The sequence below is a fragment of the Petromyzon marinus genome, chromosome 46 (assembly GCF_048934315.1).
Source record: "Petromyzon marinus isolate PM22_M1 ecotype Great Lakes invasive population chromosome 46, UKy_Petmar_22M1.pri1.0, whole genome shotgun sequence".
NCBI classification, from domain to species: Eukaryota; Metazoa; Chordata; class Hyperoartia; order Petromyzontiformes; family Petromyzontidae; genus Petromyzon; species Petromyzon marinus.
Genome location: NC_133712.1, coordinates 15,806,410 through 15,915,749, shown reverse-complemented (window position 1 = coordinate 15,915,749; position 109,340 = coordinate 15,806,410). Strand labels below are relative to the sequence as shown.

The window sequence follows — 109,340 nt, the reverse complement described above, 5'->3', positions numbered from 1 at the left end:
TCGACGCGGGCAATCGTCCCGCAGAAGCGAGACTCGATGGGCAAACCTCCACCGAAATCGTAAGTGGTTTCCTCCGATTACATTTTCCTGTTGCGGCCTGTAAAAAATAAAGAATCTGATGCCCGCACGAAAGGCTTTTTTTAATCTCCCCTCCCTCCCGTTTCCCGGTGTAAAAGGCTGCATTGCTCGTGTGCCGTACACCTCAAAAGCACCTTTGAACATTCTCCTCTTTAAGGTTCTGACAACGGAAGGAAATTTGAAATTCTTTTGAACGCGGCCTTTACATTGCGGAGGAGCGCCGCGCCGCGCTCACCTCGCGAGGGCGCCGTTCGGGATCGCCGATCGCTCTCGAAAAACGAAGCGAAATGGGAGCGCTCGGGCAACGGGCGTTGATGGCTCGCTTACCGCGGCCCTCGCCTTCAAACGTTCCCCCTATCCGCCTGCCTTGGCCACGCAAGTCAGCGTTACGATTCGACGGCAGACGTTAAATTAAAATAAATTACAAAAGTCGGCGTGAACTTTCACGCCGGCACGGTTGGCGCCACTGGCGGAAAATGCCAGCGGCATCTTCGCCCGCGTACTGTTTGCGCGACGGAACACTGAAGTGAAAAGAATGGACGCAGGTCTTGGGACGCCGACGAAGAGCAACGAACGATCGTAAAACGACAACGCATTTCGGTCGACAACATTGAGCTTTTATTAAAGAAGTGTGACCGCGTTTGCAGATATCGTTGGCAGAGAGGGCATTCATTCGAAATCCCCCGCGCTTTCGTGCATGTTCAACGCCACGACTGGACCACGATGGCCAACGGGAGGTTCTTCTCATGTTCCGCCGGCTCCTACCGCTGCTGCTCCGGGGAAAAGACAGAACCCGACCAAAAAAAATGGTACTAAAAAACACAGCTTTAGAAAAAAAAAGCAATCATCATGTCCTGCGCGTATATGACGACGGGGAAAGTTTAATCGGTCTAGCATCTGGCTTATGAAAATAAGAATCATCATCACGATCGTGATCATCGTCATCCATGCAGGGTTGGTAAAATGGATAACACCGTATATGGCTGCACCACTCTGATGGGAAATGTGGCCTAAAAAAGGCCTTGATCTTGCCTGTGTAAGTTAAATGGGTACCACTCATTTGCAAGTCAACACGTTGTTGTATTGATATGGAGATCCTGGGTTAGGGAGGTGTGTAATTTCCTAAAGTGGGCCCAGAAACACTTCAGAACAGTACCGCGAGGACGGTCAAATTCACACGAGGGCTCGGATCACGATTGGGAACAGTTAAAAGTGTTTATACACTCAGTGGGTTTCACCAAAACTGCAAAAAACTAGTCAACTATTATTTTTATTTTACCAGTTAATGCCCACTGAGCTATGCAGCTCTTTTTCAGAAGTGACCTGGCTATCACAAGTGATAGCTCAACAAAGTGGCTTATCACCGTGTGGAAATTAATTTATAACAGTAAAAATACTCTAAACGCATGATGTTGATTCAAAATGTGTGGGGGGGGGGGGGGGGGGGGAACCAGAGGACCCGGAGAAAAATCCACGCGACCACGGGAAGTACACGCAAACTCCAAATATACAGCAGGCGATAGTGGGTCGAGATCGAACCCACGATCTCCTGTATACCGGGCGAGGTAGTTAACATCTCGCCACCACCGCACACGATAGGAAAAGTGTGCGGTGGTATCAGGAGCGTTGCCCACAATTAACTCTTCAACTTCAATAGCGTTCATCGACATTACAAAGGGAGACAATTCAATCTTGCGTGCAGCGCTGCTCCCTGAGATGTCGGACCACGTGAAGGAGGAGGAGGAGGGGGGGGGAATGCATTCGCCAATCCCACAAATAACGTAAGCCCGCGTTCACAAACATGCCGACTCGGGCGAATCTCAATGGATGTCAAACGCACAACCCCCCCCCCCATCACAATGGCCAGCACGTGTGAACGCCTCCAAGAGTCCAGGTCCCCGGGGTGGGTTTTCATTCGTTGTGGTCTTGTGAAGAGGTGCCAATGGAGGCGAAGCACAACAAGTATTGTGAACGGATCCGACTAACGTGGCAACAAGCGGTAGCATGAACCATCGTCGCTCAAACTCGGGCGGTCATCTCCTCCTCCTCCCAGCAGCGGCGGCGGCTTTTGGGTTGGCCACCGAACAAAGACGGTCACTCCGCATCCGCGCGCTTTAACACGCGCTACTGCGGCCGTCTGGAACGCTCTTCCTTCCGATATTAGGAAGCCACCGAAGCTATGCACCGTGACATCTAAATTGAAAAACGAATTTCTTTAGAACTGCTCCTTGTGCCTTCGATCGTTGTCCTTCCTCCGCACCTCCGATGAGCACGGTTGGCTACGCGACCAATATCATCCATAATAGAGGTGTTTTGGGTTAGAGCGTGTAAATAAATGTGTTGTTAAACTCGCCACCACCCGACATGAATCTGGCTGTCGCCTGATGAAGCTAGTCGTAATTACTGGCCAAACGTCGTACTCAGATTGTAAATGTTGTGGCTTGGTGTGCTGTACTAGCGACGAATTGGCACGTTCTGTTTACGTGACAACCCTTACTAGTTGGCTGTGTCGGGTGGTGGCGGGTTTAACGACACATTTATAGATTTACGCGATCTAAACCAAAAAACATCTATTATGGATACTGACTTTCCGTAAGTTTACTCTGAACTTCACTCATCGATTCCTCCTCCTATGTTGAGGACTCTACCAGACACCGACTTGTTTCCTCTCTGCCATCGCACGGTGTTCAACCGCCACACTGCAGGTCACAACAATCAACTCACCCACCCGTTCACTACACTTACCCACCACACTGCAGGTCACAGGACAGCTCGCTTGACATATCCCGTCACTCTGCTCCACGTCGGATTTCACGTCCACCTTCTCTCTTCACAAGCTCTTACAATACTTCACCTCGCTCAATTCAAGGAACATCATCAAACACTACTTTTAAAGTGCTGCTTTCTATGGGGCCGGAGGACATTTTGGGCCTTTGGGCCTGTGCTTAGCAACTGTCTTGATTTTTTACAAGTCATTTGCTTAAATACCTTTCTGCGGTTTATAAGTCTCACCTGTTAAATCGAACGCTGCAGCTGCTGCGACTAAACCCGTCGAGCGCAAAAACGCAACATTTCAGAGCGAGACGCTCATTCATATGCCGACGACACACACACACCACACACACACACCACACACCACACCACACACACACACACCAACACACCACACACCACACACACACACCACACACACACACACACCACACACACACTACACACACCACACACACACACACCACACACACACACTACACACACCACACACACACACCACACACACCACACCACACACACCACACACACACACCACACACACACACCACACACACCACACACACACACACACCACACACCACACACACACCACACACACACCACACACACACCACACACACACACCACACACACCACCCACACACCACACCACACACACACCACACACACACACGGAAATCCGGCCGTCATGGTGGCGTTAGCCCACTTGGCAAACGATTTATTCTCAAGCAGATGCTTTTTTTTTTCCCCAAATCAAAATGACACTTGGGTAGACAGAACGGTGAAAGACGACGCCACGTCCCCCCCACCCCCCCTTAACACCCACGTGGAGGCCTGAAGCCGCCCGCACGTTCACAAAGCCCCGCCGCGCATCCGGCCGGCGGCGGCAGCCGAGCGGCCGGGACCCTCGCGGCACGAGGGTCGTGAGCGGGCAACCTAGCGGCGGGGCGCAGCCGAGCGCGATGCCGATCGTCGGCGCGTGGCGTTTGTCTCGTGAGCGAGCGCGGCGACGTGGAGCCTCGCGTTCGGCCGGGGTCTGGGCGCGACGCTCGGTGCGCTCCTCGTTGCCGGGGCATCGCCCTCGGCGACTCACGTCTGGTGCCAGACGGAGTCTGGCACGCTTATCGCGGTTACGACCCCTCGTGTTTCGCCGCGAGTCTCAGTCCGACGGTGGGTGGGTGGGCGCGCTGTGTCAGGTGGTGCCGCTCACAGCGAGGGACGTATACAGGGGACCGCCGAGTACGCGCGTGTGCGTGTCTGTGCGTGTCTGTGCGTGTCTGTGCGTGTCTGTGCGTGTCTGTGCGTGCGTGTGCGTGTCTGTGCGTGTCTGTCTGCCCTATATGACATCATAACAACAGTCTGGACCACTGGACGGGTTCCACAGGATTGGAAGGATGCCCCGGTGGTCCCCCTTTTTAAGAAGGGGGACCGCACAGACTGTAACAACTACAGGGGCATCTCACTCCTCAGTGTGCCGGGAAAGGTCCTGGCAAGGATTATTCAACATCGCCTTGCCAGGCACGCTGAGGAGAGGCTTGCAGAGCCCCAATGCGGTTTCAGGAAAGGGCGGTCCTGCACAGATGCCATATTTTCTGTCCGTCTGCTACAGCAGAGGTGTAGGGAATTCCAACAAGACCTACATCTCTGCTTTATTGACCTGGTCAAGGCCTATGATACCATCAGTAGGCCTGGGCTCTGGGTCGTTCTTCGTGCTTTTGGAGTACCTGACCCTCTGCTCAAGATCATTAAGGACCTTCATGATGGTGAGCGGGCCCGGGTAAAACTGCGTGGCCGGGAGTCAGAGCCATTCCCTGTACACCTTGGGGTGCGACAGGGATGTCCTCTGGCTCCCACATTATTTAACATCTATTTTGACCACGTAGTTCGTGAAGCCTTCAATAGCTGTACCGGGGGAATCTCCATATGGTACAGATATAATGGGAGGCTCATCGATGCCCGGGTGCGGTCAAGGGATGGCTCCCTATTGCTCAACCACGTTATGTATGCTGATGATTTGGTAATAGCTGCTCATTCAGAGGAGGAGTTGGAGACGCTGCTGCTGAGACTGGAGCGTGCCACTAAGAGGTTGGGCTTTACCATCAGCCCCACCAAAACTAAGCACCTGCCTGGGTATTTTGTACCATCGGACACTCCACCCACACAACTCCCAATCGGTGATGGGGCAGTTGTGGAGAGAGTGGAGAGTTTCCCATACCTGGGCAGTGTGCTTATGACTGGCTCCAGTATAACAGCAGAGGTCTCACTCCGAATCAGTCGAGCGGCAATATCTTTTCATCGGCTGTGTAACGCTGTGTGGAAGCTACCTGGTCTGTCGCTCCGCACTAAGCATCAGGTCTTCTCGGCCACGGTCATTCCCTCCCTTCTCTACGCTTGCGAAACGTGGACCCCCGTAATGGAACATCTTCACCGGTTAGAAACATTTAGGCTGGCCTGCCTACAATCCATCCTGGGTTTAACCAGACTGGATTGTGTGAGGAGCTCACAAATCCTTGAAAGATCTGGGCAAGGTCCCATCGGTGAGCTCCTCCGGCGGGGAAGGCTGCGATGGCTGGGTCATGTAGCCCGCATGCCCAGCCACCGCATGCCGAAACAGCTTTTGTTCGGCCGGATTGAGGGGGCTAAGCGGGCGCGGCACGGGCTAGAGAAGAGATGGAGTGATGTGGTACAGGAGGACGTGGAGCTGAGTGGACTTGCCGATGACTGGTACCAGCGGTGTCAAGATCGGCCTCTGTGGAGGAGGCTCGTGAAGGATGCTACTGGGCAGTTGGAGGTAGTCGCCCTCCAACAACAACGTAGGGCGGAGGAGCGACGCTCACAACAACGAGCGGAGCGCCGGGTGGCTGAATTACAGCAAGTTGGCACAGTAGGGGGCACAGGTGATGCTTCGGCCAGCAGTCATCTGAGTCAGTCGACCCGTGGCACCTGGGTCTGCCCCGTGACCTCCTGCCAGCGGGCGTTCGACACTTCACGTGGCCTCAGGGTGCACATAGCCTGGCACAAGCGTCGTGGTGACGTCACCGCCACTTAGTGGCGAATGGCGGTTGTTGTTGTTGTTGTGCGTGTCTGTGCATGTGTGCGTGTCTGTGCGTGCGTGTGCGTGCGTGTGCGTGCGTGTCTGTGCTTGTGCATGTCCATGCGTGTCCGTGCTTGTGCGTGTCCGTGCTTGTGCGTGTCCGTGCGTGCCCGTGCGAGTCCATGCGTGCGCGTGCGCGTCCGCCTCTACTGCTCTCTCTTGTGGGCGAGCACCCACTCCTCCTCCTCCTCCACGCTGGGCAGCACGATGGAGTCGCGGTCGTAGTAGTCCGGCGTCAGGATGGGCAGGCCGGCGCTCTCGCGCTCCCGCACCAGGCGCTCCGCTTCGCGGCGGAACCACACGCGAGGTCTGCACGCGGCGCACAGAAGACAAAGGGAAAAGTTTTAACCACCTCCCCTGCCATCGCGGCCTCGACGGACTGTGGAGTACTGTGGGGTACTGTGGAGAATTGTGGAGTACTGTGGGGTACTGTGGGGTACTGTGGAGAATTGTGGAGTACTGTGGGGTACTGTGGGGTACTGTGGAGAATTGTGGAGTACTGTGGAGAATTGTGGAGTACTGTGGGATACTGTGGAGAATTGTGGAGTACTGTGGGATACTGTGGAGAATTGTGGAGTACTGTGGGGCACTGTGGGGTACTGTGGGGTACTGTGGAGAATTGTGGAGTACTGTGGGGCACTGTGGGGTACTGTGGGGTACTGTGGGGTACTGTGGAGTACTGTGGAGTACTGTGGGGTACTGTGGGGTACTGTGGAGTACTGTGGAGTACTGTGGGGTACTGTGAAGTACTGTAGGGTACTGTAGGGTACTGTGGAGTACTGTGGAGTACTGTGGGGTACACGCCGCTGCGGTGTGATAACGTTGGCCCACCGCAGCGCCGGGCAAAACCGCCGCAACCCCCCGCCTCCCCGTCTTGTGCCAAGCTGCCCTTAGCAGGTGCTCGCTACGAAGAGTATTTGCCTCTGCGGTCCCGATGAATAGAGACAAAGGCTTTTGTTTTTTTCCCCATTTGCACATTTAATCCCACACACTGGCATCGCAAGCAAGTCAATGTCATTGCAGAACACGGACTACTCACTCAACGAGCACGGACTACTCACTCAACGAGCACGGACTACTCACTCAACGCGCACGGACTACTCAACAAGCACGGACTACTCACTCAACGAGCACGGACTACTCACTCAACGAGCACGGACTACTCACTCAACGAGCACGGACTACTCACTCAACGAGCACGGACTACTCACTCAACAAGCACGGACTACTCACTCAACAAGCACGAACAAGCACGGACTACTCACTCAACGAGCACGGACTACTCACTCAACCAGCACGGACTACTCACTCAACAAGCACGGACTACTCACTCAACCAGCACGGACTACTCACTCAACAAGCACGGACTACTCACTCAACAAGCACGAACGAGCACGGACTACTCACTCAACAAGCACGGACTACTCACGTGCCAAGTAGACAAAGTTTCGCCACATCCATCGAGCATTCATGCGGAACGGACGCGTGCGGGCCCTCTCCTCTGTCACGCGAGATGTTGACTACCTCGCCTGGCATACAGGTGGTCGGGGGTTAGATCCCGATCCTGATGTCTGTATATTTGGAGTTTGCATGTTCTCCCCGTGGTCGCGTGGATTTTTCTCCGGGCCCTCCGGTTTTTCTCTCCACATTTAGAAACAACGTCACGCGTTTAAGAGCATTTGGCTGCGATACATTTCCACGTGATAAGCCACTTCGTTGGGCTATCATTTGTGGCCAGGTCGCTTTTTGAAAAAGAGGCACATGGCTCAGTGGACCTCACTTGGTGAAATAAAAATAGATTCGTTTTTATAGTGGCTTGGAGCAATGGATCAGCGGCCTCACGTTTGGAACATGAAGCCAACACTTTGAGATATCCCGGATTCAAAACCCGTTTTTTTTTTTTAACCCGGCCGTGAGTGAACCGACCGATCGAGGGGCACCGTGGGGTTCAGGCGCTCGGCACACGGTGGGGAGGTACGGGTGTGCATGCCCTCTTTGGGGACGGCTCAACCCGTCGACTCCACGACAGTCATTTCCTGCTCCGTGGGAGCAATGCGATCGTGCTCATCTCCCATTTACACCTCTGAGCTAGTGGTGAAATTCCCGAGGAGAGGGAGTGGGGGTGGCGAATCTATCCATTGGACAACCGCTGTTGACTTCCACACAAAACGTGGTACCCATAACTCTCGAACTTTACCCGGGGCTGCTGGGATACGAGTGGGATTTTAGCTGCATGTCCCGATGTCTAAATAAACAAATGTATTACTTGACATTCATTCCCGAGCTCGCAACCCCGGGGGGTATTGTCGTTGTGGCCAGCCAATGGGCAATTCTTATCTCGTCCGTGTAGGGGGAAAGAAAAAAAAAAAAAAAAAAAAAAAAAAAAAAAACCGGCCGGCTCGTTCAACACCAAGGCAGGACGGCGGGGCGCGGAAATTAATGGTCAGAAAATACGCACGCGTCCGCAGCGAGTGTGGCAAGAGAACTCGCGGGGAGCGGCGGGAATTCATTCGCAGGCGAAGACGAATTAATGTTGCCTGGCGCAAGGGGCACATGCAGTGAAGTCCACTGGACGGGACGCGACGAGTGATTTACCGTTTCCATAAAAGCCGCATTAGAGAGCGCCCGCACGACGGGAACGCGTGGGGGGGGAGGGGAGGGGAAATGCCGCATGGGCTCATTTTGCTAATCAGATTTGCGTCTAAAATAAAATAAAAACATCGCGTAACATTGCCCCCCCCGCCATCCACTCCACCGCCGCCCCCCCCTCCCCCGAGGTCACAAACACAACGAGATGACGTGTTCGTACGAAGCATCAGAACGTGCGCACTGAGCGCGCGGACTGCGTGTAATCCCCTCCTCACCAATACAAGCAATTATAAAGATCGCCCGTGTAGCCTGAATGGACTGCCGGGGAAAGCGCTGTTAGCGAGTAGCACCGATGTAGGCCGGCAGGGCCCACGAGGAGGTCCGGGGTGGCCAATGCCAGGCACCGGCCGCCTTTGTCTTCCTTCGTAGCGATGTTTTTTACACACCGACCCAGGGTACTCATTTGAGGCTGAGTCAACCTAGAGGAGGCCCAGGTCCAGTTCAGATCATCATCGCTGGTGTTGGCCGTGAGCGGGAACCGCCGATGCACACGCACGCACGCACATGGGCACACGTGCCCCTGCGCTAGGCCTACGACGGTTAAGCCCCTTACCACCCCTGCAAATCGATGAACTTTCATTTTTTTCCGGGCAGCAATTCGATTCAAGAATCAATCCTTTTTTTTTCTCTCTCTCTCTCCCCCTCTACTGTTGTTGCAAGCGTCTCGAGTGGAAAATAAAGCATTAAATTCTCTCCGGTGCGCGACTGACGGCCGACCGACAAGAGACCTGCTGTTTGTCTCTTTGTGATCAAAGCGACCGGATATGCATCATCACCACAGCGGTGCTGCACCACTGCGCTAACTCCCATGCAAGCACACGTAAAGGGTCGCTGAAGACCCATCTCTTTGGTCTGACACAAATCCCTGCGGGTTGATCTGCCTGTCACTTGTCACCACTATTTGATGGTTGATCTATGGGACCTGTTTTACTCGCTCGGGGGGAATGGGTTGACAAATCGTAGTTTTTTTTAAGTTTAACCGTGCATACCTTTCATTGTGTCGCGTAATTTAAATGTTTAGCGATGGAATGTTATATAGGCTTTTAATGCGTTCCATCTGTGAAGCGGTCTGTGACAAGCTCATTGTGAAAGGCGCCGCGGCTAAATAAAGTCCGATTGATTTATTGACGCAATCATTTGTCTCTCAACCACCTCAACGTCAAATCATAGCTACGTAAACTAATACAATGCAACGAACATCATCATTTGTTGCAATAAACCAACTGATCAAAGGCAAAGAAGAGTAACATCTCCAACTTTTCCCGATGGCGTGCCAGTTCTGCAATTCCCTTCAGACGTTGGTGGCTGGCTCCCGGTTAGTTAGCTTGTCAACGTACTGGATGCTACAAATAAAATTAACGTACATTACTCACCTCCTGCACCGATCTGTCCCTCCACGTGAAGAACAACAGTATTTTTTGTACACACCCCATCATCAGCCACACGGGCCTTCTGGGAAGCGTTGGTTCAACACAAGCGGAATTTATAATGTTAAACTGACAAGCAGGATTCTGGAGCCGATTTCAACATTCGATGTCTCATCATCAGCAGTTAGGCTCTGCTTGAACCATTGCTGGTAAACTGCCCAGATGTCTACAGGGGAAGGGGACCTGCACTGCTCAATACGGGTCCTAGATCGATGCAAACATTCGTGGTACGTAACAACAAATAATCACGACCGTAATTTTTGAGATATAAGTAACAAAATAAGCACCCAATATGCCTCCTTCAGAATGCCGTGCGGCTGATTCTGATATATAAAAAAATATACTTTATTTTACCTGGAGGGACAGATGTTGGAAGGGAGGGGGGGGGGCACATATTGCCTGCTTATCTATTTCCTGAGACGTTGGTGGCTGGTCACGGTTAATTCGTTTGGCGATGTACAGAGAGGACACGGATCTTTTGAGACTTCCTCATTTCCTCTCTACGCATCTCAACACGGTGTTGTCGCTCTTCGGGCGTTCGGAGCGCCTCCAAGATGGCTAAACGAGGAGGGGGCGGTGGCGGCAAAGGCGGCTCTGTCCCAGAACCAAAATCATTGTTTCGTATTTATTACAGCGCTTCATCGGTGATGGCCAAACGGCTCCCGGTCCGATGAATAGAATGTTTTACGCCGGCACTTTGACAATGTTTCAGGCCGGAGAGAGGAGAGGGGGGGGGTGAAGGGGTGAGAGTGAAGGGGTGGGATAGAAAATAAATAAAAGAGGCGCTCGGATTGAGTGACAGACAAAAAGCCACGATCACCTTGGGCCGCAGTGGGGCAAACAGACTCAGCCCATTGTTGAAGGCCTTTCCCTCTCTCTCTCTCGTCTCTCTGCTATCCCCACGCTTTGTGCGAGCCACAGACGCGGCAGACAACAAAGAAAATCCCTTCTCGAGGGGGGGGGGGGGGGGGAACAAAAAAAGCTTTTTTTTGTAAGGCAATAAAATATAATCATAATAAAATAAGAAGAAGAATAACAAAAATAGGCAAACATTCCTCTCTGTAATGTCGACCTTGGCCCCAAGTCGCTGCAATTCTGTCTGACATTTTGCGGGGGGGGGGGGGAGGGTGGTTATTTTACCGCTGCTCTGTATTTATCTTGTTCGCATCGCCACATTCAAACACAACGGTCGTTTTCATTCGTCAAGTGTTCGCGGTACCGATATTGTGCTGAGCGCAAAAAAAAATAACACGAGGAAATGTATTTTTTTTGTTTTGTTCCTCGCGAATCTCAAAGCGCGCATTCATTACAGACAGCGCTCACGCTATGTACCGTATGCGCGCCGAACGACTTTCGCACCATACGTAGCCAACCGTGCTAATCGGAGGTGCGCGGAGAGGGGAGGGGACAGCAAACTAAACACGAGAAGCAGTTTCGTTTGTCGTCGTTCCCCGCGCACCTCCGTGCTTCCATGGCAAAAGTTACGCCATTAAAAACACGCGGCAGTGGGTGCACGAACCGCACTCTCTGAACCAAAACGAAACAATTTTTTGTAAATTTCCCAGCCAAGGCCCCACTGACCTGCTGTGCAGCTCTCTCTTTCGGGAGCGGCCCGGCCATCGCAAATGATAGCTCAACGAAGAAGCGGCCTTATCATCGCGTGGACATGTATAGCAGCCAAATGACTTCCCTGTGCGGTCTCCCGTGTATGGAAACATTAGGAATCGTCTCCGGTTATACGAGAAAAGACTACGCCATATGTGCCGGCATTATAATAGATTAAAATACATATTACGATGTACTGATAGAGTTTGGGATACGCTGCGTGATATAAAAAGCGTAATAAAATGCGCGAGAATATGTAAAATTGTGTATAATGTGTAAAATATGTAAAGTGTATCAATGTGCTTACGGCAATCCGTTAGTGGTGGGTAATGGTGGGGAGGAGTGGTGCGAGGGTGGGGGATGGTGGGGAGGGGTGGTGGTGGGGATGGTGAGGGGTGATGGTGGGGAGGGGTGGTGGGGAGGAGTGGTGGGGAGGGATGGTGAAGGGGGGAATGGTGCGGGGGTTGCTGTTAATTTTCTTTCGCACACACACACGTTCATGATAACCGTGGATAGCTCGACCTTTCAGCTGGCCGAGCCAGGGCTCGCTCGCTCGATCCCTCCCTCCCTCCCTGCGATAAGTCCAGCAGCTAGCCGGGCCTTTTACCGGGATGCACTTGAACACCGGGCCCTGTGTACGGGGCACCTCTGTCCCAGCACGCGCTACAGAGGGCGGCCGGATGCAACACTTCCACTTGGTGGCCTCTCTCTATCGTGGGTTTTTCTCTTCTGTGCCAAATTGAACGAGGCGGTTTGTCCCCCCCACCACTCCACCCCCACCCCCCCCCCCCCCCACACAGCCTCGATTCAGTCTTTGTTCTTGTTCAATGTTTCAATTAGGCCGAACACCAAAAAAAAGTGTCTTTTATGAGGTCCTTTGGATTTCTCTCTCGTGGACTTTGAAAAGGGGTCAATAAATCTCTTTGGCCACTTGCTTCTAAATTTGACGGCGCGATTGGATAAATTACTGTCCAGCATGTGGCGAACGTGCTGGACGCTGGCTGCATATTTAATTGCGCACGCCAAAGTAATGCTGTTCACTTTCAACGACCACGGCGGTGCAGTGTCGAGCACAACGCACGCGCACGCACCGGCACTCCCAGATTGCGCAGTTTGATTCCTGCTTTCCCTGCCATTACTTGCGGTGGTTTAAATGTGGGTCTCACGCCGAGCTTTGTCGAGCGATGGGGGCATCGCTCATCCCACTTGACCCACATTCGACTGGACGTCTGCAAAAAAGAGCTTTAAAGCCCATCGTATTCCTCCGGTATAAATAGTCTGAATCTGATACCTTACCAGCGCTCTGAGACAGTGGTGGAATTGCAGCATTTGTGCCAAGGGCTGACCGTGTAAAGCTATTTAATTTAAAAACTTTGGAGACACTTTTGGCTGATTCAACCTCCGGCCAAGATTTGGACTCACGCTAAAACCTGGTACACCGGTCCAGAGTTTGATTACTTAAATAAATAATCCTGGATGACACCCCCGATTAGCACCGTTGGCAACATACGATGCTAAAGAAGTTCAACATACGTACAAGACATTGCTCCGGAAAACCAAGAGGCCGATGAACTGAAAATGTTCTTTCCACGTGGCAATCAAGTAAAGAAATCCACAGGCTGCGTGGCTGAGATGCCCCAATGCCGGCTGTGTGACACACAAGCAGCGGCCGATTGGAAACGTTGCTGGAAAAAATCTACGGGCTCGCGGACGCACTTTTCAAATTGGGCTGGGCAATCGGGATGCCAATAAATCGTAAATGATTTAATGAGCGTGGGCGTTGACGCTGTGCTCATATATACGTCCAGTTCCACATCCAATCGTAGGTATCTATTCACAGCGTACACTTTGTGTGTGTATACACGGTCGCATGAGTTGTGTCCAATACTGTATGCGGTTCTTGAATGGCAATTTTAACTCTGGAATGTTACGCTACTGGCATCGCGTGCTTTCAGATGCGCTTCCGCAGCCGTCTGGAACACTCTCGCTTCCGATATTAGGAAGCCAATTTTAAATCTAGATTAAAAATTTGTTTCTTTAGAATTGCTTTGGTGTTGTTGTCCTTCCCCCCCCCCACACCTCCGACGAGCACGGTTGACTCGGTGCGGTGCGAAAGAAGTTCCACAAATATACACGCATACAAAGGAGCCCATCACCCCTCCGGAAACAATAAAAATAAGGGCCCACACTGTGGTGAGTTAGTCAATGATGGTCGTCCTATGGAGAGACCGGCCCATCTCGTAAGAATGTGGAATTTGCACCGATGGTAAGATGGGCCACTGAAAGAGATGAATCCGGGCCCCACGGCCGTTTGAGAGTGGAGTCTCAGCGTCTTTCCATCTCACCTCCGGGCTACGTGCGGAAAATTACCACCCCCCCCAAAAAAAATAACAGAGACGCCAAATATCCCGCGCAGCGGGGTTCTGTGGCAAAAAAAAAAACCTGTTAATAAGACGGCTGGGGACGCGCATGATTGAATAAGGTAGGCAACCTTGGCGGATCTGAAGGGCGCTGTCCAGAATAATAAAAAAAGAAGACATCTTCGTTAAATCAACTTGACCGCGGCGAGGCGAGTCATACACTCCGGCAGGATTGTGACACGGGCCCCGCTTTGTGGTTCATTTGTTCGAATCCGGCAGGCCGCCACCCCCGCCCCCCCCCCCCCAGGTTATTGCGGCCAGTGCGTTGACCGCACGAATACTCGCCCCGTGTGCATGGCGGCGGCGGCGGCGGCGGGCGTTAAAGAAGAAGGCCCCCGACGAGACGGGCGCGTGCCATGTTGTGGTGCATTTCACAGATTCGCGTCGTGCGCCACGCCAAGCCTCTGCGGTGGTGCCCCGGGACCAGCGCGACGATAACGACGACAACGGCAAAGAAGACGATGACGGTTCACCCTGACTGGGAACTGAACTCGCGCGCGCGCTCTTGTTGATGATGGGGCCCGCCGCCAATTGAACGAGTGAGAACCTGTCCCGGGTCAAAACGTGCACTTGATTTCACCCCCATCGGGCGAGTCAGCGTGAATGAAGTGGAGCCCCCCCGGTACGCGCGACATTGGCCGCTGCTAAATGAATCTCAGGACATGGCCGTAATTATCCGCTGATTTATTGGAATAAACCATCTCGATTTTTACGACCGCCAAATGAGAAAACTGCACCACCTGCAAACTCCATTTACAAAATCCCCAACCATTTTTTTTATATATATGTAGGCGTATGCAGCGCTTACAAGAACAATTCCATAATCTTAGTTGTGAAGGCTTGGATTTACAATTAAAGTAAAAATGATGATTCAAACTCATTGATTGCTAGATGATCCAGCAATTGCTGATTCTCTCCACTCACTCACTGGTGGGCAGTAGTCACTTTATCACTCTAGTACTGCGACTACCATGGTTACTGCTCCCGTGAATTTCACTCATTAATTCCTCCACCCATGTCAACTTTTCAACTAATAACTATTTTTATTTTACAAGCTAATGCCCACTGAGCCGTATAGCTATTTTTGAGAAACGACCTGGCCACAAGTGATTGACCTACAACAAAGTGGCTTATCATGTGGAAATTGACAGCAGCCAAAAACTCCAAACGGACGTTTCTAAACGCGGAGGGGAAAACCCGGAGGACCCGGAGAAAAATCCATGCAACCACGGGGAGAGAGAGAGACACGCAAACTCCAAATATACAGCAGCAGGCGTCAGGGTCGGGATCGAACCCACGACCTCCTGTATACCAGGCAAGGTAGCTAACATCTCCTAGCCACCGTGATGATGGTGAGAGAAACACGCAAACTCCAAATATACAGCAAATGTCAGGGTCGAGATCGAACCCACGACCTCCTGTATACCAGGTGAGGTAGTTAACATCTCCTAGCCACCGTGATGATGATGAGAGAGAGACACCGCAAACTCCAAATACACAGCAGGTGTCAGGATTAGGATCGAACCCACGACCTCCTGTATACCAGGCAAGGTAGTTAACATCTCCTAGCCACCGTGATGATGATGAGAAAGAGACACGCAAACTCCAAATATACAGCAGGTGTCAGGGTGGGGATCGAACCCACGACCTCCTGTATACCAGGCAAGGTAGCTAACATCTCGTAGCCACCGTGATGATGATGACAGAGAGACACCGCAAACTCCAAATACACAGCAGGTGTCAAGGGTTGGGATTGAACCCACGACCTCCTACATACCAGGCGAGGTAGTTAACATCTCGTAGCCACCGTGGCGCCCCATGTGGAGGATTCATGTCAACCAGACTGAGTGGTTCCATCTCATGCCTCCTGTGTGTTCGCTCAGCACACTGCAGGTCACAACAGTTCTTTCTCTGCTTTCTTCCCCTTGCACCGCTCGTCTTTGAAATTCCCTTCCACCGTCTCTTTACCCAAGCTCTTGTAAGAAACCCTGATCAATTCCAAGACACGGTGCAACTCTTATGGAAGACAACTCCGATGGTGCCGTTATGCTTTGGGGCCTTTCGGCCTCCGCTCGAGCAAATTGTGCAAACAAAAACTCTTTAATTGCTCAAGGAAGCGTGGGATGCTACTTACGTTTGACAACTCATCCGAGCACATGGGGGACATTAAATATTGCTGTGACAGGCATCAACCCGTGAAAGGACAACCGCTTCAGGCTGTGGATGGTGGAGACTGAGTCACCCTAGGTCAGCGCCCCGAGTACTCAAAACGCTCATTAAATTTTGACATCGTCCTGAGGCTGCGATTACAGTAAGATGCAAAATGTCGTCAGAAAAGTATCGATACGTGTGCTTGCAACATCGACTCAAGACTCAAGTCACGCGAGAGAGGTTGCCGGCGATGATGTCGTGACTTCAGCCAATCAGCTGCCAGGAAGGCAACACCCCATGCATACACGGCAACTCGTAGGTTTACCCATAATCCTGCACAAGGAAATTGAGTTTTCGGGTCAATACGACTAACAGCCTTTTCAATACGGGAATTTTTTTTGTATATTTGTTTGTGTTTCTCCCTTGTCATGGGACTTTGTAGGATGAACGTTGAGACTTATAAGAGCACGGGGTGACCAATAAGGTCTGAATTGGTCTGTAATACGGTCGGGCACTGCTAAGGGGTTGACAGGTATGCCCATGCAACATGGCCGTGACGACGTCATTCACCAAACATGGCTGCTGTGACGTCATTCATGAAACATGGCTGTTGTGACGTCACCGCTTCCATCCGCTTAAGTCGGCCCGCGGTTGAGACAAGTATATTTGCGTTAGAGTGTAAATTACAATCGTTATTACTTTTATTAGTGAGTTTCATAATTGTTATGTTTTTAATTACAGGTTGACTTTTTTTTTTGACAGTTGACTTAAAAAGAGTGGTCCTGATCACCAGTAACTTCTCTCCTAACTTGATGGCAATTGCAAGTATCCAATCCCTTAGGGACCTGGAGTTATGCCATATTTTAATTACTTTAATAAATTTCTTCTTAAGCTTCTGTAACAGTACTAGGGTTGTTTATCCAGGGAAGCCCCACTGAGTCTCATGACTTTTTCAGGAGAATCCTGCTGAGTTTTCACAATATGTGGGCGATAATTGCCACGTAGCCTAAATCGAGTCATCAGCAGGTGAATTCACAAATATGGAAATCGAGTTGAGGGCTGTGAACTGGACGGCCAACTGGCGGGATATTCGATCGTAGGGATAAAATAAGCATGCAACCACAACTAACCCGATCGCGCACTATGCAAACAACAAGAGGAGACTTTACTCAAACCAAATGAATAATTATGAAACAAACCACAATTTTCAATGTAAAACTATAAACTTTAACTATTTTTTATTTGATCAGATACGGCCCACTGAGCTACATAGCTCTTTTTCAGAAGCGACCTGGCCACAAATTATATCCCAGTGAAGCGGCTTATCATGTGGAAATGTGTATCAGCCACACACTCGATTGCCATGTTTTTAAAAGTGGAGGGATAAACTGGAGGACCCGGATAGAAATCCACACGACAACGGGGAGAACATGCAAACTCCAAATATACAGGCGTCAGGGTCTGGATCGAACCCACGACCCCCTGTACACCAGGTGAGGTAGTTAACAACTCGCCTCCGCGGTGCCTCAATAATGACAATAAATTCAACTTGTAACGAGCCGCATGGTATTCGCTCACTCTCGTACGGAGACCGACTCGAAACGTTGCGAGGAGGAACCACAGACAAGCAAGGCGGCAGCAGCAGCCACGCAATGAGCCAGCGCCAACAATTGCCCCAGCTCTGCGGTCCTCTATATATATATTCAAAGATTAGATTAACCAATTGGCATTTCCATCACTGTCATCAGCTGTGATCTATCCACCTCTGGATGAAGGCCCTCCCGCACGTGATCGCCATCCCTCACGATCCTGTTCACCGCTGAATCTCGGAAAGCGCATGTGGTTCAGCGCTAATGCTATTTAGAGAGGCGTAGCAGCGCTGTTGTTTTTAAAGACATTGTTACTCACTGCAGAGAACTTTAGCGACACGACTGCACTCTACAATAGCTGTCGCCAAACTGTGCCACACTCCCTCCCAGATGGCCTTGTGGGAGCCTCGGTACCATTAAAGTTATTTTATTTTAGTTTCTCTTCCAATTCCGTTCTGATGAAGTACGTGTACGTACGTCATCAGAACACGTACATCATCAGAACGGGTTAAGGAAAACAATTGTGGGCTTGAGCGGGGAACACGTCATGACGACGGGCTGAGAACGATGACGGAGTGACAGCCAAAAGGAGGGAATGTGCTTGAGCGTACAACCACCATTGGAGACGGTGCATGCTCATCAACACACGCTACAAAATCTGGATCCTGCAACAACAAAAACCAATCACTGCACATCGTCCGTGCAAATAGGTGTCATCCAACAGCTCCCGTTAACTTTGTCGGTCATTTTTATTTCTCCACCAAGCGCGTAAACATGCGCGCGGGAGACAAGCAGGGGGCGGCTTGGCTGGCTTCCAGTGCAAATCCAGAATTAACAATGAACTACTGCAACTGTCAGGGCCGACACGGCTCATGTGTGTTTTTTAAATGCCTTCGAGCATATACTCTTGCACCCATCGAGCAGAAACAAGATTTTATTTTACTCCGCGGATCGTGAACTTTTTGGCGTGTGACAGAAAGCAAACTAAATACGGCTTATAAACAGTGGCTGGACGGGATGGTGTCCCATGAACGAAAGACAATATAACCGATGCGCAGCGGACGCGAAAGATCCCATGATGTAATTTGCAACGAGTAGGCTGCTGCGTGCCGGCATCGTGGTCAACATGTTTAGAAAATTTTAAAAATCCCCAACAGATACTCAAAAACTACTCGATTACCGTGACACACATGGCAGCAATCGTCGCCCCATGCTGGCAGGCTCATAATGCGCCGCTATTGCAGCCCACTGGGGGTGCCCTTCGAATGCACGAGACGCGATTGCACGGCAACTTTCAGTTGCCGAGACATTAAATCGCAATATATAAATGGGAAAGATTTTTTATTAAAGGTTTAAGCCATTTTAGGTTCCTTCTTAATGGAGATGGGCAAATTGTAGAACTTAGTAACTTCTCGAGCCAGCCCAGGTTGTCCCGCAGTGAGGACTACTGAATACTGAATACATTTTCGTGCAGTATTTAATAAGCTCCCACGGGGGGCTTGCGAGCTAATGCAGACGCGCGTGCATAATTAATGCGCGACAAAAGCAGCACCCAAGAACGCTGCATCAATTATACAACGTTTAGTTTGGTGAAAAGGCCCCAGAATATTGGATAGTGGTAATTGACCGTCGTCCATAAAGGTTGCAAAGAGGGGGGGGGGGGGAAGGTGGGGGGGGGGGCGAAGAGGAGGGAGAAGAAGGAAGCAGCACAAAGTGGTGGTGAGCTTGAAGTCGGCCGTGTGAATTGGAGAGAGGAGGTTTGCCGGAAGCGTAGATCCGGCGGACGAGGGACGCGCTGTCCCTATTAGCCCTGCACGGGCTGCGCCGCTCGCTCGTGGAACAGGTGATCCCGTGGGAGCAGTCCTGACATTGAAAAATTTCGGCAACGTCGCGACGGGCTCGGCTGTCGACCGTACCCCAGGAGTTCTAAAAATACGGAGCGCTCGCACGCTTGCTCACTCACTCGCAGCTCAAAACGGGTCACGGGGATCGGCGAATAAGCGAATTCCAGCCGAGAGCACGACAGATTACACCCGTGACAGGTTGTCTTTGTAAGTTTTCGTTTTCTAAGTTTTGTCATTGACAAAACGTGGATGATAAGCATACTTATTACTCACCCATGCGCCACAGTGGCGAGATGTTAACTACCTCGCCTGGTTTACGGGAGGTCAGGGGTTCGCTCCCAACCCCTGTATATTTGGAGTTTGCATGTCCGCGTGATAAGCCTGTCCGTTTCCCTGTGGTCACGTGGCTTTTTCTCCGGGTCCTCTGGTTTATTCCCTGCACGTTTCTAAACTTGCGTTTGCAGTGTCCGGCTGCTATAAATGTCCACGTGATAAGCCACTTCATTGAGCTATCATTTGTGGGCAGGTCGCTTCTGAAAAAAAAGCTGTATAGCTCAGTGGGCCTTACCTAGTAAAATAAAAATAAAACAGTTGAGTTCGTAGTTTTACTTTAGTTTGTATACTATAAACGCTGGAGATAACACATGTTGTATCATATAAAGCAAGAATGTGGCAGCAGCCACGGGGAACGTCCGTTCGACCCCCCTCTCCAAGTCGTTCATGTTTGGTTCCGGGCTCTTGTTTAATAATAATTTAACGACGGGGTGGCAGCCAAGGAACGGGACGCGCCCGAGAGCACGTCCACCCAGGAGATGGAGCGACGATGACGTAAATTCGTGGTCCAGGCGCCAGATGGAATGTCACCATCGCAGGATCGTGAGCGGTGGCGGCGGTGGATTCCGGAGGCCTTCATCCAGCAGTGGATTGACCGTGGTTGACGACAGCTCCCTCTCCTATGCCATTCCATCGTTAACAGGCGCTCGCTAACAGCGCGTTCCCACATATTATAGATGGCCAAGTACCGCCTTGTAAATGCGTTTGTATCGAAGTGTAACCCCGTGTACCGTATCTGCATTTTAAAATCGGCCATAAAGCCCCATTTATGTGCCCACAAATCACAGCGATGGGATTTGACCCAATGGCAGCGATGGTTGCAGATTCAATGTTTGCACGTGTTCGGAGAAAATTGGCGCGGGGGCACGCATCAAAGCTTTAACGCCGACCAACATCTCTCCCGGTGCCACAAACCAGAAAAATAACTCAACACAAAGGCAGCGAGCGAAGATTCGCGCCCCGAATTCACGGCCGGCATTTTTATTCGTTCTTCCGCCAAGAGGGGCGATGCCGCTGTCGGCAGCAGCGATTCACTCGCAGAGGGAAGGACGCGTGTTCAAATCCTGGTCAAGAACCAACTTGGGTCGATCATCCTTTTCGGGGATTTATGAAATAAATAATGCGTCGTGATCTTGCGGGAAGGCGGCAGTGGCTGCTAAATGGAGAGACCCGGCCACCGCCAGAGGAACGAGGAATTTCCACCGCTGGCTCAGAGCCAGCGGCACAGGTGGGTCCCACCGAGTCGCTCGTGCGATCGGCGAGGAACTGATTTGGCGGTGATGATCGTGGTGGTGGTGATCGTGGTGGTGGTGATGATGGTGATCGTGGTGGTGGTGGGGATTGTGGTGGTAGTGGTAATCGTGATTGAGGTGACGATCGTGGTGGTGGTGATGATGGTGATTGAGGTGATGATCGTCGTGGTGGTGATTGAGGTGACGATCGTGGTGGTGGTGATTGAGGTGACGATCGTGCTAGTGGCGATGATGGTGATTGGGGTGACGATCGTGGCGGTGGTGATCGTGGTGATTGAGGTGGTGGTGATTGAGGTGACGATCGTGCTAGTGGCGATGATGGTGATTGGGGTGACGATCGTGGTGGTGGTGACAGTGGTGACTGAGGTGGTGGTGGTGGTTATAGTGGAGCGTAGCACACTACGCTACAAACCCGGCGACCCGAATTCACTTCCCGGCCACGGCCAACACCAGTGACGATTATCTGAACCGGTCCAGGGCCTCCCCTCGGTCGACTCAGCCACAAATGGGTACCTGGTGCGGTGTAGTAAACATCGCCACTGGGGAGACAAAGGCGGCCGGGCGTGGTGCTGGCCGCTTACCACCTTGTGCCGACAAGCAGAGGATGCACCCGCTGGCAGCCACGGAACAGTCCAGCGAAATCAACGCGTGCGAGGAAAGGAAAAGGTAAAATAGCCGAGGCAGAGAGACGCGCGGGTGGATTGACGTGGCGGCGGCTCGGCCGGGAGGGCATCCTCGCCTTGCGCCGGACACGGCAGAAGACGAGTGAGAGCGCGAGGAACCCCGTCTCCGTTTTGACACGAGTCGCACGGATCTCTTCGCCCAGGGAAAGCCGAGTGGCGGCGGCGGCGGCGGCGGTGAGGAGCGATGGACGGGTCGCCATTATCGCCACGCTACCCAAAAGCAATTTTGTCGGTTTGAGGATAACCAACGGGGAAGCGAGCGACGTACGAACGATCTAACGAATATTAACGCGCGTCGCCATCCCCCCCAGCGCGCTCGTGCGCCGCTCCGCAGGCGACGGCTGCCGACAGGAAACCCTCGGGGGGACGAATATGACCGGGGTGACGCTGTGACGGCAGCGTCCGGCATTCGCAATCTTCTTCAGCGCGCGACTTTGAAGGTCGCTTCGGCCAAATCAGCTCGCAGACGACAATCACGCCGCGAGGCGAGGCGACCGTGCGGAGAAGAACGGCTCTCGTCACGGCGCCGTAGAATGAGCAGTGCTGGGAATGTTCAAATGATCAGCCGCTCTGTTGAGCTGTCAATTGTGGCCAGGTGGCTTTTGAAAAGTAAGTTAATACCTCAGTGGGCTGTGCCTGGTAGGATGGGGATGGTTTAGTTCAATTTGTTTGTGTGTGGGTGATTTGTTTCACTTTCTTGTACTTTGCACTCCTGTCGTGTTTGTGTGCTGTTTGTTGTTGTAACGTTCTGACCCCGTGCCCCGACTGGACATCTGTGAAAAAAGAGCTTTCTAGCTCATCGGATTCCTCCAGTACAAATTCATATTCTGAATCCCAAGTGGAGGCGAGCGCTGCCTCCACGCTCGCAAGGCAAGGGAGGGAGAGAAGACGGCGGAGAGACACTCACGCGGGGCTGACGCGCAGCGCGTCACGGCACGTTCACCGTACTGGCATCGCAGCGCACGCGCGCGAGTCAACTTCCGTCAGAGCACCCGACCGGTACGCTGATCGTACATTTACCCGCAACGGGTAGATCCGGCCGGCGGAGCGAGCGAGCGAGCGATTTTTTTGTGTGGAAGTCGGGCTGTGGTCTTTCCGTGGATGTGCTCACCGCCCCCCCCCCCGCCCATAGAAATGAGGAATTTCCACCATAGGTCAATAAAGAGCTTGCTCAGATTTAACCAAATGTCGATTCAGTTGTCCATTGCCAGAGGGCCATGTGGCTAATGGCACGTGCAAAAAGCACTTTCAGATTGAAATCGAGACTCACGATAATTATTATTATCGTCGTCGTCATCATAATACGTGAAGGATATTGTCCGATTATTACTTAGCCACCTACATCTCGACGACGCCAATGCCGATTAATGGCTTCCGAGCGCTCGGCAGACGCTCACGGACCGCTCGCTTCGCTCCGTTTGTGAAAACCGGAGCAGAACCTCGCCCGGCGCATCACAACGGCACGCCCGGCGCATCACAACGGCACGCCCGGCGCATCACAACGGCACGCCCGGCGCATCACAACGGCACGCCCGGCGCATCACAACGGCACGCCCGGCGCATCACAACGGCACGCCCGGCGCATCACAACGGCACGCCCGGCGCATCACAACGGCACGCCCGGCGCATCACAACGGCACGCCCGGCGCATCACAACGGCACGCCCGGCGCATCACAACGGCACACCCGGCTACCACACCACCCCAGGACAGACAAGCGCATCGTTAACTTATTAAAAGGGAGAGGGGGGACGGGGGGTGGGGGGGGGGGGGCGCAGATTGCGGAGCGTTGCGCACGTCCGCGGCTGCCAGCCGCCGTAGACGGGGACGTTCTCACAAATTATTCACGCTCGACGTCAACATTGCGATGGAAACCGTGTGGCTCTCACGCTGGGTGGCACGGTGGGGGGGGGGGGGATGATCGGCCTTTCATCACGGCTACGGGGCAGAGCAGCGCACGTGCCTCTCATCTACGCGCAAGGGGTTTACGGATCACGCTAAGATCGCCGGGTACAGTGAGATTCCCAAAGCCGTGGCTTGGGCAGCAGAGGGCAGCGGAACAAAATCAACCATAATAGGAGGTTTTTTTAGGGTTAGAGCACGTAAATATACAGGGGCGGAGCCACAGGGGGGCATGGGGGGGGCTCAGCCCCCCCTGAAATTTTGAGAAAGTCGGTAATCAGGATAACTGGATATCCGGCTGCTGCAAAATGCTGCAGGCTGCCACCTTGTGCTGCCCTGCAGGCTGCCACCTTGTGCTGCCCTGCAGGCTGCCACCTTGTGCTGCTGCCCTGCAGGCTGCCACCTTGTGCTGCTGCCCTGCAGGCTGCCACCTTGTGCTGCCCTGCAGGCTGCCCACTTGTGGTGCTGCCCTGCAGGCTGCCACCTTGTGCTGCTGCCCTGCAGGCTGCCACCATGTGCTGCTGCCCTGCAGGCTGCCACCTTGTGCTGCCCTGCAGGCTGCCCACTTGTGGTGCTGCCCTGCAGGCTGCCACCTCGTGCTGCCCTGCAGGCTGCCACCTCGTGCTGCCCTACAGGCTTGTCACCTTGTGTGCTGCCCTGCAGGCTGCCACCTCGTGCTGCCCTGCAGGCTGCCACCTTGTGCTGCCCTGCAGGCTGCTTGAGCGGCAGCCTTTCGAACTTATCGAACTTATTAGCCACATCAGCGGCTGCGACCTATTAATAAACTCCGCGTTCAAATCCAATAAAATTTGTTTTATACATTTGTGGCGCCCATTGGTAAACATTACACTGGATATCTCAGAATATTGAAGTCAGCCCCCCCAAAGTTAAAATCCTGGCTCCGCCCCTGTAAATATATAAATGCGTCGTTAAACTCGCCACCACCCGACACAGCCAATTAGTAAGGTTTGTCACGTAAACATAACGTGCCAATTCGTCGCTAGTACAGCACACCGGTTGTGTTGGAGGGCAAAGCCACAACATTTACAATCCGAGTACAAAAAATCAACTGTGTTGTGTGGTCCTTCTATGCTTTCCATACCGATGCCTCCCCCTGCCTTGACCAACCCACACCGACTGGTGCGGTGAAGTATGGTCAAATTCCTCACGGCCCACGTGGCATGGCGGGGGAGGGGAAGAGTTCTCGTCCAGCAGGGGATTGACAAAAAGTGGTGGCCCAGAACATCATATTTCATGAACACGGAATGCTACGTTTCTTTGCCTTATAATTTCATTTCATATAAATATATCCCGTACATATATTTATACGCACGTCCATTTTGGCCAGCTCAGCTCGCTTTAATGGAGCCCTGGGCTGCCCGCGCGCGGGCTCTTGCCGCACTCCGAGATGACATTCCGGCAGAATGAACGATGGAGCACAGAGAGAGGGCCGAGAGAGGCAGAGCGCGGCGCGTCGGCTCTCCCTCTGCCTCTCTCCCACCGGCGCCCGGCACGACCGCGCGACAACACGTCTCGCCGCGCCGCCCGCTAATGGAACGCGAACGCTGGGTCCATAAAAGGGGCCGCATCTCCTCACCCGCCCACCCCACCCCCTCCTCCGTATGGCCGTTCCGTGGCCGCGATTCGACCGCCGGCGGCGGCGCGCGGATTCTACCGCGTGTGTGCGCAGATTCTACCGCGTGTGTGTGTGCGGATTCTACCGTGTGTGTGTGCGGATTCTACCGTGTATGTGTGCGGATTCTACCGTGTGTGTGTGCGGATTCTACCGCGTGTGTGTGTGTGGATTCTACCGTGTGTGTGTGCGGATTCTACCGAGTGTGTGTGTGCGGATTCTACCGTGTGTGTGCGCGGATTCTACCGTGTGTGTGTGCGCGGATTCTACCGAGTGTGTGTGTGTGCGGATTCTACCGAGTGTGTGTGTGTGCGGATTCTACCGCGTGTGTGTGTGTGGATTCTACCGTGTGTGTGTGCGGATTCTACCGCGTGTATGTGTGCGGATTCTACCATGTGTGTGTGTGCGGATTCTACCGTGTGTGTGTGTGTGTGGATTCTACCGCGTGTGTGTGCGCGGATTCTACCGTGTGTGTGTGCGCGGATTCTACCGTGTGTGTGCGCGGATTCTACCGTGTGTGTGTGCGCGGATTCTACCGAGTGTGTGCGCGGATTCTACCGAGTGTGTGTGTGCGCGGATTCTACCGTGTGTGTGTGTGCGGATTCTACCGTGTGTGTGTGCGCGGATTCTACCGAGTGTGTGCGCGGATTCTACCGTGTGCGTGTGTGTGGATTCTACCGCGTGTGTGTGCGCGGATTCTACCGAGTGTGTGTGCGCGGATTCTACCGAGTGTGTGTGTGCGCGGATTCTACCGTGTGTGTGCGCGGATTCTACCGTGTGTGTGTGCGCGGATTCTACCGAGTGTGTGTGTGCGGATTCTACCGTGTGTGTGCGCGGATTCTACCGAGTGTGTGTGTGCGGATTCTACCGTGTGTGTGCGTGGATTCTACCGTGTGTGTGTGCGCGGATTCTACCGTGTGTGTGTGCGGATTATACCGCGTGTGTGTGTGCGGATTCTACCGTGTGTGTGTGTGCGGATTCTACCGCGTGTGTGTGCGGATTCTACCGTGTGTGTGTGCGCGGATTCTACCGTGTGTGTGTGTGCGGATTCTACCGTGTGTGTGTGTGCGGATTCTACCATGTGTGTGTGCGCGGATTCTACCGAGTGTGTGTGTGCGGATTCTACCGCGTGTGTGTGCGGATTCTACCGTGTGTGTGTGCGCGGATTCTACCGTGTGTGTGTGTGCGGATTCTACCGTGTGTGTGTGTGCGGATTCTAGCGTGTGTGTGCGCGGATTCTACCGTGTGTGTGTGTGCGGATTCTACCGTGTGTGTGTGCGGATTCTACCGCGTGTGTGTGTGTGGATTCTACCGTGTGTGTGTGCGGATTCTACCGCGTGTATGTGTGCGGATTCTACCGTGTGTGTGTGCGGATTCTACCGTGTGTGTGTGTGTGGATTCTACCGCGTGTGTGTGCGCGGATTCTACCGAGTGTGTGCGCGGATTCTACCGTGTGTGTGTATGCGGATTATACCGCGTGTGTGTGTGCGGATTCTACCGTGTGTGTGTGTGCGGATTCTACCGCGTGTGTGTGCGGATTCTACCGTGTGTGTGTGCGCGGATTCTACCGTGTGTGTGTGTGCGGATTCTACCGTGTGTGTGTGTGCGGATTCTACCGTGTGTGTGCGCGGATTCTACCGAGTGTGTGTGTGTGGATTCTACCGCGTGTGTGTGCGGATTCTACCGTGTGTGTGTGCGCGGATTCTACCGTGTGTGTGTGTGCGGATTCTACCGTGTGTGTGTGTGCGGATTCTACCGTGTGTGTGCGCGGATTCTACCGAGTGTGTGTGTGCGCGGATTCTACCGCGTGTGTGTGTGCGGATTCTACCGTGTGTGTGTGTGCGCGGATTCTACCGCGTGTGTGTGCGGATTCTACCGTGTGTGTGTGCGGATTCTACCGTGTGTGTGTGCGGATTCTAGCGTGTGTGTGCGCGGATTCTACCGTGTGTGTGTGTGCGGATTCTACCGTGTGTGTGTGCGGATTCTACCGCGTGTGTGTGTGCGGATTCTACCGCGTGTGTGTGCGGATTCTACCGTGTGTGTGTGCGGATTCTACCGTGTGTGTGTGCGGATTCTAGCGTGTGTGTGCGCGGATTCTACCGTGTGTGTGTGTGCGGATTCTACCGTGTGTGTGTGCGGATTCTACCGCGTGTGTGTGTGTGGATTCTACCGTGTGTGTGTGCGGATTCTACCGCGTGTATGTGTGCGGATTCTACCGTGTGTGTGTGCGGATTCTACCGTGTGTGTGTGTGTGGATTCTACCGCGTGTGTGTGCGCGGATTCTACCGTGTGTGTGTGCGCGGATTCTACCGAGTGTGTGCGCGGATTCTACCGAGTGTGTGCGCGGATTCTACCGAGTGTGTGCGCGGATTCTACCGTGTGTGTGTATGCGGATTATACCGCGTGTGTGTGTGCGGATTCTACCGTGTGTGTGTGTGCGGATTCTACCGCGTGTGTGTGCGGATTCTACCGTGTGTGTGTGCGCGGATTCTACCGTGTGTGTGTGTGCGGATTCTACCGTGTGTGTGTGTGCGGATTCTACCGTGTGTGTGCGCGGATTCTACCGAGTGTGTGTGTGTGGATTCTACCGCGTGTGTGTGCGGATTCTACCGTGTGTGTGTGCGCGGATTCTACCGTGTGTGTGTGTGCGGATTCTACCGTGTGTGTGTGTGCGGATTCTACCGTGTGTGTGCGCGGATTCTACCGAGTGTGTGTGTGCGCGGATTCTACCGCGTGTGTGTGTGCGGATTCTACCGTGTGTGTGTGTGCGCGGATTCTACCGCGTGTGTGTGTGCGGATTCTACCGTGTGTGTGTGCGCGGATTCTACCGAGTGTGTGTGTGTGGATTCTACCGCGTGTGTGTGCGGATTCTACCGTGTGTGTGTGTGCGCGGATTCTACCGTGTGTGTGTGTGCGGATTCTACCGTGTGTGTGTGTGCGGATTCTACCGTGTGTGTGCGCGGATTCTACCGAGTGTGTGTGTGCGCGGATTCTACCGCGTGTGTGTGTGCGGATTCTACCGTGTGTGTGTGCGCGGATTCTACCGTGTGTGTGTGCGCGGATTCTACCGTGTGTGTGTGCGGATTCTACCGTGTGTGTGTGTGCGGATTCTACCGTGTGTGTGTGTGCGGATTCTACCGTGTGTGTGTGCGGATTCTACCGCGTGTGTGTGCGGATTCTACCGTGTGTGTGCGCGGATTCTACCGCGTGTGTGTGTGCGGATTCTACCGTGTGTGTGCGGATTCTACCGTGTGTGTGTGTGCGGATTCTACCGTGTGTGTGCGCGGATTCTACCGTGTGTGCGTGCGCGGATTCTACCGTGTGTGTGTGCGGATTCTACCGAGTGTGTGTGCGGATTCTACCGTGTGTGTGTGCGGATTCTACCGTGTGTGTGTGCGGATTCTACCGCGTGTGTGTGCGGATTCTACCGTGTGTGTGTGTGCGGATTCTACCGTGTGAGTGTGTGTGCGGATTCTACCGAGTGTGTGTGCGCGGATTCTACCGCGTGTGTGTGCGGATTCTACCGCGTGTGTGTGTGCGGATTCTACCGTGTGTGTGCGGATTCTACCGTGTGTGTGTGTGCGGATTCTACCGTGTGTGTGCGCGGATTCTACCGTGTGTGCGTGCGCGGATTCTACCGTGTGTGTGTGTGCGGATTCTACCGTGTGTGTGTGTGCGGATTCTACCGTGTGTGTGCGCGGATTCTACCGAGTGTGTGTGTGCGCGGATTCTACCGCGTGTGTGTGTGCGGATTCTACCGTGTGTGTGTGTGCGCGGATTCTACCGCGTGTGTGTGTGCGGATTCTACCGTGTGTGTGTGCGCGGATTCTACCGAGTGTGTGTGTGTGGATTCTACCGCGTGTGTGTGCGGATTCTACCGTGTGTGTGTGTGCGCGGATTCTACCGTGTGTGTGTGTGCGGATTCTACCGTGTGTGTGTGTGCGGATTCTACCGTGTGTGTGCGCGGATTCTACCGAGTGTGTGTGTGCGCGGATTCTACCGCGTGTGTGTGTGCGGATTCTACCGTGTGTGTGTGCGCGGATTCTACCGTGTGTGTGTGCGCGGATTCTACCGTGTGTGTGTGCGGATTCTACCGTGTGTGTGTGTGCGGATTCTACCGTGTGTGTGTGTGCGGATTCTACCGTGTGTGTGTGCGGATTCTACCGCGTGTGTGTGCGGATTCTACCGTGTGTGTGCGCGGATTCTACCGCGTGTGTGTGTGCGGATTCTACCGTGTGTGTGCGGATTCTACCGTGTGTGTGTGTGCGGATTCTACCGTGTGTGTGCGCGGATTCTACCGTGTGTGCGTGCGCGGATTCTACCGTGTGTGTGTGCGGATTCTACCGAGTGTGTGTGCGGATTCTACCGTGTGTGTGTGCGGATTCTACCGTGTGTGTGTGCGGATTCTACCGCGTGTGTGTGCGGATTCTACCGTGTGTGTGTGTGCGGATTCTACCGTGTGAGTGTGTGTGCGGATTCTACCGAGTGTGTGTGCGCGGATTCTACCGCGTGTGTGTGCGGATTCTACCGCGTGTGTGTGTGCGGATTCTACCGTGTGTGTGTACGGATTATACCGAGTGTGTGCGCGGATTCTACCGTGTGTGTGTGCGGATTCTACCGTGTGTGTTTGTGCGGATTCTACCGTGTATGTGTACGGATTATACCGAGTGTGTGCGCGGATTCTACCGCGTGTACGAACCCGGGCACCCGAGTTCGATTCCCGCTCACGGCCAACACCGGTTATCTGAAACGGTCCTGGGTCTCCCCTGGGTCGACTCAGCCTCAAATGAGTACCCGGTGCGGTGTGTAAACATTGGAGCTGGGGAGACAAAGGCGGCCGGCCTTCATAGGTGCTGCTCGCTGACAGCACTTGCCCCAACAGTCTGTTATGGTTACACGGGTGATCTTTGTCTTTGTTTTGTGTGCGCGTACGCGTGCGTGTGCTTGCGTGCACGTGCGTGTGCGCGTACGTGCGCATGTGCGCATGAGAGCGCGAGCTGAGCGGTGCTGGAGAGATCCGCGTGCTGTGTCATGAAATCCGAGTCTGTGTGTGGGTAGCGGGAGAGTCGTGGTTAGGAGGGCACTCCGCGATGAATGCAGCGACCCTGTCCATGTGGCTAAACGGAAAGTCTTTGTCACCCGTCGAAGGTCAAAAGCCAATGTGCATCTCTGGGCAGTTATTCTACAGAGCGGCCATTGTCGACTTCCTACAAATCCAACATCACACATTTAAATATGCACAGCGTCTAAACGCAACCGCATCTCAAGGTACTTTACAGCGGCGGGGATAGCGGTGGGGGTGACTCGGGGGGGCGGGCAGTGACACCGGGCAGAGCGTGGGGTAAGCACGACGCGGCAGCAGAACCCCGCGTGAGGCCGCCAGGACACAGCACCCGACAACAACAAGACAACACAACAACAAGACAACACAACAACAAGACAACAACAAGACAACACAACAATAAGACAACAAGACAACAACAAGACAACACAACAACAAGACAACAACAAGACAACAACAAGACAACACAACAACAAGACAACACAACAACAAGACAACACAACAACAAGACAACAACAAGACAACAACAAGACAACACAACAACAAGACAACAACAAGACAACAACAAGACAACACAACAACAAGACAACACAACAACAAGACAACACAACAACAACAACAACACAACAACAAGACAACACAACAACAAGACAACAACAAGACAACAACAACAACAAGACAACAACAAGACAACACAACAACAACAACAACACAACAACAACGACGACGACGACGACGACGACGAGCCCAGGAGACAGCCGGGGCAGCACCGGCGAGGTTCCAGGCCAGCACGGTCCACGGCACCACTTGAACCCCGGCCCCCCAAATCCCACGGGGCGACGACTCACGTCCACGTGCAACGGTCGCCCCCATCGCCGCGGCGACGCTCGCAATCGACGCGGTCCCACCGGCCGCCACGACGGCCTCCCGTTCCCGTTCGCCCGAACGAACGGGAACGGGAGGCGAGGAATTCTGCCGAAACAACCGCTTCTCAAGTGGGGGGAGGCGGGGGGGGGGGGCTAATACGATCACGTCAGGATTGGTGCCAGATGAAAGGCTAATCTTGCTCGCTTAATTCCCGAGGCTAATGCCGGGCTCCCTCCCGCACCTTCCACTTCTCCCGACGGCTGACTTACAAAGCCCTAATTGGAAGGGATATGGACGGACGGACGGAAAAGCGATGCTTTTTGTTTAAGGGGGGTGGAGGGGGGGGCGATAGCCCGTTGAGACATGTCTTCATGCAGCAGGGACGTGGAATAAATAAATAAATCACATCGGCCAGGGTACCGAGTGAAATGCAACAATTATTGACATTGTGTAAAGTGGCGCTCTTCATCCGTAGATCCCAACCAATGCGCCACCACCGTGTATGGAAAGCCAGGAAATTTACGGAATCCGCAAGGTACACGGCCGGAACTGGGGGGGGGGGGGGGAGTGAAGGCCAATTTAAGGAGGTGAGTGATCAACGATCCTCACTGTCTTCATTACCAAAGGTCATTAGAAGATCGTGTCCAAATAATGCAAGTGAAAAAAAAAATACTGCCGCACGATTTGTTGGCTAACGGTAACACACTGGCTTCATTGTTGGGATTAAAATAATCACTTCTTTGCCTTGCATGTTCATGCAAATGTCAGGAGGGTGCATCTTATAGTCCAGTCAGTGTGTCAATGTGTGTGTGCTGTTGATGTTGAGAAGGTTTCGCGTAACTTTATTGACAACCAGGCACAAGTTAGGGGTGCAGACTTACTGTCTGCCGCATCTTATAAATCCAGAGAACGTCGTCATTATCCGGCTGGGTGGCGATACGGTTAGCAACGCTCCGCTCGCAACAGGAAGGTGATCGGTTTTAGACCCCCAATTTAGCGTACATCTGAGCCCATCGCTGAGAGCCAACCGCGCCTGAAGCCGAAAGCATCTTCACATTCCCCGAAACTGACCTCGCCATGGAAGTGTAGAATTACCACCACTGGCTCGGGGCTACCGATGGAAATACGAGCGCCAGCCACCACCCATTCGAGCGGGAAGACCCGCTTGATATATTTCCAATCTCATAACAATAACGACCCTTTTGTCTTGAGAGTCTCACTCTAAGGAGGATCTCCTGCTTTGTGATATTTGGCCAAATCCCTAAATGAGCGATTGGCAAGTGAGAGGAACCCCGAGTGCCACAGAATGCCTGGTTCCCAACAATCAAATGCAGCGATTAGATCACGTGACGTTTCTAACGTGCGTGTTCTCTCTCCCCGTGGCCCGCGTGGCTTTGACTCCAGGGTCCTCCGGTTATTCCCTCCGCATTTGCAATCAACGTCACACGTTCAGAGTACTTGGCTGCGATACGCTTCCACGCGGTGATAAAGCCACTTCGTCGGGCTATCGTTTGTGGCCAGCTCGCTTCTAAAAAAAAAGAGCCACACAGCTCAGCGCGCCTTACTCTGGAAAAAATAACAAAACTTATTTCGTTTGAGACGTGTTGCTTCAAAGTGTGCCAAGAACCATTGGCGCAGAATTCCAGGAAGTCAGAATAACCGCGTCGCCTCGGTCTGCAAACTGTCATTGTGCAAAGGTCGTCCTTGTGAAGGCAGAAACGTCGCCGCAATTTGGCCTTCGCAACGGTTAAATAATGTACTCCGACATCAAACGTCGCACATTTTCACTCAAAACTTGCGATCACCGTTCCCTTTGGGGGCGCTTTGAGTGATTGGCAAGCGACGGGCGGGGGAAAAAACCGAAACAACGGACAGCATGCCCATTTTGCGCTCAAAGCAGGCGATGCTCCGATGTCGCTCATCTCAAAAATTCCGTGCATTACAAATACACATTTTAGTTTGCCCAAGCCGTGCCCATCCGCCAGCGGGGAAAATATCAAACGTGCCGCTGTGGCCCGGCAGGATAAAGGTGTCCAAGCCAAGAAGGTTTACACGCGAGAGAAATAAAACATTTGTTCCTTCCCTTTTCCCTCCTTCCACAGCATAACGGTGTTGATGGTGGCGCTCCAAGCACAACGCTCTGCATCGGGAGCGCACCCGGAACACAGAATCGTGAATGGATTCGGGGTGAGCATGCGGCTCAATTGATAGGAGAGAAGCAGGGCTCCCCGTCGTGAGTTTTCCGATGCGCTTCTGCGGCCGTCTGGAATGCTCTTCCTTCCCGATATTAGGAAGCCACTGGGAGCTGTTCACTTTTAAATCATCATCGTCGAGATTAAAAACTCATTTCTATAGAACTGCTTTTCGTGTGCTCATCTGTTGTCCTTCCCCCCCCCGCACAACTCCGATTGGCACGGTTGGCTAAGTACGGTGCGAAAGAAGTTCAACGTACATACGTACGTGAGATCGTGAGCCGAGTCATCATTATCGCGATACCTTCCTGATCTCGCCAAGGAACATCAACCATCACGCGAACTCCGGTCATCCTCGCAGCAGATTTTGGTTCGCCATCGAACAAAGACGGCCGCTGATTCACGCGCATTCGGATGCGCTTCTGTGGCCGTCTGGAACACTCTTCCTACTGATATTAGGAAGCCACTGGAGCTATGCACTTGTAAATCTAAATTGAAAACTCATTTATTTGGAACTGCTTGTTATTTGTTGTCCTTCCCCCCCCGCCCGCACCTGCGATTAGCACGGTTGGCTACGTACAGTGCGAAAGTAGTTCAACATACATACAGACGTGAGATCGTAAGTTCAGTCGTCATTATCGCTGCCATCATCATCGTCGTCATCCTTACCGGGTGGCTAAATTGAGCACTGCCTGGCTGGAGGTTTTCACCAGCTGCTGGGAATTCGAGAATGGTTGTCACGTATATGGGTTCCTGCCTCAGAACTTGTGCCTCGTGGCAAACCGCATAACAGCCGTGTGACCACATTTGTCACCGAGTTGCGGGAAACTGCCAACGGCCAACACAGAAGGTGAGCCAGTTCGGGGCATCTACGGTGCACAGAGCGGCAGAAGTACGGTCAAAGAAACAGCTCGTAGTGTCGCACATGGCGCGGGGGAGGCCTTCATCCAGCAGTGGATTCACAGGACCGCGAATTACAATCAGATGTCGCGCTATCATAGTAACGCTGGCGACGAGCAACTTCTGGCAGAGAGGAGGGCGGCATTCAATCCGCCCAGCCCTTGTGACCTGCAAGCGCCCTCCCCCCACACCTCACCCCCCCACCTTCCCCCCACCCCCAAGCTGCAGAGAATACGCAAATAAACGGACGGCACTTTACGGATGTCACTCACGCGGGATCCCTGCTTGCGCACAGGACGCGGAGGCCAGAAGGTTCCGTGACGCGGCAAGACACGGGCCGGCCCCCCGATAGGCTATTGATTACGGGCAACCTTTACAGTTCAATTATTCCGGAGCCGTTACCATTGCGACACAATTATATTTGGATGTCATCATCGGGACGTAAAAGGTTACCGCAAACCGCAAATAGCCCAGACGGTCCGGCTTGTCGCTTGGGATTCTCCGCCGTTCCGTGCCCTCCGCGGCTGTCCGTTATTGCCGAGCCGGTGTTGGGGGAGGGCCCCTCATCCAGCAGTGGACTGAGAGACGGGATTGCGAATGCCCATCACGACACAACACCTCGCCGAGGCCTCAGCGCACGACGCTATTATTTTGTAGCAACTCAAGTGGTCAGCCAATCGCACGAGCATCATAATTGACCTGTGAGCCAATCGCAAGATGGACGATTGAAAACAAATGCGGCTATATAGCAGATGCGCGACAGGAATTATACCACAGATTTACAAATTTAAAAGCCCCCTTATATGTCCGTTCATCTGTGTTCATTTCCAGGAGGAAGCGCTGGGTGGAGGTCACCCTTTCAAATGAGACTAACCTGGTCTCTCGAGTCCTCACCGGGCTAAATAAAATAAACTTGTACTTGACGGAGGTGGGGTTCATTATTGAATATTATTGCAAGGACTGCTCTACTTAGGAACATTCGATTTACAAACTTTCAGAGATACGAACAAACCTGTCCGTATGTCCAGTCGCCTGAGTCGTAAATGCAACCGCCGTGCAATAGGTGTTGATCGTGGCATCTACATCTGCACAACACGAAGAACCAGTGGCATCTACATCTGCAGAACACGAAGAAACAGTGGCATCTACATCTGCAGAACACAAAGAAACAGTGGCATCTACATCTGCAGAACACGAAGAAACAGTGGCATCTACATCTGCAGAACACGAAGAACCAGTGGCATCTACATCTGCAGAACACGAAGAATCAGTGGCATCTACATCTGCAGAACGTGAAGAACCAGTGGCATCTACATCTGCAGAACGTGAAGAACCAGTGGCATCTACATCTGCAGAACGTGAAGAACCAGTGGCATCTACATCTGCAGAACGTGAAGAACCAGTGGCATCTACATCTGCAGAACGTGAAGAACCAGTGGCATCTACATCTGCAGAACGTGAAGAACCAGTGGCATCTACATCTGCAGAACGTGAAGAACCAGTGGCATCTACATCTGCAGAACGTGAAGAACCAGTGGCATCTACATCTGCAGAACGTGAAGAACCAGTGGCATCTACATCTGCAGAACGTGAAGAACCAGTGGCATCTACATCTGCAGAACGTGAAGAACCAGTGGCATCTACATCTGCAGAACGTGAAGAACCAGTGGCATCTACATCTGCAGAACACGAAGAACCAGTGGCATCTACATCTGCAGAACGTGAAGAACCAGTGGCATCTACATCTGCAGAACGTGAAGAACCAGTGGCATCTACATCTGCAGAACGTGAAGAACCAGTGGCATCTACATCTGCAGAACGTGAAGAACCAGTGGCATCTACATCTGCAGAACGTGAAGAACCAGTGGCATCTACATCTGCAGAACACGAAGAACCAGTGGCATCTACATCTGCAGAACGTGAAGAACCAGTGGCATCTACATCTGCAGAACGTGAAGAACCAGTGGCATCTACATCTGCAGAACGTGAAGAACCAGTGGCATCTACATCTGCAGAACGTGAAGAACCAGTGGCATCTACATCTGCAGAACGTGAAGAACCAGTGGCATCTACATCTGCAGAACGTGAAGAACCAGTGACATCTACATCTGCAGAACGTGAAGAACCAGTGGCATCTACATCTGCAGAACGTGAAGAACCAGTGGCATCTACATCTGCAGAACACGAAGAACCAGTGGCATCTACATCTGCAGAACATGAAGAACCAGTGGCATCTACATCTGCAGAACGTGAAGAACCAGTGGCATCTACATCTGCAGAACGTGAAGAACCAGTGGCATCTACATCTGCAAAACGTGAAGAACCTGTGGCATCTACATCTGCAGAACGTGAAGAACCAATGGCATCTACATCTGCAGAACGTGAAGAACCAGTGGCATCTACATCTGCAGAACGTGAAGAACCAGTGGCATCTACATCTGCAGAACGTGAAGAACCAGTGGCATCTACATCTGCAGAACACGAAGAACCAGTGGCATCTACATCTGCAGAACATGAAGAACCAGTGGCATCTACATCTGCAGAACGTGAAGAACCAGTGGCATCTACATCTGCAGAACGTGAAGAACCAGTGGCATCTACATCTGCAGAACGTGAAGAACCTGTGGCATCTACATCTGCAGAACGTGAAGAACCAATGGCATCTACATCTGCAGAACGTGAAGAACCAGTGGCATCTACATCTGCAGAACGTGAAGAACCAGTGGCATCTACATCTGCAGAACGTGAAGAACCAGTGGCATCTACATCTGCAGAACGTGAAGAACCAGTGGCATCTACATCTGCAGAACGTGAAGAACCAGTAGCATCTACATCTGCAGAACGTGAAGAACCAGTGGCATCTACATCTGCAGAACACGAAGAACCAGTGGCATCTACATCTGCAGAACATGAAGAACCAGTGGCATCTACATCTGCAGAACGTGAAGAACCAGTGGCATCTACATCTGCAGAACGTGAAGAACCAGTGGCATCTACATCTGCAGAACACGAAGAACCAGTGGCATCTACGTTAAGAGGGGAGAGCGTGGCGTGGAGAATATCGCTTTGAAAAAGAGAAAATAAAAACCGGATGCAATGCAAAACACGAAAGGAGCATGAGGATAAAGAAGAAGCGTTTCTCGGACAGACAGGCAGGCAGAAAGTACACTTGGGTTTCTACCCGTGGTGGACGCTGCCGATGGTGGACTCCACCCACGGTGGACACTAGCTATAGTGAATTCTACCCGTGGTGGACTCTACCCATTGTGGACGTTGCCGATAGTGGACTCTACCCACGGTGGACACTAGCTATAGTGAATTCTACCCGTGGTGGACTCTACCCATGGTGGACGTTGCCGATAGTGGACTCTACCCACGGTGGACACTAGCTATAGTGAAGTCTACCCGTGGTGGACTCTACCCATTGTGGACGTTGCCGATAGTGGACTTACCCACGGTGGACACTAGCTATAGTGAATTCTACCCGTGGTGGACTCTACCCATGGTGGACGTTGCCGATAGTGGACTCTACCCACGGTGGACACTAGCTATAGTGAAGTCTACCCGTGGTGGACTCTACCCATTGTGGACGTTGCCGATAGTGGACTCTACCCACGGTGGACACTGGTTATAGTGAAGTCTACCCGAGGTGGATGCTGCCGTGGTGAACACTCGTAGCATTTTCCACCTCAAGCAATACCGATCAACCCCCACGGCTCACGGGCACATGAGGAAACCCAGCCCTGTCCTTGTAAGTAGTTGAGCTACAGTCGTCCTGTGGCCTGTAAGTAGTTGAGCTACAGTCGTCCTGCGGCCTGTAAGTAGTTGAGCTACAGTCGTCCTGTGGCCTGTAAGTAGTTGAGCTACAGTCGACCTGTGCCCTGCGAATGCACGGACAATCAGGGAGGCCACGACGCTCCATCTCCTCCTCATCCACCCCAGGTGATACTGACCAATGCCTCCCTTCCCATACCTGTCCCTCCGCGTAAATAACAAAAGCATTTTATTTCATTTGTCCAGGCAGCCATGGGAGTACCGTATCAAACATTATTTCCACGCTTAATCAGAAACAAGTTTGCCTGGCTGGCCGGCTGGCAGGACGTCTCGTCCAGAGGGGCAGATCGACGGCAACGTCCAAAGGGGGATGCGTGCGGGCCCTGTTAGTCTGAAACCAATAAACAAACTTGGGCATCTGCTCTCACGCGAGACATTTAACGAGCTCGCAGCAATTTGCTCCAGCGGCACGGTCAAATTAGCGAATCGATGGCGCGGAGAATCGTTTGTGGAAGTGAAACGCAGCCGCTCGGAGTCAACGCCATCGATCCGCGGCTCAACGACGGCACGGCCCTCACTTTATTTAAGCGGTTCAATGTTTTAAGTTAGGACGTTAAAAAAAAAAAAACAAGGTCCGTTAAAACGCTTAAGCCTCGTTTTCTCCGCGAGTGGAACACGTTGGCAGAGAAATTCCCAAAAACGTTTGAAGCAATAGCTTGCGCGGGGGGGGGGGGGGGGCGGGGAGGATTTGCAGCGGCGGACAGTGGCTCCCTCCGATCGTCTCTCCCGACCGTTCTAGCTCAATCGCGACGCGCCAGGGCCCGCCGGCGGAAACCTGAGAATTGCGGACAGCGCAATTGGCTTACCGAAAAAAAATTCCATTTTGCAAGAGTGGTTTCGTCGCCGGAGTAAAATAACATTTAAGTCCATCGACCAATAGGTTTTACGGATCAATGTTTACCCCCCCACACCACACCACACCTCTGACATTTGTTTCAACAAAGGAAACAAAACAAAAAACCCCGGGGCCGAGATTCCATTTTTTATAGGTCCCATCAATAATGCCGGCCACGAAACAATGCAATAGATATTGCGAAATTATCACGAAACAATAAACTAACAAAAAATACTGTTTTTATTTTACCGGGTAAAGGCCATTCTCTGAGCTACGTAGCTCTTTTTAAGAAGCGAACTTGAACCGTCACAAACGATGGCACAACCAAGTGGCCTCATCACGTGGAAATTTACAGCAGCCGAATACCCCGAAGGCGTGATGATGATTCTAAATGTGCAGGGGAAAAAACGGAGGACCCGGATAAAAATCCACGCGACTATTGGGAGAGAGAGAGACACGCAAACTCCAAACACACCGCAGGTGTCAGGGTCGGGATCGAACCCACGACCTCCTGTACACCAAGCGAGGGAGTTAACATCTCCTAGCCACCGTGATGATGATGATGATGAGAGAGACACGCAAACTGCAAACATACAGCAGGCGTCACAGGGTCGGGATCGAACCCACGACCTCCTGTACACTAAGCGACGTCGTTAACATCTTGCCGACATGGCACTCCATGGAGTGCCGTAGTGGAGAATATAAGGAGGTGAACAACACTTCAGACGATACGGCGCCTCCTTTCACACATTATCTGCCCCTCCATTGAATACTAAAGGTGCTTTAATGTTACTGTCCAAACGAGGCATCCCGATGTCAGATTAGTAACGTGACAGGGACCAGGTTGGGCCCCGTTATCACGTTCAGCAAGAGAATGCCGGCGATCGCGCCGCATCAGCGGATCGTGGCTAACGAACCCCAACATGAACAAACAGCGAACCCTCTTCATCAAAGTTCCGTCCGTTCAAAGGCAACGTGCATTCAACCTGTTGACCAAATCGATGGGAATTACGATTCACGTTTACGATCTCTGTTGGAAAATCCCCACATTCCCCAAAGAAATCCCCTTCAGCGTTCACAAAGTCCGGCTCGCACTTCACCACACGCCACCCCCCCCCCCCCCCCCGCTAGCGCTCACGCCACACGGCGGTCGCCTTCGAGACGTGCCACTCTCACAGCTGCCCCGTTTTCGCCAAATAAAAAACACGATTTATTTTGTTTTTGGTTGCGTGCGTGCGGTCATCGGCTCCCATCAACTCGCTGCACCTGAGAGCCCCGGGGGGGGGGGGGGGGGGGAGGGGGGTGGGGTGGGGTTTAATTCACAGTCAGCGAAAACCAGAATCTCAGCGGTAGCCACGGCGACGCCACACAAGAACGGTGCCCCCCATTCTGAAGCAAAGCCGTCTGTCAAGGCTACGCCGAGAAAGGCCCTGATCGCTTCTGAGAAGGGGGGAACAATAACAACTAAAAGGTCTGCCGGGTTGTCCCAATTACACGCTCGCGCAAATGAAGACGAGTGCCCCTTGCTTGGCCCTGCCGAGAGTTGGGGAAATCGCCGTTACCATGCGCCTATTAAGGCCAACATGCTGCAGAAAGTTTCATGGTTGAAAACGTTTGTATGCGCGGCTCGTTACACCGTTTGCTACGTCTGCGTCAATCGACGCGCTGTGCGCCCATTGCAAACCGAATGTTCTGTTTCAAAGGACCGTCATCCTGGTGAAATGCTTTAACATACATTTCAAAGACACACTAGGGGTCGATGGGGTCCACACCATGCCCAGCCACCTTTGTCTTCCCAGCGCTAACATTCACACACAGACTCGTCGAGGTCCTCACCTTGGGTTCTGACGTATTTGTCAAACGTAACCCTGGTGTGACCAGCACCGCCCCGTCACGACGATGAATCTCGCGGTCCGCTACTTTCGGGGGTTGATGGATCAGGCAAAGATCGCGGCGGAGCTGCGAGGTCGCCCCGGGCGACGGCGGGAGAAGCAAATGGGTTCTTGACCAATTGGTTTCCCTCTCACACGAGGCCGGGAATGCAGTTTTCCCCGCAGAGCTTTAAGTCCGTTGTCAATCTCGCTTGATGGTTGAGGACTCGGTCTACCGGGCCCACCGCTCTATCTCATCCATCACGGTGTGCCACACCGCGGACCACAACAACACACTCAACTCACAAGCACACTGCAGGTCGCAACAACAACAACAACAGTCGGCATTCGTCAATAATGGGTGGTGATGTCACCACGGCGTCTGTGCCAGGCCAGGTGCACTTTGAGACCATGTGAAGTGTCGAAGGGCTCGCTGGCAGGGGGTCACGGGACAGACCCAGGTGCCGTGGGTTGACCGACTTGAGATGACTGGCAGATGCACACCAGCTGTGCCCCCCTACTGTGCCCCCCTACTGTGCCAGTAGGTCACAACAACACTCTGAACCACACAACAAGCAGCAGCAGAAAGAGTTGTGCGTCTTCCCCGGCACCGCTTCACTTTGGAATTCCCTCACATCGCCTCTCATCCCAATCCCTTGAAGTAACCGTGCTCGATCCAGGGATTGCATTCACTGTTTCCGATTACACCTTCAACAATGTTGCCTGTTGCTGGCCGCTTAACATTTTTTGCTCAGCACCCGTGTAAGTAAAAGTAAAAAAATTAAGAAAAACTCTTAGGAGCGCAACCAACTTTGATTTCGCGCCAGAAGCATCCAATTGACAAGAGTGTCGTCCTCGACGCCTCCCCCCTCCCCCACCCCACTTCCCGCCGTCGTTTTCCGCGCTGGCGCGTGCCATGGCGTGGGAGACGGTCCCCGGGCCGGGTTCTTGTCGAGCGGCCGGCTCCGAAACGCGGGCGTGTCGTACCGGCGGCCTCCCGCAGCAGACGCACGCACGCACCGCCGAGCGAGCGAGCGTGGTCAAAGGTAGGGGAACCTTTGACCAAATCACGCAGCGCGAGCCCTGCCATCTCATCGGATCTCAGCAGCTGAGTAGAGATTGGGCCTTGATAGTGCTTGGATTGGGGGGGGGCGACTGGAAGGAATAAAACAGGTGCTGCGCGTACCATGCTGTGGGCAATGAAGTGCGGCTAAATCCACTGCTGTACCATACGTAAAGTTTCCTCCTATGCCTCCGCACCACGTGGGGGAGGTCGTCATCCAGCCAGCAGTGGATCGAAGAAAGGGCCGCGCACGTATGTGTAGCGACGCGAAGGCCAGACTCCGCATGGGAAGAGGGCTGCTGCTGAAGCTGCTCGAGTCTGACCGGCCGTTCAAAGACCACGGGCCAAGCTGACCGCCCGACTGGGGATTGACACGTGCGATTTTTTGCCGCTCGCCGAAACCCAAGCGCGCCGCCCGGCCCATTAAAAAACAAACTCCGCTATTCATCGGCTCTACGTTGACGACGGCGGCGACGACGGTGACATGGGGGATCGCTTTTGTCGAGCTGCCGCAACGCCCGCGGCCGCCCACCCCCCCCCCCCCTCGGCAACCCCCATTCGACGGCCTCCAAACGCCGACCCATCGGGCGGCGGTTCTCAAGTGGCACGGCGTCGCCCCCTCGGCGGCGCGGGGGCAGTCTATTAGCGGCCACTCGATGGAGGCGCGCGCGAGCGCGGGGAGGGCCGCGCGCATCACGCACGCTCACGGTCCTTCCCAAGGACAAAGCTGCGAGCGTGCGTGCCAGCGTGCGAGCGAGCGTGCGAGCGTGCCAGCAAGCGTGCGAGCGTGCGAGTGAGCGTGCGTGCGTGCGAGCCAACGCGCATTAGCAGACGGCTTCAAGTGCCGCATTCTTCTCGCGGTAACCATGAGCCCCCGTTGAGCGAGAACTGAACACGCGCGGGGCAAATTTTTTTTTACCGGCAGTAAACAAAACCGTTGTGGACCCCGTCGTGGTGCCAGGGGTGGGATCTGCGAGGCAAAGTCGACGGGGACGAGCGCATGCCCGCGTGCAGCGGCTCGACATTACTGGCACGGGACCTGGCGCGAGGAAGCACGAGTTCATTCTATACAATTGCTGGGCTTTTTTTTGTCTCGCTTACACGTTCCAATTGCATCTCAAAAAAATCGGCCGCGGGCATTTGTGTCGCGCGCGGTTTTCACACGGCAGGCTCGAGGGGGGTGGGGTGGGGGGGGACAGCAGACGGGCAGGAAGGGAGTCAGAACCGGCGTTAACGATCGTCCAAGCTCTGCGATCCTATGCTAGGGTATTTGGAAAAACTCACGGTCCGCCTTCCCATGCCATTCGCAGCCCGGCGCCTGGGCCCCTCCAGCCCCTGGGTGCCGTTGCAGTTGCACTGCATGCACACTCAATAGCGTGGAGACATTGAGTCTCTTGACATTGTTAAAAGTGTCTGCTTAAATGTCTGTCGTGTGGCGTAATGAGAGCTGTATTTCTCTTAAGAGAGTCGAGTGATGAAATACCAGCCGCCATGTTGCCGCCACTGTTAAAGCACTCGGATCCCAGTTGGGGGTTTGACTCGGCCCATCATCTCAAGAGGCAATAAAATTCGTACCGCTTTGTCGGAAATAAACAGCGGTCGAGTGGGCTCAGGAACAGCAACAAAGATGATCACCATCCCACACTGCGACGAACAGCTTAACCATACCGCTTACAGCTTGACATCATGATATACATACGGAGTATGGTTTGCCGGTTGTGTATATTGTATGCATTGCATGCAGATTTCCTATGCTGTATATATTGTATGCATTGAATACAGCTTGCTTATGCTGTACATATCGTATGCTTTGCATGCAGCTTTACCATGCTATATATTGTGTGCATTGCATGCAGATTTCCTATGCTGTATATATTGTATGCATTGAATACAGCTTGCTTATGCTGTACATATCATATGCATTGCATGCAGCTTTAACATGCTATATATATTGTATGCATTAAATGCAGCTTACCTATGCTGTGTATATCGAATGCATTGCATGTAGCGTGCTTATGCTGTGTATATCGAATGCATTGCATGTAGCTTTCTTATGCTGTGTATATCGAATGCATTGCATACAGCTTAGTTGTGCTGTGTATATCGAATGCATTGCATACAGCTTACTTGTGCTGTGTATATCGAATGCATTGCATGTAGCTTGCTTATGCTGTATATATCCAATGCATTGCATACAGCTTAGTTGTGCTGTATATCGAATGCATTGCATGTAGCTTACCTATGCTGTGCATATCGAATGCATTGCATGCAACTTACTTATGCTGTGTATATCGAATGCATTGCATGCAGCTTAGTTGTGCTGTGTATATCGAATGCAGTGCATGTAGCTTACCTATGATATGTGTATCATATACACGGCGCATTTTGATATACAAGCACGCACGTGTGTGTGTGCCCCTACAGTCTGTTAAGGCTATATGGGGGATCTTTGTGTGCGAGTGTGTGAGAGTGTGTGCATCTGCACGTATTAGTAACTTTACTTGTACCTGAATCCCCGTCGTGTTTCACGAGCCGGCAGGCGGTGGCCATGAGCCACGCTGGGAAAACAGGATGCCCGTGGTCCCGCGCGATGGCCAAAAGAACGAGCAGCCAGGCAAACAAATAAACACGACGGCTCTGACGCCTCTCGCAGGGCACGGGCCCAACCGGTGCACCAACCGCGATCGCCATCGGCTGGCGAATTCAGAATCAGAAGATGTACTGAAACCGGAGGAATCCGATGAGCTGCGAAGCTCTTTTTCACAGATGTCCAGCGTTTACAGCTCACCCCCCCCCCCCCCCCCGTTAAGGAGAGCACCGGGGGGGGGGGCCGCGGAACGAAGGGATGGTGATGGCGACCGTCAATATTAACGGCTTACCTTTTGAGCCAATGGTGCAAGGGTCAAGGCAATCCTGCTTTACGGGGGAAGCAATTTGGAGTGGCAGGAACGCCGCAGGTTCATTTGGGATACGTAGTGTGCAATGGAGGCGGCCACGATACGCGCCGCGTGAATTCTACACGTGCGGATTTTAAGTCAGCGTTTGACCTCAACAGACCTTTCACATTTGACCTGATGTGGTTGCAAACTGGGGACGGTTTCGGGAGATATTCTGGAATTCCATACCAATGTTTTGGCAAGTTATTATTATTTATATTTATTTATTCTTACTACTACGCGTGTTTACCCAGGAATGCCTCGCCGAGTCTCAAGGCTCTTTTTCAGGAGGATTCTGAAAAGTTTTCGTAGCAGATGGCAATGTTGCCAAGCTGGAAGCCCAACGGAGTAATCTCCATGTCATTTTTCAGCGTGAGAATCGTTTGGCCGCATATGCATGCGCGTACGTACGCACGTTGAAGTTCTTCCGCGCCCGTGCGTGGCCAGCCGTGCTAATCGGAGGTGCGCCCAACGGCAGCCGCAATGTGCGCGGGTTTTTTCTTTTTAGTTCGCCGTGCCGCTACCCTGGCGCCCGTCAAGGGGCAGAGAGTCTCCCGCGCCGGCGAGGGCACCAGGTTCTCGCCACGACTCTCGCCACGACTCTATGCGACAGGTCCACTCGCCTTTCCCGTGAGTGCGCGCGGGTTAAAAGCCAAAGCGTGACAGCGAAACGTTTCCATTTATCGCCGCTATCGCCTCATTCACCCACTCAACCGGCCAGCCAGCCAGCCCACGAAGAGAATCTCTTGAGAGCCGCGATCCACGCAAGGCCCACAGCGATCATTTTTGCCACTAATCACCGCATCATCGTTATTATTTTGCAGCAGCAGCAGCAGCAGCATCAGCTATGATCTATCCACTGCTGAATGAAGGAAGGCCTTTTCCATCCTGTCAGCATCCCTCCACGGTCCTGTGATGCCACACTCCGACGTGCGAACACATTCCGCCGCTCCACCTCCGCGGGTGGTCGTGCGCTAGGGCACGTTTCTCTTCCTCCTTTGGCTGCCATTCCATCACCAGTCTCACCCATCGGCCGTTTATCACCTTCTGGCGATGTGCCCTGCCCACTCGCTTTTGGCGGGGGCATGAGACGCATTCCTTTGTCGGGTGACAGTTTTGCTGAACCGATTGCAATGATACAAAAAAGCAGACTAATAATTCTAGATTTAAAGCTTTCGTGACTGCTAGGATCCATACTCTTTGGTTCTATTGGGTAAAGTCACGTAGGTAATACCTACGTGACTTTACCCAATAGAACCAAAGAGTAATACCTACGTGACTTTACCCAATAGAACCAAAGAGTACAGACTAATAATAATGATACGTCTCCTACACACATCCGTCTCTCCACATACACTTTTTGCTTTTATAAAAGTACTTCTTACACAACCCAGACAGGGGAATCTCTGCACCGGTTTGGATACGCAGCGTCTCATCAGCAGAGCCAGGCATTACAGGCAAGGACCCCTCCCATTACAGCGCAGGGTCGCCTCCAAGTCGGCCGCAAAAAAGTATAAAACGCAGAAGAAAAACTTTCGCGTGCAGAGAAGGATACGCTTCAGGGGGGACAGAGTCCACTTACTGGCGTTGTTGTTTACGACGTGAATGACGACTCTGAACCGGAGTAAACGACGGTGATGATGGTGGTGGCGGTGGCGAGGAGCACGCATTACTAAGCTCAAACTTTTAAACTTTGTTTTATTTTACCAGGTAAGGCCCCACTGAGCTAAGTAGCTCTTTTCCAGAAGCGACCTGGACACAAATGATGGCTCAACGAAGTGGCTTATCACGTGGAAATTTACAGCAGCAAAATATCCAAAACGCGTGCTGATTATAAATGTGGAGGGCAAAACAGGAGGACCCGGAGAAAAATCCACGCGAACGTGGGGAGAGAAAGACACGCAAACTCCAAATATACCGGCGTCAGGGTCGGGATCAAACTCACGACCTCCTGTACACCAGGCGAGGTAGTTAACATCTCCGAGCCACCGTGACATGGGGAACTCACTCAGGGAGGTAGTGGACGAAGATGGCGCCCAGCACGATGGCGACGGAGAGACCGGAGAAGAAGGCGAGCCTCATGTTCCACAAGTCGGCCACGGAGTCGTCGCTGAAGCCATGGTGCTCCCAGTTCTACAGCACGGCCCAGACAGAGAGAGTGAAAGACAACACGTGATCAGGAGGAAGCTGAAGCCATGGTGCTCCCAGTTCTACAGCACGGCCCAGACAGAGGGTGAGACAACGTGTGATCAAGAGGAATATGAAGCTATCGTGCTCCCAGTTCTGCCGCACGGCCCAGAGAGCGAGAGAGACAAGACATGATGGAGACAGAGCTGGTGGCGGGCAGCAGTTCGCGCACTGCGCAAATGACAACCCGAGTTTGATTCCCGGCCGTGGCTGATGTCAGCGGTGAGCGATAACGCAGCCGATCCTCTGGGAAAACCCGGCGTGGCCTTCTGGAGATAAATCACCGGTGAGCGCACGTCGTGCGATTAAACATTGATGCGGACGCGGCCGGCGTGTCCGGCAAGCCACATCCCCAACCTCATCACCGGACACAGAAGACGCTGGGCTTCAATCTCCAGGGAAGATTACAGGCAGCAACTATAAAGCGCACCCACTGCGCTAACCCCACGGCAGCAGATGCGGCTGTACTTTGTTGACGATGATGACGATGCACAAATGGAAAATTTTAAACTCTCTGGCAGTGTGCGGAGACTGTGGCCACCCAGGACAGAGCCACGGAACATGTAACGTAGACTTGATGCCCGATTCGCAAATACGACGAAGGCATCATTCACAGTGACATACTCTGCCGCTACTGACGCAATTATCTGGGGCTCATCCACCAAGAGGTAAAATTGCAGTTGCTGCCCTTACATCAACCTCAGGCATAAGAAGGATGCTAGCCTCCAGATAATACAGGCCAATCTATTTATAGATAACCCCACTGATATTTAAACAGGCGAGGTGAAGAGCATGTATGCGTGAATGAACGCACCGGAGATGGCCCATCTCAAGCAACTATTGGGGTTCGGATATTTTAATAAATCAGAAAATATATAATAATGTAAAAAAAAATGTGTTGATGAACATTGTGCAATGCATGCTCTGGACCAGTTTCGACATTCAGTGCTGAAACTGGTCTTCCTTTAACCTGGCAAGCCCTGACTCTGGTGATGAGACACCGCATGTCTGGCAGGTTTCATCAAATACTGGCAGGTATCACCGCCCCCCGCCCTCCGCCCCCCTACCTCCTGACAACTTGGCAGTCCCCTCCTGAAGAATCCACGAGACTCAGTTATGCTTTTGCTGGGTACATAAGGACGATAATAATCACGAATGAAATAAGGTCACAGCGAAAAAACCTAATGGCATTACAAAATAGCCACTATTTATTTAAAAGAGAAAGGGCCTCAAATTCTACAGCCCTCGCTGCACAAAAAGTGCTCGTCACAGTCGGTCACAGGCACGGATCAAGGAACACGTGCTATCTGCAGAGGCAGATAGATATTACTACTATCACAATGCATCTCTGTGCCATATTGGAACAAGACGCCGATTCTGATATTCGGCTGACGTCACAGCCACGTCCCTCGCGGCGGTGGTAGTGCGACTTTTGTTGCCCGTCACATTTCATTCTTGCAAACGCGCGTGTGTGCGTGCACGCGTGTTGCCTGTGCGCACACACGTGTATGTATCATTACACACAAAGTGCTTGCCACGAATGAACCACAGTACTTTGCTGATCTCGTCAAGGAATATAAAAAATCACGGGAAATCTGGTCATCCTCGCAGCGGCTTTTGGCTAGCCGTCGAACAATGATGGTCACCGCATCACACGCTTTCAAATATGCTTCTGCGGCCATCTGGAATGCTCTTCCTTACAAAATGAGGAAGCCGCTGGTGCTATGCACTTTGAAATCTAGATTGAAAACGAATTTCTTTACAACTCCTTTGCGTTTAGTTTGTGCCATCCAGCAACAACAGAGGGCAGAGGAAGGACCGCTGACAACAACGAGCGGAGCGCCTGGCGGCTAAAATGATGCAAGGTGGCAGTGGGGAGCACAGGTGGTGCATCTGCCAGTCATCTCAAGTCAGTCAACCCGCAGCACCTGGGTCGGTCCCGTGACCTCCTGCCAGCGAGCCTTCCACACTTCACGTGGCCTCAAGGTGTACCTGTAGCCTGGCACGGGCGTGTGGTGACGTCACGGCCACTCAGTGGCAAACAGCAGGTGTTGTTATTGTGACCACTATTTCTACGCTTGTTTACTCAGGAAAGCTTCACGTGCATCTCATGACATCGTTTCCAGGAGGGTCCAGTCAAAATTTTGGCAGTACAAAGTGCAGCGCCTATTGCTTTGTGTATTCAAATCGAGTCATTTTAGTGGAAATAAAATTCTAATTTGGTAATTTTTTTGCCCCATAACGCTGGCACGCAACGGCATATCCATGTGAATTACATGGCATCTGGAAATGTGCACTGTGAAGCAGAAGGCTTTGTATCTATTAGCGTTAATACATACCGCAGTATTAACCTATGCGGCAAATGTGCTACCAATTCGGCCACATCAAATGCCCGAACATTAGGAGAGGTTGTGGTGAAAGCACTGCAACTCTGTTACCCAGTCATCTACTCGGTGAAATTCCTAACCCGGACTGGCCCTCACTGAAGTCTACTCAGCCTATGGTGGGACTCCGATGCGGTGTGGCTTCATTCACGGACGTTCGCTATTTTGAATTCCCCCCGACATTCCAATTGCGAGCCGCGAGCTCTAAGGAAAAATAAAAGTTATTTTTGGGGTTTGACCGCGTAAATATTAATGCGTTGTTAAACCCGCCGCCATCCGACGCAACCAATGAGCAAGCATTGGCGGAGCCAGGATTTTCAGGTAGGGGGGGGGGCAACCCTTCCAGCAATTAAAAATGATAGAGGAGTTGTTAGTAAGTAAGGAGTTGTTAGTAAGTAAGGAGTTGTTAGTAAGGAGTTGTTAGTAAGTAAGGAGTTGTTAGTGAGTAAGGAGTTAGTGAGTAAGGAGTTGTTAGTAAGTAAGGAGTTGTTAGTAAGTAAGGAGTTAGTAAGTAAGGAGTTAGTGAGTAAGGAGTTGTTAGAAAGTAAGGAGTTGTTAGTAAGTAAGGACTTGTCCCTTGCTTTTTATTCGACGCGTGTGCGGCGATGGCGCAGCCATCGATCGAGGGTCGAATTCGAACCGCGTTGTGTGATCGGCACCGCGCTCGCTGAAGGTGTCGATGCCTTCAGGGAAGTCGTAGACTCTATACGCAACTGCGCACAATTCTGTGAGTCACTTATAACTGCTTTGCCATTAATTATTGCCATTTATGGACTCAGACTATTGTCCTATCATCTCACAGAGTCCCTGGCACGTAATAATATGCTGCACAGTGGCAGTGGGAGTTGCAAAATGCCGATTTATTACGATCGAAAATAGGGATTTTGATCGGATCATTGGGGGGGCACGTGCCACCCCAGCCCCCCCCCCCCCCCCCCCCCCCCCCCACTGGCTCTGCCAGTGTGAGTAAGGCTTGTCACGTAAACAAAACATGGCAATTTAGTCACTAGTTCAGTATACCGGTGTGTCAAAGAGTAAACCCATAACATTTACAATTTCAGTGTGATATTTGCGCTGGTTATTAAAAAAACAATTTCATCGGGCGAATTAGAATAAGAATCTTTCTTTATGCTGGAGGAATCCTATGAACCGTAACGCTCTCATTTTACAGATGTCCGGTCCATTTGGTTTAACCGGGCGAGAAACTCAAGAGACCAGGGATGAGTCTCTCGCGTTCACAGCACCACGCGGACTCGAGGGGGGGGGGAGGGGGGTAGGAGAAGCCGTGGAATGACACACGCAACCGACAACTCGACTAGCAGCCCCACGCACTGCTAAGTGACGCAACCCTGGCAACCGCTCACGCGCGCCGTAGCGTAGGAACCGCATGCAGAAACCAATCGCGCCACGTGCGCCGACCGACGGCCAAGTGCAATCCAATTGGAAATCGTACAAAGACGCACCCCCACTGGTCTGTTCCGATGCGGTTTTATTTTTTTGAGGGTGGGCTGGCTGGGTGGCCCGGGTGGGCCGGGCGAGCGGCGGGCGGGGGGGGGGGTTTATTGAGTGTGCGTCATTTGCTCAACGACAAGAATTCTCCGCGGCTATGTTAATTGGAGGCATTTAAAAATAGCGGGGGAAAAAGCTGGAGGTGAAAATATAGCGGGCCACCGTCTCTCGCGAACACTTCTCTTTGCCCGCGCACCGGCGGCCTCGAAGCCGCAATCCGGACCGCGCTGACGTCAATCGGAATGCTGCGCGGCATTCATCGTCTCCCAAAGCTCGGGCGGTGGTGCGGTCGCTCCGCATTTTGAATTCTGAAACAACGTTGTCGTCCCCTTCATATATAGATATATATAAAACAGGATTATTTTTGTATTCACGGCTTCAAGTAAAGTTTTTTTGTCATCCACTGTGGAGTTGAGCTCAGAAGGCTGGCTTTCATTCTGCAGGAAATTTGCGTTATCTGGGCTCTTTTGGTCACGTGACCATCACACGCGGAGTGTTCTTGAAAGGGCCTTTTATGCGTTGATGATTGTATTTACTTAATGATCTCCTTCCTTTTAGAAAAAGAAACTGACTTGAACGGACTGTACAAAGGCACCTCAACAGAATAAACGCCACGGAGATTAATTTGGCTGAGCCACCAAAGTCTCAATGGTGACTTCACTCGAAGTAACATTCGGATTTATCATACAAAAACGAACTGAAACTTGGTTGTTTAATCACCGGCGACAACAAAGAGTGGATCAGCAATTTAAGTCTGTGCGAGAACCTGTGGTAGGGCCCTCTAAAACAAACAACCGTAATATTCAGGAAAGTCCTGGATATAGGATTGTGTTATTAATGACGTTAAAAAGCGTTTTCTCTTCCATGGCGAAGTGAGCTGTTAAATTGTGAGCATGTAGAAATGTCCATAAAAAAGTTAATGATTGTTTTTTTATCTACCCAGGAGAGGCCTTCTCTGAGCCTCAAGACCGCTCGGTTTTAAATGGGTGTAGCCCAAATGTCAGCAGCCAATGTTAATGTAGGTGGGGGGCAGCGACTGCAGCGGTGGTGGGTTTCCACCAATCACAGGGCTGCGAGGCAGAGATTAGCATGTCAATGCAAAATCGCCGAGACCCCTTCACGGCGAGTGCGCCAAGGTGGCTATGTTAATGTGAGAGATTAGCATGTTGATGTAAGGTCGTGAAGCAGCAACCTCGAGGACGGCGCGCGAGGTAGCTGTGTTAGTCAGAAATTGTATCTGTTAATGTAAAAGATCAGAGAGACGAAAATAACACTTGCTGCTCTACAGGGACCCATCTACTTACAAACGAGTTAGGTTCCAGAGGTCTGTTCGTAAGTCAATTTGTTCGTAAGCCAAACATTTTGTACGGCGTGTACACTAAACACGGTCAATGGCTTTAAAAGTTGTATAATCTCCTGTAGATGTAGATGCCACTGGTTCTTCACGTTCTGCAAATGTAGATGCCACTGGTTCTTCACGTTCTGCAGATGTAGATGCCCCTAGTTCTTCACGTTCTGCAGATGTAGATGCCACTGGTTCTTCACGTTCTGCAGATGTAGATGCCACTGATTCTTCACGTTCTGTAGATGTAGATGCCACTAGTTCTTCACGTTCTGCAGATGTAGATGCAACTGGTTCTTCACGTTCTGCAGATGTAGATGCAACTGGTTCTTCACGTTCTGCAGATGTAGATGCCACTGGTTCTTCAAGTTCTACAGATGTAGATGCCACCACCGCCATCTATTGCGTGGTGGTTCAACGTACAACTCGGTCCGAACAGGCAACTGGACAAACGTTCGTATGTAGAGGAGTCCCTGTACTTCCACATCACGATCTCTTAGTGATCAAACTTACACCTACCAATTAAATTGTGGATGACAGGCGTACACCAGCACACTCTCACTTGAGACAATTCTGTACTGCACCGACACTCACTTTTGCGTTTTAACTGGACGAATGTGTATACGCTGAACTTATTTCGCACCGTACGTAGCCGAACCGCGCTAATCGGAGGTGCAGGGAAGGACAACGAACTAAACGCAACAAGCAAGTCTAAAGAAATGGCTCCTGAAAACTGCATTGCATTACATTAAGTCACACTGCCTCCCTTGAACATCAGCACCATCACGACCGTCGGCAATGAGCCAGCAGTGGAAATTCTACATAACGCATGACAGGAGCCAGTCAAACCCAATAGGCTTTTGTGAACAAAAACTTAAGGTTCATAATTGGTTTCCGGCTCAGATCACACAAGTGAAATACGTGTAGTAGCGGAGGAGGGTTTACGACACGCATTTTACTTATGCGAACTGACCCCAAAAAATAAATCAATTAATAGGAGACTCCAACAAAGTAGCATTTACCGTCACTGACCTTGGGGCGACGGATGGGCCCAGTCGACCTTTCCCCAACCATGGCCTGAACTCACGCATTTCAGACAGTGCCTTGAGCGTTCTCGCCAAAGTGCAGCGGGCTCCTTCGCCTGGCTATAAATACACGGCGGCTGATGTCGGTGTGCCGCCTGCCACAGGGAAGTGGGAATTCTGACGGCTCCCACGGCTGGCAGGCCCTTTACAAAAAAAATTGCAGCAGCGGCGATGGTGGCAGAGGGGTGAACGGGCCACCGTCGTTCGTTACGCTCGGTGCCGTGGTTGCCGTGGTTGCCGTGGTCGCCGCGTTTGCCCGTTCCTGTAAACTGCGCAACACCGGCCAATCGACTGGCGTTCCAACCCGTCACGAGGAGTTACTGGACTCTGAAACTAGGCCATTGTGGCCACGAGAAGAAACTTCTGGTTCGCTACAAGAACGTTCAAGGTTCACCACCCCCCCCCCACCTCCACCACTCCGGCCCCCCGCATCTTAAAGGTCAGCGTCTTCCTGCCGAAACGAGAGCCGGGGCAGTGCTGCTCATGGGGGGCGGTGGCGTGTTCGCCTGCTTGGTTTCAGAGGTTTGCGGTTCGAATTCCCGTAGGCCATGCCCTGGTGATTATTGCAAGTGTATTAACCGTAAAATACGTTGCCCTCTGCTCCATTAGCGGATGCTAAAATATTCCACGATGTCATCCACAAAAGGAGAAGGCCATTGTGTGTGCCGGTACCATGGTCAAAATTTGCCAGGTATTGAAAAATGACACCGCAAAAAAAATCTCGATTGGGATCACACGCAGCAGTAACACCGCCCCCTCTTGTGAAACCACAGCAGCGGCTTCCTCCGTGCTCAACTTGCGCTACAACAACGATAGCAGCACGCCACACACACACACGCCTCGAGGAAGGAGGACACTACACATGTGTTGAGGCGTAAATGACGACTCGGAGGCAGATCTTCATGTAGGGGCTTGCGCCAGTTGTTTTATTAAAGACTTCTCTTCGCACACAACTCCGTGTACTGCCCACTCACTGCCTACACTCCACACCCCAGGGGAAGGGTACTGGGGAGGTCCCTAGCACACCCGCAGGCTACCCTAGCCTGGTGCCAATTTCCCCCTACCCTGGGTCCCAACTTCCAACTTCACACGTTCCCGGCTCCCCGCAACGACCCCGAACACGTCACGGCTCCCAACCTAAATATCCCAGGGGGACATGATGTCACCGTCCCGCCCCCTGTGCATGACGTCACCATACGTGACGTCATCGTACCGGAGGCGAGCGTGACATGACGTCACTAACTACCACTCTACACGTATAAACACGCGGCGCCCGAGTTGTGACGACAGGGTCTGTCCATCACAGATCGTCGGCCTTGTCCGGTCATCTACGGGCCCACAGAGGAGAAGGCCGCGATGACGGAAGACAATCATCGCTCAACTTGCAGGGGACGAAGAGGAGGATATTTTACACAACCTACTTCTCCGTCGCTCCAACGAACCCTTCTGCTGTGACCCGCCGCCACACCACCCGATCCCAAACGCATTCATTTTTGACCACCGCAGAGATGGGGCCACGACTTGAGCGTTCAATATGCAGGCACGATACGCACCGGGTGGAACGGCAGGGCCGTGCGGAAATGGCGACGGTGTGGGAAGGCCTTCATCTGGCAGTGAATACACAACGTGACCGATGATGACCATCATGATAATTCACGCGTGCTGATGATACTAACTAATTTTATTACTTCGGTAAGCTTACAGCGCAAAGGCGACCACGAAGGCGTTCACTTTCACACTTGGCAAAAAAATTGGTTACCGCGACGTCCCCCCCCACCACCCTCCCCCCCCACACGCACGTCGATACTTTTTGGAACGACGTCACGGGGAAGATTTCACTCTCGACACAGTGCTCACGGATTGATACTACTGCAGCATTAAGTGGGTGGGTGGGGAGACCCACCGGGCTGAAACAGCCGACCTCCGGTCGACGAGCGGCGACCGCGCTACCGCTCGGCCGTCGCGACCAATCTCATGGTCCGCGGGGGGGGGGGGCGGGGGTGTAATCGTGAATTCAGATCTCGGCTGACGGCACACGCTTGGAGGGCAGGTAAAACAGCGCCACTTTGGAGGGCAGGTAAAAGAGCGCCACTTTGTAGGAGGTCAACGGAGGTGTGTCACCCGATGGAGAGGCTGGCACCTCGCCGGGGGAAAGGTAAAATGGGCCATCACTGGCTCCGTTTCGGGGAACAATGACAAAAAAGAGAAAAGGCCGCTCGGTTATTGTTTGAATACGGAGACACACGATTGACTCTTCGAATATCTGCATTTCGAGATTTGGGCAATGCAAAAAAAAATTATCCAAACAACCGTCAAATAATTGTACACCAATTAACGGGATCGTACAGCCCTGAAATCCAAGTCTCTAGCACGCTTCTCTTCGTAAAATTAAAGATGGCAAAATTAGGCATTACTATTCATGAAATGCCTGTCCAGTGGTGGAAATCGTAAATGTACAAGTGCCAGTATAATACCTATTCATCCTGCAGCCCACACTCACTGCACCCAAGGACAAAGATCCCTCGTGTATTCTGCACAGGCTGTTGGGGCAAGTGCCGTTAGCGAGTGCCGATGAAGGCCGCCGGCACGGCACGCTGGTGGGTGGGTGGCCCTCACCACGCACAGCCGCCTTTGTCTCTCCAGTGCTGATGTTTTCAGACCCCGCACAAGGTACTTAATTAAGGCCGAGTCGACCTAGGGAAGGCCCAGGACCAGTTCAGCTAATTGACACTGCTGTTAGCCGTGAGCGGGAAATCAAAGTGGGGTCGCGGGGGTCGTAGCGCAGCGCACAAACTGCTGCGCCACCGCTCCCCACATCACTGCCACACACACACACACAACCTCAAGCTCCGTCACACACCCTCATTAAAATGCAAATCAACGTATAACATTTTTGACGTGCGTTTTTCCGGCTTTTTTTCTTGTTATTCTGTCTCTCACTGTTCAAACAAACCCACCATTAAAATTATAGACCGATCATTTCTTCGTAAGTGGGCAAACGTACAAAATCAGCAGGGGATCAAATACTTTTTTCACCTCACTGTGTCCACGTGCATCGCCATCACGCAACCATCAAAGCCGTCCGTCGGCACCTGCCTGGGCACATCCTTCAACGGAGAACGCCGCGGCTCGCCGCACACACGGCACTTTGCTCCAACTCCAGGGAACAAGGGCCCTCTCTCGAGCGCAACCGAGCGTCGCGGTAAGTGCTGCTCTTCTGCAGCTCCGCATTATTGCTCTAATGGGCAACAATATCTTGGGGGGCTGCAGTTTAAAATCCATTTGTTTCACTAATAACGCCGGTGGAACAACAAAGGGAAACGATCAATACGCCAGCCGCTGACTTGCCACAAAGGCACTGCGGCAAGGCGCAACGCGCACAGCTGCGAGCGCGCAAGTCGATAAGCGGGCGCGCGAGCAACGACACGCGCCTGAGAAAGGAAACAGCTTTCGTCACGTGACCGCGCGCCGAGGGTGGAAAGGGGTTAATGAACCCGGCAAGCCGAGTTCGACACATCGGCCACGCCAACATCGGCGGAGCGCTCTGACGTGGCGATGTTACAGGGCCCGGGGCGTTCGCTCTCAGAGAACTGCACGTTCGGACGCCGAGAGCCTCCAAAAGGCGGACGTGACGTCACGCACGTTGGCCCAGCCAATGAGCGCGCACGTGGGGCGTCCGCGAAACGAGAGTTCGCGGGAAGGTAAGGCAGGCCGCCTCCAATTGGCTGGATGCGGCTCTGAGCTAACAAGGTCGTTCGAGAGAAAAGGACTCTGGGGTGCTGTTGCCTACTGAACACACCCCAGCGGCGAGTGACATCTGAAACTGCAACCCGGGCCTCACCCTCGTTCACCAACTTAGTACCGACCGGTGTGGTGTAAGTACGGTCAAACAACCCCCCATAGACCTACACAGCCTGAAGAGGCCTACATCCGGCAGTGGGTCGATAAAGGGCTGCACGTGTGTTCACCCGCAGCGCCACGCCAACGTCACTGTGAAAATCCAAGTGTCTCTGTGCCCAAAAAATCAAAGGAGAGTGCTTTGCTCTGTTGGCGGCACTGACCAACTGGTGAGGATTCCCCCGTTCCCCCCATTGGTGGCCGGTCTCTCCGCAGGGCGACCACTGCCGCCGCTGGCTTCACAGGAGGTGCACCGTTCGCTTTATTAAACACTTTGAGATGATTGATCGAGCCGAACCCCGACCGGGATTTGTACTCACAACTCCGATGCTCGGCAAACACCTTGCCGCAGGGCCTCCGGGCGGGTTATTACCGGAAATTATGGGTGCGCGATTGGCAGTCTGAGAATCATCTCCATATCCATTCGTGGCAGTCAGAGAATCATCTCCATATCCATATTTGCATGACGAATGTCCCCGAATGCACATCCTGTCAGCAAAGTGGCTTCGTTCCTCAGGCGGCGTTGCTGGATCGTTGGAAATGAAGCCGGTGTGACATCACGATCCGGGGGTTTTGTCGATCTTTGATGGCGCGGGAATGCCTGGGCAACGCCGAGCTTGCACGCGTGCGTCGTCCATTCCAATTTCCCACTCGGGATGTTCGCCCCAACTCATAAAACCAAGACTGTGCCTTAGTAAAGTCAAAAGTTAAATACGGATTGCTCCCCGGCATGTCTGGGCGTTGCCACTCTTCAACGCACTCTTGACAGTAGTAAAGATGATGATGATGATGCTGACGATGATTCAACCTGATGTTGAATGATCCGACATACGCTGTCGTTCAGGTTTGTTCCGTTCTTGGTGGACAAGGCTTCCCCCGTTCACTTCAGAGCGTCAAACACTGAAGCTGCGTACAGTGAAACCTCGCAAAGCCAGACTCGGGTAAGCCACGATTGGGGGTAGGCCTGAAGGGTTATCGAAAAAAAGACGACATATATGTAAACTACACCATAGAAATCTCTGCCAGTGGCAGGCGATATCGAAACCGGTTTTGAACGCTTCCCATCCTCAAACTTCACCGACCCGCACGGACCGGTGACCAGGGGTCAGCGCGGGTTGGTAGCGCTACTGTCGCGGCCAAATCAACCTCGTTGACTGGTAACAGTGCAGGGGGGGGTGCCTTCATCCAGCAGTGGACTTGAACAAGAACAAAAAAGCCGTGATCATTAATTTTATAATCGCGCTGCATTGGCTTCCACGGTTCATGCCAGCGCCTGTTTTTTTGCGCATCGCGGGTGGCCGAAAGAGAGAAAGGCCTATATTTCGTCGTAATTGATTTGTGAATGCTGTTAAGATCCACAACATCTTTAGGTTGCCCCACGCCTTGATGGCTTCCTTGGGTCATCCAGCAAATTTACGCTTGGCAGCGGGACGCTTATTGAACCGGCCGTCTCATTTGATCTGACGCAACTTATACTTTTTCAATAACTCCTTGACCACGGCGCGTCAGGTTGTTGTTGTTTTTTGTCTGTGTCCTCGGGAAGGGAAAAGAAAGAAAAAACGACTCTCGACTTTTTCAAAAAGAGGTCGCCGCACACGTACAGGATATGCTGCGGTAAGCAGAGCAGACCCGCAGCAAAACGCCGCCGTTTGTCGACCGCCCGGACAGTCGTGAAGTAACGAGAAAATCTCAACTGATCACTGGGGCAGATTTCATCTCAATCGATGGCCCGGACAGAGGCGGCAGGGAAAAAGTCCACATTCCCGCGACGAGAGGCGAGTCCCTCCACAAGATGACCGCTCTGGACCTCGCCCACAAAAAGCAGTGTCTGTGTTCAATGTGAATGACTCTGTAAGGATGCATGACGGACTGAGTATAGACGCCAAACAGGGATTTGAGTACACACACACCCTGCAGAATTTCACGACACATCCGCCAATAACCGTGCGCCCTTAAAAGGAAACAAACGGATTTATTCATTTTAACTTCTCTATGACGATAATTTTCTCGTTACGTGCACTTTCTCCTTATTTATCTATACATCTTTTAGTTTTTTGACTTGCTAAGCAAGTGGCGGTTTTGCTTTTGCATCATCTGTGTACGGTACCGGGCAACTCATGTTGCAGCGTTGTGGGATGGCAATTACATGAAAGACGCTCTATAAAACAAAATAATCATTACAAATAAATAACGGGCGACGTTCCGGACAACGGCCCCTTCGTCACAGTGCGCATTATTGGGCCATTCGCCGCAACGTCAACGATTATATTTCCGTCAAATGTTGGGGCCACGCCAGTGTTTGCTGACGAACGTATTGTTAGCCGTGCCTGTCCACCACCGCCATACACCACGGTAGCGGCGGCGGCAGCATCACCCAATTCGTTTCGTTGTCGTGAGATTTTCGAGTCGAGCGCTCCGACCGCGGTTGCCACCCGCCCCCCCGGGGTTAAAATCCCCCGCATCGTTTGCCGCATCTCTGTCCCCTCGTGGCCTCCTGTGTCTATTATAAGACGGCGTTGAAGCCAGCGAGAGGTTATTTTGGTTTGCACCGAGATAATATACCGCCAACGCGTCATCAACGTTTGTTTTATGCGATGAGTGCAGAAGAACCTTCCTCTTAACGACGCTAATTGGGTTCCACAAAATCGCCCGTTAAGCGATGTTGGTCGTTAAGCGCGTATAGGAAATAGACGTTACAGGCTTCATTCGTTCCGACAGCATCGAAAGTTGCCCTTTCTCACCCAAGAAACGTACTTCACAATATTTAATACGTAAAGATAGAACAACATTACAAACACATAAAATTAAAAGAAACACGGTTAATCAATGCATTAATTAATTTACTGTGCCTACAACAGCTCGTCGTTAACAGGGGAATGGTCAGCAAGCGAACACATTGGGCTCTATGGAGGCCCGTCTACCATACACTACACTGTACACTACTATACACTACACTATACACTACACTCTACTATTCACTACACTATACACTACACTATACACTACACACTATAATACACTACACATTGGGCTCTATGGAGGCCTGTCGTTAAACAATTAGCCGTTAACACAGAGTTCTAAAGAAATCATTGCACGCGCCGGGATATATCTCAAGAGACGACGGGATATCACATTTCAGAATGTTACAGTCCTTGCGCCTTTAGTTTTTCCCCATAACTTTGTACTGAAATTGTATTTCGCATTTTTATCGCCCTATTATTTGTGCGCTGCTGTGCTTGCAGGTGCGAACGAGGATGGCCTCAGAGTTCCTCAACTGCAGTTCACTCGACACGGGCCCGCCCCCCCCCGCCAAGCCTCTCCAATCGCTGCGGACTCTGCAGTCCGTGACGCTCGCATCGCACGCGGCTTCAGAAAACGACGACATTGACCGCAGCGAAGATGAAACGATGAAAATCCTCACGCGCGCATTTTATTTCTCGCGACACGGCAAATTTAATTTCTCGCGACACGGCAAATTTCCGGTCGAGACTCAGAGCCAGGCTCGGGATTCCTCGCACGCCCAGCGAAACATAATGGGGGCAAGGGGGGGGGGGCAGCCTTCCTTCGGTTGCCTCTTCAAAGCGCCAGCGGATGTGACGGTGCTCCAGATGCATAGCGGGGGGGGGGGGGTGAAATGCGATTCCAAATGGCCACAGAGAAACGGCGCTCTTCCAGGACGGTCTTGGGTTGGGGGGACAGCGAAGGGAAGTTGAGGGGTCGAGGTGGTGCCTCATGTCCGCGGGTCTGACTCGGGATACGATGTTTTCGGGACAGCCAGATTGTCACGTGGCCCTTCCGCGTTATCGTCGCCATGCCGCCGATTAATCAGCAAAAAAACGAACAAAATCTCAGAAAGCACGAATGCAATTCATCAAGAGCATTTAAACTCTTTCATCATCACTATTATTACTACTACTGCGGACATTATTTGCCGCTTCAATTTCCACCACTGGCTTAGGGGGCTGCCGACGGATTTGGCCACCGGTGCGGCGGTGCTCGAGCGAGGAGACCGATGCGCCGACTCTCGTTAGCACCAAGCCTGGCACGGGGAGCCGACAAGACCCCCCCGGCAAGCATTCGGAATAACAGTTGAACAATTAAGCGGAGAGACAGATTGTACACGTGTACGGAGTAAAACGGAGGCAATAAAAAAAGGTAATTCTCGCACACGGCCATCGCACTATCGACGGATGGCGGTGCTACTGGGAGTTTCCTGGTGGAACGCTGCTTTACGATCCTAACACTGCGCAATTGCTCTCGACATTTGAACACTCACTGTTCCCCCCCCCCATACCAAAAAAATAATTCACCAATCAAATTCGGTCGTGCAGACTTCAATATCTGGTGCAAGGTCGCATATCTGACCGCCACACACTCACCCTGATCAATCAACCCCCTCCCCCACCCAGTCCAGTAATTGTGCAGTGACGGACCTGCTCACAAATCCAACCTTTTCACACCAGCAGCTTTTTCTTTATTAAGACAGATACAATTACTCACGCACACACACACACACACACGTGGTCATGTAACGAGTTTATCAAATGAGTCTCATCCCTCTAAACCTCCACATGTTCGCCGTGGCGTTGCATCAAGATTTGAGAGCGTCCCAGGTGCTTGATGATATCTCTGAAGCGATTGCTTTGAATGAGCCTGTCGCTTGCCGTTCTGAAGACCACTGGGAAGATTTTCCATCTGAAACGTGAAGTACTGGACGCCTGGCGCATGTCATGAACCTTTCAAGCACGCAGTTCAAACCGCGGTGCAACGTATCCGTCACTGCAAGCATCTTCGCTGCGCAATTCGACTACTGGAGGGGATTGTCTTAAACCTAGAACCAACGGCGCGTTACTAATTTTATAAGACTTCACGTCCGTCACTTTAAAGACCTCCTGCAGCGCAGTGAAGGAAGCGATACAAGGGGGTGAATGTGCGGGCGGTTTAGTTGCCAGGCCTAAGGTGTCTGGTCTCGTGAGGACGGCAGAGAAGTGCGGGTTCAAACGACACCTATTGGGGGAAACGTGCCCCAGCAGCCTTTTTCTTTGTACGGAATGCAACCCGGTGTTTTCGCGCGAAGGCCAGGCAGCCGCCAATGAATCGCAATGTCGTCATCAACGCTTTCAATCATCGTCTTTTATTCCTCCAAATAATCCACCTCTTTATTATTCTTCTTCTTCGTCCATGGGATCCTTTCAACAAAGGAGCCTCTCGCACGTTTGTATTGTCCGCTTGATGCGAGGTGACGCCATGGGGCTCCTACCAGCTCATGATTTAAAGCCAAACGGTCTCTCTGCTCCAAGGGGGGACGGCGGCACGTGGCGCAAAGCTCACGCCTGTCATTCCTGTCGGCCGCCTTGAAGCAATGCTGGAAATTCCACATTTTCACGGTGGGGAGCCAGCCTCATCACAATACAAGCACCACCAACTGATTCTCATTTTCACTGATCCCCGAATAATACATCGGAATGAGCCACACTTCCGGTCTGGGAGTTCAACTCCGCGTTCTATTCGTACGCAAAACCAGGGAATAAATGGTTGAGTAATAAGTTAATTATCTAAGTCCGACACATATGGGCCCGTTCAATGATCAGTCTGTTAGTTCAGCCATGTGACCTGAGAGTAAGCCGACAACTAGAGCGGAACGTTTCGGAGCGATGCAAGTCGCTCATGCGCACGGGCCAGATGGAGCACTGCACTGCGGCATGGCTTTTGAGGAGGCCTTCATCTAGCAGTGGATTGATCACGGCTACTGATAATAATGATGATGGTGGCCTACACATGTGTATGTACTCCGAACTAGCGCGCGTCAACGACTACAGAAACTCAGCAAGTAGCCGCGATTCGGGGTTCATATTTCGTTGAAGATTCAAATTAATTATTTTCTGCCTTTTTAACCGGCTTTGTATGCTCAATTTGCCCTGATGTAATCTATATATAAAAGGGAAATTTGTGAATATGTGTGTCTGTTCAAAATGTTTAGCGTACTTCCCGACATGCAACAAACTTGAAATTTGCCATGTGGGTACTTTCCAAACTGTACACCATGCAAAAATTATAAAAATAGACTTTTGTATTTGTTTAGGGGGGGTGGGGGCACAATAATGCATATATTTTGCACGCAAGTGAGCGGTGACGTCACATCTCTGTGATGTCACCCGCATACGGCAGCGTCACGCAGTGTGCCTGCTGACGTCACGCATCCCCCCCCCCCAAACCTCCGCGTAGGCCGTGTATCCCACACAAATAAGCGGCTAAGGGGGGGGGGTAATAGGTAACAAGCTTTTCATTTGCCATGTGGCTAGCTCCCATTCTGTACACAATGTAAAACTAATAAAAATAGACTTTTGTGTTTGGGGGGGGGGGGGGGGAATGACCATGAAGCGTGTGGCGAGAATCGATATCTGGTGAGCGTTTGTGGTACCGATTAAACGGGAATTGGCCGATTCTAAAGAAATCTACAACCTTCGATTCCTTTGCGCGATCTAAAGAATCGAGTCCACCACGCGTTGGGTTTTATTTTAATTTTTATTAATGAGGTAATGATTAAAGTTTTTTTTTCATATGTATATTTTATGTTTTTCAGTTTTGAGAAGTTTTCCAACATGTATTTTTTCCCCCGGGCAATGTCGGGTGCTTCCCACTAGTATTTACATATAATTGGTACATGAATGGCGTAAACCATCAAAAATGTACTCGAACCTGTCATGAAGATACAATGCACGTATTGTGAACGCAAGGGTGATTCTAACGAACGAGTCAATGTACACACATGATATATTACTACAGGCACTCCTCTAATTACGAAGGAGTTTGCTTGCAGAGGCTTGTTCCTAAGTCCCAACTTTACTCCCATCGATTCCAAACGCGTTGTACGGCGTGCACACTAAACACGGTGAATGGCTTTAAAAGTCGTATAATCTCCTGGAGACGTAGATGCCACTGGTTCTTCATGTTCTGCAAATGAACCTTATGACGGGGACCCCGGGGTCCCGAATAAACGGAAGTCAAAATCGTAATTAATTAATTTCGTTTTGTCGACTCCGTCCCACCGCGCAACATCTCACAGGGGGCACCCATCATTTAAGACGGGATGCGCTCTTGCCAATAATTGCGCCTTCCAACCCAGCAGCGTTTGTTCAACAAAGCACGACTCTGACGATGAGGCCGAGAGGGTCAAAGCTGATCCAGAGATTGCTTGCTTAAAGCAAATCCTGCTGGATAATATTGGTCTGGAAAGCAAAGAGGACGATGGGCAAAAAAAATATATAACATTTCCGTTGTGCGCACTGGAAGCAAAGAGGACGATGGGCAAAAAAAAATATAACATTTCCGTTGTGCGCAAGGCCAGAATGGAGGAAGGACCGTTCATGTTTGTCGTTGCCCATTCGGCAAAGGATCTGGCAGAGGGCAGACCACATTGGCGAATTGTGGTGGCGGTGGCGGCAAGCAACGGCCTTTGACGTTGATCTACCCATGAGGTGGGAATTCATTCAATATATTTCTGCTATGCACCAGTTTCACAACCGGGAGGGTGGCGCTGCGCTTGCCAGTTAAAACCTCGATCGTAGGTCGGCACAGTCGACATTCCCTCCGCTGGGAATAGCCTAAATAAAGTTGTTGTTATTTTTACGTATTTTCTGCACAAGATAATACTGATAATCTCTTCTTCCGCAGTGCTGGATTAGAGGCCAGATGCATAGCCACCACAGGTCCGGCCAGAAATCATATTTATTCTTGGCGGGAAGATGTGCTCTAAATTTGCATCCCACGCACTCTCTCAGAGCAAATTAAACAACAATAAACGATGTTTCCCGTACGCCAAAGAGCATTTGTTTTAGCGATTCCCATCACAGAGTGGATTACCTCTGAACCGAGTTGTGAATTAATGCAAACGACGCACGCTGCAAGGGTTACTCGGACTCGAACAACGGAAATGTTAATGTTAAGTCGCCACCTGCTGATACAACGACAAGATTGACCGCACCACACAATCATTCGCGTCGTGTGGATTATACAGCTTTAGTGTGGAACTCGGAGCACGTGGCTGTTCGCCAGCATTGGTTCAAGCAAGGCTGGAACCTGCTGATGAACGTCAAAACCGGTGCAGCATTTTGTTCGTGTTGAACCAATGTTGCTGAAATAATGCACTCCCAAGAGGTCGTGTGGCTGAAGGGATATGCAAAATATACTGTTCTGTGTGGAAGCAGAGCTATGGCAAAGAGAAAAAAATTGTACTTTAACGTTTCGCTAACGTCACACCAATAATGTGGTTTGGGCTCATATCCAGCGATTGAAAATCGACATTCCTATGGCAGGGGATCAATACCTCCACAAGATGACCCATTGTGGTCTTACTTGCATTATGAATGCACGAGGATGCTAAGGTTGCTGCCTCTCGGTGCTGCGATCCTGCTAGAACACAAAAGACAAAGATCCCCCATATAGCCTTAACAGACTGAGGGGGCAAGTGCTGTTAGCGAGCACCTATGAAGGCCGGCACGGCACACGAGGGAGTGGGTTGGCCGCCACCACCACGCCCGACCACCTTCGTCTCCCGAGTAGCGATGTTTACACGCCCAGGACCGGTTCAAATAATCGTCACTGGTGTTGGCCGTGAGCGGGAATCGAACCCGGGTCGCCAGGTTTGTAGCGCAGCGCGCTAACCGCTAAACTACCACTCCCCGCCACACACAGACACACACAGACACACACAACCAACCCATCGCATCGCAGACCTCCCCTTGCGACAACAGCGGCCACTGCCTTTTAAGGACTTTAGCTCGGTTAAATCAAGGGAGCTGGCTATCAAGACGTGAACAGGACAAAAATAAGCATCCCAACATCTGACGGTGAGAACAAATGTCATCACACACGAAACGCAATTTCCTCAACACGAAGCGCTCTACCTCCCCGTGCAAATAATCGGTGGCCAGGTTGGGGAACATCAAACAAGGGATGTTGGAACATCAAAGAATCCTTAAAAATGGGCAACGATGCACACAGGGCACTTTATGAGCGTGCAAGGCATTACTTTTCATCAATTCCCCCCCCCCCCCCCCAGGATCAAAGGTGGGGGGTGGGCGCTGCAGGCTCAACACTCGGAATGAGCAATAATAACCCTGTGGGCCAAACAGTCGACTTGGAGGAAGAGGGGGGGGGGGGGAGAGAAATCGACAGCCGATTTCAACTGTTAAAGCCGAGTCGCAGAGTCGAACGAGCTCCACTCTCCAGCAGCGGCTCCTGCCACCCCTCCCGCACCCCCCCCCCCTCCGAGTCGATGGCGGAGATTCCACATTCCAATGGAGGGCGCCCAGTCCCTCAACAGCCATCATCACCTCTTGATTTAAGAGTCGTACTGAGCTCATTTTTCACGGATCCCAGAATGATGACGGGCTGAGTAGCACGCCCAGGGGCGGGCCAGTTTCGGCATCGGTTTCAAGCAAGCCTGGACACTGCTGAAGAGACACCAAATGTCAAAGCTGGTCCGGAGTTTCGCTTGCGTTGAACCGATGCTGCTGAATTTGCGCGCTCCCAGAAGGCCGTGCGACCGATGGCATGTGTACAAAAAATGTATTGTAAGATTTTTTTAAGTGGTGGGACAGATATGGGATGGTGAAGTATTGCGTGCTTATTTGTCTCGCTATGTATAATCTCCACAATGAAGCTAAAGAATGCAATTGTAATTGTGCCATTTAAAATTAACTGTAAACACAATGCAATTGTAATTACAATTTCAGCTGACAATATTGGAGTAATCGTGGTGATACTCGACCCCGGGGGGGGGGTCTGCTGAGCAGACCTCCGACTGAGTTGTGAGATTACTGTACAATGATTCAGCTGTGTACTTGCCCATAGTGCCACCTGGAGGATTTAAACCGACCGACATGACAAGTCTGCATAGTTACGGCCATTAATTAAACACCACCCCATTTCCCCACAAACCACCCTTCGAACCCCCTCCCCCCCTTCTTCCTCCTCCCCCCACCTATAAACTAAACGGGAATTATAACATCTGACAGCGTGATGTCGAAGCTCTGGGCGCCCCCCGAAGCGATCCGAGGGACGGCTCTGCTCACCACAACTGCTTCGTGCTGGTTGGTGAAGAAGGGAGCAACAGACGTGGGAGTGTATAAATGCAATACGGACGGGCACGACAATGTTGCTGCAGTGCCCTCTGTTGTCCACCGTGCAGCCCTGCAATCAATAAGCCTATAACATCGGCCATGCACGGTGGCCACTCGATCCCAACACGAACCAGGCTCAGCCCTGCTTGGTTTGACGAGATCTGACGAGATCAGGCGCCTTCCACGTGTTTGCTCATATCACTCATCCCTGTACTATACCGAATACAGTCTAGGGCACTGTTGGCAAACGTGCAGAAAAATTATTCGTTTCCATTGTGGACGAAAACCAACAATAATAATTGACATACGAGGTGGCACGGTTATTCCGACTTCCTGGATTCTGCGCTGAAGGCGCTTGGCACAGTTTGAAGCGAAACATCTAAAACTATAAATCGTATGTTTTTTTTTTTATCAGGTAAGGCCCACTGAGCTATTTAGCTCTTTTTTTTTAAAGCGACCAGGCCACAAATGATTGCTCAATGAAGCCATATACTCTTAAACACATCATGTCGATTCTAAATGTGAAGGGAACAACCAGGCGAGGTAGCGAAACGGACCCGTAGAAAAATCCACGTGACCACGGGTAGAGAGAGACACGCAAACTTAAAATATACAGCAGCAGGCGTCAGGGTTGGGATCAAACCCACGACCCTCCTGCACACCAGGCGAGGTAGTGAAACGATTTCAAGTTTACCTTGCTTCACCTGGCGGAAACTCAAAAGAGCAGGTTGAGCCTCGTTCGCACGAAGTGACCCCTTGGTCACCAAAATGACAAGCACAAAACAAGGGAAGAACGGCAATACGCACACACAGCAAGGCCAATGTTTCAGCCAACGGCACGAGCCCAGAGGAAGCGGGCAACACTCTCTCACGATGCGGTCGCCGGACATTAAAAAATCGGGGCGGGGGGGGGAGGCCTTCAAAATTCGATAAATTGCCACGATTGGGGCAGCGATTTGATTCATCGTTGCGGTAACATGTTGTCGCACCTCGGAGCGCAGCCGCAGTGGTCACACAAACCCGTTTTTAGTTTTGTTAAAATATTTCACCGGCACAATCCCCTGAGATGGAGCACCTCAGCCTGCAAGGGTATCCAGTGTGTCCACTGACACATACATAGTAAAACACGTAATGACATGTAACCACTACGTGGCAATTTACATGAATCAAACATTGCCGATAATTATATTCAATCGTTACACCCTCTAGCGGTGACTAAGGCACATGTGATATTCTTGTGTAAATCTGAGATTACCACTGTTTACCACTGGATGTCCCTCTATAAAATATTGCCAATGGCCAAATAATCTCCATCAGATCTCGAAAGCTGAGTCGCCTGAAACCTGAGACTGTGCTCGGATCAGTGACTACCATCCACGAGGCTATGTGGTGGGTAATACTGTACTCCTATGCTCCCACGTCTATGCCTGCCAGCGACATCAACCCACACTGACTGGCCTGCAGGAGTAGGGTCAAATTACCACCAGACGACCCGATGGCCGTGGGGATGCCATCATCCAGCAGTGTACACAAACATTCAGTGTCAAAGTCAAGTGTCCCCCTGCTCAAACAGCCAATGGGAAGCCTGCTCATCTCCCATTGGTGGCCATGAGCCAAAGTGGAAATTCCACGTTCCAATGACAGGGCCCAGTCTCTCCACAAAATGACCAACGGTGACTTCCCGCCAAGTATTACTCAGTATTCATTCTGGTCGGGGGGGGGGGGGGTAACGAGCTGAGCTTACCACAACCGGAATAATAATTTAGCGCGCAAGGTATTCTTCCATTTCTTATCGTGCAAACCTATTGTGGTGGCACTATGTTGCACAGATGAGTAAAGTCTGCCAGTACGGAGGCTAATTGGCTACGTGGTTTTACAAACGTCATTCGAATGCATTTTTTTCTTAAATATGGAACTTGATGCTGGCACAAATGGCAAACTGTTTTTTTTTCAGTAACACTTTTTTTTGGGTCACATAATATCCATTGTGAAGCAACAGACAGCGGAGCAGTATTTCTGGTTAGTGGAGCTCCGGCATTAACCAGGGCGGTCGTGTGGTTGAACCGTGAAACTCTGCAAAAAAAGTGTCAAACACACTCCTGCTCGGTGGTTTTTACCATCCCAACGGGATATCGCTCAAAGAGACAGCACTGATGGCTTACTGAAGTCTGCCATCAGAATCAACCAGAATCTTCATTTACACTGGAAAAATCCGATGAGCTTTCAAGCTCTTTTGCACAGGTGTCCAGTCGTGCCCTGGCCACCTGGCAGTCAGGCAGGAATGAGGCATTGGCCCAGATTTGGTCACGGTGAAGCACTTGAAAAAATGCGCAATGAACGCGAGCCAAAGCGAGACAGGGCCTTCTAATGAACAGCACGACCAATAATAATAACAACAAAACAACCACAACGCCTCGCCGCCACTTCCTTCCCGCTGCCACATCCCGCAACTGCTGAACAGTCGGCGCCCCAACCTCCAAGGACTGCTCTCACCAAATTCATCGCTACCACCTCGTGGCTCCAGGGCTTCCTCCCATGCTGTACAGGTCACCATGAGCGGTGACGTGGCCCAGCAGAGGGGCTCGCCGCGGTTCGAATCTAGCGGCCACCTCGATCAATGCCGCGCGTGTAATAACCACAATAATAATAATAATACGATGCGTCGTCGGATTCAGACCGAAAGTTTAAAGATTTCCTGCCGTCGTTCGCAAGATTAGGCTATTGCGTGACGGGGATCGGGATTCAAATTTGAACATTACCGGCAAATCGCCCAATTGCGCATCTTCACAGTTGTCAACCCATAGGGTTTTACTTCGTATTCTTGGACAGGGAATTCGAGTTTTCAGGTCCATACGGCGTTACCGCCGTTTCAATACCGGCAACAACGAAAATTGTGTCCATTTGTTTGTGTTTCTCCCTTGCGACGATGGGCCTTTGTAGGATGTACATTGAGATTTGTAAGGGCACACGGGGCGACCAATAGGGTCTGAATTCTACTGTAACAAAGTCGGCACCTATGAGGGATTGACGACAAATGTGTGTGTGTGTGCACCTCAACGTGCACCTGGCCTGGCACAGACGCCGCGGTGTACGGCGGCTGTCTCGGTGCCGGTGGAACGAGGCCTCGACAGAGCCCGCGACACCGCTCGCAACAACAACAAGTCTCAACAACAAGTCTCAACAACAACAAGTCTCAACAACAACAAGTCTCAACAACAACAAGTCTCAACAACAACAAGTCACAACAACAAGAAGTCTCAACACAACAACAAGAAGTCTCAACACAGCAACGACGACCGCGGGCGGCGAGTCTCGGGCCCAGCAGCAGCTGCAGCCAGCTTGCTTGAGACGCCAGAGAGAGACGAGAGAGACACACGAGAGAGAGAGACCAGAGAGAGACACGAGAGAGAGAGACGAGAAAGAGACGAGACACGAGAGAGAGACGAGAGAGAGACAGAGACGAGAGACACGAGAGAGAGAGACGAGACACGAGAGAGAGAGACAGAGAGAGACAAACCAGAGAGAGACACGATAGACCAGAGAGACACACGAGAGAGAGAGACGAGAGAGAGGCGGGGTGACTCTGACCTTCTCGTACACTTTGATCCCGTCCTCGCCGTGCCCGTGCCCACCGCCGGGACTCTGCGTCAGCGCCTGCCCCACCAGCGAGGTCGTCTTGTTGTGCGGGGTGTTGGACACGGCCCTCGCCTGCAGCCTGCCCGACGTCGTTGCCTCGGAGGCGGCGGCGCCGAGGAAGCGGGGCCCGCGGGCCGCCGTGCCCCAGGCGGCCCGGCGCAGCCCCAGCCTCCCGAGCGATGTTGCCGCGGCCGCCGCTGCTGCCGCTGCCATGTTCATCACCAACAACCTCCTACTGCTCGTCCTCCGCCTTGACCTCTTCCCGGCTCCCGTAGCGCAGCACGTGGGCTGAAGGCGGCAGTGACGTGCGGACGCGGTGCGATGTGACCTGCATAGTGGCCATGTTGGGTAGGGGGTGTATTGATGGGGGGGGGGGGGAGACGGCGATGCGACCTGAGAAATGGCCATCTTGCGTAGGGGCATTCGTTAATGGCGAGAGGGCAGTGTGACATTGCGGAGTGGCCATGTTGGGTAGGGGATCCATTGATGGCAGGCAATGACATAGTGGCCATCTTAGTTAAGGATTCAATGCCGGTAAAGACGGCAATGTGACCTGCCGAGTCGCCATCAATTTGAGTAAGGGATTCGTTCACGTGATGCAATGAAATGCAGAGTAGCCATATTGGCTAGGGATTCATTGATGCGACTGTAGAGCGGTCACCTTGGGGCGGTAACTATCCATATATAGGGGGCCCGATATAAAGATTTTGTGGGTTCAATCCCAACCCCGACGCCTGCTATATATTTGGGTTTGCAGACCGGCGAGGGGGGGGAGTTTACATATTGATGGTGTGAAAAGGGAATTTAAGCAACTGCGAAAGTTTGGGGTACCACTACTTGAAAAAATATACTGTACCATTGAAAATTAGTTTAATATTCTTAGTTCTTTCAGTAAAGTCACGTTGAAGGGAAACAACAAAATAATAAAATATATATAAAACAATAAAAATTCTCACGTTTCGACCATAACACAAACGGTCGTCTTCAGGTGTGTCGGTTTGCATAAATTTATTTATTTTTGAACTGTTTATTTATTTATTTAAAAACGTTAGCGCCACGCGCAGCGATTTGGCAGTTTATTTAGACGGACTAGTCCATCTATGTTCTGAAAAGAGGAGGGGGGAGACGAAATTTTTTTTGTATGCTGTCTGAAAGCCACTGTAAGCGTGAACAATCAATTAAGACCTGAAATGGTTTATCAAATCTTTCCAATGATTGCTAAGCCAGAATCCATCTTCTCGGTTGAAATTGTCTCTGTGCTTGTATATGTGGATAGCCTCATGAACGAATCTCATGGTAGCCAGATGGCTTACAAAGAACTTGTCTTGGAAAAGTCAATGTCATGTGAGCCTACTGAATTAGAACAATGATCTGCCACGGCCGAGGTGGTCCTACCGTGTTTAAGGTCTGCTTTGTGTTCACGAATGCGGTCCGAGACATGGCGTTTGGTTTCTCCAATGTAACTACTACCACAGAGGCAACTTAGTTTGTAGACACCAGGGTATTGTATGTCCGGAATCACATCTTTTACAGACGGAACCAGATCACGGATTTTAAGTAATGTGTTGAAACGGACCTGGATCTTGTGTTTATTCAAGATTTTGGAGATCTTTTTTTATAAATAAATAAACCGTTTAAAAATAAATACATTTATGCAAACCGACACACCTGAAGACGACCGTTTGTGTTATGGTCGAAACGTGAGAATTTTTATTGTTATATATATTTTATTATTTTGTTGTTTCCCTTCAACGTGACTTTACCGAAAGAACTAAGAATATGAATTACTGCAGTCACGAAAGCTTTAAATCAAAATTAGTTTAATGTTTGGTTTGATTTAGAACATCTTTCCAATGGTTGCTTAATTTGAAACAATCTTCTCGGTTGAAATTGTGTCTGTTTGTAAATCTGAATTGCCTCGTGAACAAATCTCTGATAAAAAAAAACCCGTGGGTTTGTTGTTTTATACTTTCACGTGACTTTACCGAATGGAACCAAAGAGTATATGGATCCTTGCAGTCACGAAAGCTTCAAATCTAGAAAATTAGAGCAGTGTTTGTTAACCTGGGGGTGCGAGACATGTCGGATTGTTTTGAAGGTAAATCATCGAAAACACAAATTAAGCACGGGCACGTAGGTAAACACCTTAACTTTGTTTCATCAACCCTGTGTATTTATTAACATTTCCATGTTTTAACGATTGAGAACCAAAGGGGTGCCGAGGGCTACAGTAAAGGTGATGCACCACTGAGTTAGAGCAACAGACAACCCCATCATTAATCAAATAAAGATTTCACGACGCGCGGAGCGCCGCAAGGTCAAGGGTCGCAAGGTCAAGGGTCACGCCAGCCTCGTTCTGGGGTCAACCGGCAAGAGATATTTCGCGTTGACATTCATCGCGAGTGGTACACGGTTCGACTTGGCCATCTTATTGAGGAAAACAACGGGCAAGAAATGTCGACAATGGGCTCACAGCAGCTCTATAATGCACTTCAAGGTCAGGATATCGAAGCTGCTGTCAACGCATGAATTATGTCAGGCATTGTCCCACTGCTGTAACTTTTAAAAGTAAAAGTCGAAGCCACACATTTATCCGTTTTTTTTATTGGTGCTAAGATTTAGACTCGGTCTGTTTTTATTCCTTGAACGTCATCGCTGCATTGATGTTTTAACAATTTTAACATGCCATCTTAAAAATGTAAATGTGTGGTAATGTTGCAGCTTGATTTGTTTGGTTTTTTCCCCAATGTTGTCTTTATAAATAGTATCAATGACCCAGCCAGATTGCAGGCAAATGTTACTTTGGGAAACAATGACTGTATACTTTCAGTGGGATGTTGGTACAAAAAGGGCACAAAGTGGGAAGACGTTTTCATTGCAAGAAGATCTTCCAATACATAAATGAATGCGAGAGCCCACGTAACAGCACAAATGATTCAAGGGGGAACACTCAAAATACCAATTTAATTGTGGGATTAAGAAAGGCCGTTTACCTCAGAAAATTACAACAAAAAAGTTATAAAGGACTGGTTATCCATCCAGCTTGTTTTTTTTCTCCATAAATGTACCCTTAATATGCTCAAATCTTCCTAAAAATGCAACAGTACATGCATAAACAGAAATCTGAACAAGGAACAATTGTCCTAAGAGTTGGATATTGTATGAATAAAGCAGTTTTTTATTAGTTTTTTTTGTTAGTAATACAATTTGCAAAGTATGTTTTCCAACAATATTACAGGTGGGCAGTGCAGTGTGTGCTCTTTGTGCAATGTAGCACAGCAGCCACCAGCACTGGACTGTGATGCAGGCATCTGGCACAAGGTAACATGGAAAGCAAACAAATTAAACAAAATACACATAGCATCTCTTTCATATATGAAAGCAAATATGCAATTTATTAGGACAAGTTGTTAAATGAGGGGAAATTCATTATTGCAAGTATGACAAACGTAATGTGTAAATTATAAGATCTTCTTTACACTCATAAAACAAACACATTTTTGAAATACATTAAAGATTGTTGAAATAAACTTAAATGCATGGAAGGGGCTTCTACAGTAAAGCTTGTAATATATAAGACAACGTCCTAAATTACAAAACAAGTTTCAGCTCCCCAGGTCTTCATAAATTGTGTGCCACATCTTGCCATCGAAACAAAGGTATGGTCTCGTTTCACCCATCATTTATTTTACACATCCAAAAAGGAAGCAATCAACTCAATTTTTGAATCATGCAGTTACCCTAAGAGCCATCAAACCAAGAAAAAAAACAGAGGTACGAGACAAAAATGAAACTAAATTTTAATTCTGATGTTGACATATACATTTTACAGTGAAGACCAAAATCCCAAATGCTCAGTCCAGGAAACAACCAACGAAATGCAAAATACACTGTGGTTATGCCGGGCAGGAGACCATACCATGAGGACAGAGCATATTAAAAGCAAGCATGCAACTCCTGCCTAAGCACTCTGCATCTCCTTGCCAATCTTGTAGCTGAGGATTTTGTTCCAGTCGATCTTGGTTCGGGTGACTGGCAATTGGCGGCGAAGAGCCTTAAAGGTTGTGTCCGACATCGTCTGATAGTTTTCTGAGATCGCCGTCTGCAAGATGAACACGCGAATCATTTGTCACGCGAAATATGGACACTGCCAACAGGACGCTTTCAACTACAACTTAAAAGAAAATGCCTACGTGTTTTACGTCGTAACGTATGAATGCACGATATCAGAGACAATGCGAGGACAAACAGGGATTGTTTTTCAAATATTACAAACGTAAAACATGAAGAAACTTCGGAAACAAATTATACAATTCGTTATACAAGTTATAAGAGCAATATTTGACTCGAGTGCTTCTATGAGATCAGAGACAGAGCTGTTGGCTACTGTGCAAAGTAAGCAAGTCGAGAAGCATTTAAAGAATACAATGGTGACCAGGCTTGAGAGAGCTTGGCAGTAGATGGCATGGCCTGGGGAAGTGGGGACTGTAGCACAGGAGGTATAGCAGAGGTCAGGGACATGCAGGGCTTGAAGGTGCCACAGCTGTAAACTCATTTTCAAAAGAGTTGGTCATGCTGGGGCAGCAGATCGAGCCAGGAGGGGGGTAACTTACGATGACTTGAAGGACATAGCAAATCATATATTACAAAATATTAGTGGTTAAGGTTATAATCATAATACAACATTTACTTCATTGCTTGCCTTTGACAGGTTCAATTACATTTAATAAGGAGAACTGATACAAAGCTAACTTTTACCTGATACTCATTTTCAGCATCTTCGATAATTTTGATGAATGCCTTGGTAGCTTGAGATTCATTCTGCAACAAAGATATCAAGCCGGGAGAACCACGGTCAGCGATTCTCACTCCCAACTCGAGTATCCCATTGCTTCCCGAGATCGCGTCTGCACTTGCACACGAGATCTTCACTGCGAATGACGCTGGCAAGTGACGTCTGCACTGCACATGACGTCTGCAGTCTACGAGATTCAGATTTGTATTTACTTGAGCAGGAAGGACCCAATTAGCTGTCAGGCTCTATTTCACAGGCGTTGTGCGACGTCAGACTACGCGTGACACCTGCACTGCTCAGGTGAGTGAGGATGACCTCAAAACCACAACACTCCCAGCAGATTCATATTCTTGGTTCTTTTACCGAAAGAACCAAGAATATGAATCCCTGCAGTCACGAAAGCTTTAAATCAAAACTCCCAGCAGAGTTCACGCCATCAGACATCCACACCACTGCAGGCCAGGTGCAGCAGGCCCACAACAACCGAGATGACGTTTTACCACAATCGTCGTACCGTGATGTGACGCAGCATCCACACAATCCCAGGTGACACTCCCCCCCCCCACGGCAAAATCACCCGTGTCTCACATGAAATTACTGGCAAAACGTCGTACTCGTAAATGTTGTGCATTTACTCTCCAACTCACCGGTGTGCTGTACTAGTAACGAATTGGCATGTTCCGTTTACGTGACAAACCTTACTAATTGGCTGTGTCCGGGTGGTTGCGGGTTTAACGACACATTTATGCGATCTAACCCCAAACAAAACCTGTATAATGAATAATATAATGAAACCGCTCATCCACTCTCCAATCAATGACAATTCAAGACTTGACAAAAATAACACGAGGCCAAACCACCACTCCTCGTCCTAATGCCGAGGAGTCGGTCTCTGAGCCAACAGCAGCAGGCAGCACTCACGTTTGTGAATGCCGTGGTGCGTAGACACCTCACACTCACTCACATTCACCACCAGAGGACGCACGTGGTACACACACAGCCTCGCACGGACCACGAGACAAGGTCACCCTCTCCTCCTAGTGGGTGCAACTGCGTGGCTATAATATTCTAGCGCATTAGTTCAACCTTTTTTGGCAACTGTAAACCCTTGTTGACTTTTATTTCAACCGAGTACCACCCCCCTTGTCTGAGCTAACATGGTTCGAGAAATGTGTGAAAAATGAACACCAATAGTTTAACCAATTGTCCAATTCAACGGACGCTCTTGCATGCGTGACGTAATTTGTTCGCGCTCGCTGGTTACTCTTGGAAACCGCATTGTTTACGATCCATGAGTTTAGAAAGAAAGGTCTTTTATATCGTTCAAGGTTACCATATGGATTCAAATTTTATCGGAGTCATTTTATTTTGACAGATTCATACATGATTATTCACCAATGACTCTCACGTACGGTATAATTTCACACATACCCCCAGGGGTCCGCATACCCCCGGTTGAGAACCTCGGGTTCCCAACCTGTGATCCGCGAGGCTACTTACAGGGGGTCCGTAGAACAGAAAAACAATAACATCCTCACCAAGGAAATGTACAATATCAAATAACTAGTAGCTGTGTGGTGGTCCGTTAAATATTTGGAGGTTGAAAAGGGGTCGGGACACTTGAAAAGGCTCGGAACCGCTCTTCTAAACTCTTAATATTTACACAAATTGCAGTTTTGCAATTAAACAATTTCAGATAACTAGCCGACCATCATTACACAGCTTAAGCAACTGTATTCTATGATAATTTTCTGGTCTTAACTTGAAGTCTCTTAAACGCTGAACTTTTACTCAACATTGCAAGTGTGCCGGAACACAAATCGCACGCAATGCAAGGCAAACGCGCTCGCCAAACGAGCGCAGGCGATATGGCATTTTTTATTCACTTCTGATGGGAAGCCCAAGGGAAACACAATAGCACCAAAACGGAAAAATCTCGAGTGGCATGTTTGCGTTGCGTACTGCAGTGGGGGGGGGGTTATACCACGCGCTACGTACATTACAGGACATGGACTCCTGCACATCCTTGTGGCTCACCAGCTGCACATTTCCATCCTCGTAGTAATGGACCTGCGACAAAGGGAGAGAAGATGACACAGCAGCTGCCTTGTGCACCACTGAGCGACGGTGATATTTTGCCACGGCAATTGTGGGCCAGCTTGGGGTGCACGCGAGGCCACGTCGAGTGGCCTAACGGCTCACAGGTAGCATGTCACGTAGTTTAGCCTCAGGTTATCGGACCATGATGGACAGCAGATGGACCGCTGAATTCCCCAGCCTCTTGCTTTGTTTTGGCTCAGCGTTGCGACATCGTTCCTGTGCCTCACATTTGTTTGATCGTTGGCTGCTGCAAGCCACCCAGTACCGCCATTCAGGAGCCGCCTCCACCGAGGAAAATCCCGACACTGCTGGTACAGCCATTTGCAAAGGCAGCAGAGGACCAGGTCCCCTTGCAGTACAACAACAAAAATAGATGCTTGGGCATTTAATGGTGGAGCCTATGGGGCAGCATGACACCATCAATGTATACTCTTCTGCCAGAATAACGCACTGATGGGGAGGACCCTGTCCAGATGTTTCCAGTACCTGTGAGTTTTTACACAATTAAACATGGATTACATCCTGTACATTTGCAGCAATATTTGTCATTCCACTGCTGGATCAGGGCAATGGAACAAGAGTGGAACCGCCTGATTAGGTCAATCATGAGGCAGTGCAGGACCAAGGGGAGGCTCTGAAAGACTACTTTCATATTGGAGCCAGTTAATTGATTGCCTTGAGGGCTTGTGCTGACTCACAGCACAATGGTAGCAATGCTGTTCCATTCACTTGCACAATGCTTCGAAAACGATGTCGACAACAGCAGATGAATTCCGACGGCTGTGAGGAGTGACGCGGTGAATGAATCTCACACCTGGATCTTAAGGATGCCGACCACCTGTGCTGTGGGTTGGGACACTGTGAACTTCCATTCGGATCTCCAGCGCCCGTTCCTGGGAAAGACACACACGGTGTCAAGTGTCAAACGTCTTCGCTGGCCCCGCTGTAGAGGAGCAGAGAACCTTGCTTACACCAAAACAACATTTTCCAATCAACTGAATGTACTGCAAATTGTTACTTATTCCGAGGCTAGCAAACGGGCAGATAATTTATAATTGCTGCTCTATGCAGCTCACAATGACCTATTTCCTTAGCGCTAAATTTCACATCTGGCCAAAAGGCCTCTGGGAATTACCATCCAAACACAACTTAAAATTAACAAACAGGTTCTTGTGGATATACAAAGGCTTAATTAATTTGTCAGCACCCACCAAAATTAAATAATTGTACTTTTATCACCAGCTAACAAATTACACTAAATTCTAACGTTGTCCAGCCACCCTTCTCCGGTAAACGTCTGTAAGCCATGGCCATGGTGCATGGCATCAACTGTTTAATGACAGCACAGAGAAGAGTAGCAGAGAGGACAAAGCAAACAAAACACAGCCGTCAGGCCCAGACATTGCAGCTCGTCACTGTTCACAAGCTTGCGAGCCACACAAGAGAAAATACCAAAGTTTGCGAAGCTCTCAAGCTCGACAGGCTATGCGTCGGCTAGATGGCAGGACAGGAAGTGGTTGAAACCCATCTGTTCGGAGCAATGTTACACCCTCATATGGGCGTGTTTTATTCGGGTGCTCCTGTTTCCTTCCCAACTGCCAAACACTCATTAATGCATTTGGCCAAACATTTAAATGCAGGAACCTCCTGAAATAGAATCCTGAGACTCAAGTGAGGCTTTCCTAGATAAACAAAGTGCACTATTATGCACTGGCACAAGTGTGGAGGGGTTTCGAGTTCAAACCTAACTTCCTCTCCCCCACTCATGAAGATCGGTCAGGCCGAGTCTAGCACGTGATGACGTGAACCTTGCGGAACCCCGAAGACAAAACAAACGGAGCTTTTGGACATATCCTTGAGCACAAAAGACTTCGCAAAGCACGAGAACCAACACGCGGCTGGCTCATAGCCCAGCAGAGTATCCTCGTGCTCGTGTTATTTTCAGCATCCATGCTCACTGCAGTGTTGCATGTAAGTTTATTTTGTTAAATTAGACCAGTGTAGTCTCATTTGCAAGAGTCAGATGCTGGGAGAGGGCGATGATTGCTACGTATAACCCCAATTGATTAATGTGGGTAAAATGTAGAATTTGTACCGTGACACCGGCACACGACGACATACTTCGTGTGCGCAAACAACTTCAGGGGGGATCTTTAACATCCACCGCGATCCAGACGGAGTGTCGTAGCGTCATCACGGTTATAACAAACCGCAGCGGCTGCTGCATACGGAACCGTGAACCCCTGCAACGAGCGGTGACCACAGCACCACCGCTGGACCGCCGCGTCACCACTCGGCAACGCTGCGTGGGACCCACTGTCACTACGGACACCACCGTCGAGTGAGGAAAGAGATTAAGAGGTGCCCACCTGGCCATGTCCAGGGTGATGCTCATGAGACACGTAAACACAAGGACACCACCGTGTGTCGTGAATTTACCAGAAGTTCTTGGGCTGGAACTGATGGCTTTCAATGCAGGCGATGATTGTGGGCTGTCCATCGACATTCTTCCCATACACCTGTCAGGCATATGCAACGTTACATGCACAGTACATATTTCACATTTTTAGGATAATAATTGACTGCAATGCAAAAATCATAAACATGAAAGCATTTCATTCATATTGCGTCATGGCCTGGAAATGTTCCCTTGGTGCGCAGGTCAACTTTACATGCCAGTTTGTGGTATTTTTTTCCTCCAACTTTATTCCATTAGTCCTTTCGGTGTTATTTCATGAGGCTTTACTTATTTTAACTTAATTATCCAGGAAAGCCACACCGAGTTGTACATCACTCTTTTTCAAGCGGGTTCTGGATGGGGAGGGGGTTTATTTTAAGATGTTTTTAACCAATTAATCAGCGCTTGTACAAGTTGGAGGAAACCGGAGCACCCGGAGAAAACCAACACGTGCGAGGGATTCACGATCATCCAATCACAACTCGCACAAAACAGTGCGACCCTTTCGTGTTAAGAGGAACAGTCCACGGAAACAGATGTCAAAGAGCTGCCTCTAACTATCCCTTCACGTGATCTCTAGTCGACACACTTGGGGGCAGCGCCTTTACAAATGCCCTGCCACTGGCAGCAAATATTCATGGGACGTTGATCAAACGTATTTCTCAGGAGCTGGAATTCGGACTGATGAAGTGCACAGCCATATATCATACGATGTTATTTTTTGTGCAGTCACTGATTGGTGACCAGGCTGAGACCATCATCTCAATACACTTGAGAATCCAGTTTTATCACGGGCAAGTGCCAAGATTCAAACGAAGGAACTTGGCAATGCCATCTCACCACCTGGCTAGCGCCATGTGCCAATAGAATAAGCTGGTCTTAAAAGTTTGTCCAGATATTCATACAGTTTGTTAGACAGGTTTGTCTTCCTTTGCTCTTAATGAGGTTCACAAAGTTACACAGAAATCGAATAACTCGAAGTGTCTTTGGCTCTTCAGAGTGTTCAATGAATGGTAAAAATCAGCAACATAAATTAAATGTCTTAAAATCCTTGGAATTTCCAATGAAGCTGATTCTTTTTAAACGTACTAGGATTTGACTCTTCAAGTCTTATTGGGCGTTTCACTGAACCCTCTTCTCCTAGAGTCATAGCAACAGCCTCCAGCATGCATCAAAACCTCTGTTTGCTACATGTTGACAAGACACGATCCTGTCACTGCAATGTGGTGGCCACTTTTGCAATGCACCCGAGGTGTCCCCCAACTTGACCCGACGGGTCAGCCTGAACGATATTCCTCCACTGTAGTGCATTGTTGTAGGTCACAGAGGCACTCTAGTTCAGCTGCTTCCCGGCTTAATCGGCAATGTCTGTTTTGCCATGCTTTAAACACCGACCCACTTCTTAACAATTCTTTCACGCACGGTGTCCATGCGGGCAAATCAGGAAAACTTCTTGGCAACCTCGGCACCCTCCTGCATTAGAAATCTAATCACGTCATTCTGTTTGAACGAAACATCCACTCCGGCCATCTTATTGGTTACGACCTACTGCAGCGTCTCTTGACAAGATGTTGATGAAATAAAACATGTCGGGGCAATGCTAAATCAAAAGAGCTAAAGTACACGCAATGCAAACTGGTAGCATGCCATGCGCTGAAAAATAACCTGCAGATTTCCAAAATGGGATTACAACACACAACATCGGACCCCTACTGTAAAGAGTCTCCAGATGTGGGCAGGCTTTGCCGGGTAAACAAGCAAAATAATAAATAATGAATAAGGGTGACAACAGAGCCGGTTTGTATTTTTTTTCCAGGCCCGTACCCCCCCCCACCACCGTGCCGTTGCTGCGAAGGTCGAGCGCCGTACCGTGCTCACGCCATTCGGGTAGTGCTCCTTGACGTAGGCCTGCAGTGCATTGTCCACGTTGGACCTCCAGGACTCCATCACCATGGCGCCATCCCACGACGAGATGTCCGACGCCTCCTTCCGTAGGTGGTCATACTTGAAGGACTGCTTGGTGCGTGGGTCCAAATAATGGCCACCGCCAATGTCACCGTGCTCCGTGATCAGTATCTGGCAAGGTCGCAAGAAAAACGGAAATCTACTCAAAGCACAGGCCGAGGTTAGGTGAAGCGTAAACAATGTAATTGTTGTGCCAGGACCATTACTTGAGTCCAGCGTTAAGACCTGGCAATCCAGAGCATCGCTATACCCTTGCGACCAAATCTATGACAAAATAATTGGTCCAATTGCCAAGAAACTTGAACAGCCAACACAACTCTAAACATGAACAAAAACACAGCCCTACTCAGGAACAGAGAAACGTGGAAGGTATTGGGCATCAAAGATCAGATAAAATACATTCTACTGCAATAAAGCCTCGTGCTTCTTTTTTCCCTCTGAGAACATGTCCCTCAGCACCACTGAACCTGTCACTCTACCAAAATTGGTTCATAAGGCAGAGATTTAAGACAAACATTTTAACCAAGGCTCACCTGCCAAACTTCGAAATCCTCAAAAAGCTACCGAATCCAGGCATTAATGCATGACGATGCATTAATGCCTGAAATTTGGTGTCGGTGCCGAGCCTGGTCATCTAGCCGGCAACACGGCCATGGTCCTCCTGATGCGTGGCATTCAAAAATCCATTAAAAGCCCACAGCGACGTCTACGGGTGGGTCTGCCAAGCACAATGATGAGATAAAAGCTCCCGATTTCAAGAGGCTCTTCCTATTTTATGCACTCAAAACAGCGTAAATATGCCGAGTCTTGCCAAGCATTCATGACCTAACCCATCTAAATCACCGAGCACCCAAACTCTCATTACACATCGCTTAAATAACGCACTTAATGTGCAGTGGCACGGTCTAGCGGTAGTGCGTTTGCCGCTTTTTGCAGTAGTTCACGATTTCAGACGAACGCCGCCCAGATTATTGCTGCTGGTGTTATAATCGTAAAATGTACGCATGTACGTTGAACTTCTTTCAACAGTGCGAATCGAAAGTGCGGGGGGAAGGACAACCTCCAGAAAAAACAGTTTTAAATAAATGAGTTTTCAATGTAGATGATTTAAAAGTGCGTGGCTCCAGTGGCTTCCGAATATCAGAAGGAAGAGCGTTCCAGGCGGCCGCAGAAACGCGTTCGACCGTCTTTTGTTCAATGGTTAGCCAAAAGCCGCCGCGAGGATGACCGGAGTTTACATGATGGTTTAACAGTGGATGCCAAAAACGCCCCGACGTCAATTCGTAAGAGTAGACCGTTGGTCTCAACTGGGATGCCACACGGTAAACATCGTCCCCCCTTTTGGCGGACTAATTTCCCAGGTCACTTGAAAATCAGACTATCCTGGTCTCTGGTGTTCTTACGTGGTCAAACATAGATGGACAAGCTTAATACCTTCATCCAATCACAATTTTCCACAGTCGTTCAGGTAATGCCTTTTCGTTTATTTTTTTTGTTGGTGCGAAAACTCGACTGCGATGATAGGCATACACGCGCACATGTGCAGAACTTGAAGCCGGGGAACTATACTACGTGCACGGTCACGATCCCACACGGTGCACCACAGGGGACCATTCACATGTTTACACCGTCAAGTGATCAGAAATTACATTTTGGTAACTGGTGGATAATGCAAGAGACAGTATTTTAATATTAAACATTTCCAATGTTTTTGGAGGTGGCCTGTTCAAAGCGCATTCATTTTTTTTATTATAGTCAACAGTGGATTAAGTCAACTGACGAGATGTCTTTCCGGCAGCTATCGTTGCTAAGAAATGTTAACTATTTTTTTTACAATTTTCATTTTTACCATTAACCCAAGAAACCGAAGATGTCCATCTAATTGCCTTTTCATTCTCCCAAAAGCAAGAATTGGAATGGGTGACAACAAAGACTTTGCCGATGCAGCACCAACGTTTTAGAACAATTCTAGATTTGAAGCTTTCGTGACTGCAAGGATCCACTCTTTGGTTCTATTCGGTAAAGTCACTTTGGTTCTATTCGTTAAATAAATAAAGTATATGAGTTCCAATTGTATTAGTACATCAATTCTTGTTTTCTCCCTTAACATAGTACATCTTCCTTCAAAAATACTCTGAAGCAGAAGATTAATGCTGGATACGGTCACATTTACAAATGTGATTTGTAAATTTTATTCTTAACAATGTATCGATTGTTCATTTTTTTATGTAACATTTTACCGAGGGACTTCATGTTGTCTTGGTGTGGTCTGGGACTGTTTTAGCTGTTTTTTTACTGCCTTTCCCTAATACAATTGGAACTCATATACTTTATTTATTTACTAAACGACGAACTTTTTTTTATTTTACCAGGCCCACTGAGCTGTATAGCTCTTGTTCAGAAGCGACCTGGCCACAAATGATAGCTCAACGAAGTGGCTTAGGTGGAAATTTATAGCAGTCAAAGACTCAAAACGCATGTTTCTAAATGTGGAGGGAAAAACTAGAGGACCCAGAGAAAAATCCACGCGATAACGGGGGGAGAGAGACATGAAAACTCCAAATATACAGGGCGTCAGGGTCGGGATCAAACCCACGACCTCCTGTGTACCAGGCGAGGGAGTTAACATCCACCATGGTGCCCAAATAAAGGGAGGTGGCATCTACCTTCACCTTGTTCTTTGTGCTCGGGCAGCCGAACAATCACAGATAAGGGTTATTTCTCTCCCGCAGGATGCAGGATGAGCACAGCCTCAATATAAATCACCACAATCAATACAAAATTACCTGGTCTTCAATTCCCTGAACCTTTACAGGCGTGAACTGATCCATGTTGTAGTCGGCAAAGGCACTGCGAACAGATTAAACAAATTAGTTTAAGCTGCTGCGTTGGCAGCGGTGCCACAAGGCACAAATTACAACAAAATCACATTCATCAATAACACTGCCTTAAAAGGAAAAAAAATATCAAACATTAGGTTTCGGACAACGGCGCTTTTTTGATGTACTATGAATAAGGGCCGTTGCTCAAAACGTCGGCCGCCACACATTTTTCACTTTAAGGCCGCGTGATTTTAATGAATGTGTTGTTTTTTTGCTGCCAATTACATCGGATTTAAACACAGGAGCTCGTCTTCAAAATACTGTTCAAAATTATTTCATGGAATACACATTAAGCTCCACATTGAGGGACCGCAGTGCATTTGCACTGTGCAACAAAGGGAAACGAAAATCTGGAACAATTATTTGAGTTGTTCGTGAAGCTCAGTCGGAGTGAAGCTCAGTGGATTATATAATTCGAGTGGATATTCTCACGCATTATTCATTACTACCAACTGGCAGTTAATTAGCTGCATTCACAACATTGGAACACGCATCCTCTATTTGGACAGCCTACGTCAGACTAAGTAGCTAATTGGCCTGGGTCCACAATGTCAAGTAAGGCACAAAGGATCAAGGAAACATCTCGCCATTCTGTTGTTCTCTCGACAAATCCTATTTAAATTATTATTTCATTTTACACAAATGAACACATCTGCCTAAACCCCTTATGATTAGAAAGGACTAAAAATGCAATTGCCACAAATTATAATAATAGGGTTTTTCCCCCTTTTTTCTGGCATCAAAACTGAAACCTTTGAGCCTCGACCCAATTGGGTCGAGGCTCAAAAGAAAGCCGTCCCCCTTGGTGTGGACCAATCAGTTTCAAGGCAATGCATATATTATCATAGTATGTTTTTTTTTGCATTTTGACTGCAGGTATTGTGGTTAATGCAGACATGAATCCTCGTAAAAAGGTTTCAGTTTTAATGCCAGAAAAAAGGGGAAAAACCCGATTATTACATTTTGGTACTGGCAAAGGAGGTCTAATGATGCCACAAATGAATCGCGGCAATGTCGCACGAGTGCATTGACACCGGGCTGTGAATTGTGATTCAATAATCACAGACATACAACTTGACTGGGCCATCATCAGCAACGGGAATCAAAGGTGCTTACTGTGACACTCCTTCCCTGAGGAGGTTGTCATTGTTGAGCAGCAATCGCACATCTGAAAGAGAAATGAAATCGTTCGTTGAGAAAACCCATACAAAAGGCTTCTCTCAGTGAAATAAATACATCACAGCAATTACTATGACATGCCAATCAATTTCAGAACGCCAGTGTCGACTACAATTGCACACAATCCTTACACAGTTACGTATTGACAAGAAAACCCCCACAAACCCTTGACATTAACACAAAATAATAACTCGTCAATATAACAGCACAAAAACCTCGTTACATCTAAAGTGAACGAAACCCTGCCAACAATAAATAATTAGCAAAACTTTGTTTCCATCCAACACAAAACAAACCATAAGTGGAAAGTGTTAACCATGAAACCCAAATGAACACGAGCACACACAAAAACCCTGCTCACAGTAAATTACAATGGCCAAGGTGAGACGTGTGTTTTCCATTTAGATGCAGGGGAGAGGCCGTCCCCTCGCATAACAGGTGCCCTGCAAGGAGACTTGAAAATGGCCGCCTAAGGTTATTAACAGGTCCCTGCAGGGTGGGCTGGTAGGAACATTGGAATTTTGCGCAATTTTATGAGATTGTTACGTAAAATTGTGCAAATTGAGAGCGTCTTCCCACCTTTTTGCCCTTAAAATCGTTGAAGGTTCTTCGGACAAATTAACCTCTGTAGAGGAATGGAATGGTGAAATCCTTATTGACTGAAATCTGCTCATTTTGGAGCAATGTATCATAAAATCGTTAAGGGCTGGGCCGAAAAATGACAATTGCATTTTAAAATGAGGAATTGTTTCCCGGTATACGGTAGTATGGGGCTTTTGAAAGGGGACGGATGGACGGACACATTAATCTATTGCAGGCTGGTACACTCAGTTTCCAACTTCGTTCCTACCAGTATTATTACAAATAGAAAGATTCCCTATATAGCCTTTACAGACTATTGGCTTTAATTGCTGTTAGCGAGCACCTAAGAAGGCCAGCACAGCACACGAGTGGGTGGGTGGCCTGACCACCTTTGTCTCCCCAGTGGCAATGTTTACATATCGCACCAGGTACTTATGAGGCCGAGTCGACCTAGGGGAGGCCAGGAATCAGTTCAGATAATCGTCACCGGTGTTGGCCGTGAGCGGGAATCGAATTCGGGTCGCCTGGTTAGTAGCGCAGTACGCTTACCGCTCCAATACCACTGCCCACTACCATGCCGATGCCGTAAACCAATCATTATTACGCTTGTTCACCCAGCAAAACCTACCCGAGTCTCACGACTCTTTTTCAGAAGGGTCTTACCAAGTGTTCACAGTAATAGGTGGTGATTACTGTGCATATTCCAACGGAGGCATTTGCGGGTAATTTTTCTACATTGGGATGTTTTGCAGCACTACTGCTGGGCCACGTCACATGTCCACTAACAATGGGAAAACTTAACACTCGGACGAGAAGCACCGACTTTACCAATTTGTGTCAGATATCAGTCTCTTAGTGGGCTGAAAGGCACTGCGTTTTTGCGCGTGCGTTTCTGAAAGGCGTGCAAGGATTGTGTGAGAACGCAGCGTTGCCTGCGGACACAGCCCTGACTGGTAAACTCGGCTCTAAAGATAGGCGCATCCGTGTAAATTGCTCTTCCCAATGATAGTCATGTTCCAACGTTAGCTGAACCAGGAAACACAAGGAGCGCCACTATAAAAGAAGCATCTTCTGAGGATTACCTTGTCCTAAGCCAAAGACTGCTACAGAGACATTGAGTACACCCGACAGTATTACCCCACACTTAAGGACAGCTGCATCTGAACTAAGTGAAGGACATAGCCCTACAGCACTGGCCGATGCACTTACAGAGACCCTCTCACCAGCACTGAAAAATTAGGACTTAGAAATACGGCATTCTCGGAGGCTTCATGCGTCATGAAGTTGTGCAACACGCATACTTTGCAAGGTGTCGACATATCAGACAGCTGGATGCTAACCAAGCCACTTGAAAGTAAGCTGTTGCCATTCGAGTACAGCTGTTTGACATAAATGCCATACGTGTTGTGGAAAGGCAGAAGCAATGCACAAGTCCTGAAAAGAACATGGCAGGCGAGCGTTTAGACACAGAGCGCTCCTTCGCTCCCCACTGCTGCCCATGTGGACATCACTGTGCACTGCCCGACCACCCCACTCAAGCCCTCCCCACCCACCCATCTCACCCCGAGCAATTCCATTGTCTCAAGTCAGATTTCCCCATTCAAATATAAAATGGGTAAATGTCTTTGACCGTGGTCCAATGTAGCAAAGTAAACGGCTTCAAGGCGCTAAAACGAATCGCACGCGAAATTTGAGTAGGAAATAGGGGTGAAAAATATTTCGGTCATTGAACGGATGTGTTGCTACAGGCCTATTGCCCAAGAAAGGTTTGTGCCCTGAATGAAGTGAGACATAAGAAAACATCTTAAAGAATGTTATTCTCATCAGGCCTCACGGTGTGAACAAGTGCAGCCTCCACAAACCCTTACCCAATCCGCCCGCTGATTGTCGTAACGTTCTGACCCACCCATACTGAATATCTGTGAAAGAGCTTTATAGCTCATCGGATTCCTCCAGTTTAAATAAATATTCTGATTATGAGAGTGTCTGTGGAAGTGGGGAGAGTGGGAAGGGAGGAGTGGGAGAGGCCACTTGGTTTATGGGGATCCGACTCCACCTTGGTCTAGTTCAGGCTCCTGCAAGGCTTCATATCTCTTTTAACATATATAAAAAACTATTTTTTTTTATTTTACCAGGTAAGGCCCAATGAGCTATGTAGCTCTTTTTCAGAAGCGACCTGGCCACAAATGATTGCTTAACAAAGTGGCTTATCAAGCGGAAATTGATAGCAGCCAAATACCCTAAAAGCGTAATGTTGATTCTAAATGTGGAGGGAAGAACTGGAGGACCCAGAGAAAAATCCACATGACCACGGGGACAACATTCAAACACCAAATATACAACAGTCATATTTGGAAGCTGCACAGCAGGCAAGGGAGTAAACACAATGTCATCGCGCGTGCGAGCCCGTCTTGCTCGGGCTTGTGGAGCAGCGGCCGGTGACTAGCTGGAAGGCAAGTGCACCGAGACCACAGAGCCAGACCACAGCGTACCGAGCTCACAGTGCTCGGGCTCACTGTGCCAGACCACAGCAGTGTGGCTTGCCGGCTCTCAGCCTCACTGCCCGAGTTCGGTGCTGCTCACTCAGCACGCACACCATCGGGTGTATGCCCAAACAGGAAAAGAGAGCTTGGTGTAAACATGGAAATGCAAATGTCGTTTTGCAATTGTATGCAGAAACACTTTCCCCAATTTGTTGTCGTGTTATTGAGGTTATGGTTCAAATTTGGCTGCTGCAAAAAAAAAGCGTTTCAGACGGAAAACTTTTTGGAGGGTGAATGCATTTTGAACCGGGCAGTGGCACGGGCCCGAATTCAAACACTTTGGAGGCAAGGCTTGGAGGATCACACGGAATTGTGAAACTCCCAATCCTGCATGTCTGCAATATAGCCAGAAGATTGTAGTTTCATGTATTCTTGAACCCACCGGTGCAGATGTGCCCATTATTTGCCTATACGAATGTTTCTTCGGGTACTCTGGTTTCCTTCCACGCGAAAAACATTAACTGATGACATTGTCCACGCATCCGAAGGGAAAACTCCCCCGAAAATGACCATCTCGGCGAGACTTTCCTAAAGCGCGTTAAATTGTTTTTTTTCAGAACTTTACTACAATTAAGTCCATGAGCCTAAAGCAGATAATTTAGTCAGTAGTACCACTGGAGTTGGCATACTTTCAGTGGTTCCAATTTCTTGATGTGGCCAACAACTGAATTATATAAGAACAATTTCAAATGAGTGGATTTGTCAAGCAATTCACACATTACCCATGTAAACAGGAATGTTTTGCTACCACAGCTGGTATCAATTTCTGCTCTGGCCCATGGACTACAAGATGACATCGGTGTTGTTGCCTATCACTAAATGGATTGCGTAACAAGAATTTTAAGTGACGCATTTTTTTCCCCTTACATATATCCCCTATTTTCAATGGATAAGTGAAGGGCTATGATCGTGCACATATGCATCTGCACTGTTCACTGCAACTATTAAATCCATATTTTATTGATTTCGCATTTGCACCAAGCAGGAAGCGGCTTCATCATCTGTGGAACACAGCAACCTCAGACCGCTCGCCAAGGCTGGGTTAGCAGTCCAGAAAAGTCATGACGAAAACTAACCTAATGAAGTTACTTTGATACGAATGTAATTGAACTCAACTCCTGCAGTGAACAAACATAATTCGTCGTCCTGTGCAAGAACCACGAATTCACTTTAATCACTTACAACCAGAAACTTGGGTGTTTTTTGGCACGATGTATTATGTAATTGCGCGACATTTTCTTACGCAGTGTACACATATGAAAAACGTACAGAGCAAGAGACTTAATTTTACGCTCTTACCAAAATTCTGCTTTTAACCTTTGGCAGGCAACACCGAAAGAAAGCAACGTTGTACAATAATATATTGCCTACTTGTTGTACCCAACCTATCAACAAATATTGCCGTATGGGGGGGGAACCCAAAGGAATCCACATACATCTTTGGCAGTAAACAGCCCCATCGCGACTGCAGTAAAATCTACACGGAGCGAGAGACACAGGCTCCTCGTGCTGCCTGGTACTCATTACACACCGCGGTGTCTACGTTCGCCATAAAAGTAAACCAATGGTTTACCAAAATGTCAAACATTACATTTCACTTAATTGTATTAAACTACCAAATAAGTGTAATATGCCATTATTAGACTGAATTGTAAACTCTAAATAATTGTACTGCCGTCTTTAGCCATTGAGCGGCATGGTGGTACACATGCCTGTAATCCGGGGTTGGTGGATCAAAGATGTTGGGGAAATCCCCAAACCTGCAGGGCCCAGATGGCAGGGGACGTGGCAGCATACAGCTGACGTTTTTTCAAATGAAGACCGTTTCACAGATTCGAGGTGAGCACCTTTTATCGGCCATCCGGAATCCCGTCTCTCTTACAACATGATCTCAGATAATAATTCGACTACTGTACACGTAGCAGACCCACTGTGCAAGTCCAGCGACACGCCGCAAAACCACCGCACGGAGACCGACGACAAAAGCCCCAAGTGTCAACACACACGAAGGAACTTCCTCTTCATCAGGTTATAAAATAAAATACTTCCATAATACTCGACCGTGAAATACTTTAAATACTCCACAGTGTACGTGGCATCATCGTAATCACACCCCGTTCATTACCAAACAAGTACAGTAAAATTTCGATTTAAAGCTTTCGTGACTGCAGGGATTCATCTTCTTGGTTCTTTCGGTAAAGTCACCACGTAGAATGGGAATAAAATAATAAAAATAAAACATAATAAAATAAAATTCTCACGACGTTTCGGCCACAACACAAGCAGCCTTCTTCAGGTGAATGAACAGGACTGTCCAGAAGACAGCGCTTGAGTGAACATTGCTAAGCATGGGTCACGTCTTTTAAGCTGTGTGGGCGGAATTAACATATGAATTAGCATGTCACCCAGCACCACCACCGGATCGGGGGAGGGTGGCGGCTGGGCAGACAGAAAAGGAAGGTAAAAGAGCAGCCAAGGTGGGCTGCTCTGTCCTGTGTTGCGTTGTAACTCTGCTATAAACTGGACTACTATACAGTACAATATTATACCTTCCAATCTAAACTACATGGTATAATATATCCATAGACAAAATTCCACCTTTGAATTATACAATGCGTTACTATACACTACCCTATACTTTAGACTATAAAGTATTAGACTTGTAACATTACACTGTCTTATTCTATCAACCTTACTATATACCACACTGCTGTATATTCACTATATAATTACGATACTATATATTGCCTTATGAATTATGTTAAACATGACAATGTTAGACTATTATACCACATGCTATAAACCATACCATTGACCGACGTGTGAAAGGTATTAAGAGGCAGTGCCAGCGAATGGACTGCGGTCTGAAGGTCACCATAAAATACAATCAATTAAAAACCGAAATGGTTTATAACATCTTTCCAATGGTTACTAAGCCAGAATCCATCTTCTTGGTTGAAATTGTCTCCATGTTTGTATATGTGGATGGCCTCATGAACGAATCTCTCATGGTAGCCGGATGGCTTGCAGAGAACCTCCATCTTGGAGAAGTCAATGTCATGTGAGCCCACTGAATTATAACAGTGATCTTCCACGGCTGAGGAGTTCGTCCTACCGTGTTTCAAGTCTGCTTTATGTTCACGGATGCGGCCCGAGATATGTCGTTTGGTTTCTCCAATATAGCTGCTACCACGCCCAAGTCGAAAAAGATGGCAAGCTACTCTTTTTGTATGTACTAATTAAAAGGAGACCTGATGGTTCAATGAGCCACTCTGTCTACAGGAAAGCTACCCATACGGATGCTTACTTAAAACCGGATTCCCACCACCATCCATCCCAGAAGAACTCACTCAAGACTGTAAACCATAGAGCCCAATACATTTCCGACCAGGAACACATTGCCAGTGAACTCAAGCACGTACACCAGGCTCTCAAGGCTAATGGTTACTCCGACTACACAATCCGCAAAGCCATCACCCCAGTCATGAAGAAGGATCCTCTTGAGGAGCCATTCAAAACCATCACCTTACCCTACATTGCGGGGGTCACAAAAAAGATCTCCAAAATCCTGAATAAACACAAGATCCAGGTCCAATTCAACACGGTACTAAAATCCGTGATCTGGTTCCGTCTGTAAAAGATGTGGTTCCAGACACAGTACCCAGGCGTTTACAAACTAAGTTGCCTCTGTGGTAGCAGCTACATTGGAGAAACCAAACGACATATCTCGGACCACATCCGTGAACATAAAGCAGACTTGAAACACGGTAGGACTAACTCCTCAGCCGTGGCAGATCACTGTTATAATTAAATGGGCTCACATGACATTGACTTCTCCAAGACAGAGGTTCTCTGCAAGCCATCCGGCTACCATGAGAGATTCGTTCATGAGGCCATCCACATATGCAAACACGGATACAATTTCAACCAAGAAGATGGATTCTGGCTTAGTAACCATTGGAAAGATGTTATAAACCATTTCGGTTCTTAATTGATTGTATTTTACGGTGACCTTCAGACCGCAGTCCATTCGCTGGCACTGCCCCTTAATACCTTTCACACGTCGGTCAATGGTATGGTTTATACCATGTGGTATAATAGTATAACATTGTAATGTTTAACATAATTCACAAGGCAATAAATAGTATCGTAATTGTATAGTGAATATACAGCAGTGTGGTATATAGTAGGGTTGATAGAATAAGACAGTGTAATGTTACAAGTCTAATACTTTATAATCTAAAGTATAGGGTAGTGTATAGTAACGCATTGTATAATTCAAAGGTGGAATTTTGTCCATGGATATGATATTATACCGTGTAGTTTAGATTGGAAGGTATAATATTGTACTGTATAGTAGTCCAGTTTATAGCAGAGTTACAACGCAACACAGGACAGAGCAGCCCACCTTGGCTGCTCTTTAACCTTCCTTTTCTGTCTGCCCAGCCGCCACCCTCCCCCGATCCGGTGGTGGTGCTGGGTGACATGCTAATTCATATGTTAATTCCGCCCACACAGCTTAAAAGACGCGACCCATGCTTAGCAATGTTCACTCGAGCGCTGTCTTCTGGACAGTCCTGTTCATTCACCTGAAGAAGGCTACTTGTGTTGTGGCCGAAACGTCGTGAGAATTTTATTTTATTATGTTTTATTTTTTTATTTCCATTCTACGTGGTGACTTTACCGACAGAACCAAGAAGTACAATAAAAGTCCGATACAACGCGGTTCGTTACGCGCGCCAATTTGGATATACCACGGGTGAGGGTCATGTCCTCCCTGAAAAAACAACAGTGGTCTATCGCTCCCCCCCCTCTACACAAGTTGCAGCACAGTATGGCAAACAGCCGTCAACACCCACCACCTGACCTGCTCTCACAATACCCTCCACGGTGGTGCATGCACGGTTGGGAAAACAGACACGGAGACACTCACACAGACATGGAGCCGGATGCAGAGACACACAAAGAGACACAGAGAAACACACGTGCGTGTTCCATTGTAACGGGGGGGGGGGGGGGGCAGTCGCCTAAAACCCGGCTATTCATGTCCACCCCGCTCCCCACCCCGCGTTAAAAATCGACCTTCCTGTGGCTATTTTTTTACGTCAGTTTCACGATCTTCAATTTTGCAAATCAACTTGCTTATTCCGAATGCAATATATACGTCACTTTGGGGTGAGAATTACTGACTAAAACCACTCATTTTAAACAATAGATTTCTCCACAATTACAGTCAGAGAATCCAACCAATTAAAATGTTCACGTGTATTCCAAATTCCAGTGCCGCATACCTGGACCTTACAATGCACAACTACCGCAGGGCATACAGTCTGACAGTAACAACATGAAAGACTCCTCCGTATTAAGAGGAAGTTGCTAAAATTTAAAGGGGTGTCCCATACTGTGTGTGGCATGCAAAACTAGAAAGCTTCTGGGACTAAATGGAATCTGTGTCAATATAATTAAGGATTAAATATATATTTTTAAATATCGAGTAACAGCTGTCTTCAAAATAGAAAAAATATGACAAGCACAGGGCCATTACAACCAATCCATTACTAATGGTTTTCAACTCTTACAATTGGCCTTTTGAAAATCTAAACTATAGAATAATTTTAAGTCCATTTCCATTGTCTGTTTGTGGAAATCATCAGTCCTATCCCAAGTTGACCTTCTCCTGATCCCTGTTCTTAAATATTTTCTCTTTCCCATTGGTCTTAATCAGTTGATTGACCTCAAACAAGTCACCCAACCTATTGTGTGAGTTCCCATAAGTCCAACACATCCCTCCTCGTCTTGGATGAGCGTTAGAGGATTTACATTAAGTGGTGGCTTAAGGTCTCTGGGATCTAGAGTTGTGGGACTAATAGGGTACAGAACCAATCCCAAAAACAGGCGAGGCTCAAGTTGGACACATTGGCACACAAAGCAGGATAGTGGGACATTGGATATTCAGGGAAACAAATAATATGAAAACAAATAATAACAAAGATTGGGATGGAGTTGTGGGATTGACAGTCAGCCCCAAAAAAGGACACGGCACACTGGAATGTGCAAACCTCTGCCAAGCAGATAAGCCAAGCCCTGCTAGTTAATAAACGTAAATAAAATAACATGACTATTTATGGAGACAGTTAAACGACATGGAGAGGGGAGAGTGTAAGTTAGAGAGAGGGGATTTACACCCCATGGCAGTGGTTCAACCCTTCTGGGCTCGTCAACCGATACAAATCTGTCCACGGACCACAGGTTGGGAACCACTGTCCGTCCTGTCTCATAAACGTGGTGCCACGGAGCCATGTCACCACCCCGGGAAACAGCATTTGGAGCAGGATGGAAGTTCTCGCAAACCTGAAATAAATCGTTGAATCAGAACCAAAAGCTTCATGGTAAGGTTGTTTTCGAATTAGTGTGGGTGAAGCAGGAGAAAAGCTGTTCGGTCTGGTTGTGAAAAATAAAGATATAATGTTGGTAAGTATCTCGAGCAAAGAGAGCAAGGGAAGGCTAGACATTCAAACTGTAGCATATCTCTCCTCTTACGGCACATACAAGCTTTAAAAATAATCTTAAAGTAACCAAAGTATGAATGCTCTGAATGTCCATCATCTTCTTAAATCATAAAAAGCTTGTCAAAACACACATACCAAAAGATACCAATACAGGGTGAAACAGAACAACGTGGAGCCCTTCAAAATATTGTATGCAGCAGTCATTCACGGTTTTATCAGTCAAGGACATCAAGAAATAGAAACATTACCAGAACGTATAGCATGATAGAAGCTCAGAATGGTTTTTTTATCCAACAAAATTACGGTATTATGTAACCTTGATCATAGACAAGATTACTGAGTGTCAACCATAAAAATAAAGCACACAGATTTGCCTCATTGGACAAAATCTACATTTTAACTTAAACAAAACACGGCAAAGTGTTTCTCTCCATGTGCAGTGTGCCAGGTTGCCAGTTTCTGCAAAGCCAACCAAATATCAGCTGATGGCAGTGCGTGCCACCCTCAGTTCCACGCAGTGAAGAAACGTCTTTGGAAAGCTCTAAAAAAAAGTGAGTGGAATTTCATCTACATATCATATCCATTAAAAGCTGTTGAAATAATAAACAGTTTTATGTACCTGCACAAAATTTAAATTATTATGGCTAGGAAAACCTACATGTTAGAATACAATACAGGGTTTAAAACAATACAATAGTACATTTTGAACCCTTGAGTAGACGGAGTGTTGAATATTTGAAGGTAGAATAAGAAAAAAGGCTACGCAAAAACTTACCGTTAAACACCTCGTTAAACTCTCCTGGAGGCGCATGTTTGATGAAGTTGGCCGCAATCCGCACCTGAAACAAAAATATAGCTTCATTAAAAAAAAATTAAATTACAAAGCACATGACAACCACACTATTTAAAAACCAGTAACTTTATAAAACTACAGAGCCGGTCCCCGCTTTTACGACACAATGCATTGCTGGAAAGGCCGTCGTAAATCGGACTCCATTTTGCCATAGACAGCAGAAACGTTGGAAACATCACTTGCCGGTGTTTTTTTCCCTTTAAAGAGCCATATTTAACGGGGTTTAATGAGTAAAAATCCACAAAAACACTTGAGGATAACAAAAACTTCACGCCAAGTCACAGCGGAAACAAGACTGCCTCTTCAATTGTGTTCGGAGTCGTTGTTGTTGGAAGACAGTTTTTTTTCGTCGTAAATCGATCCATATTGTGGCATTATATGACTCTCGTAAATGTGGATCACCATAAATTAGGCCACTGTAAACCGGAGACCACCTGAACAATTCAACTGCAATGTAAGTCTACAAAACCAGCAACACCAATCATCGAATTCCAAAACACAAGAGGTTGCATGAAAACTTCCCAACATCAAAATGCAAGGCCGCGAATCTGTGAAGGGGGCGGCGATTTGCGGGGCCATCTTAGAGAAGTGATGCAAGGCTGCATTTCCCTCCCCATGACAGAGGGGACACAGTTCCAGCAACAGATTCACACGATGTACATTCACGTGCAAAATGAGTTTCATTTGCTAATGTAGGCTTCCAAAAGAAATTAAATATTAAACAGCTGTCGCCTCCAAGCGGATGCGATTACTTCACGTCAGTATTTTACAAATAGCAATGAAAAAGTTTATTGTTTTACCCGAAGAAAACGTAAATGTGCCCAGGAATGCAATCCCAGTGGTATTGTGCCTCGTCCTCACAAGAACAAACATTGCCACAATGCATTGTCCCAGCAACATTGTATGATTTTAATGAGCTTAGTTATACTTTTTTAATGAACGACGTATTTGTCTGGTACTCAATAGCGACTATAAATTACCTATTCATATGCCTATTAAACATAGGTCTTCAGGAAACATCTTAAAACAATGTCCTCATCAGGCCTCACGGTATGAACAAGTGCAGCCTCCAAACCCTTATCGAATCTGTCTCTCTGGCCTCTCTGTTTCTGTGCTGTAAAGAAGGGCCATCGCCCAAAACGTCGCCCGCTGACTGCCGTAACGTTCTAACTCGCTCCTATTGGACAACTGTGAAAAGAGCTTTATAGCTCATCGGATCCTTCCTGCAGGATAAATATTGTGATTCTGTACATTGTTTTTCTTTTAGGGCCACAGTGTTATTGACGAATGTGTTGAGGTCGGTTTGCTTCGCCAAACATGCTGTTACACACACGCAGATGTACTATATCAAACAAATGCATTAATTGCATCACGAAAACGTGCTTAGTTTCCAAGGCTTCTGTCATTGTTTGTTAAATAATATTTACTATGCTTCAAGGCAGCAATCTCTGAGGCATGGTTCTGTATCCTCAGCACTTTAGATATTTACATTTAAAAAAACACCCTTTACACAATGACTCCTGTTGTACAGCGTGTGCGCGCGTTACTCGTGTGGCCCAGGGCAGAACGGCGCAGCACGTTTTTCGCAGCGTGCCATTCATCACATTTCACTCTGCGCTCGCTTCGCATCATGCAGTAAACTACACGTTGAAATCCCGTTAAGATTGTGTGACCGGGATCATGTTCCACTCTCCCCCTGTATTTACACACTGGCCCTTCAATGTTTGCGTTACAAAAGTGCCCTTAGTAGTAGCCTTCTTTTGTCGGTGTTTAATGTAACAAGTGTCTCGCATGTAATGCTAACATTGTTTCTACTGCTGGGGTATTTTGAAAAGTTACTCGGCTCACGGCAGACTTTACTAAGAAGCCATGAGGTGCAAATTATCAGGCATACCACCACCGATGACTGCCCAACATAAACACGCAAATTCTTGTGGAACAAGTGGACTCCATTAAGCTACCTGCCCCAATATGCCGTGGAACGGCTTACAAAATAAATAAAAATATATACCATTCTATGCATGTTGCTTTTTTGTTTCAAACAACTTACGAAAGAAGGCGACTTTAGACGTTTAGCAACGTCTCAAGAGGGGTTTAAAAGAGAGTAAGAGGAGAGCAACAGACGTTGCCCAGTGGGATGTCAGCCGCACCCCACACTGTGCCATGAGGAATCTCACCATTCCTGCTAAGCAAGTGGCGACACTCAATCGCACACTGGCTGTGCCGAGGCGCAAGCCCCCTACACTCGACATCAGTGGTTCTTAACTTCTACCGCAGCCTTGCACCCCTTCCTTGGTTCTCAATCGTAAAAAAAAGTACGTTAACAAATACATAGGGGTTTGACGAAACAAAGCATTTGTTACTTAGGCGCCCGTGCTCAATTTGTTTCGAGTATTTACCTTCTTTAAAAAAATATGGCAATGTCTCGCACCCCGGGTTAAAAAAACCCACTGATCTACACATCACTGTCGAGCAATACACAGGGATGAGGAGCTGTTGCCCATAACAGTGAAAGCCCCTCTGAGATGACCCTGTATTTAAAGTGCCAGACAGATGGAGGTCAATCTCCCGCGGAAGAGTCAGAAAAAAGAAACGGTGTCGTGAAAAGTACTCGCAAATAAGAGAGCACATACCAAAAACACCGCAAAGCAGCGTGCAATGTTAACTGGATATTTTTCATTGTGTGCGTGTTTTTTTTATCAGTGTAATTGACTTCCATCGGCACAACCATTTAAATATACGTACAGCAGGTACCCAGGGCATGCTCCAATGTTCACCGTTTGTAAAATAATTACACTGATATTTGTAACTAAAATTGCTTTAAATTGTAACTCAAAACGATTGTCATATCTACAGGTGATATAGGTTGTGATTGCTGTCAATGATGCAGGTAATAATTCACTTCCCCCCTCAATTATAATTTGGGGTCCCAACTCATAAAAAAATACTGTAGTTTGTTTTACCATTGTGGCGTGCGTGGAATCTGAAATGGTTGCAAATATTACATCAACCAGTGTCGGAAGCAAACAACATCACACGTCACCGATTAATGTTTTGTTGATGCAACAATCACTTTAAATCCATGAATCAGAGCATCGTTGCAGGCCATCTGTTTACGATACCATAATTTAATCGAATGCAATTCTCTGCCCTTCCAATGGACGTCATAAACACACATCATCAAGTCACCAGCAGAATGAGGAATGCCTCTCTGCGAGCTTCTGCTCTTCTCGTGAAATTAAATTCTGCATATTGCACCGCGCATGTTCTGCAAACGACGGGGGAACTTTGCACGTCCGCAAACGTGGAATGATCATGGACGGAGGCGACTTCACCCTTGAATAGTGTCCAGTAGAACCCCTCTTAACGACGGTAATTGGTTCCACGAAACCGGTCGTTAAGAGAGTACTGGATAGGAAATACACGTAACAGGCTTTATTTGTTCCCATAGCATCGACACTCATTTTCACCCCTAAAAAATACTGTACAATATTTAATCGATGTATATTAATACATAAAGATAATAACAACATTACAAACACATATTACAAGAAACATGGTTAATCAATGCATTAATTAACATTTACTGTACCTACAACAGCACGTTGTTAACAGGGGAATGGTTTATATTTTTATTATTTTGTTTCCCTTCTACGTGACTTTACCGAAAGAACCAAGAATATGAATCCCTGCAGTCACAAAAGCTTCAAATCAAAATTTAGGGGAATGGTCGTTAAGAGGGGTTCTACTCTACAATACACTACACTATACACTACACATTGGGCTCTATGGAGGCCCGTCGTTAAACGATTAGTCGTTAACAGGGGTGGTCGTTAACAGGGGTTCTACTATACATGACAGTCGGTTCGCGTCCTTGTGCACAGTGCGTCAACAGCGCATAACGAGTCAAGGCATAGTTAAAACATTCAAGGATCTTGTTAGGATTCGTTGTTATTCCGGATCGCGTTTTTGTCCTTTCTTTCTGTCGCCGTTAAAGCGCGTTTAAAAAAAAAAACATCCGCATTGGTGTCCTATTAAAACACATGTATTTAGAGAATTGCATGGGAGATCAAATGGATCCGAACTCCTCATTCCCCATATTTTTTTAGCAAATACCCTCACACCTTGCAGGCAGCAGCAGCAGCCAAAGCCACCTATATAGGCTCCTGCACAATACAGGCATGTGTGTGTGTGTGTTTCAGTGGGAGATTACACAGCGTTAATAACACATTCAACCACGCGTTTCTTTCCGTTCACTTGGCATCTGTGTGCTGTGCAATGTGAAGGGCGAGGAGGGAAATAAACGCCTGTAGTGTGCAAAATGCATGCACGTACGATCCGTTCGCAATGAAACACTAGAGACCACTTCTCACCTCTTCATACTTGTTTTCATTTAAATGTCCAAATGTGATGTTAGTTGTACGCATTACGGCAAAGTAGTTTTTACGCAAATGTATATGTTATCCTAAAGCTGTGCCGCGTGCTTTAATGCCCTGACTAATTACATGTTTTATGCCACGTGACCCCCGGCGCTGTTTCTCTCGCTCTTTTCAGATCTACTTCTTGCACGAGAATGTTATCCCTATGGGCCCCCAAATGACTGTAGACTCCGTGTCAGTAGACCTTCATCAGCTCAAAAAGTGAAACAAAACATGTAGACCCTTCTCTTCTTCAGCAAGTTTTGGTTCCGTTTTCTACACCGGCTACAGTGCAAATTCCTCTTCTGGTGTATAAATATCCTGCCGAGCAAGCACTGCCACGGGTCTGACTGGGGCAGATGCCACTGCCTCAATGTGCTGAACAAGGAGTAGCCGCAGCAGTTACTGAGCCAGGCAGGGCTTCACCGAGCCACTGTACAAGACAGAATATTCGGCAACCACTAATGGCGGAAAAGACTCCAGCACAAACCTGAAGTACCCGAACCACAAACGAGTGCCCAAAGGTTATTATTGTCATGCGATTACAGTGCCTCCTTGTCCAAGTACAAATATTAAACAAAGGCGTTAGTCATCCACCACTTCCGCGGGGAAAAAAATGCAGCCTCTATCAGCAAGCTGTTATGTTGCGTTCCCCTTTAAGCAAAGCTTTACCTGAAATACTATACCGTATTTGCCTTTGGAACATTACAACAACGCTTCTGCTTAGCAATGCAAAGCAAACATTGAATTAGAAAATCCATGTTCAGATTTACACTGATTTTATATGAAGGCACTTAGAAAAAGTTAGCACTAACGATATTTCCAGTTCCAACAGTGCACAATTATCAGTGATCATAAAAAGTCTACTTTTGAAGGGGTTAATATCGTGAGCATACAAACGTAACATAAAGGACATACGCCCTACGATAAGAAACTCATTACATTACTGTATTGCTAAATCTGTACCTGAGTAACAATAACGTTATTTGATAAATAAGATATTACTTTGAAGAAAAAAAACATCTAAAATAATGTCAAATACCCTGACTCTATATTCACCTCAATAAGGATTCTGAATGCCTCACGACCCACCAATGCATTCTGAGTGGTAGTACAGTATACCTGTAATATAAACAATACCAAACCCACATCACCAATGCAAAGACAACTTCGTAGTGGTTCTATCATCATAAGCCATGAACTATCCATGGTTGGATGGAGGCCTCAAACAAGTCATGCAAATCGCTCAAGATCCTGCCATGCAACACTCCATCTAGCTCCTTCTTACACACGAGCCAATTCGATTCCTCCATCTCTTCCAAACCACTTGAACCTGCTCTCATCCACCTCATTTAATAATGTTCATCGCGGTCGACCTTCAATTACCAACCCTAAGTATACACACCTAGGACAGCACATTAGCTTATCCAACCAATCCAGGTAATCACCATGGAAAGTAGAGTATCCCAATAGCAATGGAAATAGTTCTAAAGTCCATTAAAAAGTACACTCATGTCCTTTACAAGCTTAAAATTGTTCATATCATTATAATTAAGTACCAAAGATTACTATTAGGCACCTTTAGCCAGGAAAGCCTGAGTCTCATGACTTTGTCAGGATGGTCCTGCAACGCATTTGCGGTGGGGAGGGGGCAAAGATTGATATTACAAATGATTAATCTGTGGGTAAGTTATACAAATTTCATAATTAAGATATTTCCAAAACATGATGAAGTCCCAAATAATTAGTACGTGTATATTTACTACACTGGAGCGTGGCACTGCGGGTAGATGGTTTCAACTCATTACAGGAAGATTAAAATACTGGCCTCAACTCAGCAGATTACCCACTTGTGGTTGAGAAAAGGACCGCTCTGGGGGAGGGGAACGCTGACAGTGGAAATGTTGAACTTACATCAATGGTTAAGAGTTACCAATGGAAATAAGAAATGTGTACAAACAAAATCAATATAATGTACTGAGCTACGATCAAACACGCATCTCCTAGTAGGTCAATGGCATCCCTATCGCAAATTAACTCACATCATGTTCAGTCAATAAAGAAAATAACACAATTTTATAGTAGTGGTAAACATGTTCTTTTTTAAGTTAGCTATTAAATAAGTTAACTGTTAACAACCTTAAGCGCTTCCCGAGATGACTAATTTTCTTAAATAAGATGAAGGTTATTTTAAAAGAGGTATACTCTATTAACATAATTAAATGTGGGCGTTCCACAATAGCTTTTGTGCCAGGTTTGGTGCACAAGGCTGTCCAGTGTCGCTAACATTTGCTGATACATGGGGTGGGTAATGAGGCACATAAAAGTACAGTAACTTGGATATGGAGACAGGAACAGCCCAAGCAAGCAATCCTACATCCTTTTTTTTCTGGTTTGACAGTCTAATGATCTTGTGTAAAGAATATCGCCCATTTGCTTCACATTTATTTAATATGGGACTACCACCAGCTCAAATGGGATGTTTACAAGCACGAGATTGATTTCACCACCATTGCCACTTGCTAAGAGTGTAATGATTCGGTCTGTTTGCCTCACAAGGGACATAGGCCCAACGGACCTCTAAGATCTTGCTTGATCCATGAAGTCCCTCTGATCTGGGTTAACAGCCAATGCTTGGGCATAAGGCAAGCAAGAAATATAACGTGGCTAGCAGAGCCAACACCCGACCTGTTTTGCTTGAGAACACCACAAGGCAATGACAATGTAGATCTTTTTTTTTAATCCTCTGAATTATTCACAACGTTCACCCTGAACTATTATAAAAGTGTTGAGGTGGTGAAGATTTTGTAGGAGGATACTTTTTTAAAACCACCGAGAAGCAACAGCAACACGTCTGTCGCCATAAACTCCACGCATTGATATTGCGCTTGCAATTACAAATTCTCCTTCAGGGGTCAATGCAGATCATAAACCCTTCTTGGGAGGAGGAGTGTGAAAAAGAAAATGATGGAAGTGGAGGTTGGTCATGCCATAGACACTGGCCACAAGCGAGACATTTCGACCACGGGCTCTGGACCTGCCACGGAAAAACGTGCCACTGAATCGCATGTTTGAGCAAGTACTTTGGATAATTAATTCTTCAATTCCTAACGCGCAAGTGTTTGACCCGAAGAATATATGGATACTATTCATTCTTGTTGGATGAAGCAGTAGGTTTAGTTCCCGAAAAATAAACTGGCGAGCAGCAAGGAAATACTCTGCTAAAGATTGAAATAAATCAGTTACTACGGTACAATACTTGCTAAAACTTCCTGCAATCCTAACACGACTATGAACAATACTTTAAAATGCGTTGTCATCCAAGTCTTACAACGCCTACATTGTGCAGTAACAGAATTTAAAGTGTTCGAAATTACTTCGAAAAATATTGCAATGCCACAAAGCTCACTAAAAGTCGAGGCACTTTCTGTTGTGTGCCTTGACTTTGTTATTGAAAATACGTTCCTCTTAACGTTGTCTATACATATACACAATATATACACAATATATACAAGACGCGTAGTACAGTTTATACAAAAGGCCAATAATAAGACGCGTTAAGCTCCTGGATGTGCAACTTGTCCTGTTGTTGTGCGTCGCGTGAATATGGCCAAATACTCGACACAAATGGCAGCAATGCACGGCAAATAAGATGGTGTTCACACAAACAACCATATGGTAGAAATCACAGCGAAGTACTCTATTTAACCTAGCTGGATAAATAAAGGAAAAGATTTTACTCTTTAGGATGGGTCCGACGGCATTGGGTGACGTTCGGCAAAAAAAAAACGCTCTTGTGTGTTTGTCATGTGGCAGGAAAAGCGGGGCGAAGAAGCGAGACGCCGCCCGCGTGAGTGAGAGAGGGAGGGAGAGGGATAGAGAGGGGCGAGGTCTCTCGGGGTTTTTTTTGTGTTGTTGTTGCTGCAGACCGCTGCTCGCGGACGCCCCCGGGCACCGCGAATAACGGAGGCGGCGAGCAGGACACGAGCCCTGGACGGAGAGAGAGACGACGCGGGGCGCCGAGTAAACGTGACAGAAAGAGATCTATGTGCGCTCGAGAGAGAGAGTTGTATGGGGTCGAGAGAGATGCGTGAGACCATGAGACCGTGACCGTAAAGGAACCGCGAAGGGGACCCGAGGCGTCGATAAGAGGGGGAAGAGGCGTGAGAAGCCGTGAGAGATGCGCGAGGCGGCGAGGCCGTGTGATTGATGCGTGAGCCGCGAGGGGCTTTGAGACACGGGGCCGGCCGTGAGGAAGGCCCCAGACGCGAGAGGAAGGCCCCAGACGCGAGAGGAAGGCCCCAGACGCGAGAGGAAGGCCCCAGACGCGAGAGGAAGGCCCCAGACGCGAGAGGAAGGCGCGAGCCGACGGGATGGGGAAGAGCGTGAGAGGAGGCGGGAGAGGCGAGGAGGCGTGAGAGATGGGAGTTGTTGATATCTCGGAGGCCCCGTGGCATCGGTGAACAACGCGGAAGTGTGGCGAACGGGCCGCGCGGGGCGTCTCCCGCGGCGGGGTGGTGGGGGGGGAGGAAGAGAAGCCCCCGGCTGGCGCGGGCGAACACGAGCGGCCCGGCGAGCCCCGTGCGAGGCGGCGAGAGAGCGCACGAGGAGAGAGACAGAGAGTGAGAGAGAGACGCCGGAGAGGAGACGCGAGAGAGGCTTGGGGAGACCCCGCCCGGGGTAGTGATGGGGTGGGGGGCGGTGGCGGTGGCCCGCGCAAGCAGCGCGAGGCTCGGCGGGCCCGCGTCGCGCCTCCCTCGGCCCCGGGCGGCGCGGGGACTCTGCCAGGGGGTGTGGGAAGGAAGAGCTCCCCGTACACCACCACCCCCCCAACTCCACGGCGAGGACGTCTGGTCCCCGCGACCCGACTTCCTCGCTGCAAGCCGCGGTGAAGGCGTCGGCGGGGGCGTCCCGAGGTGGTCCCCTCACCTTGTCCTGCTCCGAGATCTGCTCCTCGTAGTCCGCCATCTTGCACCGCCACCGCGAGCCCCGCCCGCCACCGCGCGCAATGTATGCCGGGAGCGGCGCGCCCCGCCGCCTCCTCCGTGCCCATATAAGGCGCGGGGCCTCCAGCAGCCACTCAACGCAGAAGGCTCGCAGAGCCACACTCAGATTCACAGAGTCAGACTCACTGAGTCATTCACTCAGAGACTCAGAGAGCCACACTCAGATTCGCAGAGACTCAGAGCCACACTCAGACTCACAGAGGCTCAGACTCACAGAGACTCAGAGCCACACTCAGACTCACAGAGACTCAGAGCCACACTCAGATTCACAGAGTCAGACTCACTGAGTCATTCACTCAGAGACTCAGAGCCACACTCAGACTCACAGAGACTCAGCCACACTCAGACTCACAGAGACTCAGAGCCACACTCAGATTTATAGAGTCAGACTCACTGAGTCATTCACTCAGAGACTCACAGAGCCACACTCAGACTCTCAGAGACTCAGAGCCACACTCATACTCACAGAGACTCAGAGCCACACTCAGACTCACAGAGACCCATAGCCACACTCAGACTCACAGAGACTCAGAGGCACACTCAGACTCTCAGAGACTCAGAGCCACACTCATACTCACAGAGACTCAGAGCCACACTCAGACTCACAGAGACCCATAGCCACACTCAGACTCACAGAGACCCAGAGCCACACTCAGACTCACAGAGACACAGAGCCACACTCAGATTCACAGAGACCCAGAGCCACACTCAGACTCACAGAGACCCAGAGCCACACTCAGACTCACAGAGACTCAGAGCCACACTCAGACTCACAGAGACTCAGAGCCACACTCAGACTCAGAGACACAGAGCCACACTCAGACTCACAGAAACTCAGAGCCACACTCAGACTCACAGAGACTCACTGAGCCACACTCAGACTCAGAGTCACTCACACACAGACTCACAGAGTCACTCACACAGACTCACAGAGTAACCCACATCAACTCACAAAGTAACTCGCACACAGACTAACAAACACAAACAAAATCATCCGTGTAGCCTTAACAGACTGTTAAGGCAAGAGCTGTTAGCGAGCACCTATGATGGCCAGTATGGAACACGAGGGGGTGGGTAGCCAGCACCACGCCCGGCCGCCTTTGTCTCCCCAGTGGCGATGTTTACACACCGCACCGGGTACTCATCTGAGACTGAGTCGACCCAGGGGAGGCCCAGGACCGGTGGAGATCATCGTCACCGGTGTTGACCTTGAGCGGGAATCGAACTGGGGTCGCCGGGTTTGAAGCGCAGCGCTAAGCACGACGCCACCGCTCCCCACAACACAGAGAGGCTCACGCTCGGTGTCAACTCATTCACAGAGACTCACAGGGTAATACAGACAAAGATCCCCCATATAGGCCAACGGACTGTATGGGCAAGTGCTGTTAGCGAGCACCTATTAAGGCCGGCACGGCACACGAGGGGGTGGGTGGCCAGCACCACTCCCGGCTGCCTTTGTCTCCCCAGTGGTTTATGTTTACACACCACACCAGGTACTCATTTGAGGCTGAGTCGACCTAGGGGAGGCCCAGGATCGGTGCAGATAATCGTTACCGGTGTTGGCCGTGAGCAGGAATCAAACTCGGGTCGCAGAGTTCGTAGCGTAGCGTAGCGCGCTAACTGCTCCCCATTTCACAAAGTAACTCACACAGAGACTCACTCTCACACAGTCACGCTCAAGATAAATTCAGACACACACAGACTCACTCACAAGAGATAGAGAGGCTTACTCCCACACATAATCACTATCACAGACTCACACAGACTTGGAGAATAACTCACACACACACAGACTCACAGAGTAACTCACACACAGACTCACAGAGTAACTCACACAGACTCACAGAGTAACTCACACACACTCACAGAGCAACTCACACACAGACTCACACAGACTTACAAAGTAACTCACACAGACTCACAGAGTAACTCACACACAGACTCACAGAGTAACTCACACACAGACTCACAGAGCAACTCACACACAGACTCACACATACTCACAGAGTAACTCACACACAGACTCACAGAGTAACTCACACAGACTCACAGAGTAACTCACACACAGACTCACAGAGTAACTCACACAGACTCACAGAGTAACTCACACACAGACTCACAGAGCAACTCACACACAGACTCACAGAGTAACTCACACAGACTCACAGAGTAACTCACACACAGACTCACAGAGCAACTCACACACAGACTCACACATACTCACAGAGTAACTCACACAGACTCACAAAATAACTCACACAGACTCACAGAGCAACTCACACACAGACTCACATAGTTCATAGTTCCGTTTATTTGGTATAGCCCTGTGAGCCATTCGGCTCTTGAATCGGGTGCAACCGCAACAAACAAAAAACAAAAACATGAACAAGAAAACATCTTAAAGTGATTATGTGACTGTGCAAACAGAAAATCCAGGAAAAAAAAACCATCAAAATATTCCTGAAATAGCACCGTACACCAACGCTGTGTGCAAAAATCCCAGTGGGATGCAAGTCAAATAACAACAACAACCACAAGACAACTAAGATTTAGGCCATCAGTCTAACTCCGTACTACAATAAACAAAAACATGGACAAACCAAAAAAACTTTTCGAAATCACCAAAATAAAAGCCATAAATGCAATGTAACAGTGAGTTACTCTGAGTCTTTGTGTGAGTCTGTGTGTGAGTTACTCTGTGAGTCTGTGTGTGAGTTACTCTGCGAGTCTTTGTGTGAGTCTGTGTGTGAGTTACTCTGTGAGTCTGTGTGTGAGTTACTCTGTGAGTCTGTGTGTGAGTTACTCTGCGAGTCTTTGTGTGAGTCTGTGTGTGAGTTGCTCTGTGAGTCTTTGTGTGAGTCTGTGTGTGAGTTACTCTGTGAGTCTGTGTG

At 49.4% G+C, this 109,340-nt stretch overlaps 2 protein-coding genes across 2 annotated transcripts; both read right to left on the bottom strand.

The window, feature by feature from the left end:
* Nucleotides 1–3,539: 3,539 nt before the first annotated feature.
* Nucleotides 3,540–71,458, bottom strand: NDUFB11 (NADH:ubiquinone oxidoreductase subunit B11). The gene is made up of 3 exons (XM_032971346.2): nt 71,112–71,458; nt 47,004–47,128; nt 3,540–6,256 (listed from the first exon to the last, which is right to left on the bottom strand). Exons 1-3 carry the CDS (start codon nt 71,376–71,378, stop codon nt 6,094–6,096), a joined length of 555 nt encoding a protein of 184 aa, XP_032827237.1. The 5' UTR covers nt 71,379–71,458; the 3' UTR covers nt 3,540–6,093.
* Nucleotides 71,459–74,104: 2,646 nt separating this feature from the next.
* On the bottom strand, nt 74,105–106,507 carry LOC116952366 (F-actin-capping protein subunit alpha-2-like). Its single transcript, XM_032971652.2, has 10 exons — nt 106,373–106,507; nt 96,948–97,011; nt 86,476–86,527; nt 85,264–85,327; nt 82,382–82,588; nt 80,494–80,573; nt 78,869–78,947; nt 77,953–78,024; nt 75,918–75,980; nt 74,105–75,261 (listed from the first exon to the last, which is right to left on the bottom strand). Exons 1-10 carry the CDS (start codon nt 106,409–106,411, stop codon nt 75,121–75,123), a joined length of 861 nt encoding a protein of 286 aa, XP_032827543.1. The 5' UTR covers nt 106,412–106,507; the 3' UTR covers nt 74,105–75,120.
* Between the last annotated feature and the right edge of the window lie 2,833 nt (nt 106,508–109,340).

Bases quoted from the DNA above. Each gene is read 5' to 3' on its own strand.
- NDUFB11 (XM_032971346.2), bottom strand. From the start codon at position 71,378: ATGAACATGGCAGCGGCAGCAGCGGCGGCCGCGGCAACATCGCTCGGG. The intron at 47,129-71,111 runs GTCAGAGTCACC...GCCGTGCTGTAG, and splicing joins GGATCAAAGTGTACGAGAAG to AACTGGGAGCACCATGGCTT. The intron at 6,257-47,003 runs GTGAGTTCCCCA...CGCCGCGTGCAG, and splicing joins TTCGTCCACTACCTCCCTGA to ACCTCGCGTGTGGTTCCGCC.
- LOC116952366 (XM_032971652.2), bottom strand. From the start codon at position 106,411: ATGGCGGACTACGAGGAGCAGATCTCGGAGCAGGACAAG. The intron at 82,589-85,263 runs GTAATTTTGTAT...CGACCTTGCCAG, and splicing joins TTCAGGGAATTGAAGACCAG to ATACTGATCACGGAGCACGG. The intron at 78,948-80,493 runs GTAAATTCACGA...TGTCTTTCCCAG, and splicing joins TTCCAGCCCAAGAACTTCTG to GAACGGGCGCTGGAGATCCG.